Below are 144179 nucleotides of genomic sequence, written 5' to 3' on the forward strand. Positions count from 1 at the left end.
TATTTTTTTAACTTATCATAACTTTGACAATTAGCAAGATTATTTCAAAAAAAAAATAAATAAAATAAATTCAAATTATCGTATTATAAAACAGCTGTTTTTGTTTGCTAGTTTATTCATGTCAGTGTCAGAATATTGGAAATTATTGTAAACTTCTAAACGAGGACGAATGCGCTCTTTATTAGGCGAATTGGCCTCAGGAGCTGCAGTCAAATGGAAAATCTCGTATATCTTGTATTTTAAAATTGTGCTCGTATGAACTTTGATGCTTTCTCAAAAATTTGCGTGAGGTGCCTCTGAAACATATTTTCGTACAGATTTGATATCTTAGACACTACAACATTTGCCATAATAATGGGAATCGATTCTATTTAATATATACAATCATAACAAGTTTCTTATGCCGAAGAATAAAACGTGCACTTCTATTAACTTGGATACTATCCCTAGTGGCAATGCATAAAAAAAATTATTCGACTGATGAATCTGTAGATAACACGTCATCATCTTGAAATGTTGCCACAAAAATATCGGTATATGACAGGATGTAGTAGTAGCATGGCAAATTGTTAAAAGAGTAACATTTCGGTGTTATGGCCATATTTGTATATTAAAAGAAGACTGAACGTAGGAAAAAAAAAAATAACGACGAAAATAATCCCTGAATAGGAGGAACAAAGGGGACTAAGGACAAACACAAATTTCCAAACACAGCTGGTGCGCGTCGAAAAAAATTCGCCTAGTCCGGGTTCGATACCCGGACAAGGCGTATTTTTTCGGTCGCGCACCAGTCACCTATAGCTGTGTTTGGAGATTTGTGTTTGTCCTTTGTCCCCCTTGTTCCCCTTTTACAAGGATCATTTTCGCCGTTCTTGTCCAGCTCGATTGCCCCTTTGCAATTAATTGCTTGATATTTAATAAAAAGGTTTTCTACTTGGTTAGGACAAGTATGTCTCAAAATAACTGCTCGTAATTTTTTTCCCCCCAATATTTATGTTACGATACAGATTTCTTGATTTTCGGGCGAAACCGAAATGGTGTCCACACGGGATGATTATGATAGCGTTTTTAGCCAACGTGTGAGGAGCGCACACTAACTTCCGTTCTCCCCGAAGCTGACAGCGTGTTGGGAGTTACGTGCTCGCTGGACCAGTCCACAAGTCTTCATTTCATCACCTGACCCCGTTCTCTGTGTGTGGGTATGGGCATAGCCTCCTATATGCTGACAAAGCCTGACAGTTCGCCACGAGAAGCAGACGCCAAAATGGAAAAGGTCATGGAGCGGCAGACAACGGATGAGAGGAGAGCCACGTGACTGGCGCCCCGCTGCGGCGAGACCCCGAAACACACTTTTCACGAGCGAACAAGTATGTTTCGGGTCCTCGCTTCTGCAAAAGCTGTGCGCTGACGTCCAGGTTCCCCAAGAAATGTCTCTTTAATGCTCTGTGCTACCAAATCCTCGCGCTCCAAATCTGCGACCGGGCACTCTATGGCTTCGTCGTCGAACCGCCGGGCTTTGTGGTATGGGCGAGAGCGGGATCACATGGCCAGAGATAGACGTATGACTGGTCCAACGAGCACTTAGCTTGCACTGCGCCGTCAGCTGGAGGGTGAACGGAGTATAGTTGAGTACAAACGACATCATCATCGTTCAAAAGGGGTACAATTTCGGTTTCACTCGCAAATTGAAAAGTTCGTATCGTAGCATAAACACTGGATAAAATTGTTTGTTTCGAGAAACTTTTTTTGAAGCATGCCTGACCGAAACAGGTAGAAAACATTTTTTTCCCTATAGTTAAGCTTGTTTTAAATATGCGGGCTTCTATGGGAGCTCTGCCGTAACCCACTAAAAGATGGCGCAATCATACGATGGCACACATTTCTGGGAATGAAATAAAATGAAAGCCACCCCTCAAGCTCAACGTGCCTGCCGCGCACTTCGCTGCACTTGGCAGGCCCCCTTCGTAGTCGTGGAAGACGGCTTCCCGCATCTCGTCAGTTTTTGTGTCGGAAGCAGCACGGATGGGGGTCTCCGAGCCCGGGGATGCTCTTCACTCGTCGGGTATAAACCTTGGATGGATGCGGGAAGTAATGCTAGCGGGACTTGTGGAAAAACGTTCCCGGAACAAATGGTCCCAGGTGCGAGGAAGAAAAAAAAAAATGGTTCCGGTTATGTAAACGGAACAAATGGTCGCGGAACAAGTGTTGCCGGAATACATGGTCCTGGAATAGAAAAGGATCGTCAATATTACTTCTGTTTCTCTACCTAAAAGTAATTTATTTTGAATTTCGGCTATACACGTTCAGAATTCACCTTTGTGAAGTCTCCTGTCCTGGTTTTTTTTTATGTTGGTTTTCTTTTATATGTCTAACATTGTCTACAGTATGCTTTAATTCGTCGACCCAGGAACGTTCTAGTTTTTAGTTTTGGAGAGTTCCTTGGAAAGTAATTATACCTTTTGTAGGCTAACTAGATTTTTAAAATAATATCTAGAAAAACTAGATTACAGCCGTCAATTTCTTTTTAGTTATGCGTTCAACTCAGTATTCAGTAGGGACAACGATTACTTGCCTCATTTTACCTCATGTCTTTAATCGCTTACTCGCTCTTTTTTTTTTTTTTTTTGTGGGCATTGGGGAACAAAATTGGTGGCAAACAAAGTGAACTTGCTTCTCAAATTTAAAGTTGTTTAAAAAATGATTACTGCATATTCGGGTTTCTTTTGTCGACAGCCACGGGGAACCATCATAGCTACTACATTAGCGATTCATCGTAGAACGCCAGCTGCGAATTCCGCAGTCCGCCATCAAAGGGACGGCTCCCCCAAGCAGCGCACAACTCTAACATGCTCTTGCGTGTGATCTACGAAAGGTCCCTATTAACGTGACCAGTAAGCGAAGATGCAATACTGAGTCATGCGACAAGATAGGGAAACAATAATTAACTCTGTTTACCGCGCAGCTCACGAGTTATGCTCCTGGCTATCTTTCTTGATCGAATTACCTCCGAGAAACGAATACAACTTTTCAGGATACAGAAATTTTCCTTTCCGCTTAATACGATGCTGTGTCATTTGACTACACAACCATGCCTGGTGTCCTGCCCTTTTGCATTCGGTACATTACTTTACCAAGCGCGAGGCCAACACGACAAGCCCACCAGCTTCTCGCGTCGTCTATTCCTCGTGCTGCTAACAATTATGGGCGCGCCTCGACGCGCGGTTAAACTTCATGTGCGACTTACAGGGGGTGCTTCTCTAGCTATCATTATCATCCCTTGTGACGTCATGGGTAGGACAGACTGGGACAGACCGCGCAGACCCTGGATTCCTCGGCTCGTCAGTTATAGCTTCAAGCGCGAAACACAAGTACGACGAAGCCGTCCGATCCGACGTCCGATCAGGCAAACACGACGGTCGGAGGCGAGGGTTTTCGACGCTCTCCGGTGCCGCGAAAACCCTCGCCCCTGAACGTCATTCCGGCAGTTCGCACGTCCGATCGGACGGTTTCGTCGTACAAGAGTTTCGCGCTTCATGCGCTGTTTGGGTAACGCGCGCCAAAGCCTGTTTCACGCGTTATGTTTATTTGGTGAAGTGATATTTGTAGTAAAGCGCGAAACACATGTACGACGAAACCGTCCGATCCGACGTCCGATCAGGCAATACGACGGTCGGAGGCGAGGGTTTTCAATGCTCTCCGGTGCTGCGAAAACCCTCGCCCCCCAAGGTCATTCCGGCAGTCCGCACGTAGGATCGGACGCCTTCGTCGTACACGGCATTTTACCAAAGTTTGAAACCGCACGTGGCAGGCGGAGTCGTGCCAACAAACACTTTTGGTGCTGATCTGTCGAAGCGCTCGCATGTTGGTGTGCTGTTCTCTACCCAGCGGGATAGAAAATTGAATATCCAGCGTTTTATACCCCTACAACATCTACCACGGCGATTAAGGTGTAGTTCTTATTATAAATGGGACAAAATAAAGCTAAGAAATGAATGTCTCATCAAATTGAATATAGGAAAGCGAAGTTCGAGAACCTCTCGCGTGTTTAGTAAATACTTCAGTTAAAGCGCCTCTGTATATCTTGTTGGTTCCAATATATGTTCTGCGAGTGCTGGTCCCCTTAGTTCCAAGTTGATTCCTTTTTGAATTCTGTAAACCAGGAAACACACATTTCAGAAAACAAAAGTGCGGTTCTTTTCGGAATAAACTAAATCTCTACCCATTCACGGGTCGATGCGAAACGTGCGAGAGCCACTTGTGATCGAAGTCTTAGATCTAGTAAGTCGGTGACACTTCAGCGTCCCAAAAATATGAAATACACCTGCTATGAATTACTACCGTTTTTATGTTTATGTTTGCGAACTCAAGTGCGCTTCTCAGCGAGCAATTTTAAATTTGTAAACAATTTTTAGTAAAAATGCAATAAAGCAACTTTGCTTTTTTTTCATGCAGAAGTCGCGATGTGACAAACTTTATTGCCACGTATTCGATTAGGGAGTAGCTTAGCGCCCGTCGCTGACGAGCATTTGCGCGGCAGTAACTGTCGAGTCACGCTTGAATATAACAAAACTGTGCGCGAGTGATCAGCTAGGAAAACAGCAACCTAAGAACGAAGGGTGAAGGTAAGGCGGGCCGGGGAGGAGGAAGCAGACAGAACGCTGGAGAAGAGAGCGGGAAACTTCCTTCTCTCTTTAGCGTTCCGTCTGCTTCCTCCTCCCCGGCCCGTCTTACCCTCGCCCTTCGTTCTTAGGTTGCAACGGAGTATAGTCAATGGTTGATGATGATTAGGAGTTTAATGGCGCAGCATCAACGAGGGCCATAGTGCGCCAAACTTAACTCTGGTCAATGGAAAACATTTTCCTACAGGAGCCTCCACAGATCCGGAAAAACGAGAATCACAGATGCTCGTAATAGCCCACACTTACACCGCGCAAGCTGTAATGCGAGGCTCGAGGCTTTCTTTTTTTGGAACATATTAAAGTTTTCCTTATATAAAAAGCAACTTCGAGGTGCTTGTACTCATGAGAAAGATTACAAAAACATTATGCGCATTTCTTGAATAAATAAACCGTTTTTAATCGGCATATATGTGAACTAACATAGTCACTACCTGCTTTGACATAGCGCGTCGTCTGGTCGCATCCTACCAACTGCGTCACAGGAGGGAGCCCGCAAGGTGGTGCCACCCTAACATCTCGTTGCCAATAGTGCCTGGAACGAGTCTCGGAATGGTGTGTTTACCGCGTCCCAAAAAAGTGGTACCTCGCTTTCCGCCTGATGACGTGATACAAGTGTCATGCTGTTGCTTGTCGCGACCCTAGCGGTGTTCCTGCAGCTGCGCTGGATGTGGCAGACCCCTGTTCTACTTCAGGTCGCTTTACATCTTGAAAGTCCACGGAAACTAAGGCAGCCAAGAGTTGCCCCCCCCCCCCCCCCCCCCCCCCCCCCCGCGCCCCGACAACGGCGGCACTCGCGTTCCCTCGTGCTTTTTTTCTCTCCCAGAACTTCCACGCCCGACCGCCAGGATCGGAACATACGAGCGCATGACGTGGAAAGCCTAGATTGAAGAGAGGGTCAGTATCAAACCATGGGGAGTGTTTTTGGCAATCTAATGGCGGACGCCTCCTGCAAGATTGGTCGGAAGTGCGCACGCGCTGCGTTGTTAGGTGTTAGGTTAGGTTAGGTTAGGTTAGGTTAGGTTAGGTTGTTAGGCGCACGCTTCTACCTCCACCTCCAAGCTCGTGTCGCAAACGTGGCCTATAAACCACGTGACCCCGATCCAGCAGTTGGAAACTCTGTAATGTAGGCTCTATATAGCATGACATTCCGGCTTCTGTGACGTCATTTGTTGCCACTCCAGGCAGAATGCGGAGAGCAAGTCGTCTGCTTCTTGCGCAACTGAGATGCGGTGACGTCAGAATGACGCCGAGCTCTGATTGGCCTCGATTGAAAGGATAGTGGGTAGACCTCAATGTTAGATGCCTTCAGGTCTACCTACTATTTTTTTCAATCATCCAATCAGAGCTCGGCGTGAATCTGACGTCACCGCATCTTTTGCTGAAGAAGCAGACGAACTTGGGCTCGGTACAGGACGCTAAACACACTAGTCGGAGACGCATTCAAGGCACCGTAGTTTCGACAGAGGACCCTTCAGTGGCCTAGAAAAGAGCATTCAAAGAAACTGCTTTGTCGTTTCTAAAAAAAAAAAAAAAAAGAAAAGAAAAAATCTGGATTATGTTTTTTTTTTTGGTGTTTATTACAGTTTATCTCTCGCTGCTAATGAGTGGAACGGCTGTCGTTGCTGATTAAAGCCTAGCTTCCGCCCTCATCGGCCATGGGGAGCAGGCGGCAGCCTTGAATGCGAGGTGAAAGCTACGGCTGCATTCCGCCGATAGCACCGCACGAGATTATTCGATCTCGCCGGCAACGTAGCACTGGGTCCAGATCGCACTCGGAGCAAGCAACGTCGACGATCGTGGAGGGACAACGTATCAGCAAACATTGCGAGAGGGAATTCTCGCGTATTTAGTCTACCCTTTCGGGCTTCCTTTGCACGGACCGCGAACGCCGGTTGCAATCAAACGGTCTTGGTCGCTATGGGTGTCCTACGACGGATCAAGGCGACGTCGCTTCTGCCGCTCTTCGTGGCGATCTCCTGCGTGACTCAACTGAGTCGGGCGGCGCACGTAACCAGTGAGTATCAAAGTAAAGGGACGCACAGGTTTTATCCTGGAAAGCAGAAGTGGCTTGTGTCGGCGTTGCCAATCTTCGGTCAGTGCACGCAGAAAAATACTGGTTTGATAGTGATTTTGCCACTTATGCCCTCGCTCGACGAGCACGTATACGGGAACGATATTCGTGCCTGTATAACCCATGCTATACAGGCACGAACCCGTGTGGTGTACTTTGTAATTCCATTGGGAAGCCGGTTTTTCCAGCTCGTTTGCTAGGAGCGACACCTTGCACGAGGTTGGGTAGCCGTCTGCTCAGGAAGGTCGTCGTCAAATTGCCGTCTGCCGATTCTTCTATTTCTTCAAGCCACAGTCGTGCTATTTACTTTATACAACCGACATGGTGGTCGCATGCAGACATGATAACAGAAATGTCTGCAGGTAAGCACCAAGCTTGTTCGAAGCACGTCTGCTTCATGCATATGCGTGTTTCGAACAAGTCTCTCTGCAGACAGTTTTTGCATGAGCAATGCGACAGTCATACAGGCAAGAAACACGCCTCTGGCGGTATCTGCATACTGACTTTTGTACGAAGTTTTAGTAGTGTGACCGAAGATTTACAGTATGTGTCTTAGATGTTATTAGAATGTTTTAGAGAGCCGTTTTTGTTCTTCCGTTCCGGTACGATGGACTCTGCGGTACGAACTGCGCATGCGCTGCCGCACTATACTCGCGCATGCGCAGTTCGTACCGGGGCGCCCATCGTACCGTATCAAGAGCGCAAAAACGTTTCCCTTAAATTTTCTTTTTGCAAAATAGAGCGGTCTGTAGAAAAGCGGCGGAAGAGGTAAAAGTACTCAGGCAATATACCACCAGAAAGACACGAACGTCATCGCTTGCCTGTATCTGTGTATAGTGTTTTTGAAGTAGCGTTCGCGCCGGCCGAACGCATCCGCTACGCGTTGGTGATGTCTCACAACGCGGGGATTGCTGGATGGCGCCGCGCACTCAAGGGTTTAGTCATGTACCGGTGTTTAAAAGGATACTACAACGAAATTTCGGCGCTCATTTTTTGGTCTATATGTGTTCAAATTAGCAGTATCACATCGAACATACCAATATCTTGTTATAAAAAGTCACGAAAAGGAATTTTAAAACGAATTAAACGATTAGCAAAGAGCACCTGGTGGATGTCGCTAACGCCTTGTTTGTAATGCCCGTCTAGGAACCTTGACAGCTAGTGACGGAGGTTGTCTCGCCTCCGGCCACGACGAGAGAAGGGGGGAAGGAGGAACTCCCCTCTTCCCGAGAATGTCTTTTGTGCGTCGCAGAAGTCGCTATTGTCCCCCTACAATTAGATTACAGAAGATTAACCCGTCACTCAAAATTCGTACAAAAGCAGACGCTTCGGTGGCTGGAACGACTAGGCCATCCTCTCGGCGTCAGCCTCGCCGTAGCTTTGCTCGTCCCGAGACGACCTGCGTCACGATTGTGTTGGATGTCTCGTGGTCTCCGCTGGGCCTTCTTTGAGCGCTTGCCAGAGTGGGCCGTTTATAAGGAAAAATACAGCCACCAGGCTCAATATATAAACGCGCGATTGTCATTTACGGATATTGTAGATCATATTCAACCAATTTTTGAACACGACGGGACTATTTCAAATTTCGTTAAAGTATCCCTTTAAGGGAGACCAAGTTCGTTGTGACCGCTTATAGACTACGCTTGTCTTTAACCACCAATGAAAGAACATATTGAAACACTGATATCATCTATCGAGTGCCTGTGGAACAGCGTATAATACGACTGAGCATTTTGCAGTATTTGCGAGTTGGAATCTATACGCCGTCTATGGGAAATGATAGCGCGTAATGTTGCGAAACGTATTTCAGGCCGATGGGGAAAAGACGGTGCTTAAAAATATAGGAAGTACACGTGTAGTGCCCTGCATTTAGCGGACTGTGAGTGTACGGTTGGCAACAATCGCATTTGCGCACCCTTCCCCTGTCTGACAAGGAAAGGGGCAACAAGGAAGGGCAGGGCCGAGACTCATAGGAGAAAAAGAAAAATTAAACAGAATGCATACGGTTCATAAACATGCAAGGTTTCAGGAAAAGTGTGAAGCGAATAGAAATTGAGGACGAAATCTATAAAAATATCCGCTTTTATGCCATGAGTACACGTGGATAGGACGAAGCAGGGAAGGAAAGGAACGCAAAGGGGGAGGTCTAGGGGCATTGGTGAAAGGACGAGATTGATCGTCAAGGAAGATTGTAGGGAATATTTGTGGATGAAAGGTAGTATTAGGGCTGTGCCAACACTGTTGGGAATTGTACATTTGTGGACAGGAAATGACCCGAGAAAGGAAAATCCACAGCACGTAACACACATAAAGGGATATCGAGACACAAAGGAAATCGTGAAAGACCATGACATACTAATTATAGAAGATATGAATCCTCACTTGAAGGATCTTGATGCTTTCACAAATGTGACATAAAGAATGTTACAGGAGTTATGCGAGGCCTTAGATCTGGTACTGGTAAATGTACGAATCAAATGTGAGTTAAAAGGTAACAGGGAGAGGAACAACTTTCAATCAACATTAGACTACTCTATAACGTCCCACAAATCGTACAACAGAATGGTTTGCATGGAAATAGACGAAGAATTAATGAAAAACTCGGGGAGTGACCATACACGAATTAAGGTTAATTTTGGTAGGACACAGCAAGAACCAGAAGAACAGAAGGAAGGGGACAAGATAGGTTTTAGTGACACACAGCTGAAGGAAATATGAAAACGAATTGAGGACACAGGTAGCCACACAAGCAGAGAACGAGTGGTCGTACAATGAATTAGTAGGAATATTCAGCCTTTAAAATGTTGTTGTCCATATCTTCGGCGCGTAATCTCACACAACGTGTTTGCCGATGACCGTGACGTAATACTCCGGTTCCGAACCGGTGGGGTGTTTTATACTTATACATAAAGTGTTACGGTGTTGCCGTTGGAAGAAGCAGTCCAGGAGGCCAGCCTCTGGCGGTTGGCTTTTATTTCAAACTGCCCGGCTCAGCTCGAGCTGTCGAGCATCCTAGACTCTAAGAAATGCCTGCGCGTATGCTTACCCGCAAAACACTCAAAGAGCCAATCTCTGCAATCTACGAAATCAGCTCAGCGAATGATGAGGGGAAATATTCGTTTAGACCTAAACATGAAGTCTGCGCTATGGCGTTACGCAATGCAAAGCGTCACGCTTGCATTGCGTAATGCCACAGCGCAGACTTCATTTTGAGGTCTGAATGGATGTTCCAGCTCATCATTTGCTGAGCTGGGTTCGTAGATCGCAAAGATTGGCTCTTCGAGTGTTTTGCGGGTAAGTAGACGAGCAAGCATTTCTTAGAGTGATAGCCATTTTTCAGGCGCGCCCTTTCTCTTCCTCTAAGCAACATTATATATATATATATATATATATATATATATATATATATATATATATATATATATATATATATATATATATATATATATATAATTTTTTTCTATTTGACCGCGTGCTTGTTTCATGCAGGCCCGTGCAGTGCAGACCAGTTTTCTTGCAACAACAGCCTGTGCATCGACAAACGCAATGTTTGTGACGGCGACGACGACTGTGGCGACGGCAGCGACGAGAAAGCTTGCGGTGAGTGCTTGTTTTCGTACGTTTCGTTTGATCGCTGTTCCGAGCACTTTCTCAGCACCGCTGTAAGCCACGTACGTGAGTAAAAGTGACCAGAATCTGCAGGCAGCATTAATATAACTTGGTTCAGCAAGTATGGTATCTGTAGGAAATGTGATGGCTTTCTTTTATGACCCCTGGGAACTCACTAAGACCACGTTTGTCTTCCGCATCACACAAACGGTGCCAATTGGAAGGCTAGGTTCGACATTTGAGAAAATGTACATGGAAGTGACGTAATGCAAAGGAGGAGCGTATCCTAGCAACACTCACGTGGCGGCTCTGCCCACTTTGACGCCGCTACGTCATCGCAAACTTGACACCTGTCACCCGTTTGAGCGACGTCCGGAGCCAACCACCGACGAGCGGAACTAGCTACGCACTCCCTGAGGCGTCCCTACGCGCGGGATACGGGGTAGGATTTACTACGACGCGCGGAGCAGCTCCTGCGTTTAGTCAAGAAACGGCAACCAATCCTGCGCGTCGCTGGCCGTCGCATCTGTCCTAGTACAGGTGAAAGTGTTGAAAAACAATAAAAACCTGTTGGGCGTTGTTAAAACAAACCGCTTTTTTGTGTCCTTTTGCAATACATTTAAAAGTTAATTGGAGAGAAAGTTGTTTCAATATTACAAGGAATGCGGGATGCGCGCTTCGCGCCTTCTTTAAAGCAACATGTTTGAGCAAGCCAGGATTGCGGGGTTGATGGCTGCACATAAAGAGCTCCCGCTGCCAGCGTTTCGCGGTCCTGGCGCGTAATGAAGGCGCGGAAGCAAAGACGCCTGCTTGCTTTTTTGAACCCAAGAAACATTCGGTTGATATGACTTACCCTGAGACAGGGAATAAATAAGATTCTTAAGAGGAAGGGTCAACAAACAGCGTCTCCAAAAACAGCTCCGTGTTCGGAGACGCGCCTTTCTTTTCCTTCCTTGTCTCTGGTCAAGGTATGTCTACTTTTCACGAGCTCGCCTGCACGCTCACCTTTTTTGAGACCTACAGTGTAGTCATAACTTGCAACAGCAGCTACTGTCATCTTGTCTCGAATGCCTCAGCAGCAAATTTCGCCACGTCTTTTTTGTATATACTGTAAAATACTTAATTTTCGCGAATCGCCTACGATTCGCAAAAATAGGTCCCGCGAACAATGGACCTTTTCCGAGAAGCGTTCTGCGCACGCGCGGTCGCCCGATGCCAAGCGGCGGAAGTCGGAACGAAAAATCGAGGAAATTCGGAAGGAGGCTATATATCAGCGAGTAGAACACGTAACTGCAGCATATATATAATTGTGTTACACAAAAAAAGAACGTCGACGGAAAGGAAAACACGACGTTTGGGTGGACGCCACGGATGCCCCTCTTTAAAGTCGTATTGGGCAGGCGCCGCTGCTCAGAGAGCGAAGAAACTGGTAGCATAGCTCCCAATATCGATTGGTAGCGCAGGTAGGTCACTTCCTCGATTTTTAGTTCGTGCAGCCACCGCCTGGTGCCGTCGGTATGTGGAAAAGGTCCATTCCGGTAAGATCTATATTGAGATCCCACCGCGTCGCGAAAATTAGAACCCGCGAATTATTCCAAGGCTTCAGCTTTAACCTAAATCGCGAAATATTGAGCCCGCAAAAAAATGTCGCTTACAGTATATTATTGTCTAGCTGCATTTAATCTTGCCTCGAATATGGCAGGCCTTCGTGTATATTAATAGAAATGTTACGAAATACAACCTAGAGGTAGTGTGCTCGTGTTCAATTAAGAAATCAATGTTTGACATAACGTGCGATTTAAGAATCTCCAAGGGTTTACGTTATGCTATGCTAGTGTGTTCATTTTTACTTTCGAGAATAAAATATTGCAAAACCTGTTTCATATCATTTTGCGTTTCAAAGTTACGGTTTTACATTCTAAAAATAAAGCCCTTTCAAAAATAAGCTAGCTGTGCAACGTAACATAAACCCCGATACTCTACGTAAAAAAGGACACATACACCGAAAGGCCTTAAACAAAACTGAAATTTTTATTTTCCAGAAAGTGCTTAAATAGGCACCGTGACAAAAAGTAAGGGGGAGGGAGAAACCTGGATTGACTTGAGAGATTTTAATTGACAGAAATCCCAATACTAAGATCAAGAGGCACACCTGAGTGATGTGGTCATAATACAGAAGGTAATAACGGGATGTTTAAAACCACGTACAGGGGATATGAAACAATACTCAAAATGGGGGGGGGGGGGGGGGGGGGGTGATCGGTGGCCGAGTGGTAAGCGCACACCAGCTCGGAGCACGTGGAGCGAAAGCTCGCGCTGCAGAACCCAGGGATCCAGCGTTGGGGGCGTAGAAATGCTTGCGGCACAGTGCACCGGCTTCGTGGCGGTGGGATCGTTCTTGGACGGGCCGACGATGGCGATCATCGTTTCGTTCACGCAGCCGATGACGCCGAATATCCTACCGGGTGGCCTGAGGTCCGTCTCCACGTCGTACCTCTCGCTCGGCGTCTCGGGGAAGCGGAGCCAGCCGCGCCAGACCCTGACACGACGCACGATAGCGACGGACGCGACGCGGACAGAGACGCCGACTGTCTTCCCCGCGCTACGTGCTCGTCGCTCGTCTCCAAGCTTTGGAAGCACTCCTTGTCGTAGAAACGAAGTGTACAACACTTGAAGCTCCACAGTCCGGTAGCCGACTGCCGGTAGCCGACTGCGCCTGTATCGTTCTATTACGAGCGCCTACGGATGATGGACTGTACGCCAGGATGAGATAGGAACGACTGGCTCGTCGTCGTCTTTTATTCCCGCACCGCGAGGCTATGCTCGTGGTACATCCTCTTTTCTCTGCATTTAAAAAAAAAGTGCAAAATTAAGATGACACAAAGACGCTAGTCAAAAATAAAAAAAAAAAAACAGGGACAAGAGAGAGAAAAAAAGAGAAGAAAGAAAAAAAAAAACTACGGCATTTGCTGGAACGACTCATCATAACTTAGTCTCCGTGGAGGCTGTCTGCTTCTGCCCGATCGGCGTGATGAGGGCCCCTGCTGCGTCTGAGCTTGCGGTGCTTCCTGGTCCTCTGTCTCTTCATCTGTACCGTCTGGTCCAGGCGACTGCGGTCCCCCATCGTCTTCCGATTCCGAGTCGTCGTTTTCTTCTGTTGTCCTTGAATCATATTCTTCGTCAACTTTCAGGAGATGTTGCCTGTTGCGACGGAACGTCCTGCCATCTTCTGTGACGACGCTGTACGATCTAGGAGCGACGTAGGACTCGACAGTTGCTTTCGTAGCCCATTTTCCATCGTTTAGGATACGGACGGTGTCTCCTGGCTGCAGCGGCTCTAGATGTCGTCCTTTTTTGAGGTTCTGGGTGTGCTTTTGAACAGGCGGTGCTGGATCCGAAAAGAAGTCTGGAAGCAGGCTTCGAATACCACGACCCATCAAAAGCTCCGATGGAGAGCGACCGCCTTCCAGCGGAGCCGTACGGTAGCTAAGCAAGCCGAGCCAGAAGTCCTCTTTTGTTGATTGTGCTTTTCGGAGTAGCCGCTTCACCACCTGGACGCCTTTCTCCGCGAGGCCATTGGAGCGGGGATACCCAGGGCTTGACACTGTATGAATAAAATCATACCGCGTTGAGAAGTCTTTGAATTCTTTTGCAGAAAACTGTGGCCCTCCGTCTGTGCAAACTTCTAATGGTATTCCATGACGTGCAAATATTTCTGACAGTTTGGAGATCACACCATTAGCAGTTGTGTCACGAAGCTCCTCCACTTCGGGATAATTTGAGTACGCGTCATACACCACTAGGTAATGTTTACGACCAAGTTCGAACAAGTCAGCCCCAACCCGACCCCAAGGATGACCAGGCACCTCACGTGTATGCAGAGGCTCATCCTGGTGTCTGTAGGTGAAAATTTGGCATGTCTCGCATTTTCTGACTAATGCAGTAATATCCGCATTCATACCTGGCCAGTAGACTAAGTTCCTTGCTCTTGATTTACATTTGTTGAGGCCTAGGTGACCCTGGTGTATTCTTGTAAGTATTTCTTTGCGCATTGCTGCTGGTATTACAACTTTGTTTCCTTTCAACAAGACTCCATTGATGACCGAAAGCTCTGTCATAACGGACTTCAGCTCACCCCGAACTGGAGTTCCAGCTTCTAAACTGGCAATTGCCTCCTGCAGGACGGGATCGCCTGCTGTGGCTGCCTGCAGGCTGCCCAGGGTCCGGCTGCCTACCAGTGTTGAAAACACTGCATTTGCATGTATTTCGACGTCGGTCGTGTCGTCTTCTGCTTGGGAACCACCGGAGATTCGGGAGAGTGTGTCCGCGATCACCAGCTTCTTTCCAGGGACAAACTGTAAATCAAATTCGAACTTAAGCAAACGAAGAAATAGTCGTTGCAACCTTGGTGGCAGGTCGCCTAAGTTTTTCTTTGCAAGAGCGATCAAGGGTTGATGGTCAGATTCAACGAATATTTTTCTTCCGAGTATGAATTCGGTAAATCTTTCGCACCCAAATACAATTCCCAGAGCCTCCTTTTCGATCTGAGCATATCTACGCTCTGTGTCTGTGAGTACTCGTGATGAGTACGCCACCACTTTCCAATCTTTTCCATCATGCTGGAACAAGGCAGCACCGAGAGCAAATGCAGAGGCATCTGTTGAGACTTTGGTGGGTCGAGAGGGATCAAAAATTGCCAGGACCGGTGCCTCAGTGAGCAATTTTCGCAGTTGTTGCCACTCAGTTTCATGAACCTTCTGCCATTCAAAAATAGTGTCTTGTCGAATAAGTTGACGCAACGACTCTGTCTGCGTTGACAGGTTTGGCAAGTACTTTCCAAAGTAGTTAACAGCTCCTAGCAACTGCTGAACCTCTTTCTTACTCGTTGGAGTTGGTAGGGCTGCAACACATTTCACAAGTTCTGGATTTGGCTCAATGCCAGCTGCGCTTATTTTATCTCCTAAGTAGGTGATTTCTGTGACCCCGAAGATGCACTTCTCCAAGTTAAGAGTTAACCCTTCTGTTTGTAGAGCATGAAGCACAGCACGCAATCGTTGGTCATGTTCTTCCCTTGTTTCGCCCCAAATCAGGACATCATCAATATACACCCGCACACCTGGAAGTCCATCCAAAAGGTAACTCATAGTGCGCTGAAACACCTCGGGGGCTGAAGCGATTCCAAAGGGTAGTCTGAGAAACCTGTAGCGACCAAAAGGAGTGCTGAAGGTACATATTCGAGATGTACTGTCATCCAACGGTATTTGATGGAAACCGCTGTTGGCGTCGAGCCGGCTAAAGTATGCGGCATGTGCCAAGTCTGCTTCAATTTCCTCTCTCCGAGGCAGCTGAAAATGCTCTCGCTTGAGTGCTTTGTTTACGTGACGGGGATCCATGCATAATCTTAAGTTGTTGTTTTTCTTTCGTACTATAACCAAGGGGCTCACCCAGTCGGACGGTTCTGGTGCCTTCGCGATGACACCTGCTGTCTCCATTCGGTCGAGCTCTGCCTTCAGAGGCGCACGTAGCGCGTGCGCCACCCGGCGTGCTGGCTGGATCACCGGTGTGGAGTTGTCGCGAAGAACCATCTTGTAGGCTCTCTTTGTGCAACCGAGACCACGAAAGAGACCGGGGAACTCGCGCTCTACTTGTTGGCGCTGCTGGTTCTCGTGCTCTACAGTGTTGACCCGGTTGACGAGGCCAAAGTGCTCGCATGCTTTCAGGCCCATGATGGCTTGCCTGCCCTTCTTTACTATAAAGAAATCGATGAAACCTTGTTTTCTGCCGACAGATACCGACAGGCGGACTTTTCCCAGATGTTGTAAGATGCCACCTCCGTAGCTATGCAGAGTTGCAGTCGTGTGTTGAGGCCGCTGCTTTTGTTTGATCTTCATAAACAATGTTCGAGGGAGCAGATTGGCCTGTGCACCGGTGTCCACTTTAAGCTCTACCTGCTTCCCTTCTATCGTAGTATTCACGGTCCAGTCACGGTTGCCGACCGAATGCACGCTGCTGGTTGACAAAATCTCAAGCACATCAAAATCGCTGCTTGCCTCACTGGTTTCTTCAACGTCATGTACGCCAGACTGCTTAGTCTTGCAACATACTGCAAAATGATTTTTCTTCCTGCATTTTGAGCATGTCTTTCTGTAGGCTGGACATTGCCTTGGCGCGTGAGCTTGGTTGCAGAAGCGACATCTCGACTTGTCTTTCTGCTGCTGCTTGACTGTCTTAACGATTTCCACCTTGGCCGCTGCTTCACTTGACCCTTTAACTGCCGCGTCATTCCATGTTTTGTTGTGGACATTGGCTGTTTCTTCGGCCTTGCAGCATTCAACTGCTATTTCTAAAGTCAAATCCTTTTTCCGCAGGAGTTTCTCTCGAATCTTCTTGCTTGACGTTCGATACACGATCTGGTCTCGTAGCATGGAGTCCTTTAGGTCGCCAAATCCACAGGTCGCTGCTTTCAGCTGAATATCGCGGTAGAAATGTTCGAAAGCTTCTCCTTCCTCTTGTCGCCTCGTTCGGAACACATAGCGTTCGAACGTCTCATTGCATCTCGGAAGGCAGTAGGCTTCGAACCTCCGTACCAGGACATCGTAATCTTGGGCTTCTTCAGCTGACAAACCAAACGTGTTAAATACCTCAATGGCTTCTTGCCCAGCGACGTGCAGAAAGATAGCGGCTTTTTGTTGCTGGTTGCGACCTTCCTTGGGCTCTGTAGCCAGAAGGAAGAGTTCCATCCGCTGCTTGAATTTTTTCCAATTCTCTGCAGCGTGCTCTCCCAGCCGCAGCGGTTCTGGTGGCGGAAGATCAGTCATGGTGCGTGGAGACTGAAGATCACTTCTGACACCATGTATCGTTCTATTACGAGCGCCTACGGATGATGGACTGTACGCCAGGATGAGATAGGAACGACTGGCTCGTCGTCGTCTTTTATTCCCGCACCGCGAGGCTATGCTCGTGGTACAGCGCCCAGTTTAGCCGACTCCGCCCCCCTTTTTCTAGGGTAATTGCGTCACTTTTGCTTCCAACCAATCAGACGTGAAGACGTCACTTCCGTGTACTTTTAAAAGGAACATGTACAATGTCGAACCTAGCTATCCTGGTGATACAAAACTGTACTCTTACAATCTACTCCCCTTTGACCTCTACTCTGTACTCTACTAAAGCGTACCATGGAATTCTGAAACACTCAAGCATTGGCAACCTACAAAAAAATGAGATAATATATACATATATATTTCACAAGCTGTTTTTTTTTCGCAATTGTATTTTGACTGGAGCGCCCTCCTTTACCACCCTAGTCATTGGCCGAAAAAGAAACGCGAGGTTTCGCGAGTGCCGCACATTCTATCATTTCCGCAGCCAATGGGATTGCGACATGAGCCGATATGAACGCCGAAAGACCATTGAGGAAGCAGGAAACGTGAACGCAAAAATAGACCTCGCCTTCCTTAAGATGTTAAGGACTATAGACGTTTTCAGCGCTTATTACCCAGGAGAAAAATTCCTAGTCACTGGGCCGTGGACGCATGCGCGGCGTCTCAGATTTCGTGCGAATGAGTTACTGCGCACGTCCAGATCTCCTTCCACAGTTCAGTAGACAAAGATGACAGCGCCCAGAAGACGATTATTGGAAAGGCCTATGAGAAGCGCAAGTTTGTCTGCTTCTTTTTCAAGGGCTATGGCGACGTCAGAGCGCCGAGCTTTGATTGGCTCTGATGGAAAGATACTGGGTAGACCTCAAAGCAGGCTGCCTTTTAAGGCTATCGTTCCTCATCTATGGGAAATTATATACTTTATTGTTGCGAAAAGTGTTTCATGCTCATGGCGAAAAAACGAAGCTTAAAAAATAGGGAGTACACTGCAGTGCTCTGCATTTAGCAGACTGTGAATGTGCGGTCGGCAACAATCGCCTTTGTGCACCCTGTCTAACAAGAAAAGAGGGAACAAGGGCGGAACCAACGTTATTAGAACACTCAGTAGGGAAATCGCCATAAAAGCCTGCATTAAAAAAAGTGGCTTCGATCAGAACATAAGAACTGAACTAAACGCGATCGCAACGCCGCCAATTCTTCCGCAGCGGCCACACCGGGAACTGCAAGGCTGCACTTATTCGCTCTAGTCGAGTAGCGTAAGGACCGGTGGCGCGCCATCTCGCAGTAGTCAGAACATCGCATTCGATAGCGTCCTCGGTTAGTGTTCAATTTTGGCTTTGATCGACCATTTTGGCGCCAAACGTATACAGTGGATGGGGTTTCAGGGCTACCAACCACCGGCAAAGTGGACGCGCCGCGTATAATCACCGAAGGTAGGATGCACCCGGGCCGGGACTCGCTACCAGAAGTCACCGATTTGACATGGCTGTATAAAAACAATATTGATAGTGCCGCAAAACCCTGTAAACAAATATTTTATGACAAAATGACAAAATGCTGCATGAGGGAGAGGGGGGAGAGGATGTTCCAGCAAAACGAAAAATTCCGGGGGGGAGGGGGGGGGGGGTGGGCCCGGGCCCCAGGGGCCTCCCCCCTGGCTACGTGCCTGAAGTCAAGTCTCCTTGAGCTTCGGGACACGGAGAAACGCCAGTCTTCGGCGCTCATCCCGCAGTTACTCGGCCTCTTCTGCGTCGTGTCTGTTCGCTCCTCGCGCCTCGTGCAGTGTTATTGCAGTAAGGGGGGGGGGGGGGGCGGTTCGCACTCTCCAAACCATTTCCTTCACCCCCCCCTTTCCTACGCAACATGCTTCCCTTCCTTTGCAAATAACAGCTGATCTTCCAGCATCTCATATCTTTTTGTGCGGGAATGTTTGTTGATAGGCAAAACAACTATTAGATTTCGAAAGTATATACTTGAGTACAAGTAACTAAAAAGTAATTGAACTACTAATTACCAAGTGAAAATGTAATTAGAAGTTACTAAACAACTCAGAAAAGTAGTTAAACTACAGTAACTTGAGTAGAGTAGTTGAACTACGTACAAGTCTGCCTGAAACCCCTTCCACCGTATCTGTTTCAGCGCCCAAATGGCCGATTAAAGCCAAAGCAGAAGTCGCGTGCAGTTCCTCGAGTGGCCGCTGCGGGAGAAATGGCGGCGTCGCGATCGCCATTGCTTCGGTTCTCAAGTACGGATCGGTGCCGCTTTTTCAGAGCAGGCTCTATGGCAGTTTCCCAGCCGAGTGGTTTAGTAACGTTGGTATAGAGTAGACCTTTCCAGTGGCAGTCTTGAACGAAGTGATTTACAGCGCGCATCCCTGGTTTTGAGAGTGTACGTAAGTGTTGCCCGGCCGCGCTGGGCTGTGGATTTTCTGATCAAGGGGCTGTGGTAGCCTGCGTATGCACAATTCCGGACGCTGGTGGCGGCTAAATTGCCGCGTTTTATTTTTTCAATTTTTCGGTAATTCCGTGTGCGACAAAACAAATTTAACGTTGATGTTTGTTTTATTTTATGTTTATATTTTACGACACCATACACTCACCCGTGTCAATATACAAAGGTCTTAAAGGAGCTGTGCAACGATATTCAATTGGAATGTTTTTCTCTCTACACGAGCTTACTGGCACAGCTGGGACTCAAGGATACTCACACGCAACGCCATTGGCCAAGAAACTCCTTTGTTGCGGTGTAATTTCAAGGACAAAAGCGATCATTTTCATTCAATCTCTCCTTTGCAAAATTTGATGACGTAACTCGGGGATCGCAGTACACCCAAGTGACGATATTTGAATGCGGTTCATAGATTGGACCCGAGCATTGCGTGAGCACTCGACTTCGGCTCGTGACAATTGATAGCTCGAGAAGCATTCGGGTTGTGACCCGTGTCCAATCGCTGCAACGACGACAACAGCCGAGCCATAACAATGTCTGGAACTCAGCGCGTGTCCTGCGCTTTGCCAACCCCAGCGCGTGGCTATGATCAAAACTGGCGGCATATAATCGGCTCCAGATCACGTGGCCACTTGTTCTGGCTGCGAGTTGAGGGGGTGAACGCTGCTCGTTTTTCTTAAATTTTTTTCTGGGACTTCTATTGCGTGGGGTGAAAAACGAACGCGTGTTTCGTAGGTCATTAACGTTAGGGATCCGTTTTAAGCGGTATTTGCGCAAAGTACAAAAATTGTTGCATAGCTCCTTTAACTGTCAAGAATATTTAACCACGCAGGATAGCTAAAATGCATGGCCCACTTATTTGGGAATACTACTGGCTCCACTCAAGGAGCCATGCTAGGAATGGGTACAGACATGTTACCAAGATGCAGATTTATAAATGACAACTGAATTAAGTACAAATCCGACAGCAGATACAAAATTAGTAACAATTGTGTTGACGATGACATCATTTGGTAATTCGTTCCATCTTGAATTGCCCGAGGGAGAAACGAATATCTAAAACAGTCGTTTTAGAACCTGTATTGTTTTAACGCTTTTGTCTGGCTTAGACCACCCGGTCGATAACGGTTGTATATAGTTAGAGCTTTGAACATGAAGCCAAAATAGAAATTCCCTGCTCACAACGTGAAATTCAACAAATCTCATCAGTCGAACAACATGTATTTTACGTAACCCACAGTGGCACGTTATCCGAACAGGATTTGAGAAAGGTCACAAATAACGCAACATATCCAATATACAGTGTCGACAACCATCACTTCACGACGATCGGACGGAATCCGGCTTGTTTTGGGGCTCGTTCTGAAGAGTTGGTTTTATTTGCGCACCACCAAAGTAAACAAACGAAAGTGTCTCTTTCGTGCCAGTACCCCGAACTCGACGCTATTACCTATTTTCGCGAAGATCGGCAACATATCCAAAAACAATTGTCGAAAATTATAAAAAAAGAAAAGAAGGTTCCAATTCACGCTGTGAAGGGGGTTGGACAGCGAAGCGAAGTGTAGTGGTGAATCGTTGCAGGTATGACCTGCAACGATTCACCACTACACTATATGAGCCTTTTTTATGGCAAACGGCACTGTGAATGTGACGCTCCAGTTTTTGACGTCCCACAGAACTTCAGTTTTATAAAAATAATGAGCAAAGGCCACCTTAACACCGCTGCTTAAAATGTAGAAGAAACGTTTAACCACCAATTATTCAGGTGAATGCCAAAAGAACAAAGGAGTGCGAGATCCGTTAAAATGTTTTGAGTATTCTTGTAAACCGACTTGGCCTCCTAAAATGAAATATGGCACATTCTTGTCCGTCTAGCATTTATGCTTTCTAGCACTGATGACATAAGCAAGCTCAACAGACTTACAGAGACGGTGCAACCGGAAGTCACTTGGGACGCAAGCGGCAGTTCATGTTTGTAAACAGCAAAAGAGCCTGTAACAAATGATTGACGAAAGAAAAGTAAATGCACTGTACCAAAACTTTTTATATATGAAGACTGCTCACGTTGCCGCTGCTGCGGCAGATTTTGCAACCGCAATCTTTACCGAGAACCGCATGCGGGAGCGCAAGGTGCATCGCATTGTTAGCGGCACTAATGACGTCACTCCATACTTCGTACTCCGCCGTTGCCACAGCAGCTTATGAAACCGCAATCTTTACCATTAAACACATGCGGGGAGCGCTACGTGCTTATGATTTATCACGCGGTTTTGACACTTGTTTTCTGGTTTTCATATTGAAACAAGTGTCGAAACCACACAATAAGAGACCAGGCTCGAGCGAATGGTGATAAAGCGCGCGCGATTGTTTACTGTCGACTATTAGGGAGTTTTGCTAGATAGCTTTCGCCGTCCCGCAACGCTCTCCGCAACCCACTACGATATCCAGAACACTAGGGAGTTTTAGTAGACCGTGTTTCCCCCTCCGCTAGCCCTCCGCTACGAAGAAACCGCCACTGCGCCTGCGCGCCGATGGCCTTGACTGTAGCCTGTAGAGTTCCGGGTAGCGGAGGGACTTAGCGGAGCGGGAAACACGGTCTACTAAAACTCGCTACTACTGTCAAGGCCATCATTGCGCAAGTGCAGTAGTTGCTTCTTCGTTTGAGGGGGAAACGCTGTCTACAAAAACTCTTTATTCTGTCGATTACTGTTTTGTCGACGGACACGAAAAAAAACAAACAAAAAAACTCGAGCAACGAGTCATATACAGCTTCGCAGTAAAAACTCATGAAAACGTTTGCCACACTATAGCTTTATTTACAGTCCTTTAGGTGATTTCTGCCGTTTTGTCTTTTAACACAATTATACTCTCAGAGGCGACTGCGCCTTTTCACTTAACCGTTTAAGTGCAGTTAGAAATGCCACTTTACCGTTTTACGTCATGGCGTGAACAATTTAATCACCGCTTTTTCTACATTTTCCTGCATTTTGCCTATGTCTTTTGCGTTTTTTGTCTATGCAACTTGCTACATTTATTGAATCAGGTTTAGATAGATGTCTGCCTCAGACTCGGAAGCGTAACAGCAAACATGTGATAGCGAGTAAATTGATTTTTTTTCCATATGACCGAGTGCTTCTTCCGTGCAGAAAAGTGCAGTACAGACCAGTTTTCGTGCAACAATACACGATGCATCGCCAAACGCTGGGTTTGTGACAACGAGGATGACTGTGGCGACGGTAGCGACGAAGAAGTGTGCGGTGAGTGCTTGTGTTCGTACCTCTCGGTTGATCGTTATTCCGAGCAGTTCTGCATCCCTGCTGCCGGGCGCATACGTGAGCAAAAGTAACCAGAATTTGCAAGCAGCATTTTAATATAACTTGGTTCAGCAAGTGAGGTATCCGTAGGAATTGTGACAGTTCTCTTTTATGACCTCTAGGAACTCACTCAGGCCCGTTTCTGTTCCGCATCGCCCAACGTTGACAACTGGTAAAACAGTAGTGTATTCTTACAATCTGCTCCTTTTTGACCGCTACTTTGTACTCTACAAAAGCGTACCATGGAATCCTGCAGCACTCAAGCACTGGCAACCTACGACGAAAAAAATATATTTCCCAAGCAGTTTTTTTTTTCTGCCTGGCAATCAGGTTTTAATTGGAGCGCCCTCATTTACCGCTGTAGTTACGGGCGGATAAAAAAACGCGAAATGTCGCGAATCCCATGCATCCTATTATCGCCGTAACCAATGGGATTACGACATGAGCCGATACGAACGCCCAAGGGTCAATCAGGAAGCAAGAAACGTGAACGTAAAGATAGGCAACGGCCCTGCGTTTCTGAAGATGTTAATGCATATATACTTTTACAGCGCCTATTACCTAGGTTAAAAAATGCTTAGTTACCGGGCCGTGTACGCATGCGCGGCGTCCCATATTTCGTGCGAAAGAGTTACTGCGCACGCTCAGAACTCCTTCTACAGTCCACTAGACAAAGATGGCGGCGCCCAGAAGATGATTATTGGAGAGGTCTATGCGGAGAGCAAGTTCGTCTGCTTCTTTTGCAGGGGTTGTGGTGACGTCAGAACGCCAAACTATGATTGTCTTTGATTGAAGGATAGTGGGTAGACCTCGAAGCAGGCTGACTTAAGGTTATCATTTCCGATCTATCGGAAATTATAGCCTTTAATGTTGCGAAAAGTATTTCAGGCACATGGCGACGAAACGATGCTTAAATATATAAGAAATACACGTGTAGTGCCGTACATTTAGCGGACTGCGAATGTACGGTCAGCAACAATCACCTTTGCGCACTCTTCCCCTGTCTGACAAGGGAAGAGGCAACAAAGAAGGGCAGACCCAAGACTCGCGGGAGAAAAAAAAAAAAAACAACTGATTGTAGGGTTCATAAACATGCGAGGGTTAGGAATAGGCAGGTGAAGTGGATAGAAATTGAGGACCTAACCCAAAGGAAAACTTTAATAGTATACGGGGCCGCGGAGACACATTTAAGAGACATATGGCAAAACTACTTCCCATGCCTGAGTACACGTGGATAGGTTGCAACAGAAAAGGAAAGAAACGGAAAGGGAGAGGTCTAGGGGCATTAGTGAAAGGACAAGTTTGGAAGGGAGTCAAAGAAGATTGTAGGGAACATTGGGGTTGAATTGGGGGTGTGACATCATTCTTGGTATTTGTATATTTGGGGACAGGAAATGATGTGAGAAAGGAAAAGGCAGAACAAAGATGCATAAAAGGAGACATCGAGAAAATCGTGAAAGAACATGAGATACTAATCATAGGAGAAATGACTGCTCACTTGGAAGAACTTGATGCTTTCACAGATGCGACAGGAAGAATGTTAGAGAAATTGTGCGAGGCCTTAGATCTTGTACTGGTAAATGCACGAGTCAAATGTGAGGAAAAAGTAACATGGGAGAACAACTCTTAACCGACAGTATACTACTGTATAAAGTCCCACAAATTATACAATAGAATGGGTTGCATGGAAATAGACGAAAAAGGAATGAATTAGTGATGGAGTGACCATAACCGAATTAAGGTTCATTTTGGTAGGACACAGCAAGAACCAGAAGCACAAAAGCAAGGAGACAAGATAGGTTTTAGTGACACACAGCTAAAATAAAAATAAAAAAGAATTGAGGACACAGTAGTCACGCAAGTAGAGAAAGAGCGGTCGGCCATTGAACTAGTAGAAATATTAATAATTTAAAGTGCTGTCCTCCATATCTTCGACGTGTAATCTCACATACATTTAACGTGTTTGCCGATAACCCTGACGTAATATTCCGGATCATAACCGGTAAGGTAGTTTATATACTTTTTTTAAAAAGTTAAAAAAAAAACAGCTTTTTTTAAAAAATATCATATAATAACTCCTGCTCAGTATGGTTTTCAGAAGGAAAAGTCTGCAGAATCAGCGCTAATCGACATAAAAGATAAAATTGCGGAAAACATTGAAAACAAATTGGTCACACTGGGATTGTTTTTGGATTTAAAAAAGGCGTTCGACACTGTGCAACATGATATTTTACTTACAAAACTTAATGTATATGGTATACGAGGAATAGCGCTAAAATTAATTAAAAGCTATCTAAATGAACGCTACCAATATGTATGCCTAAATAATGGATCATCCAGCAAAATGAAAATAAAACATGGCGTTCCCCAAGGCTCTATACTAGGGCCTCTGCTATTCCTTGTCTACATAAACGATATAACGGAAATACCTGGCTCCCCTCAGTTAATAATGTACGCCGACGACACAAATGTATTTTTTGCTGGTGAGACGAAACAGGTCGTAGAAAAATTAGCCAATGATTATCTATTAAAACTCTCAAAATGGTTAGAAACAAATCGCTTAGCTTTAAATACCAGTAAAACAAAATATGTTATTTTTAAGCCGATAAACAAACGCGATCACAGTACTATCAACATAACATTTGAAGGTACGTTGCTCGAGCAAGCTACAGAGCAAAAATTTTTGGGGGTGTGGTTTACTGAGGACCTCTCTTGGTCAACCCATGTTAAAATGCTCAAGGCTGAACTGTCCCGAGTTACTGGAAGCATATACAAAGTGCACAGTTTACTACCGACTTGGCTTAAACAAACATTATACTACTCTCTATTTTACTCAAAAATGAGCTATGGCATCTTGGTGTGGGGAACTACGACAGAAACTAATTACAACAAACTAATTATCTTGCAGAAAAAAATCTTGCGTATGTATGAAAATTATAAAGGAGACAGAAGAAATTTAAGCACGCAACCACTTTTTAATAAATATAATATGCTAAAAGCAGATCAAGTATTTTATTTCAAATTATTACAATTCATACACAGAAATAAGCTCCACACTACGCCAACATACAATCTGAGCACGTACAATATTCGAGACCCAATAAGGAAGATGCCGGCAATAAGAACTAACTATGGCCGACAAAGGCTGAATTTCCAGATAAATAAAACTTTGAATAGAAAAGATATGTCTCTGGATTTCCACCAACCCTTTAATAGCTTTAAATGTTCTTGTAGAAGGATGCTCGTGACAAGTGAAATTGCTTTTTCATCTTTGTTAGTGCCGTAAACTTCATGAGTGTTATAAATGTCTTTAATTTTTGTGCATATTTCCATTCCTTGTTTCTTGATGTTTAAGTATGAGAGAAAAACCTTTTATTGATTTTTTATTAATACCACTGTGCTGTGGCAAATTTTAATGTGATGTATTGTATACTTGTATTTTTTTGCAGTCTACAACGGAAGCATGTCTTTGTTCCTGGTCATTTTCAATGATCAGTGTCTTTTTATTATTTTTTTTATTTTTCATGGTATAAGAAATGCTAATTTTGTTATATATTTTTATAATGTTGCACAAATGCTTCTCTCTATTTTTATATCGGTTTTGGCAAATGGCGCATTTTGTTTTGTTTTTCTGATGCATTTTCCACCGTGTTTTTTTGTATTGCACTGCTGAACTGTACGGGGGGGGGGCAGAGGCTCTGTCAGGCACCAGGCCTTTATCTCTGCCCCCCACGCGGATTTTTCCGCGAAACAAATAAAGGAAAAAAAAAAAATATATATATATATATATAATCTTAGTGGTATTCCATTGCAAAAATATACTTATAAATTGCTCATTAGGTATGTTAATTGTGCATCCTAATTAGTTAAAAAGCACCCTGTAGTTCGACTTCGTGTAGTTGCAGTCCTGAGTAGCTCAGAGGTTTGCTCACCAAACGAGCACGCTTTAAAAAAAAAACAAAAAAAAAGCGTTTTTTTAGTGTCAATGAAATGAAAAAACTTTAAAACTGTGAAATACTTCTGTAAAATAGAAGTTTTTGACGCACTGTATCTACAATTACAATCCTTAAGAAATTCTGCAGGGTGGTCTACTGACAAAAATGCACTCACGAAGCCGACTGCGCCTTTTAACTCGACCATTTCATCGGCGATAAAAATTCCTCCTGGCGGGAAAAAGGGGAAACCAAAAAGAGCTTATGGCAGATTTTGCCACACTATAGATTGATTTAAAACTTTTTAGGTTAATTCTGCCGTTTTATCTTTTAACACAACTACACTCGCGAAGTCGACTGCGCCTTTTCCCCTAACCGTTTATACTGCAGTTAGAAATGCCTCCTTACCCTTTTACGTCATAGTTTGAACAGTTTAGGTACCGTTTTTTCTGCATTTCTGTCCGTATAACTTGTCGCATTTATTTAATCAAATTAGATAGATGTATGCATGGGACTCTGAGGCCTAACAACAAACATGTTAGACAGCGAGTAAAATGATTTCTTCCTACTTGACTGAGTGCTTGTTCCGTGCAGAAAAGTGCAGAACAGATCAGTTTTCTTGCAAGAATGGAATGTGCATTGACCAACGCTATGTTTGTGACACCGACGACGACTGTGGCGACGCTAGCGACGAGGAAGCGTGCGGTGAGTGCATGTTTTCGTACGTCTCTCGTGATCGTTATTCCCAGCAGTTTTGCTGCACTGCTTCCGGTCGCATATGTGAATAAGAGTAACCAGCATTTGCAAGCAGCATTAATATAACTTCGTGCAGCTAGCGAGGTCACTTAGAGCTCTTTTTGTTCCGCATCGCCCCAAGCTGTGGCAACTGGGGAAACAAGAGTGCATTCTTACAATCTGCACCCCTTTGACCACTACTCTGTACTTATATACAAACGCGTACCATGGAACCCCGCAGCACTCAACCTATGACGAAAGAAAAATATTTCACTAGCTGATTTTTTTTTTTCTCTCTCTCCGGTACCGCCGTAGTCATTGGCGGATAAAGAAAGGCGAGGTGTGGCGAGTCCCGTGTTTCTTATTATCTCCACAGCCAATGGGATTGCGACATGAGCCGATATGAACGTCGAAGGTCCAATCAGGAGGCAAGAAACGTGAACGTAAAGATAGGCCACGCCCCTGCGTATCTTAAGCCGTTAATGCCTATAGACTTTTCAAGCACTTTTGACCCAGGCGAAAAGTGCCCAGTCACTGGGCGTGGACGCTTGGGCGGCCTCTCATATTTCGTGCGAAGGAGTTACTGCGCACGCTAAGAACTCCTTCCACAGTTCAGTAGACAAAGATGGCAGCGCCCAGAAGATGATTATTGGAAAGGTCTGTCCGGAGTGAAAAGTTCGTCTGCTTCTTTTGTAGTCGAACTGGCGCTCGCTGCGCGTAGCTTTAATGGCGCATTCATACTGGAAGTTAAAATGCGTTTGTGAAGCGGTTGTAAATGCGGTTCCGATGGGGAGACCCCGTTCAGACGCACCAAGACGCGGTTGGCGGTTTCTCGGCGATCGCGCGTGATTCGGCAGCCCTGTTTTACAATTCAAAATTCAGCTTAATCGACCACCCAAAGCCAAAATTTAGCTATTTTGGCACTGAAGATTTTTCTTCAGGCTGTTCGCTCGCATTAAGAATTTTGGGCAGCAAAAGGAGAGATATAGACCCGCAAAACTTGTCCGCGATTCTCTTAACTCTGTACACAAGCAAAGCCCAGCCAGGTCATGGCCATGCGTGAGCGCGCCTTGCTGACTCAGAAGAGGATGCCCCCGACCCTTTCTTCGAAGTGGACCCTTCCCGCACGAATAGCTGACTTAATTTTCTTGATAGCGGGCCAGTTTTCCCCCGAATATTTTGCTCTTTTCATCTTCGGAGTTGTAAGCGGCACTGGTGGACCGTGGTGCGGTGGAATGTGTTCAGTGCTATAGTCGGTTACTAGTCAAGAAGGTAGCAGAAGCTCCTCCCCACAAGCGTGATGCGCTCGCTTAAAAAGCCTCCGCAGTCGAGAAAGTAGTTTGCTGAAAGCGCCCCTTTTGCTTCATTGGATAGATATTGGCTGCAGACAGACCTTGTAGCTGGCGGCAGCTTGCGCCACCTAGTAGGCGAGGCAAATGATGTATTTTGGACTTCTACATTGCTCGCTTCGGAAGGTAGATGCACTGATCTCTATTGTAGTAGGCTGGATCGCGGATCGCGGCCTCAGCAGCTGGGGCCGAGTGTCGCCACCGGCGGCCATTGATTGACACCAGCCAATGCATGGGAGTCTGTGGGAAGGACGAGAAAAAGTGCCGATTTCCCCCGTTTCTAAGCTGTTGTCGGCACTGAAACGTTTTGGATGATTTTCGATAAGCCCGTCAAATAGCTTGCTTAAAAGCATTAAAACTGACAGCCCTCAAAATTCTTATAAATCAATATTTTGTGGTCGAGAGTGACTCCGCTGTAGTGCAGCTCAATGACGCGAGTTACCCTAGAGTTATTGCGGAGTCGGTGGCGGTTTCGTTGAGTTGGGTTTAGCAGACGACAAGCTCGGAGGCTTTGCTGCGCGGAATTCGCTCACTATCGGAAAGCCGTCGTCGAAATGGAACTTCTTTGTCATTCATCAACGTCTGGGCTTCCCCGAGGACGGTCTCATTGACGGCAAGTTCCTTTGTTTACTCCTCTACAAGAGCAAGCTTTCCAGCTCAGCCGTAGGTGCTCCGGTACGTTTGATTTTTTTTATTCGGTGACCGAACGTTTGACAAATACCGATTCGATCTCCTAACACCCGACATAAGGATCGCAGCGCACTATAAAATACTCGCCTCCGAGCACAGCGTACACGCTTCAATATTCTTACTTTTGTGCGTTTCTCCCATAGACTTGCGTGTATTGCCTGGTGTCAAGCAATGGCCGCCGGTGGCGACACTGACGGGCTCCCGATCCGCGATCCAGCCTACTAAAATAGAGATCAGTGGGTAGATGTAAAAAGAAGGCACAAGTGGCAACGAAAATTGTTCGTTACTAAAGACATAGAAAGTTCGTGTCTATTACAGACCTGAGTTGGACCAGTAGTGCAATTTTATGAAATAAGAGGCGAAAAGAAAGTGTCCTTTGTTTTACAAATACATAGAAATTGTAATTTCTGTAAGTAATGCATATATGATGGTTGGTTTTAGCTTGATAACCATCGTACACGAATTAGGTACATTCCGTACATTCGCTGCGGTTGTTAAACATTGAAAGCGGAAAAAAGCCAGAAATCCCTGCGAATCGGGTTTTGACATATCCGGAAGTCGCCTTTGTTTTCCATTATGAATCCCAATGTGGAGACAGCGGAATGGTATTCTTCCGATTCTTCTTCGTCAAGAGAGTCTGGTGCAGCCTCGCCGTCTACGCCAATGCGCCAATGCGCCAATAGAAGACGCATAAGAGCGGCAATGTCCTCAACCGAGTTGCAAAGGCAGCTGATAATGAACGCCTATGTTCAGGTGCGACACGCACCGCCCGCCAAGCCCGGCCAACCGGCCTCACTGTGGAGGAGTCCTGCATCGAAGTCAGCAAACTGCTTGGCGTTGCTGTACGGACCATCCTCAAGATCAAGAATCAGACTAAAACAGCCGAGGGACAAGTTGTGACACCCTCTCGGAAGCACCCAGCAAATGAAGGCAAGAGGCGGCGCAAACTTAGGTACGGCGACTTCACGTTGTGCGCGCTGAGATCGTGCGTACACCGTTTCTTTCGACAAAACGAGGTCCCCGCGATCAGAAAAATAACGGCCGAATTCTGCAGAGCACTGAACTTCCCTCGTTGAAGGCTTGGACTGTGCGTTGCATTCTCCACGACAACGAATACGAGCCTGACAAGAAGGAACGAAACTCGCGGCTGATTGAACGAGAGGACATCGTCGCCTGATAGCAGAGGTATCTGCATGAGATTGCACGTCACTGACAAGATCATCGGAAGATCTTCTACCTGGGCGAGGCGTCGATGACGGCAGTGCACACTGTCTCAAAGGTGTGGATAGACACGACCGTGGCCTCGTATAACGACGCCTTTATGCATGGTTTCTCGACGGGTCTCAAGCCGCCATCGGGGAAGGGCCAGCGTCTTATCGTCACCCACATCGGCAGCGAGGACGGCTTCGTCAACGGCTGCCTGGACGTGTTATGTGGCCAAAAGACCGGCGACTATCATGAGGAAATGAATGGCGCCCACCTCGAGAAGTGTTCGACGGTGTCCTCGACAGACTGCCGAAAGGAAGCGTAATTGTCGTTGATAATGCTTCATACTATTCACGGCGGTTGGAAGCAGTGCCGACGACGAGTTCCCGCAAGGACGACATCCGACAGTGGTCTAAAAAAAATTCATAAGACCCCAAGTTGTTGAAGAAGCAGCTCCTCGACATTGTGACATTGGAGAAGCCACAGCACCTCGTGTGAACACTGCTGCTGCGACGGCTGCCTCCACTGTGGTCAGGCTTCCACCGTATCACTGCGAGATCAATCCCATTGAACTGATATGGGCCCAGATCAAGACCGGCGTTGCTGCCCGAAGCAAGACGTTCAAGATCGTCGATGTGGGGACACTCCTCAACGAAGAAGATGGCAAGGTCACCTCTGACAACCGCATTAACGCTGTGAGGCACGCTATTGGCGTTCAGAAGAGGTGGTGCCACAAGTGCCCACATCCAGCCCATCGTCATCCAGCTGGATGGAGAGGACACCACATGAGGAAGTGACCTGTCTGGTGTTGAGCCCCCTGACGAAGCTTAACGCCAACATCAAGAAGAAAGCGTGCAACATTTCGGAACACCAAACGGTCCTTTTAAGGCCCACACATATGCTGTAAAGTCGGATTGTCGTCCTTGTCCACGACTGACCTTCTGTGTCTCATGTTGTCATGCTTCCCTGCTTCGTTGCCGTATAGCATTGCTCATGGCTTCTTGATATGGCAGCCACCAGACAACCTTTTCTTTTCGTTGCAAAAATGTCTAAGCTTGCCTATACATTCCACCGAGCCATGAATCATTAGTATAGAGTTAAACTTCGCCAAAACAAAGCTTTGCAGCCCATCTACGGCAGTGACATCAGATGCCATATTGCCTTCCCGCTGTCTAAAAATTTTCGCTAAGCAACAAATTGGATTTTGACTGCAAATAAGCTCTTTTTTGTCTAAGAAAAATGACAAAACAGTTCACTGCCAGCGCTCTGCTTTAAATCATAAATGGGACGTCTGAGGCTATTCACACGCCTGAGGAAACCCTGGGTATAGCCAATACCGTGTGTTAACACAGTGGAAAGCAAAATCCCAGTACCAGTGATCTGCTTCGAAGGATAAATGGGACGTCTGTGGTCATTCGCACGACCGAGCCCAATCTGAGAATAACAGTAACGTTTGTCAGCACCATGCCCGTAGCCGGGAAGGGGGGGGGGGGGGGGGGAGGGGTGTAGACGCCCGGCTTTCCCCTCTCTTCCATATTTTTTTGGGGGGTGGGGCAGGGGGGGGGGGGGGGGAGGTCGAGGACGGCTTCGCGGATGTCAAGTGAAAGGTTACCCTTTTCCTTTCTTGCTTTTCACAAACACATCGGTTTCAGATACGTACATGCGCACGATGATCCACTGGTTTCAGTCCATAGCCTCCAGATTTGACACATATGTAGTTTTTCACATGCAAATCGAGGCTGGGAGACCTGTGCAAGCCGGTAATCAGAGAGGGGCTCCAGCCACCCCGCTGGATTAAGAAATATGCTAACAGGCTCACCACGTGGAAGACTGAGCAGGACTTTTCATGCCCATGTCCTGCGGCGCTGAATAAATCGGCCAAACGGGTCGCTGCGCAAATGACCGGCTAAAATGTAGAGGACGCCGCACCCAACAGTCAGCACCGACAGACACACAAAGACGGGGCTGTTGCGGCCTGTCTTCGGACTTTGTGACCACGACGACGCTGGTAACCATTTGTGACAGCGTTGGGAGGAAGATTATAAAAGCCTTTCGTATGGTGACGAGCCCGCAAATCATAGGCTCATCGTCTCTTTTGCTCACAAAGACGACGTCGGGGCTCAGCTAATGTCCTTGTATCTCTAATTCCCCCCCCCCCCCCCCCCCCCCCCCCCCCCCCGTCTTCCGATGCTTAGAAGTATGCTACGAGGATGCATTTGAACCTAGATTACCGTGCAGCTGAACGCGACGCAGAAACTTGCCAGGGTCGCCACTTTTCACAGATGATGCTTCGAAGGCGTCATTTCATAGATACTGCTTCGAAGGCGTTACTTCAATTAACAGACGTTTTACTAAGGGCAGCATAGATACGGTCGAAATTGGGTGAAGACACTCACTGTGTTAGTGGTTCACTCATGCCCGTCCCACGCAGACCACTACACTTATAAAGAAGAGTTTGTATCAGATCTGATGTTAGCGTCCAGTTCCAGCCAGCTGTAAAGAGCAGTCTGGCAACCTAAATAAACCAGCTTTCTTACAAGAAAAACTCGATGCATGGTGGTCGGATTTGACTAATCCCGCAAAAAGGGCGGTAAACGGAGAAAAAAGCCAAACCATGGACGTGCTCAAGCCTCCCGAGGGCCTGAACTTGACAGGAAACGTAGCGGAGAACTGGCGACGGTTCAGACAATGTGTGGAACTGTACCTACGGGCGACGGAGACCACCAAGCGAACCGACGAACAAAGGGCAGCCATTTTACTTTCTGTGGCAGGACCCGATGCCATAGAAGTCTACAACACTTTTACCTTCGTACGTGAAGAAAAACAGGGCTACCAGACAGTACTAAAGAAGTTTGAAGAGTACTGCATGCCCCGGAAAAATGAAACCTACGAACGGTACATTTTTCGTTCACGAGAACAAGAAAGTGGTGACACTGGCGTCACAAGGGGGGTGCGGGGGGAGGGGGGGGGGGAGGAAGGGGATCGCGGCGGGCGACGAGCGGGGGAGAGGGAGGGGGGGGGGGGGGTGTCGGCGCGGGCCACCGCCCCGGGAGCTGTTGACCCTCGTGACGCCACTGATGGTGACCGGTTTGAACAGTGCCTGCGAGAGCTACAACTGAAAGTAAAATCGTGCAACTTCTCGACTTTGTCGGACTGCATGGTACGAGATCAAATCATATGTGGGTAACGGACAAAAAACTGCGAGAGCGCTTGTTGCGCGAAGATTTGACGTTGAAAAAGGCCATACAGCTCGGAAAGCCCTATGAGGTTCTTCAGGCACAAGATGAAGCTCTCGACGGTCCTCGACGTGTCGATGCAGTCGACAAAAAGAAGGGAGCGGACATGCATGAGCGGAAAGTCCAACCGACGGGGAAAATTTGTCCCAAGTGCGACCAGAAGCATGACCCACGGAAGTTTCCGGCGTACAATAAAAAGTGCAAGAAGTGCAACAGGATGAGTCACTTAAGTGACTCTTCCTGTCACGGCGAATTCGCCGTGTGTTGCAAAACAAAGGCTTCGGTAGATGAAGTAAAAGAACAGGACGACAGCGACTACGCCGTTCTTCAAGTCAGCGGCATGAAAAGGCACCATGACAGAACAGCACACGACAAAACAGCACACGACAAAACAGCACGCGACAAGACAGCATGGTCAAAACAGCACGCGTCAAAACAGCACAGCGTCAAAACAGCACGGCGACAAAACAGCACGGCGTCAACAGCACAGAGTCAAAACAGCACAACGTCAAAAGGGCACAGCGACTGCACCGCGACAAGACAGCACTGTCTCAAAACAGGACATTGACAATATAGCTGGGGTTTGGCATTTTCAGTTTTTATTATTTCTAAATTCGGCGTACCTTTTTCGGTTGTTATTGCAAACAGAAATTTTTGGTTTATTGCAGTGAATATTTGTAGACACATAAACTTCTCGGTTCTTTTCGGTTTATTGACGAAAACCAGTATACTGACGAAAATGCAGTATTTAAAAGCGCTTGTTTAAAATGTATAGTGAGTAAACCAGGTATTGATTTTCTTAATTGTTGCTGTCTATGGCAGCCGACGTGACCTGTTCTGCAAGGCGCACTGGGACTCTATCGTGATCTGACATTATTGGCGTGTGCTCGTATTTGTACGGACACTGGATGAACATGAGCTTCACCACCACTTCGATCGGAGAGCCAAATATCAACATCCAGAAACTTGATACCATTTTACTCAGGGCGTTTTTCCCCGTTTTCACGACAGCGAGGGGTGGTAAATTCGCGCCGACGACAGAAACAACAATAAAAGAATGGTATGTATGCCCTCCTCTACTAGACGGAAGTCAGGGGTGCTAAAAATGTGCGGCATTTATGGACGCCCCTGATTTTCATTGTTCAGTTCGCGATTAAACTCTCTTATTTGAAGAAAGAATTCGGCACACAAATTCATATCAGGTGAAAAACCAAGATTTCGTCCTTAAGACCCCTGGGACCCCAGAGCTTTTGTTGAACGTTGAACCGATCTCTAAGGCTAGCTGAAAACTGCGAAAGGAGTGGCATACGGTCAGTAATTAGTCATACCCCCCCCCCCCCCCCCCTCCGAACTCCTCGAAAATACTGACCTTTTTCAGTTAAAACCGAATTTGAAAAAAAATATTTCGGCGTACTTTTACCGGTTTTATTCGGTGTAAGCCTAAAGCGCTGAACCTCAAATATAGCGTATGTATTTAAAATAATGTATGTCTCAAAGTATGCATTGTAAAGGAATGGAGGGTCTAGGCCAATTCGTCGAAAGCCAACTCGTCGAGGGCCGATTTGTCAAATCTGATTTCTTGGGAGCAAGTTCGGAGTGGGGAGTATATACTCGACGCGCACATGAAGGCTTCCTGAGCAGTACCGAAGCCTTTGCTTGTGCTTATTCTGGCTATATGTCGAGCAGTTCTGCTAATTTTGACGCGCAAGTTTGCTTGCACGTGTACAAAAAAACAAAAAAAAAAACAATAACAACAACAACAAAGTAATTGGACGGGATAATGTTGTCGTGAATTGTTAAAAAACAAGAACAAAAACAACAGAAAGCCTGTGCGGCAACAGTGTGCTCAGCCCATGCTGCAGGGAAGCAGTATTGAGGCTGTGGCATGTTTCTGCTTCACCGGTTTCCCCTCGATCGAGGCCTTCGTCAGAAATAATTGTGAATTTAATTCAGAACGACTTCTCGCCTGCAAGCTGCAGCCGCGTGTTTCCGGGACATTTTATTCGCGGCGAATGAACCCCGCAGAATCGGTGCCCATGGTACACCTTGAATACGTTCGACATTATAGTCACCTTACCTTACCTGTTGTATCAATGCATCTGTAATTGGCGCATCTCCCGCTTTTTCTTTTTTTTTTTTGGAGGGGGGAGGGGGGAGGGGGGGCGTTTTACGCTTAGGTGGTAATTACGAAACGACGAGTACTAAGGAACCTTACCGGACTGCCGCAAACCAGACGGTTAATAACTTGAACTTATGGACTTATTTCTCCCAATAACCTTTCCGCTTTCGCTGGTCTTACAAAAAAGACCAGTCAACGCGGCCACCATCGACGCGAAGAAATCACCTCTAACTACCCAATATCTTCAAGTAGGCCCCCATCGTTTATAACCTAGCGCCAAAAAAATGAAAGGGTCGAGAGGGTTCGAAATTATTCGCGCAGAGAGAGGTGAAGAGCGCGCTCGTAGTTGCTACATGCGTGCTGTTTTATCGCTGTGCTGTTTTGACGCCGTGCTGTTTTGGCACGTGCTCTTTTGTCGCTGTGTCGTTTTGACGCGTGCTGTTTTGTCGCCGTGCTGTTTTGACGCTGTGCTGTTTTGTCGTGTGCTGTTCTGTCGCCTTCCCAAAATCAGCACATGTAATACTCAAAAAGAAAATAAGTGTCTGGTCAAGGTCCTAGTAGCCATCAAGGAAGTGGAACTAAACGTTGACACAGAATCCCAGGCAAGTCTTTTGCCAACTTCACTGTTCCAGAAGCTACACAAGACGGCGAGCCTGAAGCGAAGCATTTTAATCCTAAAAGGCTACAACGATGGTGCGACTGCACACAAAAGGAAGGCACTGCTGGAAGTGAAACTCAAAGGAAAGAGCGCAAATATTGTTTTCTTCATCGTGAAAAAAGGACGCCAGGCCATAATGGGATTAGCAGCTAGTGAACTCCTGGGGCTGGTCCAGCGAGAGCACATGGTGAAAGAAACTATGGCTCAAGAAGGCGGAACAGAAGTTTCCTAAGTTGTTTAAAGGACTAGGGTGTGTGGGACGGGAATGTAAGATCGTCCCTTAAGAAGGAGCAGAGCCAGTGGTACAGCCGACGAGAAGAGTGCCACGAGCTCTGAAAGAACCACTCAAGAAAGAACCCCAGAGAACGGAAGAGGCTGGAGTTATCACCCGAGTCAATGAACCTACTGATTGGGTAAGACCAATTGGGAAAGTCAAGAGGAAAGAAGGTGCTATTAGAATCTGCATGGATCCAAGGCAAGTGAATCAATGCATCAAACGGCAGCACTACCGAATGCCACGCCGTGAGGACATCGAAGCAGAACTGGCAAACGCCAAGCTCTTCTCAAGGCTGGATGCCAGTAGTGGGTATCACTCGATACCACTAGGTGAGAAGGCCTCTCGAGTGTGCACGTTTGGTACGCCAGTTGAACGCTACCGATTTCTGAGACTATCATTTGGCATCTTATTGTCACCGGAAGTCTTCCAACAGAGCATGACTGAAGGTTTTGATAGACTTGAAGGGGTAAGAGTGGACGTTGATGATGTACTCGTATGGGGTCGCTCCAAGGAAGAGCACGACATGAGACTACGGGAACCATTCAAAACAGCCCAAAGAGCTGGAATGACCTTCAACATGGAAAAGTGCCAATTTGCGGTCCAAGAGATCAGCTACCTGGGTGGCCGAATCACTAAAAATGGGGTGGAGCCGGATCCACCACTAGTTTCGTCAGTGCTTCAAATGTCTACTCCTCAAATCAAGAGGGAAATACAGCGGATGCTGGGAGTCATCAACTATAATGGCAAGTATTTGTCACACCTGTCACAAAGAACAAGTCTTCTCAGAAGCCTCATCAAGGATTATGTGATATTTAAGTGTACTGAGGCTCACGAAGCAGAATGGGACAGACTGAAGAAAACACCAACTAACAAACCAGTGTTAGCATCTTATGACCCTGAAAAGAAGACAAAGTTACAGCTGATGCATCACAGTATGGACTGGGAACGGCACTCCTACAACTGAATGGTACAGAGCGGCATCCAGTAGCATTTGCGTCACGACTGATGAACGACTGTGAAGTGCGATATGCACAAATTAAAAAAGAAACGCTTGTCATCACATTTGCCCTGTGAGAGGTTCCATGACTTCATTTATGGTCGCAAGTTCACACTGGAAACCGACCATCGACCATTGATCTCCATAGCAAAGAAAAGCATTGAAGACATGCCACCTTGTCTGCAGCGATTTTTTTATTCGTCTGATGAAGTACGAGTTTGACCTGTGCTATCTACCTGGAAAAAACTTGGTGCTAGCAGGCACATTGTCTCACGCACCAGTAAAAGAGGACAAAAAGGAAGAGGTAGAACTGGAAGATGTTGAATTACATCCTGTCAGCATAATGTTCACAACACTGAGTCCGATATTTCAGAAACTGCAAGAGGCCACGGAGAGTTATGACGAACTACGGGGAGTTATCGCACGGATCCACCAGGGCCATGAATAACAGGGAGACCTCAACAGGTACGCATCAAAGTTGACTCTTGTCAACAGTGTCCTCTTAAAGGGCTCAAGAGTAGTGGTTCCAAAAGCTTGTCGTGCAGACATACATGCAAGACTGCATGGAGGACATTTAGGCATGAGCAAATGCGAAGCTCGTAGTAGAGCTTTAGCATTCTGGCCAAGAATGAATGCTGACATTAAGTCATACATATCAAAGTGTGCAGCTTGTCGAACTTTTGCATACCAGCAAGCTGCTGAACGACTCATCATGAAAGAAGTACCCAGTAAAGCATGGGAGAGGATTGGAGCTGATCTGTGATAACATGCAGGATCGTCGTACCTCGTGGTATATGACGCTTACTCCAATTACCCTGAAATGGTGCAGCTAACAGAGACTAGTGCTGCTACAAAGATTGAACGTATGGCAAGTGCTTTCGCCAGGCATGGAATCTCCAAAAAACTCTGCACCGACAATGGTCTACAATTTGCAAGCAGAGAATTTGCAGCATTTGTAAGAAAGTTTGAGTTCGAACATATCATCTCGAGCCTAAGGCTTCCTAGAGTGAATAGACTCGCAGAAAAAGAGGTCCAAACGATCAGAAGGATTCTAAAGAAAACTCAGTATGCGAAAGAATATTTTTGGCTAGGGTTGTTGAACTACAGGTGCACACCACTCGAGAATGAATGGTCACCTTGCGAGTTATACATGGGCGACGATTGAGGTCTCAACTGCCAGACTTCTAAGCAGCACAAGGACGAAAGGCGGCAAAACACAAACAAAATGTCACAGCCGGTAGGCATTTGGAGCCACTGGGCACTGGACAGGCGGTGCCGGAAAGTGGAAAGTCAAAGCACAAGTCAAAGAGCAAGTGGCACCAAGATCCTATGTGGTGCAAGCTGAGAGTAGTGCTGTGTACAGACGAGACAGGCAACATTCACTTGTGAGCAAGGAAGCATTCGAAGAAAAAATCTCCGACTCGGAGGTGGATGTTCAACACAAGGTCGCAACGAGGACAATGTGCAGCACCAAGAAACTCGTGACCATGAAAATGAAATAATGGTTGGTCCTGCAGACTATCTAGCGCCGGTGTCTGTGCAACCTACCACTAGAGTGTCATCAAGACCCGAGAAGAAGAAAGTGAAGCTTACTTATGATGAAAACTTTAACCATGCATGGTCAAGTTGTAGAGTTTCAAGTTTGTATTTTGTTAGAAAAGAAGATGTCTCAGATCTGATGTTACTGTCCAGTTTCAGGTAGCTGTAAATAGCAGTCTGGCAACCTGAATAAACCAGTTTTTGTTACAAGACAAACTCGATGCAGAGTTTGGTGACCATTGCATTTTACTGTAGCTCCACGGAAATCACTGCGATAAAAAGTTGATACCGTCATAATGTAGAGAAGCAAGCTGTGGCAGACGAAGAAAGAGACGGCGTCCGACGCATGATGCTAAGCCTATGCCCACATCGACCTTTTCGATGTAAATACCATTGCTGGATTCTCACGCTGTCTCGCAGGACCTATGGCGAATGAAATTGGACGTGGTTACGACTTAGCAACGTACGCTCGAGCAAGTGCAAAACCGCGGTAAATAGCAGGATAACTGCTACAAGAAGCTCGAGTCGTAGAAATGCTGCCCGGCAGCCATGTTGAAAATATTCCTATGCAAGGACAAGATTGGTTCGCGCAGGTCGTTACGTCACGGAAATGATGGGGCGTGATTGGTGGCGAGGGAATGCAACATTTCCTTTGAGGGTCATTTGCCACTACCTTCTTGACTTGTAACCGATTACAGCCGGTCGTGGCTTCGTTGGTGGCGGACTCCCCTCTCGTCACTCCCACGTCGATCGAATCTACTGTTTGTTTGAGAGTAAGCTCAAAGAAACGCCGTATGAATTGCCTATGTTCCCTTTTTTCCTTTTGATAGTAGTAAACATTACAGGGCGAGCTAGCGCCGGTACCCTGCTGGCTCCGTAGTAGTGTGTTTGCAACGCAATTGGGCTCACGACGTCTCTATCGGCCTTCGTGGTGGTCATGCGCGGTGTTGAAAGCTTTCCGTAATTCACGCGACTGTCTTAGTGATTACAACAGTTGCTATTTCGATCGATCGTTGGCGGGTTCCGGTCTTCTGCGGGCAAAGACTAACAAGGCAGTGAGGGACGGCTTTGGCAACACGAATATTAAACAAAATCTTACTCCAATCACATCACCGGAGTGAAGCCCAGTAAATTACTGGTCAAATATTTTCGCGGCGGACTAAAGTGACGGACGTGAATATCACGTTTCTTCGTTGATTTGTCCGCTTCAACGCTAGGCCCACAGCGCCTTGGACGCCTCATCAGCGACAGATGCCATCTTGTTTTGAAAGCCACCGACGTCAGCGTCACGTTCGGATTAATCGCCTTTTCGCGGCTCACGAAAACGGTTGGGATAAATCGGTTCCGATGTGGTTGGCGAAAGCGCGCCCGAAGTCTTTGATTCCGGTTGACTTGGGGTTGAGAACGCGCGGATCCGCTTTGCGGTTGCGGATCCGCTTCGAGTGTGAACGCGCCATAACTGCTAAGGTGAAAATGGCGACTTGTTTTATGTTGTGATTCATTTTAGACAACGAGGAGCGCAAGTTCGTCTACTTCATTTGCAGATGTGGGGACAGCAAAACGCCGAGCTATGATTGGCTCTGATTGAAGGATTGTGGGTAGACCTCAAAGCAAGCTGCCTTAATGTTGCGAGAACTGTTTTAGTCCCATTGCGAAAAAACGATGCTTAAAAATATAGGAAGCACACGTGTACTGCCCTGCATTTTGCGGACTGGGAATGTAAGGTCGGCATGAATCACCTTTGCGCACCCTTCCCCTGTCTGACAAGGAAAGACGCAACAAGGGCAGAACGAAGACTCGCAGGAGTGAGAAAAAGCTCTGTAATGCGAAATTAGAGCGCAGTTCTTGAGGCATTTTGATATTGCGATATACCGTGACAGGAGGGTACGCAGGAGGAGGAGAGGAGGGTGCAGAGGAGGAACGGTGGCTATGGAGGAGGGGAGGGTACAGAGGACCCTCCCCTCGTTCTCCACTTCTCCTCCTCACCCTAGTTCCCCTTTCCCCCCCCTCCTCCTCCACCACCACCACCACCTCCCCTTCTCGTTCTCCTCTTCCTACCCTCCTCCACCTCCTCCTTTATAATCTCCCATCCTCCCACAGTTTCCACTCTAAATTTAGCTGGAAAATGGACGCCACGTGACCCGAACACCAATTCAGTTTCTCCGCTAAATTTAGCGGGGAAAATGAAGTCACAAGACTTCGTGTCACGTCACCTATGAACAAAATCAGCTTATCCTCTAGATTTAGCGGGAAAATTGACCTCACGTGACCTCAACACCAATTCATTTCCCCGCTAATTTTAGCGGGGAAACCGAATTGGTGTTTAGGTAATGTGACATTAGTTTTACCGCTAAATTTAGCAGGGAAACGGAATGCGCAGTGTTGCATCGTGATACGTCACAGACCTATCAGAGATATTCAGTTTCTTCGCTAAATTTAGCTGGGAATTGATTGGGTATATCTCTGTGACGTCCCATAACGCAACGCGCGCGGTTACGCCGACGGCGACGCCGCGAAACGCGTGAACGAGCGCCTAAGAGCCGCGCTCTAAAATACGTCAGAATGTAGGGTTCATAAACATCGCAGGTTTTGGGAATAGGGTGAAGTGAATAGAAAGTGAGGACCAAACCCAAAAGTAAAATTTTACAGTGTATGGGGCCGCAGAGACACATCTTAGAGATATGGAAGAACCACCCTTTGATGCCGGAGTAGACGTGGATAGGATGCAACAGGAAAGGAAAGGAACGAAAAAGGGGAGGTCTAGGGGCATTTCTGAAATGACAAGATTGAAACAGAGTCAAAGATTGTAGTGAATATTTGCGAATGAAAGGTAGTAGGGGGGGGGGTGACAACAGTCATGGGATTTGCATTTTTGTGGACAGGAAATGATCCGAGAAAGGAAAACGCAGAGCACATAAGATGCAGAAAAAGTGACATCAAGAAAATAGGGAAAGACCATAAAATACTTGTCATAGAAGATATGAATGCTCACTTGAAGGAACTTGATGCTTTGACCGATGCGACAGGAAGGACGTTACGGGAGTTGTGCGAGGCCTTAGATGTGGTACTGTTAAATGCACAAAGAAAAGTGAGTGAAAAGTAACATGGGAGAGGTTCAACTCTCAATTCACAATGGGCTACTTTATAATTCCCCACAAATTGTATAACAGAATGGGGTTGCAGGAAAATAGACAAAGAAATAAATAAAAAAACTTGGGGAGTGACCATAAACGAATTAAGCTTAATTTCGGAAGGACACGGCAAGAACCAGAAGCACAAAAACAAGGAGACAACGTAGGTTTTAGTGACAAACAGTGAAAGGAAATATCAAAACATATTGACGGCACAGTAGCCACACAAGCAGAGAAAGAGTTGTCATACAATGAATTAGCAGTCGTACAACGAATAGTAGAAATATTCATCCTTTAGGTGCTGTCGTCCATATCTTCGGCGCGGAATCTTACACAGCTATAATATGTGTGCCGATAACCGTGACGTAATGTTCCGGTTCTTATCCGGTGGTGGTGCCATGTATATATATATATATATATATAACGGGCATGGTGGTGGGGGGCCGAAGGCGCGGGTATAGAAGAAAAAAAAAACTCTTAGTGAAAACAGTACAAAACAGCATATATATATATATATATATATATATATATATATATATATATATATACACGCCGCCGCGTGGAACATATGTTCGTTTATATCCTCATCGGAGACCGCATTCGATGATGTGAAGTGCCCGTGTTGTATATCCAATAACCTGGCTCTTGATTCTCGCAGATGATGATGATACCGTGTCTCTAAAGCTCATAAAACAAAGAATGCTACATGTACACGGGACGAGACAAACAGTGGGAGGATTTCTGGAGCACAAACGAGCACGTACCACGTAACACCATGCGTCGTACCGCGTTCCACGCGGCGGCGTGTGTTTCCAGAACACCTCCGATTGGATACATTTCGTTTCTTGTGGATTGATAAGACAGGTAGGAAACGCCAGAAAGCCAAGGTGGAGTGGTGTAGTGGTTAGCACACCCGACCGGACATTGGGTGGCAGCAGCAGTCGCCACGAGCCATCGGAGCTCGGAGCTAACTGAAGGCCGTTTCAGTTTCCCATGACCTTCTAAAGGAAACGCCGTCACGTTCATAGAGCTGGATCGGTTCGGATGGCCCGCAACGACCGCCGCGGCCAGTCAAAAGGCGAAACGGAGCACACTCGACGAGAAGCCATTACGCTCGGTAAAGTTAAAAAAATATATTTTTACTTAAACAAAGGAAGAAAGCGCACACAGTTAGCCAACTAAACGCTCGGCCGACGCGTATTAATAATGTCCCTGCTTAAAAAAATTGTAGAGCCATTGCACTCTATGAAGGTGGTTGGCCAGCGAAGCTGTAACGGCGCCTACAACGATTTACCCAATGCGACGTGGCGCACATTCTTTATTTGCATTGTAACGACATTCACAGCTGCTTTAGGATCATAGTGATTCACGCTAAGATGTTCCGTTCTCACTAGAGAGAGCTTCTTAGCTTAAGTTAGATAAATGCATGATCCATAAATGGTTGTTGGTTGAGTTACATCGGCGAAGCACATGAGTGCAAACTCTTCCATCACGAATTGGATGAACCGCTTGTCTTGCGGTTTCAAAATGTCCACATTAAAGCCCCCGACAATGATTACCAGTGTTGCTTGATTCATTGAAATTGAGGAGAAGTGCGTTTGCCTGCAGCACTCTATGCCAGATTTAGGTGCATTCGATGAGATGTAGACCGTGAAAATTATCTTTCCATCGCTAGCTTTTATGGAACGCACATCCCCGCAGTCGACTTGGTCATATTGTAGCTCATACTGCTAGACACAAGCTAAATCCCTTGTGTAGATTCTGACGCCTGCCGCACGGTTGCAGTCTTCCTTCGCACACACTATTCCGGTGTATCCAGTCACTTGGCATAACGAGTCACAAACGAGCTTCGAATGACGTCAACCTCTTTCCACAGCAGCTGCAACCGTAATCTGTTCCGGGAAACGCATACTCATGCTTCGCATTGTTCACATGCGCCTTATCATTCATCACGCGGTTTTGATGCTTGTTTAATGTTTTTTTCTTCCTTGAAGCGAATACTGCGCTGTACGATGTATGGCTTTGGAGTGTTTTGTTGACATTGACACGAAAGAAAACATGGCGGGGTAGAGGAATTCGAGTCCGCTGTAGAAAAAAACAACAACAACAAAAACTGTGGCTTCAATCCACGCTGTGAAGGTGGTTGGACAGCGAAGCTGTAAATTACACCCACAGCGATTACCCATTGCGACGTCACTTGAAAATTCACACACGTGGGTCTAGAGAGAGTGAAACCAGAGACAACTGAAATGTACTTAACCACACCTTTTATTACTTCACAACGACCTTAACGACTACTTTATGATCAGTGTGATACACACTGAGATTTTCGATTCTCACTGTAGAGATATTTTTTGCTAAGGTTACATCAATGCATAATCCATGAATGGTGGTTGGTTGAGTTGCATTGGTGAAGCACATGTTATATATGAAACCGTGGTGGTGTCACAACGTGATTTCTATGCTGTTGGATACTTTTCCACTCGGAGTAGCCTATGCATCCGTAATTTTTACCGGGAAATACACGCAGGGAGAAGGAACGTGCTTCGCATTGTTTGCAGCCGCCATTAACATCAATTATGCGGTTTGCACTTCACGACATGAGGGCTTCAAATGACATCTACCCCTTTCGAAGCATCTGCAAACCTAATTTATACCGGAACACGTGGGAGGGTGGTCGTATTGTTCACACGCACCTTATCATCCATCATGTGGTTTTGATGCTTGTTTTTGTGGTTTTCTTTATTGAAACAGATACTGAGCTGTATATGCCTGATTTCAAAGGCGATATGCTCTTTTGCCTTCAATTTTTCGCCGGGAGTTTTTTTGCTAACAACGCCAGACACGAAAATTTCCTTGGCTGGTAGTGCTGTAAAACGCACAGCCAACAGTGTAAACGGCAGTCCTAGAACATTCAAAAAGGAGCAACAGGTTGCAAATGCCTGTCGAAGGTTATAGCAAGCTGGCTCGTCGACACTAAGCCGTCGACGAGTAATACGGAAAGGTACACGGGGAAAAGGCAAAAGTTGAACTTCTAGGATTGAATTAGCTACCGTCACCGAGTCCGTTATAGGCGGATCAAAGGGGATTATTGCATGCATAGGTGACGTTATGTCGGAATCTTGATTGAAGCCGGCCCGAATGAAATTAAATTTGTAAATAAGATAGTATTCTTTCTGTTCGCGATCACGGTTGCTTTTGAAATTAGATTGTAAAACTGTAACGGCCAGTTTGTCAAATATACGTTCGCGTAAAGCTTTATGTTTTGAAAGGGGGAGTTTGGGAAATGATTTTACATGTGCTCTGTGATTGTTAAATTTCAATCGAAGATGTGCGCTGGTCTGGCCCACGTACTGCTTACTGCGGGTACCGCATGTGAAGAGGTTATCACATTATCTGTGCTACAGTTTATGTTTCCGTGAATTATGTAAGTGAAATTGAAACTCATGCTCTCTACCGTTGTTTGAGTCACACCTCGCAATTCGTTCTACCGCAGGCGCGACTGCCAGTGCGTTTAGTGTAAGTTGTCCTAGACCTAACTACGGCGTTCCCAAGATTGCGGGAACGCCTGTAGACAATTCGGGGAACCGAAGGGATAATTCTTGCGAAGCGTTCACTTTGCAGTAAAATGTTTAAATGTTTTCTTATAATGGGTGCGACGTGCGGCGACTTATTGTTAAAGTTAGTACGAGGTTTGCCCGACGCTCTTCTGCCGAAGGGCTCCCCTCCCTTAGGAAGAGGCCGCGATCAAGGGCTTGTTCCTTATTTGCTCTTTTGTCTTTTAACACAACTGCACTCTCAGGGTTGACTGCGCGTTTTCACTTAACCGTTTAACTGCAGTTAGAAATGCCTATTGACCCTTTTACGTGATGGTGTTAACAGTTTAGGTAGCGCTTTTTTGCACTTCCCTGCGTTTAGCTTATGTTTTCTGCTTTCTTTGTCCGTGTAACTTTTTGGATTTATTTAGTCAGGTTTAGATAGATGATTGCATCGGACTCGGAGGCCTAACAGCAATCTGACAGCTAGTAAATTGATTTGTTTCTATTTGACCGAGTGCTTGTTCCGTGCAGGAAAGTGCAGAACAGACCTGTTTTCTTGCAACAATACACGGTGCATCTACAAACGCTGGGTTTGTGACAACGACGACGACTGCGGCGACGGTAGCGACGAGGAAGCGTGCGGTGAGTGCTTGTTTTCGTACGTCTGGTTTGATTGCTAATCCAAGCAGCTTTGCATCACTGCTGCCGGGTGCATACGTGAGCAAACGTAATCAGAATTTGCAAGCGCAATTGATATAACTTGATGCAGCAGTTGAGGTATCCGCAGAAAATCTGACGGTTCTCTTTTATTACCTCTGGGAACTCACTCAGACTGTTCCGCATCGCCCATACGGTGGCAACTGGTGATACTAAAGTGTATTGTTAATCTCTGCTTCCCTTGACCGCTACTCTGTAATCTATAAAAGCGTATCATAAAATCCCGCAACACTCAAGCCGTCAAAAAAAAAAAAAAATTCACGACCACATTTTTTTTTCTGCCTCGCAATCGTGTCTTAACGGAAGCGCCCTCTGTTACCGCCAGAGTCATTGACGGACAAAGAAACGTGAGGTGTGACAAGTCCAGTCTTGAGTAGTAACGCGTTACTAGTAACGCGTTACTGTAACTTTGTTACTTTTTCGGTAACTTGTAACTGTAACGAGTTACTTTTTAAGAATGTAACTGGTAACTGTAGTTCTATTACTTTTTCTCAGGTAACGATGAAAGTAACGACGTTACTTTTGTCGTTACTTTTCAATTCTTTGTGAATAATATATAATTAAATGAGCATAATCTAGCGATTCCTTGCACTTTCCAAATTGTCTGTTCCGACATTTCGAGTGTCAGTTGGCCTTGCAAAAACTTGAGAATACGTTCTTTCTCGCGAGTCACTATCCGAATATAGCCACGCGTAGATTTGATGAAAAAAAAAAAAAAAAGAATGTACAAACGCACTTGTTTGTACTTTGTGACTGAACACTTACATCTTAGTATTTTGAAACACTATCTCTGTTGCGTTTCTTTTTCTGTGCACGCTTTTTAATTGGGTGAATCAACCGTGAAATAACAATACACGCGGAGGAAACTTTGTATGTTTGGTATTTTGATTAGCGCCACTACTCCGCACTGCGCATGTTTCGTATTTTGATTTGTACTACTCCGGCGTGGCTTCAACGGTGGAGGCAAAATTTACTGCTGTTGCGCAGGGCTTGTTTCTGGTTTGCCGTGTACGAACTGAAATATATCAAAGGAGTTCATGAACCCAGCGCAACCGTCAACGAGCCGGCAATGTGCTAGTGCTACCAAGGGTAGCGATGTTGATGGGAACAGAACAAAGAGCTATATTATGGCCGGCATACAGAGAGTATTTTTTCGTGTTGAAGGTGGTCGTTAACTAGTTGACCGCAGTATGCAAACTTTGCAACAAGGAGTACTCCGACAACAAGTCTTCGTGTTCAAATCTAAGAAAACACATCCAGTTGAATTTGGGTCTTTATTTTTTTTTCATAATATTGACTAGTTTTCCAGCTAAATTATCAAGTTTGAATTTACCGGTATGGTAGAAGCCCGACTGATTCGTGTCTATATTTTTTTCTTTCAAACATTACTTTTTCCTTAATTTTTGTGTTATTGAAAAGTAACTGAAAAGTAACGTAGTTATACTTCTTGAAAGTAACTGTAACGAGTTACTTTTTTGTTAAGGTAACTGTAACGAGAACTTCGCTACTTTTTTCTGAAAGTAACTGTAACGAATTAATTTTTAAAAGTAACTTACCCATGACTGGGCGAATCCCATGCATATTATTATCGCCGCAGCCAATGGGATTGCGAAATGAGCCGATAGGGCTAATCAGGAGGAAGGAAACGTGAACGTAAAGATAGGCCGGGCCCTTGCATTTCTTAAGCTGTTAATGCCTATAAGCTTTTACGGCGCCTATTACCTAGGCAAAAAAAAAATGCTTTGTCACTCGGCCGTGGACGCTTGGGCGGCGTCTGATATTTTGTGCAAAAGGTTTACTGCGCACGCTCAGAACTCCCTCTACAGTCCAATAGACAAAGATGGCAGCGCACAGAAGATTATTGGAAAAGTCTATGCGGAGCGCAATTTCGTCTGCTTCTTTTTGCAGACGATATTGCGCTTCGCATAGCTCTAACTGATAAGACAAAAAATGGCACATTTTTTATGTTGTAATTTGTTTTAGATTATGCGAAGGCAAGTTCGTCTTTTTCTTTTGCAGGGGTCGTGGTGACGTCAGAAAGACGCCGAGCTCTTACTAGCTGATTGAAGGATAGTGGGTAGACCTCAAAGCAGGCTTCCTCAAGGTCTATCTACAATCAGAACCAGTCAGAGCTTGGCGTTATGACGTCATCACAACCCCTGCAAAAGAAGCAGACGAACTTGCTCTCCACATACAGTCCATGATGCGTCCGTGCATGGGTGGACTTATTTCAATGAGTGATTTGCCGGATAGAACAGTTTTTGAGAATAACCATAAGATAATAAAGCCGTTGATGTTTTAGAGCGCAGCTCTTAGGCGCCCGTTTTCGGCTTGAGCGGCGTCAGCGTCGCCGTCGCCGTAACCGCGCGGTGCATTATGGGTAAATTTTCCCGAAGGACCTCGGGTTCCTTTGGGAGGGCCTCGGAAGAACCTCGGGTTCCTTCGGGAGGACTTCGGAGGACCTCGTGTTCTTACGAGAGGACCTCGGCTTCCTTCGGGAAGACCTCGGAGGATCTCGGGTTCCTTCGAGAGGACCTCTGGAGAACCTTGGGTTCCTTCGGGAGGACCTCGGGAGAACCTCGGGTTCCTTCGGCAGGACCTCGGGTCCCTTCGGGAGGACCTCGGGTACCTTCGGTGACCTCGGGGGGGGGGGGGGTGTCCCGTGACCCCCCGAGGTCACGTGACCACCCGAGGTCACGCAACCCCCCCCTGAGGTTACGTGACCCCTCCCCCAGGTCATGTGACCCCCCAAGGTCACATGACTCCTCCCCGAGGTCACGTGACCCCCCCCCCCCCCCAAGAACTTGCGACCCTCAGTACCCTTCCCTCCTCCTCCTCAAGAGCTGCGCTCTAATTCGGCGTTACAGGGAGTTGTAAACGGCTTTCATTTTTTTTGCGCTTAAGGGGAAGCAGTGATGATTATACTGATAGAATTCCCTGCATCTTTACCTGTAGACAGCGTCACCTGCCCCAGTGGGTATTTCATGTGCAGCGACAGGAAGTGTATTCCTACCGCGTGGCTCTGTGACGATGAAAAAGACTGCAGCGAAGGCTTGGACGAAGCCAACTGCCCCAACAAGTGTCGCCCGGACCAATTCCAGTGTCGCAATCTGTACTGCATTTCGGGGCAGCTGGAATGTAACGGGAACATCGACTGCCCTGATCGCTCCGACGAAGACCACTGCAACATGACTGGTGAGTGATTTTGTGAATCGTTTCGTTGTTGGTCTGATGTAGTATTTGTAGCACTTCCGTTAGCTGGAGCTTGAAGTATAATCTTAACATTTGTTAGGCATTGAAGAGGATTCGAGTTTCGTTTACACGTCGTGCGGCCCTCAAGAAGTGCAGTTTATCAGGTTCGCATTTCCTTGACACCAAATCGCACAACCCTGCCTCCCCCCGTCTCCCCAACGTAGCCAGCAGATAAATATTTCTTGTGAATGGACACATATTTGCGACAGGGATGTTTCAAACTTCAGGGGCAAACTTCTGTCAAAAATATAACCAAATTAAATTACTGGTATAGTTTAAGTGGCATAAAATACTATCACATCCGAATTACGGTACTACGTCAAAGTGAAGCAGTGTACTACGCTAATACTGATATTAAAAAGTGCGACCAGCTGCTTTTCAGAAGGTGGCCAGCGGGTTAGTCAAGCACACTGCGCAACGACGTAACAATGGTGCTTTAGCTCTTCTTTCAGGCCTTTCCTTCGTTGTGTAAAAGAGTGAGTAGACCTGTTTCTCGCGTTTTCACATTTTTTTGCTTTGTTTTAGCAGCTTCGGCGAGCCTCCGGCGTATGCTCTTTTTACACTCGAAAAAAAAAAAAAAAAGGGTGGGAAAAGGTAGCAACTTCAAGTTTTACTCCCTGCTAGTGACGAGCCCACAAGCGGTCTCGGAAAGTTAGGAGCAGTGTTGTACACGTTCCTGCAAAACAAAAGCGAAAGCTCGTTATTCTTTTCTTTTTAATATTGGAACGTTTTTTTTAGACGAGTTCCAGTTGTTGGAAACGAACGCGCTCCCGTTACGTTTTTAAGATTGTACGTGTCGTTACATCAACAAGAAGAGGGCCTTAGAGTGATAAACTGGCAGCTGAAAGTTAACCCCAATTGGCCGCCGCCATATTGCACATTTTTGACCACTAGACACGTGACCTTTTAGTTTTACATCTAGATTTTAACGAAGTACCGCTTACAAATACTTGCTTATCGATCTTTAATAACAGTACCAACGAGACAAGCCATGTTTCGTTTGTTTTAAGTCCAAAACGTGCTTTTACGACAAATACTCGGGCAGCTTTGCAATGCCTCCGCTAGATGCCCTCAGACGCGGTGCTGTATCTTTTTTTATTCTTTTTTCATTGGTGTTAGACATTGATCGTTTTGGATAACAGCATGAAAAAACAAAACAAAACTGTATATAATTTTTTTTTTTTGCAGCAATCGCAATCCAAATTTCGGCTCCGTTTTGCGTAAAAGCCACAGGATTTGGTACGGTCACGTGTCTAGTGGTCAAAATTGTACAAGATGGCGTCAGCCAAGTGGGGGTTACTGTCGCCTAGTGAACGGGATACCAGTTGATCGCTCTATAAGCCCCTCTACCTTTTTGCGTTACATTAACATTACCTTTTCGTGTCTGAATAAAATATTGTGGGCCATAGTCCGTAGATAAAATAAAGCGAGCGAGTGAAAACTATTCACGTCGGCCTACGTGTCGTGCCGCCACGATTTTTTTTGAGTCCTATGTTTGACTATCCCTTGGGCATTTTCCTTACCCTTTAAGTCGGTGGTTGAAATAGTCGATCATAAGAATCTTAAAGGGGCGATGCAGCGATTCTTGTACTTTGCGCGAATACCGCTTATAACGGATTCTTGGCGTTAATGACCTGTGAAACACCCGTTCGTATTTCACCACACGCAATCCAAGTAGCAGAAAAAATTAAAGAAAAACGAGCAGCGTTCACCTTCTCAACTCGCAGCCAGAACAAGCGGCCACGTGATCTGGAGCCGATTATATGCTACCAATGTTGATCATGGCCACGCACTGGGGTTGGCAAGGCACAGGACACGCGCTGAGTTCCAGACATTGTTATGGTTCGCTATTGTCGTCTCTGCAGTAATTGGACACTGGCCACAAGCCGAATGCTTCTCGAGCTATCGATTATCACGAGCCCAAGTCGAGTGTTCACGCAGTGCTCGGGTCCAATCTATGAGCCGCATTCAAATATCATCACTCGGCGGTACTCCGACCGCCGAGCTACGTCATCAAGTTTTGTAAAGAAGAGATTGAATGAAGACGCCCGCCTTGGTTCTTGATATTACACCGCAACAAAAGTGTTTCTCGGCCAGTGGCGTTGCGTGCGAATATTCTTGAGTCCCACTAATGCCAGTAAGCTCGTGTAAAATGAAAAACATTCCAATTGAATATCGTTACACCGCCCTTTTAAATGCCTGCCCATGCAGCACAGAGTTGGCCAGTCATCGGCCAATGGCTGGCAATGGTCCTTGGCCAAGTGGCCAAACATTGGCCAGAAACTGGCCGGTGACTGGCCTTTATCTGGCCATTGGGCAATGGCCACTGGCCGTCAGCCATCGGCCAAGCATTGGCCAATGAATGGCCACTCTCTGGCCACTGGCCAAAAGACCATCGCCAGACATTGGCCATTGCTCGGCCAAAATCCGTGCTGCTTGGGTGCTATATTCAGGTAAATTAGCAAATATAAACACAAGAAAAAAAAAAACAGTTCCTTTGTCATTTCTTAAAAAAGAAAACGCAACCGTTATAAAACAAAAGCCTAAAATGAACAGCATCTTGCATGCGCGTTCGTCAACGCCTTATTTGGTTATTTAATTCAAATTTTTTTTTTTTACGGGGAAGGCGAGCGTTGTGGCGGCGTACACCTGCATTCTCAGCATTCCCCTCGACGCTTGGGTAATTTAGCAGTAGGTCTATTAGATGCCTTTTACCCGGAATATACTTTTCGTCGCTAAATTACCCAAGCATCAAAAGGAATGCTGGGAACGTATTCGCACGTGCTTCACGTGCTCTTCTTTATACAAAAGATTCGAAGTAACTAGCCGAAATAAAGCGTTTGTGGAACGCTTTATTTTAAATTCGATTGGTTCAAAGTGAATAGCCAAAATAAACCATTTGTGCAACGCTTAAACATATGGCACGAAGGGCCATTTGTTTTGGATTTTTGCTTTCGAAAAGTTACAGCTGCAGACACCAGCACCCGCATCGCGTGTACCAACGTTCCCGGCATTCTCTTTGATGCATGCGTAATTCTGCAAAATGTCTATCGGCCTTTCAACTCATGAACAATGTCCCTCGCGAGCAGAGTTTAATATTTCTATGTCCCGTTTCGATTGCTCGTTATTCTATAGCCTCCTCTATATTAACAAAGTCTGGCAGTTCGACGACGGAGCCAGAGAGTGCCCGGTCGCAGATTTGGAGCGGGAGGATCTGGTAGCAGAGGAGAGCATTTTTCGGGAAATCTGATATACAACGCACAGCTTTTGCAGCGGCGAGGACCCGAAACATGACTTTCAAACCCGACGAGAAAAAACCCGGTAGCGCGTACATTCCATCGCTCGGGAGAAGTGTGTTTCGGTGTCTCGCCGCAGCGGGACGCCAGCCAGGTGGCTCTTTTCTTATCCGTTGTCTTCCGCTCCTCCTCTTTCATTTCGGCGGCCGCTTCTCGTGGCGATCTGCCAGGCTTTGTCAGTATAAAGGAGGCTATGCCTCGGAACTATAGCAGACACCAGAGCCGGCTTGCTATACTCCGCGACAACTTTTCTTGGCAATGCAGTGGAAGGTACAGGCCCGCGTCCCCTCTCCCATTTTGAGTGTGCGCGGGCTCTCCTCCTCTCCCCGGAAATGGGGGAGGAGGAGAGCCTGCGTACACTCAAAATGGGAGAGGGGACGCGGGCCTGTACCCTCCACTGCATTGCCAAGAGGAGGAGGAGGACATTTTATTGCACAAGGATGGCTCTATGGCCTAATGCTGGGGATGTGGAAGGGTAAAGGGTAAGGAACAGGGCATCATATCCTTCCGGTTATCCCGGCTTCGCGGACAAACTCCCAGAGCGAGAGTAAAGTCTGACGGGCGTCGGTCTGTGGGGTAGTCCACGCCCCGAGGGAGTCAATGGTGGGACCTCTGTGCTTCGCCCTTATCGGTTCTAGACCGGGGCAGTTCCACAGTAAATGCTGGATCGTAGGGCGGGCTCCAATGTCGCACGTGTGGCATGTCACAATACAAGGGTTGGGGTCCGCAGAGGGCTCTTCCAGTTCGTCGTTCACCGGTGACTGGTTTTGGTGCTTCTTAGTGTAAGCGCGCCATTTGGCCAAGACGTCCTCGGTTAGGGCGGCACCCGTCCTGGCCTTGTGGATGACCACCTGCGCGCCTCGAGGGAGCCCCTGGGGTAGGGGATGCTCATTCTGTGGTATTTGTGCTCGGAGCTCTCTGTGCCGTTCCAACTTGCGTCGGAGCTTTTCGGCCTCGGGGTCTGGTCGCGGTCCGGCGAGGCGAGGCGTGGCGGTGTTCTGCGAGCGGTTGGAAGTGATCTCGCTCGCCAGGTCGTGCGCAGCCTCGTTGCCTTGGTTGCCAGAGTGGCCCGGAACCCAAAGCACCTGGGTTTTTATATTCCTTGTGTCTTGTAGTTGCTTGCAAAGCATCTTGACGTCGTAGGCCGCAGTTCCTCTTCGTGGTGCCCTGGACAACGCCTTAAGTGCTTCCAGCGAGTCCGTGTATATTGTAATCTTGCGAGTGTCATCTTTGAGTTCGGCCGCCCACGCGATGCCGTGGTAGACGGCGAGCGTCTCTAGCTCGGCCACTGAGGGGTCGGTCTCGTATCGGAGGTGCAGCGTCTGCGGTGGGTGGTGGAGGTCCGTCACCGCCAGGGCCGCTCGTCTGTTCTCGGGATTCCAGGATGCATCGGTGTAACCTGTAATTTCGTATGGATCGTCTGATGGTTTGGCATTATCTGTAACTGTCTGGCGTTGCCTATTGTGGCGGAACTTGCTGGTCTTTCGAGGTACCGGTTTGGGGGCCAGAACGAGCACGTCTTCCCACGGCGCAAGGCGAGGTGGGATATCTACTGCAGGCGAAGTCTGCCCGTCATAGTCGAGCAACCTACGGCCTTGTTGAGTGAGTTCGCGGCGTTCGGCCGCACCCTTCTTCCGGTCTCGGATGATGCTGTCAAGTGTTGGCAGTTCTGCATAACGGTATAGTTCTTCCACCCGTGTATGTCTGGGAAGCCCCGTGACAACTCTGAGCGCTTCGCGATAGAGGCTTTCCAGTTTGGCCCGTTGTGCTTTCGTCAAGTCGAAACAAGTCGCGCCGTAGTAGGCTCGCGATGTGAGCACAGACATTACGAGTGTTCGGGCAACCTGCGTGCCAGCACCGCCGAACCGGTGAGAGATCCGCTTGATGAGGTGGACGAATCGTTTCCATACCGGGCCGAGCTGTTTGAGCCAGGTACCAGCACCTCCCTTTTCGTGGAGAGGCACGCCCAAGATGTGCATCCAGCCTTCCGGCGGACGCTGCAGGCGCACCCCCGCAAGAGAGAGGTCAATCTTGTTGCGTTCAGTGTCTGCCCCTCCTAGGATAAGATACTGGGTCTTCTCCGGGGAGGCCTTCATTCCTGTGGCTTCCAGATGTTCGGCTATTAGCCCCGAGAGCGAACACAAGCGCCGCTGCGGTCGCCGCGCCCTGATTGGGTGAGGTGTACCGTGACGTCAGGGAGGGGACTCCGCTCCGCGATCTCGCATCGGCTCGCTTCCCAGCTCCGGTTTCCTGGTTTGGCGTTGTGTGCCGCAAGCTCTTCGAGGAGTTGGACTTCATTTATCCGGTGTACAAAACGTTGAGTTAGGCCGATATTGACGTGCTTCCGTACATTTTATAAGTTTGCTTGTCCCTTTTACTTTTAAGATTGGGTTACAAATCCCGAAAGCAATCGGCAGAGGAAATTCCGCCGATGAACCTCCCCGTCCGTCCACACGACACAAGGCAATCTTGCGAGGGGTCGGTGAAGCGGTGGCGCAAGTGTTTCAGACGCTGGAATTCTGTTCCTTGCATGTTCATGATTTAGGACGATATTAGATCCCGCTTTCAAGGCATTTGAAGTGGCATTGATATCATGGGCCTTTGGGTGGTCGGCAAATTAGCTCGTGACCCCGACTTTGCGCTGCCACTCTGCATGCTTTGGTTCGCAGACGTTTTAAAGGCCCCGTGTCTGATTATCTTTGCAGTGCTTGTGGAACAGGGTTGTTTTACATAAATGTAGTTTCTTTATGAATTAATTATATAGTTTATATACGTGTGCAGGCATATTTCTTAGAAGATGCCCAATTACGGGAAATTCTTTTGTATGGTAGCAGCAAAAACGGCCGAATTGCCCCCAGTTGCCTGTATGATATGTATTGAACTGCCCAAAATATGCACAGCAATAGTGCCGTAATTTGGAATGTTTATACATTTTTCCTGACATTCTTTATTCCAGTCTTGGGTATCCGGAAAATATACCGTTTAGTCTGAATCGTCATTTCCAATTAAAAGAGACACTGCTGCAGGTACCCAAAAGCCTCCTCAGCCTCCAAACTCCCTACAGCTGGACTCTGACAACAGAGGAAAACAGGTGTAAAAGCAAGCATTCGAACGTTTGTCCAGTGGTAGATGCAGCACTAGCAGCAGAAAATGTGGAACCTGTGAAGGGCGAGAGTCCGCGTGAGAAAAGCTTCTGGTATTTTAGCTTCAGGACAATTTTATTTAAGTAAAATATCAATTTTAGAGCCCAAGAGACTAATAACCAGCTAGACAACTTCGCTTACGTTTGTTATACATTACTTGAGGGTTGATATAAACAAGTCCACACATACCACCCGTGTAGTCCATTGAAATACTATCCGGATCCAGCAAAGGTCAAGTGCGAGCAATATATATACTAACTTTTCCTTGTTTTTTTTTTTTTTACTTTGTTCCTGCACTTGGGCGCTCTTACTTATGATTCTCTCCCCATGGCCCAGACTGTATTTAGCATGTTGCTCGAGCAGCATGCAGCTTTTCTGCTTCGGCAACTTGTTTAAAAACAGAGATACAAAACAAATAGTTGACATAACATGCCAATTCATTCAGACCATCAGCAGCATTTATTGTGCGAGATGTAAATCTACAGTGATGCTCCTGCAATTGTGGCCATACTTTATTTTTATATACCAGCTGTGATTCATGTGTTGCCTGCCCTGTCAACCATGCTTAAAATGTTTCTTGAAGTTTCGCCTGTAGCTACAGGCCATACCTCAATAAAGGCACATATAAAAATTTACACTTCCTACGAAAAACACGCAAAAAAAAATTAAATAGAAACGAGCGCGCCGGCAGCTAGCGTCATCACAGCCACAGGGCGAGCGGGGCGAGTCGGGGAAAAATTCTCTCCTCGCCGTGACGTCACCCCGGTTCGCCGTAAGGGGGCGCCACGCGAACTTCTCGGGGCTAATAGTGTCCAGGGCACACTGAATAGCCTCCCTCGCCCGTTCTGTGGCTGGATGGTCGGAGGGCTCTGTCCAAATTGTGATGTCGTCCGCGTACATGGTCAACCGCACTTGACCCCCGCGCTCGAGTCGTTGCGCCAGTTCTCTCATCACCAGATTGAAGAGGATGGGCGAGAGGATCGCGCCTTGCGGAACTCCTGTATTGTTTTCGAATTGCTGGGGTGTTCTATTGCCTGATCTTATTTCGAAGGTCCTGTGTTTGAGGAAAGACTTGACTATATTGAGCATCCTGTTGCCGGGGTAGGCCTCCTTCAGGGCTCCTAGCTCGGCGTCGTGGCGTACGGTGTCGAAGGCCTTCTTGAGGTGCACAGCGACAAGGATTCCAGGTTTCTTCTGCCTTCCTTTACGGGTGTTTGCAATTCTCCTGAGTAGGAATAGGCTGTCGTGTGTGCAGAGATTTGGTCTGAAGCGGGTCTGTCTAGGGTGAAAGTAGCCATCGGCGACTTCTTCCAGATAGTAGTTGAGTCGCGTCGCACACATCCGTTCGAGCAGCTTGCATACTGCGGGCGTGAGCGATATTGGACGTAGGTGGGAAATGGTGTCGGGCCGTTTACCCGGCTTCGGGATGGGTGTTACCACGGAGTGCTTCCACCATCCTGGGAGCTCGCCCTTGATCCAAATGTCGTTTATGTAATCTTGCAGCGTTTGTTTCGTGGCTTCGGGTAGGTTGCGTAACATTGCCCACGTGACACCATCCTTGCCGGGTGCGCTGCGGACATTGACGTTCTCGAGGGCGGCTACGAGTTCGGCCATCGTGAATAGGCTCTCGGAACCATCGTTGCGCTCAGGTAGTTCGGGCGTGTAGATGTCTGGTGATGGTAACTGTTCAGTTGGTGGTTGTGGAAAGAATGTTGCTGCTGCTTGGCTCTCAAACTCTTCTTGTGTGCATTGTAGGCCGAGTAGCGCATTCCCTGTAATGTTCCGTGTCTTGGCGCGGTCGGACATGGCTGTAAACGTGTGCCACAGCTTGTGGAGACCAGTCCGCTCGTCGAACGAGGCACAGTGATCGAGCCATCGTCCCCTGGAAAGTTGCTTGACATGTCGTCTGGCCTGCGCAGTTTTGTTGCGCACCTAGACTAGGTCCTTGTGGGTGCGCCTGTTGTTCAAGTACTCGGCATGAAGCTTGGAGCGGTCCTCCCATAGATGCAATAAGTGTTTGTCTGGATTTGGCGTGTTTTCAGTCAATTCGATTTCTGTTGTGGCTCCCTTGGCGGCCCCGAGAATGCGATCTACTACGGGCTCATCCTCTTCCATGGTCGTTTCAAGGGCCAGCCGAAACTGGGTCCAGTCAGTCACTTTGGTTGTGCGCGCATGTCTCGCTCTGGCCCTCACGTTGAGTGAGATCCAAATAGGGTAGTGATCACTTCCACGCGGGTCCGAATCGCACCGCCAGTCCGTCACGAAGCCAGCGGTGGCCCATGTCAAGTCCGGGATGCTGTCTTTTTGGTTCGAGTGGAGTGCGTGGCGCGTCGGGTAGTCAAGATCGTTTGCGAGCACCAGGTCTTCCGCTTCGGCCTCCTCTTCCAGGTGGCGGCCTCTTGGCGTCGCCTCCTTGTAGCCCCAGTGGGGGTGATAGGCATTGAAGTCGCCGGCTACAAGTATCCGGTCCTTCGGGTATCGCACTCGCAGCTGGCGCAGCCACGAGAAGTTCCCTCGACTCCGACGACTGGTCTCGGGGCGTAAGTAAACGGAGGCGAAAATGACCTCCCTATTCTTGTCCAGGCGGCACCGTACCGCCACAACCTCCTGGAATTCGGTGCAGTACTCTGCCGTGTCAATTTGAAAGTGGTGAACATCGCGGCGCACGAACACTGCGGCCTGGGCCTGCACAAGGTCCGGTTCGCCGCGGCGTCCTTGGCGTTTGATGGACGGTGAGAAAAAGCCGAAGTAGCCTGGGACGCCCGGTGTGGTCCCCCTGGTCTCCTGAAGCAGCAGGACTGTCGGCTGACCCTCATAACGAAACAGTTCCCCAAGCTCATTGGCGCTCATTCCGAGACTGCGACAGTTCCACTGGAGGACGTCCGGTATCAAGGGGGAGGAGTTTGTGGCGAGGTTGGCAGTGGTGGAAGGTATGGGTTGCGGGTGTCGGGTGGGGAACCACGAAGTGGGGACGCCTCCCTGGGGGGTTGGGGGGCGACTAGCGCTGTTAGATGGTGCTTGCTGAGTGGCCATTGTGTTCCGGGTGTGCTTTCTGTTGCAGTAGCTGCTGGTAAAATGCTTGCTGCTGGGCTTGGTAGTTGCTCATTGTTTGTTGGAGCGTCTGTAGGAACATTTGCTGCTGCTGTCCCATGAAGGTCCGTAGTGTACTGAGCAGCTGTGCGTGCGAGTCCTGGGCGTTTCTGGAGTCGGGCATAATCTCCTGTCTCTGTTGTGAGTTAACGGCGGGCGCACTGGGCCTGCGGCATGACGGGGATGGTGACGGGAGGCGGTGCATGTTTCGACGTGCTTCCTCAGTCTTCCTTCTCTGTTCGTCTTCAATTTGTTGCTGCTCGTTTTTTCTACGTTGTCTTTCTACTTCAGCCTCTTTTGTACGAGCTTCCTCGAGTGCAAGGAGGCGAGCTGTTAGCTCTGCGCGTGTTTTGTCCAAGTCTGCCAGAGCTTCCTTGAGTTCGGCGATAGGGTCCTTATTGGGCCGTTGGGTCGACGGATTCCGTCGACGGCTCCTACTTCTTTTCCTTGGTAAGGTTGCCTCTGCATAGCTTGCAGCAGGCGTAAAGGATACCGACTGACTTCGTTGTCCTTGCTGGCAATCTTTGTTATTGATGGGCAGTGGTGGGTAGTCCTCGCCTCTTAGCCTTTCTGGGCTAGGTGTTGACGGTCGTTTCGATGTGTCGGATCGAGCGCGTCTCGTTCGGCTGCGCGATCTGCGCCCTGTACGTGCCTTGAGCTTGTCCAGGCGTCGGGCCTTCTCAGGACAATTGGGTTCTGTGGCAAGGTGCCCGTCCTCGTCGCAAATGGCGCAGTGTAGCTTGTCGCCGGCGCAGATAGTCTCGGAGCCATGCCCCACTCCGCACCTCTCACACACAGCCGGTTTAGTACAAATGTCCTGTTTGTGCCCCGTTCCGTGGCAGCGGAAGCACACCAAGGTTCGTGGCACGTACAGTGAAACGGCAGTCAGTCGGCTCCAGTACTTTATGGTGCGCGGTGGTCTGGGTGCCGCGAAGGTGATCAATGCCATCAGGCTCTTGCCCATGGGGTGGGTAGCGAGGATGGTGGCGGATTCGCTCTCGAGCGCTTCTTTAAGGGTATCTTCTGTTTCTGCTTGAAGTGTCCGTATGACCCCACGAGACATGCCGCGGCTGGGGATCTGGTGGACGGTCACCTCGAGAGGGGGCTGTCCGGGTACCCGAAGTTCTTTGAGCTGGCGTAGTCTTGAGGCGAAAAGTTGTCGCGGAGTATAGAAACAACGTCTCAGCTGAGACTGCAGGAAAGAAAGCACTGCGAAGGCTGGGGCGCGCGAGCGTCTTGAGACGCGGTTTGAGTCCCGCTCAGCTCGTGCGCTGGCTTTGGCAGTGCTTGCTTTCGCCCAGTCTCAGCTCAGACGCTGTTTCTAGCAAACCGGCCCCGAGAGTACCGTCGGACGAGGAGAAGCTTAGAGAGACTAGATTGTAGATAGCGTCCATCTCATACCTTATAGAGCGTTTGCGATTTAATGGCGGACGCCTCCGGTAGAAATTGGTCAGTGCAATAGCGCTGCGTTTTTTGGCGTGTCAAGAAGGAAGGCAGTCAGAAAGTGGAGACGCTCGTAGATGACGAACGCGTTTGTCACCTGCTCGAGCACGCCGCTTCAACTAGAACCACACCGTCAGGGCATTTGGCTGTGCATTGCAACAGATGCGGTTGCGCCCCGTCATTTGACAGCACTAAAATATTGGTGAAGTACAAAAACAGAGTGTCACGCGAGCTTCACGAGGCATTTGAGATTAGGAGTAGGGGTGAAAAATGCATTAGCGATACATCTCTGGCTCTGTCTACGGATGAGTTTTAATATTTGAAATGTGGTCTGGGCGGGGACTAACGTGACGTGTGGTGTTTGATGGTGTGCTCCCGTTGGTATATAAGTTTGTGTTTTTTCCTAATAAATTCAGTTGAGAGTGCGCCCTGTGTCGTTGTTATTCTATTCTTTGTCCCTGCTCTTTCGGCGCTTATTTCCCACGTAGCTCGTATCGCGAATTCGGGCCATAACCACGTGACCCCGATTTGAAACTCGACAATGTGGGCTCTCTAGAGAAGCCCGTCTTGCTCTTTTTCAGTCAAGTATCTCTCGCACTTATCTCCTCTTTCCCTATTCAAAATATCATTTGTATGAGAAATATTTGTGTCCAATAAACACATATGAATCATACAATATATATAGGAATATATAAGAACCATATAAAACTATATATAACATATGCAAGAACATTTAGGAACCATATATGAAACTTGTGAGACGTTTCTTATAAGTTTCTGATATGGTTTTATGTGTTCTTATATATCTTGTTGATTCATATGTGTTGATTGAACACAAGGAATTTCTCATACAAATGTTTTTTTTCACTAGGGGTGTCGCTCCCAACCTCTTTCTTTTCGATGGTAACGTCGCCTTGTCGGTCTCCCCTCTGAGCGCCATGGAGGGCGAGCAGACCCTTTCGAGATCAGTGTTTTGAGGAAGATTTTGGCTCGCAGCTTTCGCGCTTTTTCCGCGATTCAACTTTCCAATGTATCCGTTTTTTTTTATTGTTATGTACGTTCTTCGATCCCTTCCCGTCTAGAGCGATCACACCGGTTTTGTGTAGGTTTCGGCTTTGCTTCTGCTCGGACCCCTCAGTTTGAGGTCTTCCGCTCTCTTCCGCTAAATAAACATGCACACTACACGTGTTAGAGTAAGTCATCGAGGTCACCGACATGTAGCTTTGTGTGCTTTTTAAAGCAGAACGCGCAAGAACAAGAAGGACCAAGGGAAGATATCACACACGCTCTGATTTGTAACACCTATGCGTGCGAAACGTTTTGGTCGTTTACAAAAGCTTCAAGAACTCAACAATTGAGCTGACAAGGTGAAGAATGTACGAGCACAACACGAGATCGGGGGCTTGTTCGCGACAACGAAAGTTCTTTTCGTTTCTTGTTGTAGTTCTTTCTCCACGAGTAATTCGGTACAGCTTTCTGCCCTTCCTTTGACGATTAGAACACCCTACCGCATAACAACACGACATAGTTTAGTCATCCACCATTTTCTTAAAGCACCCGAGACTGGGTGAAGAATGCGAAGTATTCAAAGTGGAAGGTACAGGAACAAATTGATAGAAGCGAACGTCTCGAACTCAGCTGACTGAGGGGCATCTCTCCATATACAACATATTCTCAAAATTACACAGATAATAATAATAAAAAAGAAAACGCTTTGAAGTTTAGGTTACAAGCCCACACAAAATACCTGCCATACACCACAGAAGTAGTCATCCTCCTAAAAAAAGAAGATGCATTCGCTTTCTCTATTATAACTACCGCAGAAAAAAACCACACAAAGACACAAAAAATATTTTAGACTCAAGATTTAGGAAAATTGTAAATCACCAGCAGGTTACCTGCACAATTACTTTCTTTTATAGTAGTCCTATGTCGCGTTTACGAACAAAACGTGCAAAATGTGACCAATTCAACCCCAAAATCTATACGGACGACGAGAGATGCAGCAGGTAAATAAATAAACTCGACCGCTTGACGGATAGGCCTCAATGGCGAACGGAAGTGATGAACCAAAACCGGTCAGCCAATCAGAGAGACGGATTTTGAGGAGGAGGATGATTCCGTAGGGGGTGAGGGTGTTCCGGAAAAAAAAGGGGGGGGGGTTCTCTTAACAATGAATGACCCTACTTACAGTACACAGGAACTTTGCATCTTCTATCCTACGGCGCCTTGTGATGTCTGCAATTGTTCTCAGGTAATCAATCCTTAATACTGACTTTAATAAAAAAAACTCGGCAATGCATGAATCCGATGTTCGGTTTATTAGGGTGTTTACAGAGTATAGATTCAGTTATGACTATAAATAGCCTATCGCAAAAATTGCTTTGGTGCCTGTTTAGGCTGCCAGTGATTATACATTCGTTTTTACACTCTGAAGGTGTTGAACTAGTTTTTGTGCTCACTAACATACAGTATATTAACAGGATCTGCATAGGTATGTCATTACAAGTAAAATATATAGGCACCTACATTTCGAAAGAACTGTCCTGGCAAAAAAAAAAAAAATAATATACCAAGGATAACACCAACATAAACAGTAGGATTCGTCGAACAAAACTTAAAAAAAAATATTCCTTGTGAAAAAAATGAATAAATCTATACCTCGTTACCACCAGGCCCAGGCTGAAATAGGCTTGTAAACTTTTAGATCCCCATCAGCAATATTTTGATAAAAAACGCACAACCAATAAAAAAAATATGCCACAGTTGCGTTTAACAACTACAAGCACGATAAAAGTTTGACCCCTTTAAAACATTAACTTAAGTGGCAATAACCTTTCGAAACTCGTCGTACTAGCGAAACTTACGCAAAATACTTATTATAAAATATTTTGGCATAAAAATAGATATCTACTGCAACCCGACTTTATTTCTCACACTCCAGATATAAATGAGGTCATTCACATCTAAAACGGACATTTTCAAATACTCGTTTCTCCCGTGCAGCATCCAATATTGGAACGAGTCATCCGGAGATCTGGTGTCTAAGGATGTGAGCTCGCAGTGTTTTTAAGCTCTCACTAGGTCCTAACATTGTAGACATTTATATTCACACGCACCTGCAGTAAGTGATTTTCGATCATGTTTGCAAGCTTTTCTAAGCTGGTTGTGTTTGCTTTGCGTTCCTCTTCAAGCAGCCGACGATTCGTATTTATTTGTTTCTGATAGTTTACGCCGTCTCCTCATTTGCCCTTCCTTTACTGTGATGCCCTCATGGGCACTGTGGGGTATTTGAACTGAATAAATAAACAAATAAAGAAACAAGTAAGGTGACGAGTTAATAAATTGATAATATTATTAAAAATTAATTAATTGAATAATTTATTAAATAATTATTAATGAAATATTTATTTCTCCCTTCTTGCCTTGGTACGATTTCCATTGGCGCTGCTTACACAGATGGTGCCGCTCCATTAACTACTGCGCTATCAGAACCGCCCTCTTGAGCCGAGCCAGTTACTACGGCTATAGTCAGACTTGCGACTCCTCTTCTCACCGAGGCGTCCTCCTGGGCCCAGACGGTTCCAGCAAGGGCAGCCGAGGGCGTCGCTACGGCGTCGGAAAAGACTCTTTACCCCTGGACAGGGACTCGCGGCCCTGCCCTCCAGGGAAGAAAAGAATCTACGCAGCACCTGCACCTGTTGCTAGACGCCAGAGTGTCCTATAACAACGGCCTTCATCAGCGTCTGCAGACACTGCACCTGCTGCTGGGAGCAAACATGTCCTTTAACGGCGGTGTAAAAAGCTCGGCTGAAGATGAATCAGCTTAGCGAACAATTCGCCCTCAGCTGGTAGCTACATGAATGAACATATTTTATTTAATTTCTTTTTGAAAACTAATCAGTTGCATTTTCCACTCTTTTAAATTCATCAATACTCTTTTAAACCCAAGGTGTTAAGGGTGGTTCACACACTTGCGATTGACTATGAACAACTGCGCTACAACCGGTTCTTAAGCCTCTCGTGACTGCTTACAACCGACCGTCGGTTGTAAGTAGACAGCTGTAAGCAGTCACAAAGAGTTTAAACAACGGTTGTAGCGCTGCTGGCCGTATTCAAACTCAAATGTGTGAAGCAAGCTTTATTATATAGGTATGTTTTCTAGTACGGTTAAACTTTTTTCTGGAATAGTAGTGGGACACTTCGCGGGTTTCGCGCCGTCGACCGCGCTCCATGTAGACGCGGGCCATTTTCGGCACTCCGCCAAAACATTTTGTATTGACGTGATCCCGCTCCACACGAGTCTGACTTCACGCCGCGCCTTACGTGACCTAAACGATAATGATTCTTGACGAATGGGAACAGGGGGGGGGGGGGGGGCAAAAGGCAAACACAGAACTTCAAACAGAGCTACGTGACTTGTGCGCGCTGAAAAGATCTGCCTGGTCCTGGTATGGATACAGGGACCTCTCCATTTCCAGTGGAGCACTATACAAACTGAGGAAACCATTTTGTATTCTTGCCTGTAATTATATACACAAAACAAAAACAACACACGGATTTTCACACAAATACCAACAGCAGTGAAGGGTTAAAAATCAGCCAGCTTGGCTGATAAATGAACACGCGAAACTATTTTAAAGGTAGGCAGCTCTCCAAGAACGGGCAACCACTCAAGGGGAGGCTGTTGACGCCTTGAACACTTCTTTAAAAAAAAACACATATGTTCAACGAAATACTTATACACGGGGCACACGTTTATATCTGCGCTGCGTACCACCATACGAGACTGCCAAATACTGTGCAGGCCCAAAAGCATTATCATGTCATAGGGCACATTGTCGTCATCTTCGACAGTAATGAAACGAATGCCCTGAGGCGTTAAAGGAATATGTTTTTTAAGGTTCCTTTAAAGTATATCCCAGAAAAAGATTGCGTCCCTGAAGTCTAGCAATACGTAATCAGTGGAATTCGGTTTCTTGAATAGGGCGCAGTTCGTTGATCATGCGATCGTTACTCCTTTTCCTACTAGCAGTGTTTTAACCGGAAGCGTTTATTTATGTATTTTGAAGAAAAAGTTTTCATACAGGCGGGAAGTATCGTTTTTTTTTTTTACCTGCTTTAATACATTTACTTTGGGGCCTGCGCTGCACGACGCATAGTACAATGAAACAGGAAACAACAAATCAAATATATCCTTTGACAACCTTTTCCGCGGAACATCGGGCAAATTCTGTATTAAAAAAAACGCCCCGCTAAAAAAACGACAAGCACCAACAACTTCCTTGAAGGAGCTGTGAACACCAAAACTAACGTCGTCACACGAGGCCACTATTAATTCGAAGAAAACATGGTGGATTCTTAAATTGAATGAGAGTACGGAGAAAAGGGTCACATTGATCGCGAAGAAAGAAACCTCTTAACCAGCTGAGCTAACCCGGAGTTAGACGTCAGTAGAGATAACGGGTTTTATCAGCTGCTACCAGTCTAACACTAACAACGGGGAACGGCCTGCACTTGAAGGTTACGATGTTAATGCAATTAACGCAAAGTTTAACGCTATACTTTGTCTCATCCTACGATAGACTAAAGGCCAAAGCCACGGGCCGCCATGTCCAATCACGTTCCACGCTATACTATGACAGGCTTAACATTGATTAGGGGTGGACGAATAATGCTTGAATCCAAAAGCGCCACATCATTTCTATAGCTTCGACGCTACAAAGAGCCTATATGTCGTGGCTTTCTTTGCGATGTAAAATTGTTGAGTCACTCAGTTCTCTTCGATTCGAACCACTGTCCACCCGTCCCCTCATCAGTGATTCGAGACGCAAGCACCGATACATGCATCGAAGCGAAATACCGCACAATTTCTGAGTGGCTCGTGATTGGATCTGGCGGTCTGTAGCTTTTGCCTTTAGTCCATCGTAGGGTGAGACGAAGTATAGTGGGCTGAAGAAAGGACCGTTTATTCTGTCCAGCTCGCTCCAGCTTCGCATTATTTGCATTAACACGTCACTTGTTACATGGCGTGAGCTGACACCATGACGGGACATTGTCATGTCAAGTGACGTTGCAGAGTGACGTCACACGACGTAATGACGTCATGTGACGCCGCGAGTCATGTGATGTCATGATGTCACTTGACAGCATGACGGCACCTAGAAACATAAACAATAAAAACAAACCGTTTTCGCGAATTATATAAGCAAAATTCTCGGGCGATAAAACCAATAGAGCTACACTTTGTCTCATCCTACGATGGACTAAAGGCCAAAGCCACGGGCCACCAGGTCCAATCACGTTCCATGCTATACTATGACACGCTTAACATTGATTAGGGGTGGACGAATAACGCTCGAATCTAAAAACGGCGCATGATTTCTGTAGCATTTACGCCGCAAAGAGCCTATATGTTGTGGCTTTCTTTGCGATGTAAAATCGTTGAGTCATTCAGTGCTCTTCGATTAGAACCACTGACGACCCGTCCCCTCATCAGTGATCCGAGACGCGGGTACCGATACGTGCATCAATGCGAAATACCGCATAATTTCTAAGTGGCTCATGATGAGATCTGGCGGTCCGTAGCTTTTGCCTTTAGTCCATCGTAGGGTGGGACGAAGTATAGGAGCGTGTTAAGCAGGTGAAACCACAGGCGTGAAATTAGGTGGAGATCCACGCATGAAACTTGAGTGTGCGATTTTGGAAGTGTTCTTCAGTGACCACAACGTGGTGTTAGCTTGTGTCTAACACCATTGGATAAGACGTTCAGCCAGCCACGCCAACGATAGGGTTCATCCATTTTCACGCACTTTCGTCATTCCCAGGATTTCAAACTTGGGCGCGCGATTTTTGAAATGTTCTTCAATTACCACGAGGCAATCATAGTTTGCGGCCAATAAGATTGATTAACATATTCACGAAACGCTTTTTAGTTAATACACACTCAAAGGTTCGAAAACGCTTTGCAATTTTCGTTCGGTGTGTTATACTGTTTGATAAGAAACGGGGCACGTGGGGAATTTTCGGTGCCCTCGCACCGATACCATTCATTCAGTCCGTCTGCTCCGAAATGGCGCCTTAGCGGCTTTGCGTGATACCTCAGCTCTTGCACTGTTTCACCTTACGGGTTGCGTAAGCGTCCTGATTTTTCGTGCTCATGCCTCATCTGGAAAGCTGAAATGCAATATGCTGTCGATTGACATCCGTGACACCTTAAGGCTCTATGCTGTCTCAGTTCGTCGCCACCTGGGGCAAAACTAGACATCCGAATGCTTTCTTTACAGCAACAGCTGTTAGGAGGGGGGAACGTGCTCGGGGCTCCCCAGGGAATTGTGTTGTCGTCTCTCCTTAAAACTTCCGGTTCCTTGAGCTTGCACGCGCAGCCAGACGGTAGTCGCGGAAAAGCAACGAGCGGTTTTTGGATGCCATGCCTTCGAAAGAGACGCCGTGCCGTTCTCACTTGATAACGGCTCTAGTCGACATCGCATTGTGCCGGCGCATGCGCACGACCATCCTAGCAGACGAACTTGCAGGCCGTATGGCTAGACCTCGGAAAGTTCAATGCGATTCTCAGTTACGACCGGGTGAGGAGGCTCGTCGTAAACGAAGTACGGATCAGGCACGGGAGCGGATGGACTTACCATCCAAGTGTGGTTTGACAGCTGTTGCCGAGAAAATGCTCTTCAGCAGCGGACGCTTAGCTCCTCCCAAGTCAAATATGTGGCAAAGAAGTTTGTCACATCGCGACTTCTGTTCGATAGAACAGAAGTCGCGATTTTCATAAATTTTTACATTGTCGGCCATGGCCCTGCAAATTCATGCAATTGAGTAATTTGTTTCACCCGATTTTTACTAAGAAACGAAGTGTGCTCTACTGACGTCTAACCCCTGGTTAGCTCAGTTGGTAGAGCGCTCCACTTGTAATGGAGAGGTCCCGGGTTCGATACCTGGACCAGGCCGATTTTCTTGGTCGCACACCAGTCACCTATTGTGTTTAGAGATTTGTGTTTGTCCTTTGTCCCTCTTGATCCCCTTCTCCAGGGATTATTTTCATCATTCTTGTCCAGCTCGCTTGCACCTTTGCATTTAATTGCATTATAATCAAAGTATTTACAAATTTAAAATCGTTCACTGAAAATCGCATCACTCAATATCCGCATTTGGTTCCGCAATTATTAAACATACGAACGGTAGTAATTGATAAAAAGTGTACTCCTCATTTTTTGGGAGGCTGAAGTGTCACCGACTTACTAGATTTGAGACTTCGATGGCAAGGAAGTCGCGCACGTTTTGTGTCGACAGGGTGAATAAGCGGGGATTTAGTTGAAACGACTCCGGAAGCCAGCCACCGCGTCTTCCTGCCAGTTAATTGGAGGAAACGTTCGTGTACTGGTTTACAATGTTAAAAAAAGGAAACAACTCGAAACTAATAAGAGACCAGCAATCACAGAACATATTGGAACCCCCAGGATACACGGAGCTGCTTTCATTGGTGTGTTTACTACACAAGTGAGAGGTACTTGAATTTCGCTTTGCTATTTTTGATTTGATGGGACATTCCTTTCTTAGTTTTATTTTGTCCGAATCATAATAAAAAATACACCCTATTCGCCGTGGTAGATGTTGGAGTGGGGTAAAGCGCTGGATATTTTATTTTCAGCATCCAGCTTTTGTATTGGCGAAGAGAAGAGCAGACCCCCATGCGAACGCTTGGCACCTCAGCGCTAGAACTGTTTGTTGGAGCGTGCACGTGCGGTTTCAAGCTTTGGTGAAATCTGCTACGAATATCACTTCACTAAATAAACATGACGCGTGAAACAGGCTTTACCGCGTATTACCCAAACAGCGCATGAGCAAGCTGACGAGCAGAAGGATCCTAGATCTGCACGTTCTGTCCCAGCCTTTCCTACCCGTGAAGTCACGAACGATGATAATGGTAGCTAGAGAAGCGCCTCCTGTAGTTTGCACACGCCGCCAATAGTGCCTGGAACGCGTCTCCGGCTGGTGTGTTTACCGCACTCTAACAATATGGTACTTCGCTTTTCGCCTGACTATAATAAACACCATAGAAGTGTCATGCTGTCGACGGTCGCGATCGTGGTGGCGTCTCAGCATTTGTGGTGGATGTGGCAGACGCCTGTTCTGCTGCAGGTCACACTCCAGCTCGAAAGTCCACGGAAACTAAGGCAGCCAGGAGTTGGGTCCCCCCGACAACAGCGACACTCGCGTTCCCTCGTTCTTTCTTCCCCTCCAAAACTTCCACGCCCGACCGCTAGGATCGGGACATACGAGCGCATGACACAGAGAGCCTAGATTGAAGAGAGGGTCAGTATCCAACCACGGGGAGCGTTTCTGGCAATCTAATGGCGAACGCCTCCTGCGAAGATTAGTCGGAAGTGCGCATGCGCTGCGTTGTTACGTGGTGAGGAGAAGAGCAGGCGGAAATGCGGAGACGCTTGCAGGGAACGCTTTTGCCTCCACCTCGAAGCTCGTGTTTCAAACGCGGCCTATAAGCCACGTGACCCCGATCCAGCAGTTGGAAACTCTCTGTAATGTAGGCTTTATATAGCATGACGTTCCGGCCTTTGTGACGTCATTTGTTGCTACTCCGGGCGGAATGCGGAGGGCAAGTTGTCTGCGCCGGAGTTTCAGTGACGTCAGAACGACGCCAAGCTTTGATTGGCTTTGATTGAAAGGGTAGTGGATAGACCTCAAGTTAGATGCCTTGAGGTCCCACTATTTTTTGAATCAGCCAATCAAAGCCCTGCGTTCTGACATCTTCGCAACCCCTGTACAAGAAGCAGAGGAACTTGCGCTCGGTACAGGACGAACACTTTAGTCGGAGCCGTGTTTAAGGCAATGTAGTTTCGACAAAGGACCCTTCAGTGGCCAAGAAGAGAGCGCACGATAGGACTGCTTTGTCGGTTCTAAATAAAAAAAAGAAATATCTGAAATATGTTTTTATGGTGTTTATTATAGTTTATCTCTCGCTGGCTAACCAGTGAAACGGCTGTCGCTGCTGATTAAAGCCTAGCTTCCGCCCTCATCGGACATGAAGGGCAGGCGGCAGCCTTGGGTGCGAGGTGGAAGCCACGGCTGCACTCTGCCGATAGCACCGCAGGAGATTATACAATCTCGCCGGCAACGCAGCACGTACTGGGTCCAGATCGCGCTCGGAGCAAACAACGCCGACGATCGTGGAGGGACAACGTATCAGCTAACATTACGGGAGGGAATTCTCGTGTTTGGTCTACCCTTTCGGGCTTTCTGTGCACAGACTGTGAGCGCCGGTTCAGTCAAACGCTCTTTGTCGCAATGGGTGTTCTCCGATGGATCAGGGTGACGTCGCTTCTGCCGCTCTTCGTGGTGATCTTCTGCATGGCTCAACTGAGTCTGGCAGCGCACTGAACCAGTGACTATTGAAATAAAAGAACGTACACGTTCTATCCTAGAAAGCAGATGTGGCGCGTGTCAGCGTTGAATATCTGTTCGTACCATCGTATGTTTTGTACTTTGTAGGTCCATTGGGAAGCCCGTATTTCCAGCTTGTTTACTAAGAGCGACGCCTTGCAGAGGGTTGGGCAGTTGTCTGCTTAAGAATGTCGTCGTCAAATTGACGTGTGCCGATACTTCTATTTCTTAAAGCCACAGTCCTGCTACTCACACTTCGTACAACCGACATCGTGGTCACAGGCAGACATGATCATAGAAATATCTGCAGATACGCATCAAGCATATTCGAACCACGTCTGCTCCATGCATATGTATACTTCAAACAAGCCTCTCTTCAGACAGTGTTTGCATGCCCGATGTGACAGTGATACAGGCAAGAAACACGCCTGTGACGGTGTCTGCATTCTGTCTTAAGTACGATGTTATAGCAGTGTGACCGCAGATTTACACTTTGAGTATATGTTTTAGATGTTATTTGCAAAATAAAAGGTGTCTCAGGTGGCTCTTTAAATCCACCGCCAAAATCTGTTTCTTAACCTATCGCGCTACGACTATGTGCAGCGTTACATTTTTTAATAAAATTTGCAAAGAGCGAATTTACCTCAGTAAAAAGAATAAAAAAGAAAAAGAAAGAAAGAAAAAGGCTCGACTCCTATGGTAACGCAACAAAGCCATTGGTTTCCAAACTATGGGGTGCCCTGTTGGAGAAATAGCGAAACCTGCCTCTGTTGCGTTGCGTGAGGACCGCGAAGCAGATGTTGGTTGCACTATTTCTCCACGGAGCGTGGTACCGCCGATGCCGAGAAGCGCTCCGATTGCAAACCGACAGTTAAAAACCCGTCGAATTCGTGCCGTTTTTCAGAGAGCCGTAAAATGCTTCGCGTGCCTTCTATCGTTCTGCAATTTGTTGATTTAGTGTTTTTCAATGATGCTGAGCAATTATGTAATTTAAACCATTCCCTTAAACACAATATTAAAAAACAATCTAATTATTCCGGACTTTAATAATTTTCCCAAATAGGCCCCTGGTCCAGGACCAAAACGAAACAAGCCTTTTTTGTTGCGAAGGGTAGTTTTTGCAATATTTAATTTTTCCACCTTTCGTGAAACACCCTGTATATATACCTATATTACGTACATATACAGGGTCTTTCAGAGAACGCAGGCCAAATCGCTCCTGCGAAAACTAAGCATCGCACAGAAAAAGGTTGATGCCGTGTTGGTGTCTGCCCAAGAGCCTATTTAGAAAAAATAATGCATAGAAAAAATAGTTTTTGTTTTGTTTTTTAGAAAGTAACTTTTTATTTGTTCACATAAGGTCCATAGTTTCAATTAGAAACTTACTGGGCGTCATCAATAACCCCTATATCAACCCTTTTTAGACAAGTATAAAGCTTGCCGAGCATTTAACAACGCTTTGAAAAACCCTTCAATTCTGACGTGTACTTCGGTTCCGAATTCTTATCCGAGCGCATCTTGGGGGCAGCAGTCCTGCCCTCCGACGGCTGAATTACGGAACCAAGGCCAGACAATTCGCGTCTCGCATGGCCGCCAGCCCGCCTCCCTTCCCTCTCTCGTAAAAAAACAAAGAAGTGTAGCGCGCGCGCGCGACCAGGCGATGAGGAACGCCTCGCTCTTCGAAAGAGCATGGCATTGGAAGATTGAGCTTTGAGTTTTGCGCTGACCTTAATTGTCTCTGCGCTTCAGGGCCCGTTTGCTCGAAGCACTAACCGCGGCTAAAGTTAGCCGCAGTACCTAGGACAGGGATTTTGAGATCACGTGACTGGCTCGGTAGGGATGCGGGGAAACATGGCGGTGCCCCAGTGAGTGAGCGCCGCTCGCTTTGGAACTAATATGTCGTTGTGGTTGCAATATCGGGCGCGTTAGTCAGCCACGAATGGTGCAGGAGGCTTTCACTTTGCCTTACCTCACTTAAGCCGCAAAGCATGGGCAATGACATCGCCGCATTTTTTAGATGGTGTTTCGATTCTGGGCACTCCTAAGCCTAAATGAACCCGATAATTGTCGGCATAGCAACGTCTTTGGAAAGCGGATTGTTGATAGCACACAAAAGCAGACGGCGTCCCAACTGACCTTTTTTTGCCTTTTTTCTAAATTATCCAAGCACCGAGGTGCATGCTACGACTGTAGTTGCACGCGACGCACGTGCTGGCGTCTGCAGTAGTAACCGTTCTAAAGCAAAAAGTATAAAACAAATTTTGCCTTGCACGCGCGTTCGTTAGAGCCTTATTATGATTTTTTACTTCAAATCTTTTATAAGAGGAAGGCCAGCGCGCGTGAACCGTAGAATTACAATTCCAGCGTTCTCCTCGCGATGCTTGGATAATTGAGAAAAAAGTCTGTCGGGACGCTGTCTGGTTTTGTGTGCTATCAACAATCCGCTTTCCAAAGACGTTGCCATGCCTACAATTATCGCGTTCATTTAGGCTTAGGAATGCGCAGAATCGAAACACTATCTAAATAATGCGGCGATGTCATTGCCCATTCTTTGCGGTTTAAGTGAGGTAAGGCAATGCGAAAGCCTCCTCCATTATTCGTTGCTGCCTAACGCGCCCGATATGGCAGCTACAACGACATATTAGTCCCAAAGCGAGCGGCGCTCACTCGCTGGGGCACCGCCATGTTTCCCCGCATCCCCACCGAGCCAGTCACGTGATCTCAAAATCCCTCTCCTAGGTACTGCGGCTAACTTTAGCCGCGGTTAGCGCTTCGAGCAAACGGGCCCTGGTGTCGGAGGTATATATATATATATATATATATATATATATATATATATATGCACGTATCTGTGAGGCTGAGTAGTTTGAGAACAATGGACCGGGAAAATGTAATAAGTCAGAGATCCGTACTTGCGGAGTTGCTGTGCTAGGAGTTTATCGTATGTATTACGAGTTTCACCGAGAGGCTCGGCTTCGTCAGGAGATGGCATACATGTCATATGTATGCCATCTCCTGACGAAGCTGAGCCTCTCGGCGAAGCTGTCGTAATACATAAAATAAACTCCTAGCATAGCAACTCCGCAAGTACAGATCTCTGACTTAGGTATATATATATATATATAGCTGAAAAACAGATTCCCTAAAGGCCCTGTCACATTGAGGAAACACGGCGGAAACATGAACAAAACATGTTTCTCAACAGTCGGGAAACATGTCGGCTGTCGGCTTTGTTGCCCGACAACCCTGTCACATTGATGAAACAGCAACACAACATGGACGACAGCAACAATGTTGTCTCGGTGTGACAGCTTTTGGCAACGGAAACCTCGACAACTTGTGTCGGACGACACGTGTTGCCCATTTCGGTGGCTGAGCAAATTTTTTTTCCAGCAACACGGCAACATCTATATTTTTCTGTACAAATAGTCGCACGAGAATACTTCAATAATAACGTCAAGCGTGAAGGGCAATTTCGAACGCGGCTTCTTGCGCGGCGGCAGCTGATCGTCAAAATCATCTGAATCGATGACACAAAGAAGCACCCTGTCACACTGCGGAAACAGTCGGAGAACTTTGTCCTTCAACAAGAGGAAAACATGTTTTCGGGGACCCTGTCACATTGCGGAAACAGCAACAGTCCGGTAACATGTTGCTGTAGTCCGAAAACCATGTTTCCCAACTTGTTCTCCGACACTCGGGGAACATCCTGTCACACCGAGAAAGCTTGTTGGGAGAACACAAATTGCCTCCTCTCCTGCGCGCTGCCTCCCTTTCTCTCTCGCCCTCGTCTGCTACAAGCGCGAGCTCCGGGCTTTCAGCGGCTGCATTTACATGGATGCGACCGTAGCGCATCGAGTCGAGATTTCACGATTTTGATAGGTAGCAGCTGGGTAGAAGAGGAAGAAGCAAGAAGACAGGCTGTGTGTGATTGGTCCCTGCTCGATTCGATGCGCTACGATCGCATTCATGTAAACGTAGCCAGCATCCCTGCCAAGCACGCGCGCTCGTGCAGTGCAAGCACTGTTCTGGGCCAGATGCTCGCGCGGCTGCGTCTGGACCGAAGCTGAAACGAAGTATAGGCGGCCAGGCTCAAATCCGCTGGCTCCGCTCGCCCCTTGAATCGTTGCCATTTTGGATCGCCGTCTCATCGCCGTCGCTCTACCGTAGTCGATTCATCAGCCGCGCGAACCATCTCGTGTTCTCTGGATTTGGCGGTTGCGTTCTGCTACAGGGCTAGACCCTTGCAGGATGGCATACGCGCCGGCCACAGCAGCAGCTTCTGCTTTGGTGCTTCTTTGTGCCATCCATTCAGATGATTCTGACGATCAGCTGCCGCCGCGCAAGAAGCCGCGTTCAAAATGGCCCTTCACGCTTGACGTCAATTATTGAAGTATTCTCGTGCGACTATCTGTACAGAAAAATATAGATGTTGCCGTGTTGCTGGAAAAAAATTCGCTCAGCCACCGAAATGGGCAACACGTGTCGTCCGACACAAGTTGTCGAGGTTTCCGTTGCCAAAGGCTGTCACACCGAGACAACATTGTCGCTGTCGTCCATGTTGTGTTGCTGTTTCCTCAATGTGACAGGGTTGTCGGGCAACAGAGCCGACAGCCGACATGTTCCCCGACTGTTGAGAAACATGTTTTGTTCATGTTTCCGCCGTGTTTCCTCAATATGAAAGGGCCTCAAAGCAGAAGCTGCTGCTGTGGCCGGCGCGTATGCCATCGTGCAAGGGTCTAGCCCTGTGGCAGCACGCAACCGCCAAATCCAGAGAACACGAGATGGTTCGCGCGGCTGATGAACCGACTACGGTAGAGCGACGTCGATGAGACGGCGATCCAAAATGGCAAAGATTCCAGGGGCGAGCGGAGCCAGCGGATCTGAGCCTAGCCGCCTATACTTCGTTTCAGCTTCGGTCCAGACGCAGCCGATGCTGCAAGCGCGAGCATCTGGCCCAGAACAGTGCTTGCACTGCACGGGCGCGCGTGCTCGGCAGGGATGCTGAAAGCCCGGAGCTCGCGCTTGTAGCTTAGCCGAGCCGGCCGGGCAGACGAGGGCGAGAGAGAGAGGGATGCAGCGCGCAGGAGAGGAGGCAATTTGTGTTCTTCCAACACGCTTTCTCGGTGTGACAGGATGTTCCCCGAGTGTCGAAGAACAAGTTGGGAAACATGGTTTTCGGACGACAGCAACATGTTTCCGGACTGTTGCTGTTTCCGCAATGTGACAGGGTCCCCGAAAACATGTTTTCCTCGTGTTGAAGGACAAAGTTCTCCGACTGTTTCCGCAGTGTGACAGGGCCTTAAGATGTATTGATATGGTTATTGAACGACGTTCCGAGTGGGGACCGCTCTTCATCAGGTCATGGCAATGTGCAGACGGTCAACAAATACCCCCCCTCCCCCCCCCCCCCTCGGATACGAAAAAATAATTAAAAAAAGGGGGAAAAGAAGGGAAGGAGAAAACGGGGAAGGTGTAACGGTTTGCTATGGTTGGCGGTCGTTCCTATGCACGGGTCTCAAACCGCCGCAATCGACAAGCCTTCGCCGCGTCCTAAAAAAAAAAAAAAAAAGAAGAGAAAAAATTTAATGTGGGAGTTAAGGAAACACAAGACCAAAGACTAATCAGTGTAGTACGGAACGGCGTTCCTGGAACGCGTTGCTTTTAGGAGGAACGTAGGAATGCCGCCGTTCCATTTTGTATCAGTGGAACTGGAACGTGAACTCGTTACATTTTCACTGGAACCAAAAAAGAAACGGCGTTCTTTGTTTTTTTGTCCAGGGGGTATTTGTTATTTTATTTCTAAGAGGGATATATTGAAAGTATAATAAAAATATTTTGACGAAGAGCAGAATCTTATTAACGTTTTGGTTAGGTACTTATCTTAAGGTATATTTTCTGTGGTCCTCGCTTGGTAACAGTAAGGGACAGGAGAACTATAGTGGACATCGATTCTTTTCTCAGTGATCTTGACTGCGGCACAAAAAGCAATCCTTTAGTTAGAGGAAAAGACACAGAAAGAGGGACGTTTCAAATTCAGCTTCTTTCTTTGCTTCCACGAATCCTCATACACCCAGAAATCTAACCCCGACTACAGCCATCACTGAACTTCCACAGAGAGACCTACATTTAAAACAAAAGCACAGGTTACCAGGCATGCGACGCGCCCTTGTATCCAGAACATTGGTCACTTAAACGACACACAAAAATTAACCTTTATTCCTTTTCCTCTTGTCCCTGACCATCCGTCTTAATAACGATTTCAACCTTCACGCAGAAGGACTTGAAGTTTTCAAGTCTGACCTTTCAAAAGCCCCACCCTTCCCTTCACTTGATCGTCTTGCGGACAGCAACATCGAGGAGCTTTGTTAGATCGAAACGTATGCGGTTGTCGTAAAACGCCCGCTCAATGTGGGGTAACGGTACATTTGGCTCATCGGAATTGCACACCGCGAACATGAATAGAAGGTAACAGCCGAGGTTTCTAAACGTGATATATCAACAAATAAAATCCTGCTTCCGCTTGCTTTCTTCTTCTGGTGCCCTTCCATCACGGCATTCATATTCGTATGTTACCATTTGATAAGATAGACAAGAAAATATTAATAAAAATCTGTCCTCGATCTAAATAAATACGGTAATCAGCAAAATGCAAATGTAACGTATATGTAACGATACGTTCCATTTTTTAACTGTAACGGGAACGAGTTCCTTTTTCACATATGGAACTTGTAACGGGAACGCGTTCCAAGGATCAGAAGGAACGAGGAACGATTTTTCGTTCCTTTTTTGAGGAACGTGTACAGCACTGAGACTAATACAGCTTGCGCAAGTGAGTTATACGGCCAGGGGGACATCATATAAGGGGTTAATCTTTGCGATACGTCGGATAATTAACTAAACTTTCCTAATGAACATTTTCGTTAGTAAAAACAATTATATGGTTTCAATTAGGAACATGCTGAGCATAATCGAAAACCACTATATGAGTTAATTTTAGAAGGATTTGAAGCAAGTCCGAAACTCGGGGGCGCACCAAAGGTACCCCTCGTGCTGCAGGCGGAAGCCTAGCAGTGGCAAAACGCGGATCATTAGATTATCATCCCGTTCCGTCACTGCTAGTTTTGCGCCTGCTTTAGAAGCGGTAACTTTAGTGCTCTCTCAAGTTTCGCACTAGCTTCAAGTCGCTCTAAAATAGACTTATATAGTGGTTTTCGATTATGCTCAGCATGTTCTTAATTGAAACCATATAATTATTTTTACTAATAAAAATTTAATTAAAAATGTTAGTTAAGTATACTACTTATCGCAAAGATTAGCCCCCTATATGATGTCTCCCTGGCCGTAATACTCACCTGTTGAAACTGTATTAGCTTATCTTTACGGATGAGCTAATATATATATATATATAATATCAGTGTATTGCCAATGCAAAATTCTAATTCTACTTCTTGATTCGACTTCACGTGCTTGCAGTCCTGAGCAGCTCCGATGTCTGTTAATCAAAGTCGCACGCCTTAAAAAAACATAAAAAACAAGTTTATTTTTATTTTTAACGAATTGAAAAACTTGTGTTCTGTGAAGTGCCTCTGTAAAATATAACGACAAAAGCATTTGCCGCACTGTAGCTGTATTTTCAATCCTATATAGAAATTATGCAGTTTTGTCTATTGACAAAAGTGCTCTCTCAAAGTAAACGGCGCCTTTTCACTTGACCATTTAACCAGCGTTAAAAATCCCTCCTAACAAAAAAAAAAAAAAAAAAAAAAAAAAACGCTGATTAAGGTTTTTGCCACACTATATCTTTATCTATAATTAGGTTCGGAGTTTTCGGTTTAAACCTATAAAAACCGATTAAAGTACGCCGAATCCATTTTCGGAATTTCGGTTTCAATCGAAAGAGGTCAGTTTGTAGGTTCGGCGTTTTCAGTTTAAACCGATAAAAGTACGTCTAATTCGTTTTCTAAAATTTGGTTTTAAGCGAAAAAGGTTAGTCTTTTAGGGCCGCGTCGAAATGGGTGGGTGATGGGGCGGGGAGGGCACAGAGGGCTTTACAAGGTTCGACATTGTGTGACGTCTTCGTGATTGCCCCCTTCCAAGGCTCAACATGCAACAAAAGAGGTCTTCAATTGGCCTTGGCGGGACATATGTGTCCTTTCTGTGATAGGGCTTAGTTTGTCAAGTTCCTGGTCCTAAAAAAAAAAGAAGTTCGGGTGTCATGCACCGTCTCTCAAACTTCCCGGTGGTTGAAAACATAAATACAATTATTTTTTCCTTTTTGCAATTCCGCTGGTTCCTGGACGGTCATCACCTTAGACGGTCACTTCATCAAAATGAGAAGGAAAAAAAAAAAAGCGCGCTAAAGATTATGCCCGCGAATTCCGCGATTTTGAGGTGTGTCCTGACGGAAGTTGTAGCGAAGACCACGTATGTATCTGTGCCGTTATTCTTTGAGTGATCACAAATATCACAGCTACAAGGATCATCTGATCCGGTGTCCGATGGTGTTTCTTTCATATTAACCGAAAAAAAGCGGTAAACTTTTTTTGGAAATAAAATAAAATAAACACCGAAAAAATACGCCGAATTTTGAAAAAGTAAAAACCGAAAACGCGGAACCCTATTTATAATCCTTTAGGTAAATTCTGCCATTTTTGTCTTTTAACACAATCGCACCCTCAGAGTCGACTGCGCCTTTTCACTTAATAACTGCAGTTAAAAATATTTCACCCTGTTTACGTCATGGTGTGAACAGTTCAGGTACCGGTTTTTCTACATTTTCGTGTGTTTCGCATATGTTTTTAGCGTTCTTTGTCTGTATCACTAGTCGCATTTATTGAATCAGGTTTAGATAGGTGTTTGCATCATACTCGGAGGCGTAACAGCAAACATGTGATAGCAATTTAATTACTTTGTTTCTATTTGCCCGGGTGCTTGTTCTGTGCAGGAAAGTGCAGTACAGGCCAGTTTTCTTGCAACAATACAAGGTGCATAAAAAAACTCTATGTTTGCGACGGCGACAACGACTGTGGCGACGGTAGCGACGAGGAAGTTTGCGGTGAGTGCTTGGTTTTCGTACGTCCCGTTTGATCATTATTCCGAGCAGTTTTGCAGCACTGCTGCTAGGCCCATACGTGAGCTAAAGTAACCGGTATTTGCAAGCAGCATTAATATAACTTGGTGCAGCAGGTGAGGTATCCGCAGAAAATGTGACGGTTCTCTTTTATGACCTCTGGGAACTCACTCAGACTGTTCCGCATCGCCCAAACGGTGGCAACTGCTGATACAAAAGTGTATTCTTACAATCTGGTCTCTTTTGAACGCTACTCTGTACTCTACAAATGCGTACCATGGAACCCCGCAGGACTCAAGCACTGGCAACCTACGACGAAAAAAATATATTTCATAAGCAGATATTTTTTTTTTTCGCAATCGTGTTTTGGTTGGAGCGCTCCCTGTTTCCAATATAGTCAATGATGAATAAACAAAGGCGAGGTGTGGCGAGTGCCGTGCATCTTATTATGCCGCAGCCAACGGGATTGGGACATGAGCCGATGTGAACGCCAAAGGACCAATCAGGAGGCAGGAAACGTGAACGTAAAGATAGGCCACGCCCCTGCGCTTCTTAAGCTGTTAACGCCTATAGACGTTTCCAGCGCTTATTACCCATGCGAAAAGTGCTTAGTCACTGGGCCGTGGACGCATGCGCGACGTCTCATATTTCGTGCAAAAGAGTTACTGCGCACGCTCAGAACGCCTTCCACAGTCCGGTATACAAACATGGCAGCGCCCAGAAGGCGATTATTGGAAAGGTCTATGCGGAGTGCAAGTTCGTCTGCTTCTTTTGCAGACGAACTTGCGCTGCGCATAGTTCTGCTAAGGCGAAAATGGCGAGTTATGTTACGTTGTAATTAATTTTAGACTACGAGGAGCACGAGCCGCAAGTTCGTCTGCTTCTTTTGCAGTGGTTGTGGTGGCGTCAGAATGCCTAGCTCTGATTGGCTCTTATTGAAGGACTGTAGGTAGATCTCGAAGCAGGCTGCCTTATGGCTATCATTTCAAATCTATGGGAAATTATAGCCTTTGGTGTTGCGGAAAGTGCTTCAGGCACATGGCGAAAAAACGATGCTTAAATATATAAGAGGTGCACGTGCAGTACCCTACATTTAGCGAGCTGTGAATGTACGGTCATCAACAATTCCGTTTGCGCACCCTTCCTCTGTCTTACAAGGGAAGAGTCAACAAGGAAGGGCAGAACCATGACTAGCAGGAGAAAAAGGAAAATACAACAGAATGTAGGGTTCATAGACTTACAAGGTTTCAGGAAAGGGGGGGGGGGGATGGATAGAAATAGACCATATGCGGAATGTAGAGCGCCATCTAGTACCGCGCCGAGAAGTACGGTTGCCATCTTGGTAACGGCGAGAAAACGAAACCAGTGACCCGACTGGCAAGGGTGCGTATATTCGGCACCGATTTGAAATCCAGGGGGCGCGGCCAATGACGTCACGGACGTCCAAATTCTATTTGGTGTTCTTTGACGAAAACACGTTTTATTTTGGATGCCGCCGACTGCATCTTGAAACGTCGGTCGGTCGGCGACTGTGTGCGCGTGGTCGGGTGCTCGGCAGTGTACTCGAGTGGCTAGTGTGTGTCGACGTACCGCCTGTGCTCGTCGCGTATCATTGCTGACATCCAGAAACAGTGTTTTCCAATTTCGTTCGCCCGGTGCCGTCGGTCACTCCTGTTGCAAAAGAAGATTCGAAGTGACTACAGTACCGTGACCGTCCGACGGTACTCCACCGACGGTACTTCGCGTACCGTCGGTGGAGTATCTAAAACTGAAAAAAAAAAAGAATGTTGTCGACGACAGTGTTAAAAGCTCGAGCTAGTTCCTTTGGATCACGCGGCACGAGCGCTCCTGCAGCGGGTGCAGTCATGCCAGTCAAAGCTACTCGTTCGCCGCTTGCACGGCCTTTGCAGCTATTCTATGCAAGGTTGATAATCCGTCGTATTACACACAGGTACAACTCCGGAAAAATGCGTACGAAATTATTGCGGCCGGGCTCTGTCGCCTCCGGTACACGTAATCCTGACGTCAGTATGAACCAACTAACCCACATCGCCACACATAATCTTCATTTGCAACAGGAGTGACGGGCGGCACCGGGCGAAGTTGGAAAATGGAGAACGCTTATTTTGATGTTCCTGAGAACGCGACGAGTACAGGCGGCAACGTCGACAACACGCACCAGCGCGGACACCGTCGAGCCGCCGAGCACCCGACCACACACACGCCGAGCGACCGACATTTCAAAACGCGCGGCATCCAAAGTAAACGTGTTGTTGACGTCAAAATAAGTAAGACGTCAAAATGCAGCTATTTTGACGTTCGCGACGTCAGTGGCCACGCCCCCTGGATTTCAAATCGGTGCCGAAAATACGCAGTCGACCGGCAAAGACCCCATGTAAAGAATCGACCGCTCTTGGCGCGAGAGATGCGATGATAACGCGTTTTTGCGTTCCTCTGCGGATGCAGTGACAAACCTTCAATTCATACGTGACGTGAACCCAAACGTGAGCAGGGTTCAAAGGTTTTTCTTATTTTTATTTGTTACTTGAGACACAGCTTTTGACAAAAACAGTTGGTAACAACGCGAAGAAACATGCGGACGTTACCGCGCGGCGTGAGGCCATTTACATCAATTGAACTGGCTGGGACAGGCTATTTGGAAGCTGTCGCCTGTCGTTGTTGTCCGTCCTTGTTTCTCTTCCTCATATTTAGGGCCCTAATCTTTTCACGAAATTATACCAAATTTGTTTCTGAACTTTTTTTTTTTTTTTTCCTTTTACACACGTTGTAGTGTCGGCCTGCATGTTTCTTGATGCGCAAGCAGCTCAATGAATGCGGATCAAGGCTGTTAAGCGAGGCAGAAAGATGACCGTTTTAACTACGTCACTAACCATAATTGAAGATGCGTACGGTTAACAGTGAACAACAAAAGCTGAAAGCACCACAGAGTCCTCGTTTTGATGTCATATAATAAAAAAAAAACTAATAACTTTGGAACGCCAGAAAACAATCTCATTGCATAGCAGCGATTTCTATACACATTGATCTGGCGTCCGTAAACAAGGTTTGTAAAACACCTCTAAAATAAACAAGCGAGTTTGTTCATATAATATTCGTGAATATGTAAAGCACGGTCATAAGAATAGAAAATACAACAAACACGGACGACGTGTCTGTTTGCTTAACGTTCACAGAGACGTTTTATCAGGACATCCGGAGTCCATCAATTCATGTAACCTAATGATCATCATAATCCCCTCTCCCTACAACCTTCCCACAACCCCCCTCCCTCCTGCCTCTGGTTCACCAGACTATAGTCAGGCGAACCTTTCTTATCTATAAAGACACGATTTCAATCAATCAATCAATCACAGAAACGGGATTTCTCTTGTTGTTGTTTTTGCCGAATGCCATGTTTGATGTAATCAAAAATGGCGTTCCACAAAAAAAAAAAAAAAAAAAAAAAGAACAGATTTTGACGAACTTAAGTCAAACGTGGCGTTCGATTTAGGTTCATCGCAATGGCTGAAACCTCGATGTAAAGACTTCGATATACAACATGTACACAGGAGAACCGCCAAGCGGTCCGGATCATCCAAAGTTCAGTGTGTCATCACGTTCCTATCGCCGTCTGCACGCTCAGATTCAAATGGCAAAACACCGTAGGCCGTCTTCTATTTTCAAATAATAACGAACCGTAGACCAGATGAAAGTATATGCTCGCTGTCTTCAGGATAACTGCGATGTGAAGTAATCATTCATAAGCTTCTAAAGATGATAAACTTAATGGGTGTTCAGGCTCAATTGACTCAGTGTAAACAGGAGATTCAAGGTGATGTTAAACATTGTAACCACTAGAAAACGCTAACTTGTTATGTCTGATTTACATAATCCGACTCTGCTTGAAATGATTAGTTTCGACGTCGAGCACCGCAGTTTCCGTCTATAATTATTTTTGGAGCACGAGAGACCTCGCAAATGATAATAGCAAGCAGGATCACCATCACGAATCTTTAGGCCATTCACAAAAGCTATGCGATGCTAGCGGAACCAGTTGGAGCTCGTGTCATAACATTGAAGGCAGATTGAGCACACGTTCGCTAGGCCACCTTTCCGGAGCTTAGGATCACGGGAAGGCACTATTAGGGGCTTTTCGTAGATCGCGCATTGCGGATTGCGGGCAGGCTTGTACGGAACGCGTTATAAGTTACTTGTCAATTACATTTTATAGACATTATATAACGGCTTGATTACATTCCTTGAGCTGTAACTATTTTGTAATTTAATCACTCTTTTAAAAAACGAGCTACTAGTAATCCATTACTTTTTTCACTTTAGCTGAGGTTTTTAAACTAAAAAAAAGTATCGTTCTACTATAGAGCCACCAAACCTTCATGCCTCTGAGGTTCAGTTTCAGAAAACGCTTATTGAGTTAGTCATCCAGGTATACAACGAGAGATTTCTTTTAGAGCACAGCTCTTAGGCGCCCGTTTCCGGCTTGAGCGGCGTCACCGTCGGCGTAACCGCGGCGACGTTTCGGCACCGTGCCGAAACGTTCTCGCGGGGTGACGTGACCTCAGGAGGTCACGTGCCCCCCTGAGGGTTTTTTTAAGGGGGGTCACGAGGGTCACGTGACCTCACGGTTACGCCGAGCGCGATGGCGACGCCAACGCCGCACGGACGCAGGAGTAGCAGGCAGGATGAGGAGGTGAGGAGGAGGGAGGAGGGGTATACCCTCCCTTCAGTACTCTTCCCTCCTCCTCCTCAAGGGCTGCGCTCTAATTCGGCGTTACAGGGAGTTGTAAACGACTTTCATTTTTAACTGAATTTTCTGGAGCACCAAGCCGCGCTTGCAAGACCTAGAGGGTCAAGTTGCCGCGAAGCAATTACTTTTATTAGAGCAATATTGCTGTTATTTAAATCAAAGAAACAAAAATTAATCACCACGAAAAGGGCACAAAATGGCACAACGGCATAATCCTTTCTCCCTACAACCCCCCCCCCCCCAACCCCCCTCCCTCCTGCCTCAGGTTCACCAGACCATAGGCAGGCGAACCTTTCTTAGCAATAAAGACAGGATTTCACTCAATCAATCACAAAAACAAAATTTCGCTTTCTTTTTTTTGTCGAACGCCACGTTTGATGTAATCAAAAGTGGCGTTCCACAAGAAAGACAGCAGAGTGAGACCGTGGCGTTAGATTTAGGTTCATCGCAACGGTTAAAACTTCGATGTCGGCGGCGGCGAAAACTTACGTTGCGGACGTCGAATGGAGCGACACGGGCGGTGCTAACTTCATTTCCCAATCTACTTTTCCTTTTTGTCGCAGCCGTGGTAAAAATTTTCTTTAGTGCAAAGAAGCTTGGAAGGTAGTTTTAAGGAAGTCACTGCAGTTATTCTGCCATGGTTGAACAAATCTTCATTAATAGCGCAACATCCGTCAACTGTGCTTGAGGTGAACGCTATCTGAAACCAATATAAGCTTTTTGGGACGCCTGGAAGGTATGGCCCGGGGCACAGTTTCCTTTAGAAGAGCACAAAGCTTTCCACCAAAAATATTTTCGCCAGTGACAACTAAACAAAAGATAAAACAGTCTACCGCTAAACAGTACGACTTCATGCGTATTCGCATCGAAAAAAGAATTAAATGTGTCCCCAGAGATGAGAAGCATGACGACCTAGTCTTTTGTTCACGTTGGTGATCGGAAGTAACAAAACAATAAAGTTTCCAAAAAAAAAAAAGAAAAACAGTTAAAGTGCAGGCGAGCTGGTGTAAGTTATACTTGATGGTTGGAAACCTGACACTTTAGCTTTATTTACAGTCCTTTAGATGAATTCTGCCGTTTTGTCTTTTAACATAATTGCACTCTGCAGAGTCGACTGCACTCTTCCCTTAACCGTCTAACTGCAATTAGAGATGCCTTTTTAAACTTTTACGTCATAATGCGAACAGTTTAGGTACCGATTTTTCTACATTTTCCTGCGTTTCGCATATATTTATGCGTTCCTTGTCTGTGTCACTAGTCGCATTTATTGAATCAGGTTTAGATAGATGTTTGCATCGGACTCGGATGCGTAATAGCAAACATGTGATAGCAATTTAATTGATTTGTTTCTATTTGACCGGGTGCTTGTTTCGTGCAGAAATATGCAGTACAGACCTGTTTTCTTGCAACAATAAACGGTGCATCAAGAAACGCTTTGTTTGTGACGGCGACAACGACTGTGGCGACGGAAGCGACGAGGAAGCGTGCGGTGAGTGCTTGTTTTCGTACGTCCCGTTTGATCGTTATTCTGAGCAGTTTCGCAGCACTGCTTCCGGGCGCATACGTGAGCAAAAGTAACCAGAATTTGCAAGCAGCATTAATATAACTTGGTGTAGCAAGTGAGGAATCCATAGGAAATGTGACGGTTCTCTTTTATGACCTCTGGGAACTCACTCAGACTGATCCGCATCGCCCAAGCGGTGGCAACTGGTGATACCAAAGTGTATTTTTAATCTCTGCCTAGTCTGTACTCTACAAAAGTGCACCATGGGATCCCGCAGCACTCAAGCACTGGCAAGCTACGACGAGAAAAAATATATTTCATAAGCAGATACTTCTTTTTCCCTCGCAATCGTGTTTTGGTTGGAGCGCTCCCTGTTACCGCTGTGGTCAATTACGAATAAACAAAGGCGAGGTGTGGCGAGTGCCGTGCATCTTATTATGCCGCAGCCAACGGGATTGCGATATGAGCCCATGTGAACGCCAAAGGACTAATCAGGAGGCAGGAAACGTGAACGTTAAGATAGGCCACGCCCCTGCGCTTCTTAAGCTGTTAATGCCTGGAGACGTTTCCAGCACTTAATCACCCAGGCGAAAAATGCCTAGTCGCTAAGCCATGGACTCATGCGCGGCGTTTCATATTTCATGCTTAGTGGATTCGACGCAGCACATAAGAAACGAATACAAAGTACAAGGGTGTCCTGTGTACAACCTTCTGCTCTGTAAAAGACCTTGTTGTTGGGCTAGTTGCTGTTGACTGAATTGAACCATGGTTAAAAGCGCTAAAAAAAGACGTACACAAGATAGATGACAAACACGGGCGCTTTGTTTCTGTCTTTGTTTCTTGTGCGCTGTGTCGAATCGAGTAAGCATGAACCAATAGACCGATCTCACTAAGCGTTCGGCGCATGCGTGACGCCGCCATAACTTTCGTCCTCAGAAGGCAGACGGCCGTACACGCGAATGCTCGTGCCTTCTCGAGCTTTACACGCGCAGTGCTCCAGCGAGATTATCGCACGTGCAAAAACACTAAATTTCCCTCGACGCATTGCGGCAGTGGTGGCGTAGTCACACTGACTTTTGAGATGGGTCAATTATAATAAGGTGGTTAGTTGGGCGAGTTGGTAATGATTGAGCATGGTTGAAATGGCGCACAAATGTTCCTTTCCATTCGTGCGAAATTTTAACCATGCTCATGAACTAGACTTGTACGTAACGCGTTACATGTAATGGATTACTCGTAATCGATTAAATTTTACTGTAATCTTTTAACGATTCAATTACTTCCTTTAAGGGGTAACGATCCTTGTAATTTAATTACTTTATTCCTGTAATCGATTACAAAATTACCCAGTACAATTTTCTTATATTGTTTTTTCTAGGGGCGAAGCTCCTTAGGGTCTAGCTTTGATCGTCCGTTCGTCCGTCCGGCGTCCGTGCTCACACACACACACAAAAAAATGTTAGCGCAGTCGACAGGATTCGAACCTGTGCGGGGAGACCCCAATGGATTTCTAGTCCATTCGGCCACGACTGCGGGACGAGTAGGGGGCTCTGAGATGTGGTAGTAACTCAAGAACTGGGGATGTCATGGATGAAACGTTGCATGTAGCCGCCCAACGTCTATACAGGAAAGGGCGCTGCGGTCAAATGCGTATATAATCGCTTTAAGCTTTGCATGCATGGCTCTGCATTTCACCGACCATAAAGCAATAATATAATGAAGTCGAAACGTAACCCGGAACTCAGCACTACCTATGAGCAATAAAATCAATATCATCAGCACCACCAGAGCTTCCCCCAATCAACATCATTCACCACTTGGAGATGCGGTCATTTTTTTCTGGGGGGGGGGGGGGGGGGGAGGGAGGGAGGGAGGGAGGGAGGGAGGTGGAAGGGTTAGATGTGCTGGAGTAAGTCAGCTCTGCGCAATGGCCAATTCTTTTGTTTTTTCGAAACCACTAAGCGGGGGACGTCGAGGATTAGTAGGCCACTTCACTGTGCTTCATTTCCTGGCTACATTTTTTTTTTGGTACACCAGAGATTACGTCGGTATGAAAAATGTGGTTTTATTCAGCCTCTAGTTAGTAACACACTTAAACAGCACTCTTTTAATTTTATTACTTTTTTCACGAGAGTAATTGTGGGTGTTGGCGTCACTCAGCTTTAAACAAAAGCAATCAAGGCTCTTTTTGTTTTTCCGGAACAATTGAGCACGAGATTTTAAGGAATATGCTATCGTAATAAAAAAAGTGAAATAAAAAGGAACGTGGGAAGTAATCGATTACTTTAGAGTAATTTTCGATTACTTTCTTGAGGCTGTAGTTGTAATTGTCATCGGTTACTTTTTTTCAGTAACGTGTACACGTCTGTCATGAACAAAATTGCCCGCATCGTTACCTTAATTCAATTTATCACATATTTCGAATGAAAGAGTTACTGCGGACGCTCAGAACTCCTTCCACAGTCCGGTAGACAAAGATGGCGGCGTCCAGAAGACGATTATGCGGAGGGCAAGCTCGTCTGCTTCTTGCGCAGGGGGTAGCGGTGACGTCAGAACGCCGAGCCCTGATTGGCTGATCTTGACGTCCTCCCTGAGCGTCGTCTGCTCCTTTGCAACGTCGTCTGCGTCTGTCTTACCTTTCCTGCGACTTTCGAAATTGCAGGTCTTTACGAGCGAGCTCGACTCCGCCTTTCAGAGAGGGCAGACGAATTAACTCGAGCGGTACGTTGGTTTTGTCTAACAACTAGCAGGCGCGCATCAAGGAGAGAAGCCAAAGGACTTACTGGCGAGGTGTCTCCAGGCGCCGAGGTCTGTTTGCTAAGAACCGAGAGTGAGGGTGGTTAGTGTCCGCAAGTTCCCTCCCAAATACTTTTTTCCTCCTTTAGTGTGCGGCGAGATTCCTCACTCCTTAACGGCGTCGGCGGGTTGGCGCGGTTGGCGCAGTTAACGTCGTCTGCTTTACGTCTGCTAGTCAAAGCGATGGCTGCTTTACCTTTCCTGCGTGTGTCGGAGATTCGCCGCTTTTTCACCGGCGAGAACGCGGCCTTCGAAAAAGATTTGTGTTTGTCCTTTGTCTTTCTTGTTCCCCTTCTCCAGGGATTATTTTCGCCATTCTTGTCCAGCTTGCTTGCACCTCTGCATTTAATTGCATTATAACAATAATTACTTCTTGGTGTCAACGAGTCTACGACATAACTTCCGCGATACTTTCGACGCCGCTCGGGTAGCTCGATCGATCTTGCTCCGATTCTCTTCCACAGATTAGCACAGGTTTTTAAACTTTTGCCACTTGTGTTTACGCCACACATACACGCCCCAATACGCTAACTGACAGCAGCCTTTTCGTCGAGCGAGAAAGTTGTGACAACAAGCAGCGATCGAGCACTTTTGGGCTATGATGTGCTCACAGTACCGATCGCACAGCTGCATTTGTTTATTTACAGTCACTGCATCGGCTGTCATCTGTTTTTAGCTGATTATCGTTGAAAAACTCATTAAACGCGAGGTACCATTCACGAAACTCGTGCAACTAAACGTTTTAACATAGTGATGAACATAGTGTTTTTGCTTCTTACCTGAGCGAGCGATCTGCCGCGGGATGCTACTCTTGGGGCGTTGCAGCCATGTCTTGGACAGTCCAGTTAGAGCCGCGTAAAGTGCGGTAGCCACCATGTTGCAGCACTTTGCGGCCCCGCGAGGGCACTCACAGTGACTTTCTAAAATGTCACATTTATCGGACAGCGTCATCTTAACCACGTAGCTACATTCTAAGGAAGGTCCCCTTTTTGAAGGCGTTTTATGGGCCAGGAAATGAACTTCACCCGATATTTCACAGTGGGACTGCTTGTTGCGCTTCAAGTCCAACAACAGACAAGAACTCGTCAGTTGTCGATCGTTTGTCGGTACTTGTCGGCGTTTGTCGCGGGTGTTGGTTGTTACAGTGGGTCAGCATCAGCGACACGGAACTCTAAGGGGACGAGGCTGTAAAGACACTCGATGTGTTTGCGTTTGTCTTGCAAGTAGAGTTAAATGAGCCAGTGATCAAGGTCAGAGTCTCGAGTGGCCTTTGGAAGCGAATTGCGGCGGATCATTGAAATGAGCGACTTTTGGAAGTGAATGGCGGCGGAGCATTCGCTCCTGTCACTTGTCTTGCGCGTTCCCACAATAATGGATGGCGGTACTTGAAAGCGTGAATTTGATCGAGGGACCTTTACTCACCCGTTGTCTGCCACTCCAGCTTTGCCATTTCGGCTGCCGCTTCCCGCGCCGATCTGCCAGGCTTAGTCACTATATAGGATGCTATAGTATCAGAGATCAGTTACCTCGGAACTATCGCAGACACCAGGGGCCCTATGTTGCATGTTTTGGACTCCGACGGCGACTAGGGAGAAGGAAGTGACGTCAACGACACAGCCAACACAGATTGAGTGTTGACAGAAGAAAACCAAATCAACATACAATCTGCGTTTGCTGCGTTGTTAACGTCACTTCCTTCTCCATAGTCGCCATGGGAGTCCAAAACGTGCAACATAGGGCCGCAGGGCCGGTTTCTAGAAACAGCGTCTCAGCTGAGACTGTACGAAAGAAAGCACTGCGAAGGCTGGGGCCCGCGAGCATCTTGGGGCGCGGTTTTAGTCACCTTCTGGCTGTGCGCTGGCTTGGCAGTGCTTGCTTTCGCCCAGTCTCAGCTGAGACGCTGTTTCTAGCCAGCCGGCAAAGAGGGCACCGTTGGACAAGGAGAAGCTTAGAGAGACTAGACTGCCGACAGGGTCCATCTCATACCTTATGGAGCGTTTCCGATTTAATGGCGGACGCCTCCGGCAGAAACTGTTCGTAAGTGCGCTTAGGGTGCGTTTTTTGGGGTATCAAGGGGGAAGGCAGGCAGAAAGGCGGAAACGCTCGCAGACGACCAACGCGTTTGTGACCTGCCCGTAGCTCGTATTACAAATTCGGGCCGTAACCGCGTGACCCCGATTGGAATCTCCACAATGTAGGATCTCTAGAGAAGCCCGTTTTAATCTCTTTCCATCAAGAATCTCTCGCACTTCCCACCTTTTTGTCGCCCTCAACCTCTGTTTTTTCCATGGTGGCGCCGCCTTGGCCGACTCCCCTCCGGGCGGCATGGCGGGCGAGCAGACCCTTCCGAGATCAGTGTTTTGAGGAAGATATTGGCTGGCAGCTTTCGCGCTTTTTCCGCGATTCAAGTTTCTAATGTATTCGACATTTTTACTGTTAGGTGCGTTCTTCGATCCCTTCCCGTCTAGAGCGATCTCACCAGTTTTGTCGAGGTTTCGGCTGTGATTCTGCTCGGACCCCTCAGTTCGAGGTCTTCCGCTCTCTTCCGCTAAATAAACATAGAAACTACACATGTTAGAGTAAGTTATCGAAGACACTGACATGTGGCTCTATGTGCCTTTTAAAGCAGGACGTACAAGAACACAAAGGACCAAGAGAAGGTACGACACACGCTCTGATTTGTAAAACCTATGCGTGCGAAACGTTTTGGCCGTTTAAAAAAGCTTCGAGAACCCAACAACTCGGCTGCCAAGGTAGCGAAAGTTCGGGCGCGAATCGATATCGCAGTTTTGAAGCGTGCTACGGCGGAAAGTAACGCTGGCTCAAGACAGTCACGTTTAAAAGCTAAGATAAAGGGCTAGTTCGTGAGCGCAAAATTTATTTTCGTTTCTTATTGCATTTCTATGTTTACGAGCGATTCGGTACAGCTTTGTGCCCTTTCTTTGGTGATTAAAATACCCTATACCGCACAACAACACGACACAACAGTAGTTTAGTCACCTACCATTTCCTTAAAGCACCTGATACTCGGTGGAGAATGCGATGTATTCGAAGTTGAAGATACAGAAACAAATTGATAGAAGGCAACGTCTCAAACTCAGCTAACTGAGGGACATCTTTCCATATACAAACATATTTTCAAGGATGCACACATATAAAAAGAAAAAAGGCGCCCAGAAGTTCAGAACAAAAGCCTACGAAAAAGACCTGGCATACACCGTAGAAGTTGTCATCCTCCTAAAAAAAAAAAAAAAACATTTGCCTTCTCTATTATAACTACCGCAAAAAGAAAAAAAAAAACAATTTTTTAAAGGCAACGTTTAGGAAAATATTAAATCGCCACCAGGTTCCGTGCGCCATTACTTTCTTTTATAGTAGTCCTATGTCGCGTTTACGAACAAACCGCTCGAAATGTGACCAATTCAACCCCAAAATCTATACGGACGACGGGAGATGCAGCAGGTAAATAAATAAACTCGACCGCTTGACGGATAGGCTCCTTGCACTGACGTCACATCGCACACTTTTGAACACCAAGTGAGAGGAGGAGAGGGAAGCTGCTTTTGTAAGAATTTTGAGCGACAGGTTAATCTTCTATAATCTTCTGGGGGGAGAATAGCGACGCCTGTACAAATCCGGGAGGTACAAAGGAGGGTCCTGATAAGAGGGGAGCTCCTTCTTCCCCTCTTCTTTGGAGGGCAACGGAAATGACGTCCTGTGCAAGGAGCCTATAGGCCTCAATGGCGGACGGAAGTGATGAACCGAAACTGGTCAGCCAATCAGGGGTATAGGAGAGGCGGATTTTTAGGAGAAGGAGGATGATTCCGTAGGGGGTGAGGGTGTTCCGGAAAAGGGGAGGGGGGTTCTCTTAACAATGAATGACCCTACTTGCATTATACGGGGACTTTTAACTTCTCCTCGTGCGATGGCGTCCTCTGGTGTCTGCAGTTGTGCTGCGGTAATGGCCGTGTTCCAAAATTTATTCGATCTGGTAAAGGTTTTGTACCCTTTGCGTTCTAAAACCTACTCGCGTCCAGCGTTTTTCAATCTGTGCTGTCACGTGATGCGATCCGCCGGAGTAACTCGGATTCATTTGGGTAAAATTTGGAATGCAGCCAATCAGGCCTTGATGCTGACTTTGACAGAGGAATCGAGCATGCGTGGATGTGATGTTTTGTTTATTAGGGTGTTTAGAGCCCGCAGGGCTGAGTTATGACCAGAAGTAGACTGTCGCACAAATTTTGTTTGGTGCTTCTTACACCTATCGGTGATTCTACATTTGCTTTAAACTCTCATGGCCTTAGCATTTTGAACATGTTTGTCTGCATACTAACATATAGTATATTAACAGGATCTGCATACAAGTAAAACATTTGGGAGCCTATTTTTCCAAGAGTCTGTCCTGGCAAAAAAAAAGCACAATGAATACATCAAGGCTAAAGCTAACTGGAACGCTAGGATTCGTTAAACAAAACTTAAACAAACGTGCTCGTGAAAAAAAAAAAAAAGAAAGAACTCTATACCTCGTTGACATCAGGCCTATCCTGGAATATGCCTGTGAACTATTGGATCCCAATCTGCAGTAGCTTGGTAAAACCGCAGGAGTAATAAACAATAGATCCGCCATGCTTGTTTTGAATCACTACAAGCACGATGAAAGTGTGACCGCTTTAAGATGTGAGCTTAAATGGGAATAAGCTTTCGAAACCTGTCGTAATAGTGCAAGTTATCCGTAATATTTATTATAACATTGCGGCACAAAAAAAAATATTTACTTCAACCCAACTTAATTTGTTAAAATTGTGATCGCTCAAGATAAATTAGGCCATACACATCTTAAATGTACCGTTTGAAATACTCGTGCAGTATCCAGAATGGGAACTAGTCATCCGGGGATCTGGTGTCTGAGGATATGCACTCGAAGGTTTTTATGCTCTCACTAGCTCCTAACATTTTAGATATATTTGTATCCGCACGCAGAGAGGGGTTTTTGACCATGCTTGCAAGCTTTTCTAAGCTGCTTGTGTTTGCTTTGTGTTTCTCTTTAAGCAGCCCAGGATTTATATTTATTTGTTTTTAATAGTTTACGCCGTCTCCACATTTGCCCTTCCTTTACTGTAATGCCCTCATGGGCACTGTGGGGTATTTGAAACAAATAAATAGATGAAAAAAATTAAATAGACAAATAAGGTGATGAATTAACAAATTAATAAATATTACTGAATTATTTAAATATTTATTTCTCCCTTTTTGCCTTGGTACGATTTCCATGGGCGCTGTCTACACAGATGGTGCCACTCCGTTAACTACTCCGCTACCAGAACCGTCCCCTTCAGCCGAGCCAGTTACTACGGCTCCAGTCAGACCTGCGACTCCTCTTCTCACCGAGGCATCCTCCTGGGCCCAGACGGTTCCAGCAAGGGCAGCCGAGGGCGTCCCTACGGCCTCGGAACAGGCTCTTTACCCCTGGACCTGGACCCGCGCCCCTGCCGTTCGAGGGAGGGAAGAACTTACGCGGAAACTGCGCCTACTGCTAGACGCCAGAGTGTCCTATAACCAACGGCATTCAACAACGTCCGCAGACACTGCACCTGCTGCTGGGAGCAAGCGTGTCCGTTACAGCGGTGTAAAAAGCTCGGCTGAAGATGAATCAGCTTAGCGAGCAATTCGCCCTCAGCTGCCAGCTACAAGCAACCCTCAGCTGCTAGCGGCATGAATAAACCCAATTGATTCCATTTCTTTTAGCACACGGATTTTTTCACTCTTTTAAATTCATCAATGCACGTTTCAAATCCAAGGTGCTAAGAGTGGTTCACACACTTGTGATTGACTACGACCAACTGCGCTACAACCGGTTTTTGAGCTTCTTGGGACTGCTTACACGCGGCTGTAGGTTTTAAGTAGCCGTTGTAAGCAGTCACAAGAGGCTTAAAACTCGGTTGTAGTGCTGCCGGTCGTATTCAAACGCAAGCGTGTGAAACAGTCTTTTGTAGATAGGTTTCCTAATACGGCCAATATTTTTCTGCGATAGTAGAGGGACACTTCGGGGGCTACGCGCCGTCGACCGCGCTCCCTGTCGACGCGGGCCATTTTCGGCACTCCACCAAAAGATTCTACATTGACGTCACACCGCTCGACACAAGTCTGACGTTACGCCGCACTTCACGTAACACAAATCATAATAATCCCTGAAGGGGGGGAACAGGGGAGGGGGAACTAGGGGCAGCTACGTCACTTGTGCGCGCTGAAAAAATCTGCCTGGTCCTGGTATCGAACGAGGGACCTTTTCATTTCCAGCAGAGCACTATAGCAAATGAGGAAACCATTTTGTTTCATGGCCTGTAATTATATAAATAAAACAAAAGCATCACCACCAATTTTCACATAAATACCAACCGGACTCAAGGGTTAAAAACCAGCCAGATCGGCTGATAAATAAACACGCTTAAAATATTTTGAGGGTAATCAGCTCTTCAAGGACGGGCAACAACCACTCAAGGGGAGGCTGTTGCGCCTTGAACACGTCTTTTAAAAATGACACTTGTTGAACGAAATACTTATACACGGGGCACACGTTTATATCTGCGCTGCGTACCACCATACGAGACTGCCAAATACTGTGCAGGACCGAAAGCATTATCAGGTCATAGGGCACATTGTCACCATCTTCGACAGTCAGGAAACGAATGTCCTGTGGCGTTAAAGGGAGATCTCTTTTAAGGTTCCTTTAAAGGATATCCTAGGAAAACACTGCGTCCCAGCAGTCGAGCAATACGTGCTCAATAAAATTCGGTTTTTTGAATAGGGCGCAGATCGTTGCATTGACCATGCGATTGTTACTCCTTTTCCTATTCAGCCATGTTTTAACTGAAAGCGTTTAATTATGTAGTTTGAAGAAAAAGTTTTTATACGGGCGGAAACTATCATTTTTTACCTGCTTTAATACATTCACTTCTGGGCCTGCACTGTACGACGCACGGTACTATGTAACCGCAAACAACAAATCAATTACATTTTTTGACAACCTTTACCGCGAAACATCTGCCAAATTCACTATCGAAAAACGCCCCCCCCCCTACCCCCGCCCCTAAAAAAACGATAAGCACCAAAAACTTCCTTGATGCAAGCGTGAACACCAAAACTAACGTCGTCACACGAAGCCATTGTGAAATTGAACAGAACATTGTGGATCATTTATAGAATGATTGTACGGAGAAAAGGGTCACTTTGTTCGCAAAGAAAAGAAACCTGTTAACCAGCTGAGTTAACCAGGAGTTACACGTCAGTAGAGTTAACGGGTTTTATCAGCTGTTACCAGTCTCACACCAACCACGGGGAACGGCCTGCATTTGAAGGTTACGATGTTAATGTGATGAATGCAAAGTTGCACGCAAGTGGACTGCAGAAATGACCGTTTATTTTGTCCAGCTCGCCAGCATCGCATTCATTGCATTAATACGTCACCTGTTATATGTCGCGAGCTGACGCCACGACGGGACATTTTCATGTCAAGTCACGTTGCACAGTGACGCCACGCGACTTAATGACGTCAGGTGACACCGTGAGTCACGTGATATCATGACGTCACTTGAGACTGTGAGGTCACGTGACAATATGTCGTCACGCGACAACATGGCGGCACGTAGAAACGCAAACATGAGACTGCTGACAATTAAAACAATAAAATAAAGCGTTTTCGCTAATTATGCAAGAAAGGTTCTGGGGCGATAAAACCAATAAAGGTAGAGATGGCTGTTAAACCTGCAAAACCAAGAGCGTAAAATTAGGTGGAGCTACGCGGTTGAAACTTGAGTGCGCGATTTGGAACTGTTCTTCAGCGACCACAAGGAGGTGTTAGTTTGTGTCCATTAACATTGGACAAGACGTTCAGGTAACCACACCAACGACAGGGAACGGTTCAGGCATTTTCACGCAATTTCGTCGGTCTCTGGATTTCAAACTTGGGCGCGGAATTTTTAAAGTGTTCTTCAATTACCACAATGCAGTCATAGTTTGTGGGCAATAAGATTGATTAACTAGTTCACGAAACACTCTTTCGTTAACACACACCTATTGGTTAGAAGACGCTTTAAAATTTGCGTCCGGTGTGTTATTCTGTTTAATACGAAACGCACATGAGGAATTTATGGTACGCGATCGCACCGATACCGGTCATTCAGTTTGTCTGCTTCGAAATGTCACCTTATCGGCGTTGACGTCCCTCCTCAGCTGTCGAAATGTTTCGACTTTGGGGTTGCGCAAGCGCCCCGACGTTTTGTTCATGCCTTGTGTGAAAAATTAAAATGCAATATGCTTTAGATGAATATCCGTGACACCTTGAGGCTCTATGCTGTCTCACCTGGTTGCCACCTGGGGGAAAACTAGACATCCGAATGGTTATTTTACAGCAAAGGCCGTTAAGAGGGGAGAGGGGGGGGGGAGGGAACGTGTTGTCGTCTCTTAAAACTTCCGGTGCCTTAAGTGTGCACGAGCAGCCAGAGCATGCGCGAAAAAGCAACGACCGCTTGCTGGACGCCTAGCGTTCGAAAGAGGCATCGTGCCGTTCTCACTTGACAGCGCCTGTAGCCGACATCCGGTTGTGCCGGCGCATGCGCACGACCATCCTAGCAGACGAACTTATACGCCGTATGGCTAGACCTAGGAAAGTTAGTCGCGGGTCCGAAGAACGTGATTCTCAGTTACGACGGGGTGTGGAGGCTCGTCGTAGACGCAGTATGCAGATGAGGCACGTGATTGGGATAGACAGCGGAAGCTAAGCTGGCATGAAAATATTTAGAATTATGCTCAGGTGAAAGCGCAGAAACAAAACCGAGGCCACAAAGATGGTGAATAGGCAATACTGAAAATAGCAACGCCCCAGGGGCTCGGGTGCACTCCGAGAACAGATGACTGTCAACAGGCAGTTTCGGTTTTGGTTTCGCCGCTTCGTGCATCTGTCGTCTGCTATTTGTCGTCTGCATTTGTCGTGGATTGCTCCACACTTACGCGCGATGCAGTAAGTACCCTCTTCTTCTCGTCGCTACATATCAGACACAGCGAATAACAAAACAATTACAATTTTGCTGGCACGGGGAGTGAGCGAAAACGCCGAAACGGCGAAGTAAAGTGAACGCAGATGGACTTAGGACGAACGTCGTGCCAGCTCACTGCGGGCATTTGTTTGCAACCTCGAGAATGACCACTGAGACTAGTACTCAATTTTTATAACACTCTCGTTTCAGTGGCGAATTTTCTTACATCGACGTAGCAAAAGGTGCATGTCTGCGTTTGAACGCATTTTTTGTGCTGCGAGGTTTGTCATGTACCGTGTCGTGAGTCTGCGGCACTGGATAGCGGTCCGTCCCCAGCATACTTGGACACGGTCTCCTTGCGCCCTTTCTTGGTTATTTTCAGCAAAACGCAGTAAATTGATAATTTCAACCAAACTACTGCAGAAATTCTTAAGTTCCCCGGGATATCTATAGAAGGCACTAATATACTCTTATTCATTACCTACTTGAACATCAGGATTGTATACTTTTTATTCCTTGGCCCGATATAATATTGTTGTATTGGGTCCTATGGGCCACTTTGACAAAATTTAGATTCATTCTCACTAAAATGAAGAATCGTAAAGTTCCCGAGGAATGTGATAGTTGCCGACTCATAACAAACACCACAGTTAGAATTTCAGTATTTTAATTAATACTCTTTATTCCTCGAGACTTTCAACTTCGGCCCGCTTTTTGTCCCTGTAAAGTTAGCACTCCGCCGTGCACCAAGTAGCTTGCGGCCAAGCTACCTTTACATAGGCTTATCAAAAAAAAGATTTGTACGATGCGTTTGTGACAGCATATTGACTAAGAATGTGGCGGTTATAATATAAATATTTAACAATTAGATGTTTACAATCAAAATTTGTGCCCTGGATTTCAAATATAAGTAATTGTTATGTAGGGTGAGGAACACTCGCATTGTATATATTTTGCTTTGAATTTGCCTGTGTACGTAAAGGTTTAGCTCGGTTACAGACACAAACGGAAAAATGTTTTTTTCAGGCGCGTATAACTAGAAATAACTAGAAATATAACTAGAACGACGCGCTGCTGGCCGTTCGATTGTGTGTCTTTTTATATCTCATTTTATTTATACATGTATACGCGTATAAATAAAGGACGCAACGACCACGACGTTGAGGAAATGACACACCGGACGACGGCGGTGCCTCAATCTGAGCCCTGGTTTCTCAGAAGCAGCAGCTTTCACTTTGACTGGGCTAGCTCCTTGGAGCCTGATGCTTCGACCCCAGTGGACCCCATTGAGAAACAGCGCCATCGTGTTCCTGGGGCTCCTTCATGCACCGATCTAACGGTGTGCCAGATCCCCATGACTCGCATGCTGACCCGCCCAACCCGCCTCCACGAAATCTGGACTTCAGCGACTCGGACTGCCATCCTCCCCAATACCAACACTCCATGTCGTCGTCATCATGCATGTATATACTCATCACATTATCATGCTCACTAGACGCGGCACCGCGCATCTCCATGGTACGGGCTGCTACCTTTCCGCGGTGCCGCGGCTCTCCAGAGCCAAATAAATAAAGACTAAAACTAAGGACTAAAGACAAAATGCTTTGCTGACCAACAGCCGGTAGCGCCTTAAAAGAACGAACAATAGTGTTTGCTCGTTTAGAGGATACAAATTCCAGAACTACATCATATACTAGTGGCGCAGATCACTGAAATAACATACGCAATACAGAAAATAACAGATTGTCTTTTAAACGCAAAACGCCAAAATACACATAATTGGGGAGATTTTTTGTTTCAAAATGCCAAATCCAGAGACCTAAGATAAACTAATGTTTGCTGAAACTCGGGGAATATCGTGTGCATCGTTTCGAAAAAGTATCAAACGAAAACACCACGCAACACATTTGACGTTGTTTCGCACCTCGAGGCACTGGCTTGCACTGGCGCACCGACCGCCGGCGTAGCATAGCGCGTAGTCGGGAAATGTCTGCGACTGATGATGATGATAGCTTATTTGCCTAAAAAAAAATACTCGGCGCAGATTTTCGTTCGTCAGGGCTGGATTCGGCGCTGTAGGCGTTCTGTCTAAGGCAAATGAGCGGAGTGGAATGCATTCCCCCTAGTAAAGTATTTGGCCAGACGCAAACAGCGAAAAGGGTGGGAGGCCGGAGAGATGCACAGGAGAGGAGGTCCAGATAGCGGTCGCGCGCTTCGAATTCTCCGTTTATCTTGCTCTAAGCTGCCTACATGTCTTTCTGTCTAAGGGTGAAGACATCCATTATTGCCCTGAATGTTCCAGCGCGTGACGCTCTCGCGCACTCGGTGCGTGACTTGGGCGGTAAAATGGCGTCTATGCATCACCCAAAGCCACGCACTCGAGCTCAGCGACACCACATTGCGCGCGCTTCAAAATACATAAAAAAAAAACGATTGGGCGGAAAAATGGCTGAGATGTCACCACTCAAGCAATTAAGTTACTCAAGAATTAAAGGGATTGTCCGGTCAAATTTTGTATTCGAGAAAACAATTGAATATCATTGTTATTGCCTCGAGAAGCATCGTACGTGCAATATCCGAATTTTATATGCCCCTCTGCGTGAGTAATTGAATTTATACTGCTCCAATCGCATTCTAGCGTAAACGCTGCTTTCGTTGGCAACATTGAAGCTCTGACGTCACAAAACACAAAGCGAGCAGGCGAGCATTTTTGTCTCGTTGTTTGCCTGCGAGTGAACGCCTCAGCGTGCTTCGTTTTTGTTGTGCTCGACTTCTTTCGTGGTTGGGTGAGATTTTCGTTGCGCGGTTGGGTGCCACAACCACTGGGCAGCACATACGAGCCAAGACATGACGTTCCACACTTTTCCGCGAGACGTGCAGTGACGAGCAAAGTGGATCGTCGTCGTGCGTAGGGACTGGGTTCCCGCCCAGATCGAGATCCTGCTTATGCAGCAATCAGCTCACAGAAGAAAGCTACGAGCTGAGCTCTCAGCGGACAGAAGGCTTGTAAGCTGAGGTGTGATGCTGTGCCAACGATATTAAACTACGTCCACCCACTCCTCGCCCAAATTGGATCAGTCAATTTAGGTCTGTTCGATTCGCCTGAACTGGCTGAACTAGTTCGGCAGTGCAGGAACTGATGCATTCGATTCAACCGGAAGTTGCACAACCGCTGCACTGGCGCGTTCGATTCATCCCAGTTTTGAACGAGTTCAGACCCAGTTCCTCAAAATCTTGCACCGGCTCCGGACTCGGTTTAGCGTCCGTGCAGAAGCAGACGACAAGAGCAGACGGCGACTGAACTCCTCGTCCGTCTCTGCTCGCGGTGCCATTTTTCGCAGCGCTTGCTCAAATGTCTGCGACGTCTAACAATAACGCCGATACGGAGGTTGCATTTCCTCTCATTTATGATAATAACGTACCCGCGGTGGACGCGGAATTGAGATCATAACCGAGGGTAGGAATTTGCTTGATTATGATAATCTAAAAGCGTTTTAGGCACCTGCTCACGTAGGTTTGGCTCCCTGTAGTGAGTGTTAAAATATTGGCTCACGTAAATTGTTTCTTTTTGATGCTATGTGGGGATCCACAGTGTTGATATTCTTACTTACAGACACGGGAAAGGCATTGCCCTCTTGATAGTCTCCGCCTTCAGTTGCTCTTGGATGCATATTGACGACTCCGATACATTGCAGAGGTCTGGGATTTAGTGCGTTGGCACTCGCACGTCCCCGTAGCTGAGCATAATACTGCATGCTTTGTCCGCTGGTATCTGTGGACGCCCACTAACGGGCCTGGGAAAAATACCGAGAATCGGCATTTTTTTGCCGATTCTCGCTTCAACTTGATGCCAAAGTTACGGTCGATAATCGTCTTGGCTAAGACGCTATCGTCAGGCCTTCGTCTTCGAGGTGACCGGTATACCGACCGCGCGCTGCCGCCAGTGACTTCCGACGCAAAATCATCCTGATGCCGCGAACCTATCGTCGAAATGCAAAGATTCCCTTTGAGGGGCAGTTGCCGCTACCTTCTTGACTCGTAACCGACTATAGTTCAGAACTTCCTGGCCGAATCGAACAGACCTTGATTATGCGGCGAAACCGAAACCAACAGCTTAGCCATCTCGAAATGATACCAGAAGTTGTATTTAGCACGCGTGCAGCCCGATATCTGTTTGACCCGCGTGTGAAAATGGAGCGTATACGATTCACCAAGCTCGTATAAGGTAAGTGACGACATGCATTGGAACGGTTCGCCGTTTGCCTTCGACCCGCGGACGTCGCCTCTGAGGGAATGACCCGCAGCCTCATCACCGATCCAGTGGATCCGCCGAAATGTGTACCCAGATGCCGCTTCGTGTACCTAAGTGCCGCTTCAGAGGCGAAATCTGCAAACTTTGCTTTGCAAGCGCCCCTAGTTTGATCGGCGTCCGTCGCGGTTGTGTTTGCGCGAAACGGCATGCGTTTGCACGAAGCTTATGGCTGTCTGCGAGTAATATCCTGCTAAAAGGTGTGACTTTTTTTGCACGTGCTTGGGAACTGCATTAAAAGAACCGTATTTCAGTAAGGTACTGCCTAAGAGACTATATAATTCGAAACAAAATACAAGATATTCATCGACCAACGCTTGTTATCCCGACCATCCGACAAATCTTTGCGTTTTGTGACGTCACGCAGCACCTACGGATGTAAGCCATTGACACTGGCGAAATTCGGGGTGCAGTTTCGTACATAGGATCATGAAAGGTTTAGTTAATAAAGGGAGATCATATATCAAAATAAAAATGACGTTTGTCTATACGAAGGCTCCCTCGACGTAACGAGCGCAAGAACTTAAGTACTTCCGGTTTCGACCGGACAATCCCTTTAAGTTACGGCCGCATTTTCCGTCTCTTGGGCGATAACCGCAGAAATGGGTGTTGGTACAGAAATTTTGAGAAACATCGTATGACACATAAAGGGGTATTCACACGAGGGAGAAATCCCGGGGATTTCTCTTCGGCACGAGCATCACGAGATAAAAACGCGAGGATTTGCACATCGCAAAGCCTGACGTTTTCGTCGTGGAATGCGCGTGCCGGGGAGATATCCCCAGGATTTCTCGCTCGTGTGAATACCCCTTAATGGGTGTTTGCATGGGGATTTTGAGAAACGTCGTATGACACCGAATAGTAATAAAAAACGATAAATAAAAACGAAAAACGAGGAACGTGCCGCGCTCCACTTCTGGGAAGAACATGGCTTTTGAAATGTAGCTCAGTGCTGCTAGTGCTGCGCTGTACCGCCATGATCTTCCCTTGGGCTGCACGTTGCACATGCCTCGTGCATCGACGCACGTTGCGCTACTTTTAAAACATGAAGCGGCTTTAGGTTGCTCAAGGTTGATACGCCACGTGTCGGGAGAATCGGGAACTAAAACAGCGTGTCCCAGAAAGTTGGCCATGGCAGGGACAGTTGTGTGATTTAGTGCGCGGTAACCCCCGAAGGGGCGCCATTCTTATGGTGTCGACTTCGGCACCATGTGCAGTTGGGATTCCCAGAGGCTGGCTAGACGTGGCGAATTCGGAGCTCCAGCATATCGTCGAACACCTGACGGGCCGCTTGTAACTTCTCGGGCGACAGCCGGCGGGGCCTTGTGGGGGGCCTGTTGTGCCGATATATTGTCGCACGTAATGTTTTACTGCCTAGTATGTTTGTGATTTTCGTGTCAGATCAGGAAACTTGTTCAGAGTGGCAGGGAAACTTGCTACTTTTGCGGTCCGATCAGTGTTGGGCTAAGCGGAGGATGATTCGGAGGCTTGCTCTGCACGGCTGCTTGTGAGTTGGGGTCCTGGAGTCGTCGGTTTTGCGCATCGATGAGGAGGCAGAAGTGGCAAAGGAAGTCTGTTTCCAGTATTGTAAACTTGACCTAGGCCACCACAAACACCCAGCGGATAGACATGTGGAGGCCAAGGTAGAGGGACAATGAGCGGTGCCCGTAAGTTGCAATTGTCGTGCTGCTGACAGCTTGCAGCAGAAATCCGCTCTTGTGTTTTCGATTGGCAGCCGACGCTAGTACCTCGCTCACCTCGGCGCCCGTGTCGACAAGGAGACGAATGCCCTTGGCGCGGTCGGTCGGAAAGAAAACCGAGGGGCGACTTTTCGGCGAAGTGGAGGCAATCGTCACCCTCAGCACTGACCCCGACCGTTTCCCGAATTTTCGCAGGGAGGCACGCAATTCCGTGCAGCGTTGCCGTGCCTCCAGTTAAACCAGCATACCTCCTGGCTCTGCTGTGGTTGCGGCTTGTCACTCTGGTTTGGGGGGTACAAATCAGATGCTTGCAGGGCCGCCACTGTGTTGGCGAGGCGCGAGATCTCCGCTCGGAGTTCATGAAGTTGGTCAGGCTGCGCTGGTTCCGCTTGCACAATCGCGACGGAGGGTGTTGCGACCGCCATGAGTGCGTCGGCCATCCTCCATCCCATGCACAGCTTGTTGTCCGGCTCCGAAAATCCTGCGACCGTGCTTGACTGGAACGACTATAGACGACGGCAGCTTTTAGTCAGATCAAGGACATACTGGCTGATGCCGCACTCCTGGCATGCCTTCAGCCGGGTGCTGTATATCCCACTATGCGTCATGGTCGACGCCTCGGACACAGCCGTGGGCGACGTCCTGCAGCAGCTCAATAACGGAGTATGGCAGCCCACTTCTTTCTTTTTCCGTAAGCTGACTCCCACTGAGCGGCGCTATTGGCAACTCCAGCGAAATCGACGCCGCGTAGCGGCAACGCCGAGAAGCTCTGAGGAGGAGGTCTTTACGACTCCGTCGTCTGCTATCGCTGCTTGGTTATCGGAGACAGCATAAAAGCAAACATCGCTTCCAGTAATTATTTTTATGCTCCCACCGTGTCATTCCTACGCACCGACTAGAAGGTTTCTACCGTCGAAAAATCGCTTTGCTTTCATATGTAACACCGATTTTACGCTGCAATGCAATAAATTTATGGTGGTTCACGTGCTGAACGAAGAAACGACCTTCTTTCGTCCGCCATTTCGCCTGATCAGCGCGTCCCTTATAGTTCACTGGAATCGCGAATAGCACAGTTCTTCGCGAGCTTTTAGCCGTCTACGCCACTATCAGGCTCTTGCAGCATTTTTTGGAGGATGTGGAATCTCTCCATCATTCCGTTGCTCATCAGATGGTAAAATCGAGACCGCGCAAGACGCCGTCGATGAAGCTCTGAAACGTCTGACCTGAGTTGAGTTTGAGATGCCCACATGGATTCTTCCTTCGCCTACGCCGCGTCACAACAACAGCGTTAGCCTGAATGAAAATAGCGCTCGGCGAAACTAAGGTGTTATAAAACTGAAGGGTTAGTCTCGGTGGCTGTTCTCTAGGTTGCAAACAGATGCACGTTAAAAAAAAAAAAAAGACGGAGCCGAAAATTACAGGGACTAAGACGGAGGGAATAATGACAAGGTGCACTCTCAGTTGAAGTTTATTGAAAAGAAAAAAAAAAGCTGGTTAATATAGTGAACAGAAAAACAAATATTCGTCATCCTTATTTCCTCAGCCCGTGTTTCAGAAATATAAACTCATTAGCAGATAATAATAAGGACGTGTCGCTTATGCATTTGTTGTCTCTGGTGCTAATTTCAAATTCCCTATGCAATTCTTGTGACACTTTATTTTTATATCTATCCAAAATATTAGTGTCATTGAAGGCCGGGGTGCGGGAGCATCTGTTACAATGAATTGCAAGATGCATTGAGGAAGTCGATCTTGTGGATGCTGCGTGTTCGCGGGTGCGATCATTTACGCACGCGCCCGTCGGCCCGGATATGTCATCCCACACGTCATCCGGATATCGTGGACAACGCCAGTAGCGCATTCAACATCCTCGTTTTGGTGTTTAGTTGTGCACAGTACTGAAGACAGCTGTGTCATGGGTTATTGATTTGGCGGCAAAGTCGTGTCAGATTATTAAACACTGAAAAAAAAAAAAAAAAAAAAACACCGGAGGATTGTAGTGCTGGGCTACTTTTTTCAAATTGAGCGTGACATTGTGCATGTATGGGATGAAAAGTGGCTTTGAAATCAGTCTATCGCGGGTTGATTTCTGGGACCCTTTAATATTTTTAATTAACCTTTTTCGCCACCTCAACGAATAATCTCAGCGGAATAGCGCTGCATCTGCCCCTTAAAGCTGTCTTGCGCGCTGTGCCAGCAGGACTTTCTGAGGGAAGCACCCAGACACAAACTGGCGACGCCTGTTTTCACAACTTGTGAATGGGCGGAATCGAAAGGAAGGATACCCTTCTTTGTTCGAAGCGCATACGTCTTGCCAATATGGTCCCCCAAAACGCGTGCTCGAGACCCATAAATTGCAGTTTGCCCAATTTCGGTAACTGGTACGTAAAAGTCAACCCAGAACAACACAATTTAAACAATCCTAAAAACTGAGAGACTTCACTGTAGAGGGCCCCGCTGAGCGGCTGAGGATAATAAAATCATCGACGTATTTAAATATCTTGACATTGTCATTGTTCGAAGGTTTCAATGCAATGTTTTTCCCGCAGCTGCCTAAAAACATGCTGCACAGAACAGGTGCTACAGAAAACCGAATGCAAATACCTCTCCTTTGCACATTTAAAGTCCCATCAAATGACGCAATTGTGTGGTTTAAGTAATAAAACCAGGGGCTCTAGAAAGCTATCAACATTGATGCCGGAAGTGTTATGATAGGCGACAACCCCATTCTGGTCTATGCATTGCCCCACCGCTGAGAAGGGGGTTCATGAGAAACCGAGTAAAACAGATCTTTGACGCCGTCGGAAAACCTGACACGTATACACTGCGCCCCTCCCCCAGAAAGTCAATGACGCATTCTGAATTCTGCAGTATAAAAGGGTCATGCAGCTCAAGCGCGCACAAATGTTTGCGCAGAAAAGGGCTCATAAGAAACTTCCAACCGCCTCTCTCTGTAACAATGGTCCTAAAGGGAATTTCAGGCTCATGTTTTTTAGCCATAAAAAAGACGACTAGATGCAGTTTTTTGCTTGACCGGACACTGCTTAGCAGCCCCAATAGTTCCAGTCTGTTGCATAAGTCCTGGGCTCGACACTTCACCTTTGTCATAGCTCGTGGATGAACTTGCTCGAAATTCTTGTGGATGGCTTGGCCTTTTTTAGGGCAGTAGAGGGCGGACGAGGCCACAACGAATCCTCCTTCCTTGTTAGCAGTTAGTAACTTGAGGTTGTGTTCCTAAAAGTAGTCGACGATGTTGCTAGTCTTGAAGTGTCTTGTTGATTGACCTGCTGTGCGCTGGCGAACGTCCCAACCGTCAGCCACGCATCGTTCCTGGTTTTCAGGTATTGTCATGCCGCCCATCAATCTCACCAAAAACAGCTTAGGGACAGGGCACAATCTCGGTTTTTGGCTAACTTTGAACCGATGATGAAGGTAAATGATGAGGATACTGAATTGCCAGAGCGGTATATGTGGAACAAAAACATTACCACAAACAAATAAAAAAAAGAAGAAAAACAATGCACGTGCATGTTGTTTTGTTTTTCTTGGCGAGTATAATAATCTTGTTTTCACTCGACCGACCGCTGACCACCGCCGCCTCTTTTCAAATCGATTCAACGGACCTGATACAACCCAGGCTGACTCCTCGCAACACAAGCACACTCTACTGACATCCCTTCGGCTCGGTGGTAACACTGAAATCTTCTAGGGCAATCCTCTTGAAGCTGTACCTCGCCTACTGTCATGGTTTATGCTACCATTGTATATATAACGCAATAATAAAACAAGAAAGTTCTTGTTGAAGGGAGGAAATAGAGTGATGGGGGAGAGTACTTGTGGGGCTTAATCGCCCCGAAGGCAGATATATAGAAGGCGACGAGCGGGAGGCCGGAGTTCGCGGTCGAACGAACAATCGAGTCGATCGGCGATACCTGGCGGGTTTACGAACGATACATTCGATCACTTAATGTAATTCTCGTAAATATTCCGAATGAGCTCGTAGGACCTAACCTCGGTCGATACACTACAAATACTTATCATAGCTATAGTAATCCCGCTACAAGAAAAACAAAAAACGAAACAAAAACAACCGGCTGCTATTCAGAGACTTGAACTATTCCACTAATCGAAATCGTGAAGGTAGGAGTTGGTTTACGGGAATTCAAGATTGACACGGTATGTGTTCCCAAAACGACTCTTTATTAATGTTTGGATCCCCCAGGTAAAGCTCCTTCGAATGTGGCACTTTATCGCACCAATATGGGAAGGGCGTTTCGCCTGTTTCAGTGCATTAAGCCGTTAAGCCAAGGAGCTACACTGCTCCTACGTCGTACAGAGGACACCGTGTTCGCTGCACACACGAAGACAGAATTATCGGCGGACGTGCCTCAAGCATAGTAAAGCGAAAGCCTTAAGACGAGTTTATACTCCAACGTAACGTCGATGGGCGCTACGTAACGAGCGTAGCGTAGCGTAGCGCAGCGTACACAGATACCGATTGGTCGCTTATGTCGAGTTCCTGCTCGCCGGCCAATGAAGCGCCTGCATTCTGCGCTACGCTGCGTTCGCTGCGGTCAAAGTCGAAGTATAACCGAGCCTTTAATTGTCCCATTACGCGAAAAGGCACCGGCGTTGTGCCCGAAAGATGGCCATAAATATACGTAATGAAGCACACGCCGCTCAAAATCAAAGCAAACAAGGCTCAAAAAAAAAAAAGACAAAAAGACAGCCACACAGATGCTTTGTGACGGAAGTCGGCGGGGGCGCTCAAAGTCAAAGCAGACACGCCTCAGAAATAAAACACAAAGAAAAGCACAGCAACGCAGATGCATCGTCACGGAAGCCACGGAGCCGGCGAGGGCACCGGGCCTGCGCAGTCGGGGAGCTTGATGTCACCGCCGGAGCGCCTTGTGAGAAAAGGAAGACCTGAGGCGCTGCTTGTAGGAATGCGCTGCGTGTACGAATGCTTTCGAATTACTACACGTAAGCAGTCTTAAGTGTCTTCGTTTAATTTTTACGTAGCATGCTTGCTTCATACAATTCTACGCTTCGAACACGTCTTGCAGGCAATTTTTGTGAAATGAATAGGGCAGGACCGTCACCCCAAAAAGAAATATGCCTCATACAGTGTTTGCAGGCTGTCGTCTGTACGATATATTACCATTCGGATCGCGGCTTTAAGTTCTCAACGGAGACATCACCACGCAAAAGTACTTGAGAGGGGTTAAAGAGCTTTCATTGTTTCGTTGGTTATGTATCTATCGTGCCGTAGTTTGGGATACTGAAGCATATCGCAATGGCACTTTCAGATATAATCTTAGTTTGATATAAGTGTACTAGATTCTGACTTATCAGTAACATTTTAAATTTATTTCGGTTGTCCTTACGGGTCGTTAGCGTGAAATTATTCCGCATAAGTCAGGAACATCTATAGATTTGCATTTACCAAGACAGACCCGTGTGGTGATTGTATTAACATGATATCGTTAAAGAAATCGTGTCGCAGAAAATCTGTGGCTTGGCAGGAAAGCCGGCGTCGGTGGTGTGCCGCGAAAGTCCTCATTGGTCGATACGGTTATGACGTCACAGCCACATGACCTCGCGCGGGAATTTCAAACAACCCACAATGCTCACTTGAGTCGTGACGTCTCGCATTGAAGCTAAGTGATTAAAAAACATGACCTGTAATGCGAATTAAAGTTCGTCGCACGTCACAAATGATTTCACCCTATCAGAGTTGTACGTAGTTCAACTACTCTATACTCAAGTTACTGTAGGTTAGCTGCTTTTCTGAGTAGTTTAGTAACTTTCAATTACATTTCGGCAGTTAGTAGCTTTTTCCGACTAACTTCTACTCAAATTACAAATTACTTTTGAATTTTAGTGTTTGTTTTGCCTATTAACAAACATTCCTGCACAAAAAGTAGATCAGAGGTTGGAAGATCAGCTGATAATTGCGATGAGGGGGAAGCATGTGGCGTAAAAAGGGGGGGGGGGGGCAGAAAGTGATTTGGAGACTCCGAAACCCCCAAAAGTTTCACGAGCCCCCAACTGTAACAACCCTGCTACGAAGTGCGAAGAGCGAAGAGACTCGACGCAAGTGAGGCCGAGTAACTTTGTGCCCCGAAGCTCAAGGAGACTTGACCCACTTGAAGAAAGGGCTGGTCACTGCATCCTCACTCAAAATGAGGTAACGAAATGCAGCACCCGCTCTGAAGCTCATTTGGTGTTCCCGTAGTTTGCGCTGTACTCGAAGAATCTCGTGCTAAAGAGGAACGCAAAGGGGACCTATTTGCGTTGCCTTTCCTCCCAAAACTCAGAATATTCAGACCTTCAAAGATTCGAGTATCGTTCGAGAAACCTTAGTAATCCCCCTTTGTTCTTATATAAATACTAATAAACGAGCGGTGGGGGGAAGTACTCTAAGTACATGGTACTTAATGTACTACAGTTTAGAAAACTCGTACTTTACTTGAAGTACATCTTTGAATATGTACATGTACTTTACTAAATTGTTTTTTCTGGTACTTTCTGAGGAAAGCAAAAATCCCGACTTCAATGTGCATTCCCCGAATTTGAAAAAAAAAAAAAAAAAAAGGCGTATCATCGTGTGAAAACGCGCTCTTTCGAGGCGTCATCTGGTCATTTCTCTGAGTGCAGTAATGGCGCCTATAAGACCGACACAAATAAGTGGCTTGTAAGTTGATTGTGCCAAACAGCTCGTCAGCGAGAGTAAAACAACTACTTTGTGGCGATTTGACTTTATACAATATTTGCTGCCACTTCCGTAGAAAAACTGATACACCTCCGATTACCCCTGGGCAATGCATACCAGTTAAAAAAGCACTGTATAGGGAATGAAAGGGTATCATGAAAGATTATGTTAAAGGTACTTGTACTTTACCTTGGTATGTATTTATAGTACGTTACTTCAAGTACATTGCACCCGGTGTACTTACTACTTTATTTGTAGTACATAACCTGTTATTTACTTTGTACTTTACTTGACATATTTTTTGAATGTACTTTGCTTAAAACTGTAAAGAAGCAGGCACTGTAAAAAAAAATCAAGATCAGGCAGTGCTAAACCTAAAAGTAGAAAGGATACATTCGCAGTACATCATTGACAAAAAACCAAAACAGAGAAGTACAAAACAGGCTTGCAGAAGAAGAAGAACAAGCTATTAAAGCATTTCTGTGAAAAATAAAACAAGCCGATGCATGTTCGGTCAGCACAATTTTGCTAACGTATCGCAACCTATGTACTCTCTTGTTACCATAAAAAACATGTAAAAGCAACTTCAAAAGTAATTAGCTACTTTTTTACGGTAATTAGTAATTTTCTGAATTATTTTCCATTTGAGTAATTTCTACTGTACTCAAATTACTTTTCAGGTCATTACTCTGTAACTAACTTAATTACTTTCTTGAGTAACTTGTACATCTCCCTGGCCCTATCGATGCTTCCAGCGCGTCAGTTACCCGAGCCGCCACCAGTCGGGTCGCTCCCCAGGTCGCCGCTAGGCCTTAGTCGCCATTGCCGGCCTGTATTTTGGCCTGAGCCTGTACTCTGGTTACCTCACTTGCGGGTGCTTGTGCGAAGAAGAGCGGGCGCCATGGCACCCGTAACCGGCGCCCCAGGGGCAAGACGTGCACTGTAGTGGGTTGCAAAAAATCGGTCGGTGCATAGATGTACTACGCTGCATACATCTTGGTACAACTACGTGTTTGGTGGAACGAGAAATGAGAGGAAAAGGGGGGGGGGGGGGGCGTTAACGCTTCGCCGAGATGACGGGAGAGGATCTAAAACTGATTATGAATAATGTGACTGCTGCCAAGGCCTTCTGGGAATGGCGGTATTCGCTTGACGGATACCTTGGCTAACTTTAACGCACTCAAATACATGGTGCTGTGAATAATTAACTAATCTCTTCCAACGGGTAGAAGCCCCAGCGGTGTAAAAGTTGCAGTTTTAAGGCTTATCTTAAAAAGGGTGTAAAAAGGACCTATCTAGCTGCAGGTCTATTTCTATAAAACTAATGTGCTTTTACAACCCCTACAAAATTTTAAAATTTTCGGCCCCCTTAGTTCTTCACTTATCCACTTGGAAAAACTGCAAGTGCGCACCACTAGAATACGTGCCCTCTACAACGTTCTAGTACATGGGCGTGCTTACTCTTCGATGAACGCCTGTCACGGAGAGCGCATGTTGACTGCCTGGAGAGGCGCCTACGAACGGTATCTGCTTGTATATACCGCCTTCGTTTTCTGACCGATAAGCGCACCAGATATAAGACATATCCGGCACGGGGGGAGTCTATGCTGCGATACAGAATAACGGTGTATGGTTCTTGCTCCTATTATAAAAAAAAAAAAAAAAGAAGAGATATCCTTCTGCGAACCATAGCAAGAAACATTGCTCACGGAACTATACTCGCTGAACTCGAAACTAACCTAGAGATGCGGTTGCTACAGGTGTTGCCAGTTGACAAATTCTATATTTATATCGTATTAGTACACAATTAGTACACATATACGTTTGAGCAGGGGCCCTGAGGAAAATAGCATGTTTCGTTCTGCCAAGGGTTTTCACAAACTACGGTGAAAGGATACGGCTTTTTATATTCCGGATTATTATGCTATGTTTCCAGGTGGACTTCTGGATTTGCAGTCTCTTAGGATTGTTAAGAGTGTGTTGAGAATGTGGTGGAATAGCTTTGATGCATAGCCCAATTTGTAACCTCCGTTTTTATTTTAGTTTTTAACGCGGAAGTAAGTTTGTACGTCGTTCTTTGCAAGTGTTTGCATATTGTGGTTTTCACGTTTAAATTTACAGGGTTTGTAACTTGTCGGGCTTTGTAACGTGTAACTTGGACTTCGTCTGTAACTTTTCAAGATTCGAGACTGTTTTTTTTTTTTTTTTTTTTTTTTTTTTACCGGAAGCATGCCGGTGCGTAGTCTTATGGATAGGTAATAATTAACATTCCTATCCATTGCAACAGTGTCCCGTCCGGAAGCACAAACGTGCTTTTTCGGGCCTGCGTAATTTTTGTACTCGTTTATTGTGTGCAATAAACATATTTATGCATGTAAGCCTCATACTGCTCATACACCGTAGAGAAGACAAGGTGTTGGCTTTAGACATTATGACTAAATTATCTCGTTTTCTCCAAAATGTATTTTCGTCAAAACACGAGGAGACTATAATTCAAAAAGGGAAAATAAATTAATCTACTATAAAGCTCAAGGCACTCTGGAACTATAATAGATATGAAGTGGTCAGAGGTGTATGAAGAGAAGTGATGGTACCAGGAATGTCTTTTGGCAATGGAAATATATATATATATCCAAACTAAGCGTACTGGATTAAGTGTAACTCGCCAGCGATGTGCCCGCCTGGATGCCCTTATTAGGAAGATTGATAGAACTCAAGAAATTTGAGGATGCTGATGCGGGCAACGCCCTTTGTGCCATAAATTGTGTGCTGTAATCGCGTTGTTACTTTCCATGCAATAAAGAAAAGAAAAAAGTAACTCGCCAGCGACTCGTCTGTGGGTTACATATGCTGGACTAAGTATAAATTGGCGATGACGTCGACTGCGAACTAAATATGTTTGGCTAAGTATAACTTGCGTCCACAAATCGCCTGCGGACCAAGTATGCCGGACTATAGCGTCGCTTGCCGCGGACAGTCGCATGCTACCGGAGACGACTATGTCCGGCTAGTCAGTCCTGCATGTGGCGCCGAGCAGAGATGGCGGACTACGGATCGCACGATCCGGGGTTCGATTCCCGCTGAGCTCCTTTTTGAATCTGTCTGGTTTCGATTGTTCGTTGCTAGATATTGTTATGTATGACTTTTTGTGATTAGTTATGCCTTCCATGCGCTTTGGGTGCTTGTGAATTGTTGCTTTAGCCGGCGTGTTACGCTTGTTCGTCACACAAGAGCGTATCATTGTTTCATGCAATCCAGCCTGTAAACACATTCACCTTTAAAAATGTCTGCAAACATGTTCAAGGCATACACAAAGCACACATGTTTCGAACAAAGTTGAGCCGTGTCGGCAGATGGATTGATCGATAAAGGAATGATAATGGCTGTACCTGTACTATTGGACACATTTCGTTTCTTGTGCATTAATAAGACAGGTAGGAAACGCCAGAAAGCCAAGGTGGAGTGGTGTAGAGGTTAGCACACCCGACCGGACATTGGGAGGCCCAGAGTTTAAATTCTGGCTCCGCCGTTTTTTGGCTTTCGGCGGGTTCCTGAAAACTTTGATTCTTTGATTCATTGGATTAAGTACGGTTCATTCATCTGCACATATTCGTTTATTTATATATATATATATACCTTTTTTGTTGTGTGTGTGATTGCACGAGCACTTTGAAACACTCCTCAAAAATATTTTCTGGCAACTCCACTAGTCGGTGAGCAACCGTCAGAGGCGTTATACTTAGTCTAGCACACTTCATCCGCGGAAGACAGTCGGCAGCGAGTCACACATAGATCAGCGTACTCAGTCCACTGGCGACCGTCGGTGGCAAGTCGTACTTAGCCTAGCATACTTAGGGCCGGTTGCACCAACGCCGCTTACCTTAACCCAAAGCGGCGCTTTCCTAAGCCGGCTTAGCGCCCTAAACCGAGCTTAGGTAAGCACGGGTTTAAATTCCGGTTGCACCAACGTTAAGCCGGCTTTACAGACGCGCCCCTAGCTAAACGCTGGATTTGCGTAGGGAATCTAGGGACAAACAGAGCAAACTAGGGAACGCTCAGAGCGACGAATACGATTGGCGGAGAGAAATCACGTGATGTAAACAACAAAAAAAAAAAAAAGAAAAAAGAAAAACTGCCGTAGTAGTCGTCGTCGGCGTCTGCTTTTCGCTGTATTTCTTCGGTGAGTAACAAATTAAAGGCCTCCGAATTCAATCATTTTTTCGTTTAACTTTCAATAACAGAAGTCAAAGCTTCAAATAAACACGAATGCTCTTTACATCTTTGATTGTGTGTTTAATATCGGTTCATAACAGGATATTTTGACAGTGGTAGTAGTTTTCGTGCTCACATTTTGAGGCGAAGGAGCCATCGGGGGCCCCAAATCTCCCCGAACGCGAGAAGGACACTCTACTCGCTACATCGCTGAAGACAAAACATCATGGATATAAGTAGGCAGGTAAGATGACTACTAAAACCAAGTCAAGCCTGAGACCGATGAAGTTCAAAACAGTGACGAACTCGCCACGGCAGCTGCGAAAATGCCCGGAAATCTTCGAATAGAAGTCGTCGAGAGGCCAGGTCAAGAGTCCTTGCATCGACGGTACTCGTTGCTATCAGCAAGGTGACAGAACTGCACTGTACCGTCGTTGAACATCCGCTGCAGCCTCAAACGGACTTCAGTTTCACACTGTCGAGTTCAGAAAAAAAAAAAAAAAAAAAAACTCCCACTAGTACATCACATCGTGCCGATAAGAACGGTCGTCTCTTCGCATCACCTGCCCCAACCTGCCCCGATACAGCAATGAACGAATCGAACATAGTAGTCGTTACGATTTGTCGTCACCACGAATGAAAGATATAAGCAAAATATTCCTAAAAAATCGCGATCACCAAAAAAGTTACGGAGGACACAACAAGCCGCAACTTTCAACTGAATTTTATTGAAAACGTGTTCCGGTATATAGTCTCAACCATCGTCACAATGACAACAAACGACAAAAGTAAAGGGAAAACACCATCACAGAGCACAACTCGGAAACAACAGTATCTCGTTCTCGGGAAACGAATGAAAAATATAAAGCAAAGTATATAAAAAAAAAAAAAAATGCGATCACCAAAAAAGTTAGTTATGGAACGATACAGCTTTCTGAAGCCAAGATTCTACTCGCGAGATAAGGAAAATTAACTGAAGATTGTCTCAAAACTCAGAAAACGAAAGAAATTGAATTTTCGCTGTTTTATTACTTAAAAGCGCCGCAATCTAATGCAAACGGCAGAGGTGTCGACAATCAGCTGATCGCCGAGATCATGTAAGTACTGCCACTATTCAACGCGCTGATCAGATTGAAGGATACGCGCTGCAAGTGTAAATAAACAAGGTGGTAAATAACAATACGTTACAGCTATGCGAAAATTAGTAAGTACATACGAATAAGCTCGTTGACAGAAGAACCAGCGGGAATACAGACGTGAGCCCCACAGCTCCGTACGTTTCTCGGTTAGGGCTAACACGCCCTGAAAGTGGAGAGCCAACTTGAAAACAGGGGTCGATAAACACTTCACACGACAATATTTTGCATCCTTGTCACAATCGAAAGTCATTTTGTCGAGACTTTCACGCTGATGTAGCCTAAAACACTTTGCACAACCAGTTTCGTCCACCGCGTCGACCGTGACAAACCACGAGACAAACCAGCCGCCATGTTTTTAATCCAGGATTAAGAAACAACCAGAAGCAAAGCGCCCAATGTTGGGCGCTTAAGTTAAGCGTAGTTTAGTGCTAGGTTTAGCGATAAGCGAGTTTGGTGCAACCGAACGAAACCGAAACTAAGCTTAAGTTCCCGGCTAAGCTCCGCTTTGCGCTAAGCGACGTTGGTGCAACCGGCCCTTAGTCTGCCGGCAACCATTGGTGGTGATTAATACTTAGTCCAGCGTGCTTAATACGAGAGTGACCTTCGGAAGCGAGTTATACTTCATCCGCCGAAGAGCGTTGGTTGCGATGCATACTTAGTCCGCAGGCGACCGTTCGCCGGCGTAGTACATACATACAGTTCAGCAAACTCAGTCCGCTGCCAACCGTCGGCGGCGAGTCACACTTAGCTCAGCATACTGAGTTCTCGACAGTTCGCGGCAAATCACACTTAGTCCATCATACTTATCCCGCCGGCGATCGTCGGCGGTGAGTCGCACTTATTCCAACACCATTATATGCTTAATCCCATCGCAGCCGATGCTACGACCCGATGGCGCCATTCGAGCGGTGCGAAAAGTGCTTACTAACGATGCTCGTTTTTTTGGACAGCTTGCTATCACCTGCTAAGCCAGTCACGTAAGAAAACAATCACGGCGACGTTATTTTGAGTGATTAGTTTTCTCGGTAATCACAAATCTATAGACCTTTGCATCGTTTATAACCCAGGCGAAAAATGCTGAGTCGCTGAGCTGTGGAGGCACGCGCAGGATCCGATATACCGTACAGCAGAGTAAAAGCGCGTGCCCAGAAGGCGTTCAACAACCCAGCAAACAAAGATGGCAGCGCCGAGAAGGCGAGTTTTGTGAAGGTCCATAAAGACGACTAGCGACTCGACGAAGCACTTTGGGCACCGTTTGATTGTCCCCATCGAATCGTAGGGTCGGCTTTGGTGGAATCAGGCACGTATCCAAAGGAAGGTGCCTCCCCTAGCCAAATAAAGAAATCCTGTCTACATGCTTGGGCTTGGACTTAAAGTGAAACGGAGAATAGTCCGCAGGTGACCGCCGACGCGCGCAGCTTGGTTCCTTACGAGGCAACATCCCGGTGTGAATCATAGCGTATAACAAGGGGTAGCTCAGCAGGTGTGTATGTTGTCGGAACTTCGTGCAGAAATAAACTGATGAAGTAAAGGGCGCGATACATCTCAGCGGAAAACATCCCATTAAAATATACTCGTGACATATACTCTATACTCCCGGAGAAATGTAAACTATTCTCGGTCATTATGGCGAACTCCGATACCACAGAGGTGTGTCCTGTGCGCAGCGCCTCCACGCAACCAGACATAGCTTATCACAAAGCACGCGCGCACGACACGTTCTGTTTTTCCCCAGTTTATTAGATTGATAGAGGCAATCTTAATGACAGCCGTCGTAGATGGAAGAAAAAAACACTCCTCAGAATTTTGTCTGCATACTGTATTTGGCATGATGTATTAGCGGTGCGAACGTGGCTTTAGGCTCTTGTTCCTTGAGACCTTCGTAGTGGACACTGCCTATAGAGCGACAATAGGGATAGGGAATTATGTGGGTCGCCCCCGTATAGTCGACCGAGAGAAAGATAATACAAATTCTGCACGGCATTTCGTATCAGATGAACGAAAGAACACTACTGTCAGTAAGGGCTTTGACAAAGTTCTTTTATTGTTCCCGCTCTGCCATACATATCCGCAGCGTCGCTACGTTACAGAGACGCGCAGAGCTGCAGCAGACGGGGTTCCACTCGTTGCCGTCGTTGGCGGCGCGACAGACGTCGGATGTATTTTATATAATGTACACCGCCCTCGAGACAACGGAAACGGTCCGAGGTGAGTCCGGTGTATTGAATCAATACCACAGTCTAGAACACAAGACCTGCGAATGACATCATCGTAAATGACTGCCCGACCCGCCCCAAGCAGCACGCAAGCTAGAGCTCGACGAGGAGAGTCACCGGGAAGCGACAGGCGCGTCCGTCTTGGCGTCGCCGCGTGCTATGGTCGCGCTCGTTGTGGGGACTGCAAGACGCGCTCGCGGCGACGCTGACGCAATCTAGGCGGCGGTGCGTTGATCCACTAGCGATAACGTTAGGGGAGGGAAAAGGGGCAAGCCTTGTCTTCTAGGTAGCATCGATTGGATCCCAGAAAAATCACCACCATCCGCCATGTCCACCGCCGCCTCCGTATCCGCCACCTCCGATACCTCCTCCTCCGAAGCCACCTCCGCCGCCGTGGGACAGAGTGGTGTAAGTGAGCACAGGCTTGAGCGCGTGCGAAACCGTGGCCACAGGTTTCGCGACGTAGTGAACCACGGGCTTGGCGACATAGTTGACGTTGACCACCGGGGTCTTGACGTACGAAACTGAGGCGACGCCCACGCTGCCGCCGTCGTCGCCTCCGAATCCTCCGCCGCCGCCGCCGCCGAAGCCACCGCCTCCACCGAAATCACCACCGCCGAAGTGGCCTCCGCCACCGCCGAAGTGGCCGGCGAACGCCACCGCCAGGAGGCTGGAGACAGTCAGGACCTGAGCAAAGAACGGCGCGTGTAAAGATTTGACTATTTTTGTTATTGACAATAACGTTTAAAGCGAGGAAGAGGAAGCTCTAACGCTGTAGAGGTCCTAAATGTTGTTCTTCTGGTGGCCCTCCCAGAGAGAGGACAACTCTGTCGTCTGCAAGCGGAGCCGCCATCTTGCTTCCAGTCATGTGTAGCCAAGGAGGTTAGAAGTACTAGGAGGGGGCACGTTGCAATATTGGTGAAGCCTAGTCATAAAAAGTTTAAACGATTTTGTGCCCAGCTTGACCGCAGATCTGTCTGGCGATTGGTGCGCGTGACATGTCAAGTGCGAGATGGATGGTTGATTGTCGGAGTATTCCTTGCAGGCTTGCACGCGCTCCGTACGGTAGGTTTGATCAGATCAAAGGCTAGACGAAGGCTAGCTGCGGTCACGTGATGTGGTGAGAGTAAAAAGGATGATGAGAAAGAGGCGAGGCGTCAAGGGAGCATGGCTTGTGGAGGCTACGCGGCTCACGCCATGCCCTCCCCTCCCCTTCTATTCTCCATGTGTGTAGCCGTTTATGAGCTGTTTATCCGGGTGTTGGCTTCTGAAATAATGCGCGATAACTTGAACAACAGCTAGCGTCACGCGCGCCGTCAAGTATGCGTTTGTTTTAGATGCGGCATCTAGTGATAATGCGATAACATTGTTTACATGACCACATTTGCGACGCTTCATTGCATTACCGCATGGAGAAAGACTCTAGTAGGAATAATGTATTCCAAGAGCAACTACTTCATACCGTATTTACTCGAGTAATAGACGCACTGCATATGAACGGAGTCTGCAGGATCACTTTCCCTCCGAGCGAGCGCGTGTGGTGTTTCCGAAAACGAGTGCGAAAACGAGTGGGCGTGTGTGGTGTTCGCGAAAGCGAAAGGAGCATGCGCACGTTTACCGTAGGTAGTTTTGGCACCGGGAGAGGGCGAGTACATTAGTGATACCGGCTAATCACCATTACGCTGGGCGTCATGCGATCGTCCTCCTCGCGCTTTATCGCCTTCGGTCGCCCGTTCCCTCGGCGCTCTAACTTTGCGCGCAGGAGTGGGGCGGCCAGGGTACGTCAGAACAGGCAGCGGTTGCTCGACGCCGTAAAGCGCGATTCAAACCAACGCGTTTTTGTGCGCGCATAGGTCGTGCGCTTCCCGGAAATTGCGTATTTCGTGACGTTTTTGGTGTTTCCGGTGCGCTTGCTGAGTCACAAGCATGCGGGTTGGTTAGGACTGTGTGCTTTCGGTCGAGCGGAGAGCATTTGCGCCAGACAGCGAAGAAACGCGGAGCCGGGATTGGTGCCCTCCACCGATTTGCCGGGAGCAGGAGCCCCGTACTACGTCACAGTGCGTTTTCGTGCGCGTTCAGAAGAAGTTGAAATGATCCAACTTCCTTATGCGCGCCCTCAAGGCGCAAGGAATCAGCGCGTCGTCACGAAATACGCAATTTCCGGAAATTGCGTATTTCGTGACGGAAGCGTTCCCGTCACCAGGGGAAGCGTCCACGCATGGCCTACGGCGCATGCGGGGACGCTTCCCCTGGTGGGAATTCGGTTTCTGTTCGTGCGCAATGCCAACACCCGATGTGGGGGAAGGCAAACACCGGCTTGTTTGTATACGGTTTTCGCTTATTGGATTCACCTGCACCTGCCTGCAATGGTGCAGAAAAGTGCTGCACGGTGTGGAAAAGTGCAGTATAGCTTACTGCCGATTGTCTTTTAAAGGGAATCTGAAGTGGTTCCGAATTTGTGTAAAAACACCTACATCCTCTCTATTTGTCCTTCAGGATCACATCGAGATTATTTTTTTATTTGGTGCACCGAGGCTGCAGAACACCATTTACGAAGTACAGCTGAAGCCCCTCCTTTTCGGAGCATAACGTCATATAGAAGGAGTTTTCGGAATGTCCGCTCTTGTGCATCTTCAGTGCCTATCCAAGCTATGCACGCGCACTCTTGCTATCTTCAAAAAAGGTTAAAAGAAAAAGAACGACGTCATGGCTGGTGTCAGAGCAGGGGAATAAATAGCTGGCAATCCTGCAATAGCACGCGCTGCCCACTGTAGTGACACACGCTTGGCGGTCGAATGATCCTTTTATGACGTAACTACTAGTCGGAGGTTTTTCGCCTTTTCTCGAGTATAGTTACATCTTCGGGGTAGAAACGAACGTGATATTCAGATCTGCGGGGTAAAAATACTCTAGAATTCACCTCTAACTCATTATTTTTCATGAACCTCTTCAGCTTCCCTTTAATATATGCTGCACTCGCGGAAATCGAATGCAAGGGCGGGCGCAGTGTGCAGCGGGTGCAGCATGTGGAGGTGCATTAAATGCAGAAAGTTTGTTGGCTTATACACACCCACGACGCTCCGAAGCACACAGCGGTAATCTACACAGAAAAAACATATACTCACAGTGGCTTGCATGACTCGCAGCTCAGGAGTCCAGCAGTGATATTTGGCCGGATTCCACCCGAGCTTTTATACCGCGGACGCTCGTGGCTGGGAGAGAGGCGTCAGCGCAAAGAAGCCAAATCGGTGAGGGAGGAAGCTCAGGGGCGGAAGTCTTGCAGTCATTAGACACTTCACGCCCGGGCAAAAGGCAGAAAACGATTCGCGGACACAAATCGCTTTCTGCTGACCGAGATGCCTCGGCAACGTCAGTCATGAAAGGGACCTCTGGCGAGAAGATGCGTTTGTCTTGACCGCCTTCTGTTCCAGGACTGGTTTCCTGTAGAGAGCCTAAAGTTAAGAGAGGGGGTGCAACTCGAACAATGGAGAGCGTTTACTATTTGATAGGGGACACCTTCTGGTCATATGAATTGCTAGTGCGCGTGCGTTACGTTGTTGCGTGGAAAGAAGGAAAGCGGGCGGAAAGGCAGAGACGCTTGCAGACGATAAACGTGTTCGTCCCTTCATCCCAGTTCGTATGAAAAATGCGAACCATAAACCACGTGACCACGACCGATCACTTGGAGACACTCTGTAAGCTAGGCACATTTGCCTGTAGTCTGTTCCCCGGGTGTGGACAGGAAATGGACGATCGGAGCAAGGAGTTGCGGTATTAGTGCACGCTCCAGCGAGCAATGCCGCTAGGGGTTACCATTGAGGGAAATTAAGTATAGGTCACCATTATTGAGTCTCTGAGAGAAGAAAAAAAATGGCGGACAACACGTTGAGATTGTGCTTCGTACTATTCGTCATTTTATTCGCCCTTGTCTCGTGATTTACAGTATCATTGAGACGCAAATACAGTTTACGGTTTTAACCGAGAAACAGAGATAAACATCCGTCGGCGTCAAAAATACAAAATCGATTGAAACAAGAAAAAACCAACAAGCATTGACGGAGTCAAAAATACAAAATGAATTAAAACTGAAAATCACCGATGAAGATCCGTCGGTGCAAAAAAATACAAAACTGCTTAAAACCGAAAAACACCGACAAAAATTCCTTGGTGTCTAAAGTATAAAATCGGTCAAAACAAAACCACACCGATAAATATCTGTCGACGTCAAAAATACGAAGTAGGTTAAAAAAATTCCCGACAAATATTTGTTCGTGTCAAAAATGCAATATCCGTTTAAACAAAAAAAAATATCTATAAATATTTCTTGGCGTCAACAACACAAAATTGGTTGAAACCGGAAAACACCACCTCTGAAAATTTCTTCTCGAACGACTAATTTTGTCAAAACAGTGCCTGCTTAAACTGCAATCAGTAGTTTTTCACAAATATTTTTAACTTTAATCACAGTTTTTAGATCTCCGCCCAAAGCACATGCATCGCTAAAATACACCGATATTTTTAAATAAGTAAGCACCGAAAAATATCCGACGACTTCTCTAATACATCAACACCTGATAATTTACGGCATAATTATATTGAAATCACATAATGCGATGAATGTAAAAATGCCATACTGCACTGTATCCTGAACGGTCGTATAATAAATTAACATATAAAATTTAGCGCGGAAAGCCGTTACCAAGACCGAAAGACCGTCCACCAAAGGAAAAAGCACAGGGCGTGGTTTACACCATTCCTTGCGCAGAGTGCCCCGCAACCTACATCGGCGAGACGAAGAACTTTCCCGAGCGTATCCGCCAACACAAGAACGACGTGCGGAAGTTTGACAGTGAGCGCAGCGCCATCGCCGAACATTGCGATACCCTAGACCATCGCATTGACTTCGCGAACGCGCACGTGGTGGACACAGAGCCCAATTTTCGAAGAAGACTTTTCTTGGAATCGCGGCACATCCAGCACACCTCAGGAAACCTAAACAGGTCGCTGGGCGCTCTGCCCTCTGTGTACGCACATGGCCTCCGTGACCTGACGGAAAAGCTGAAGAGATGACCATCTTCATAACTAACAAGTTATTTTACAATTTTTTTTTTTTCAATTTCCTAACTTCTCTTTTTTAATTTTTCCTTTTCTCTTTCTTTCTTTTCTTTCCTTTTTTGAAGACGAAGAGGTTGGGAGCTGCTGCTGTGTCCGCGCGCCTTCAGTCACCCCTGAAGAAGAAACCGTGTTGGTTTTGAAACGTCGGGTTGCCTTTCATTTTTTGGTTGGAGATATATTTTCAGACTTTAACTCTCCCACCCAGCCAGGCAGATATCTGTCGAATATGTTTACTTTCCAAAGCCGTTACCATATCAACATTATTAAAGTTGGGTAAGTCTAAGAGTAATTGCAAAAGAATTGCATTACCTCTTTAGACTAACGCGTAATTTAATTCCTCCTTTTCGTTGACTAGTTCATTGCATTGTGGGGAAGGCAGCTGTCACTGTAATGACAATAAATTTCGGAAACAGTTTATGCAAGTATCGTGCGGAGGCGTGTGTGTAAAAGTGGGGGAGTAGGTGTCGTGGGGGCATTTCCCGGTGCCACTGTCTTGCGCTCTCGCTTGTCAGTTTTATATGCGATAGCGTTCTTTAGTTGCATCACCCGGTTTTCGCGATACGAGATCTGTCCCCCAAATGCTCGTTGCGCATGCGCGGTGCGCGTATACGGAGCGGCCAGTACGCACTCCTTCACATTCGCACCGTCTTCGACGGACCTGACGTCCCTGACGTCGCCCTCGACGCCGTTTTAAAGGTCATCCTTGAGGCTGTCCTAGAGGTCATCCCAGACGCCGTCCTTTACGTCGTCCTCTAGGACATCGTCCTGGAAGTAGTTCTTGAGGTCGTCCTAGAGATCGTCATTGAGATCTCCCCAGAGGCCGTTCTAGACATTGTCGTTGAAGTCGTCCTCGACGTCGTCCTTGGCGTCATCCTTGAGGTCGTCCTAGATTTCGTTCGAGAAATCGTCCTCAAGATCGCCCTAGAGGTCGTCCTAGACGTCTTTTTTGACGTCGTCCTCCATGACGTCGTCTGTGACGCCGTCCAATCAAGCAGGTAAACCAGCACCGCGGAGATACGGAGCCGCAGTACGCACACATTCACATTTGCGCCCGAACCACGCAGCAATCACTCATGGCTGCGGCTCAAGTAGATAAACCCACGCCGCGCATACACGAAGCGGCAGTATGCACGCACATTCACATTTGCGCCCAAGCTACGAAGCAATTATCGGGTTTAATTGGGCTAGTTGGTACATGGTTAGTGCGCTGCAGTCGCGCTGACGGTAATGATTGCGCCGTAGAACATTAATCAAATAAGATGTTCACTCAAAATCAGCGTAGTCGTATTGACAGTTAGCTGCGTCGTGAGTCTCATGATGAATGTTATCGCAATTTTTGACAACCAAAATAGTGGTTTCTGCAGCCAACTCTTCTGTGGTCATTCTCATGCGTAGGAATATATTGACTTCCACTTGAATTGATGCGTAACTCGCGCCTTCTATTTTACTGGTGGCCGCTGAAGAAACTAGTCTGGTCCGGACCACACTACTACCTAGCAGAGGCGCAAGCCTTGCCTTCTAAGTAGTATTGGTCCTGCCCAGACCCATTGCGCATCTCTACGTACCAACGGGTGTGTTTCTAAACATCATTACAACAGACTGACGCTAGGCCTTACATTGTTCGATCTTATCTGTAAAAAAAGTGTCCAGGAAAATGCTGCGAAGGCTACAGTTTATGACGTGGAATCTGGTAGAGGAAAATGTGGAGACGCCACAAATGAATACCGTGTATGTGTTGAAGGCCGTGTTGTTGAAGGGATTAACATTTTACTCATTTGTCATGCAGTACCAATTACCCAAACAAACTCGGAGCAAAAATCACTGAATGCGTACAAAGGTTAGTTTCACGAGAATAAAGGAAAATCAACGCAAAATCTCAACTAAAATTCCTCGTTCGTCTTTTTTTTTATTTTCTAGCTTTTCGTTTGTTTTTCTAGCATTACCAGTAAGCTCTACTTCGTCGGGTGAATGTTATTCTCTGCACGAAAATTTCGTCCCATAATGATTGAAATAAATGAAGATCCATGCAGCCAAGTGTGCAGGGTGTTTTGTTTTCTTGAAAGTATCCTGCAATCAAAACGTGGGTTCCCAAATAAGGACATTTTTATTACGTTTTCGAAACCTGGGAATATTGACTTGTATAGCTGTATTAAATTTAAATAAACTAGGACCTTTTTGTTGAATTGATACCGGCTCTATCTCTACTTAGAACAGGGTCAGGTAGAAGCACTTTATAATTTGCAAAAAAAAAAAAAATAATACAGAAAAAAAAAACGTTTAGTCAGTCCCATGTACTGAGAATTTTGTTATTTCCCGCAGTTTCAAACGTCCATTTATATATGAAAGCTATCGATCGCTAAATAAAAATATAAAAACATCGAGAGTTTTTCTAATAAATATTTGAGCCGAAAATAAAGAGTGCTAGCTCCTATCGGGAAGCAAAGCAATTACGCTGATCGCCGTTTGATCGTTTTATGAGTGCTACGCTTTAGTGTCCTACGCAGGAAAACTGCCCGTGAATAATGATGTCGCAGGTCATGGCGAGAATATCATCTACTAATTCAATTGCCAGTGGCACCGTTATTTCTGTTCTGCGTTGTCACTCTGCTTAAAATAATTTCAATTGTTCGCTGTTCGAGATATTAAACATCGTCTTTGCAAGTAAAAAATACCGACGTTGGTTTGTTTTTGTCAAGAAAAAAATATCGTCTGGTTTAAACATTCCGTCAAATGCACGAAACTTGCGATATCACTCCAGGTTTAAAAAATATTTTCTCTTGAAAATTAAAAAAAAAGTAGCGTCACGCTTCGTGAAACCCTAATATTACGTAACACCCTCATGTAACATGAGACTGACGTCCCAAAAAAATTAAATGTGTTAGAAACCGGTTTAGAATGATAACATTACACTTTTTTTTTCTTTTCAGAGATTGTATATTTATTTAATACTAGCAAAGAAATATTTCAAAAGCACATATAAACTGCCACTAGACAAGTAAAGGGCCTTGAGAAGAGCGGAACATTTTATTTCATCAAAAGACAAATTATGAAGAAACTGTACGGTACTTTTACGTGCCTCATTATTATATTCCACTGCCTGCTGAACTCGCACAACTGCAGCAACTGAGAGTTCTAAAAAAAAAAAAAAAAGAAAAGAAGTTTAGATACTGGTGTATAAACTATAGTTTCTAAATTTGTTTTAAGGGTTGCTTAAGTTGTGATGTGTTCTCTTCTCTCCCCTTCTCTGTGTGATTTTCTCGGCTTTTGGGTTTGGTGGTATAATTAACTAAATAGTATCCCTGCTGGCTGTCAGACCCCGTACACAAGTATCTTATAGCTTTTTGCGGCCCTTTTACGAGATTCCGTATTTTTTTACAGTGCAATGACATTTATTCTTAGTATGATCTGCACCTACCTACAGCCATGCCTTGTGGTGTAGCCCAATTAAAAAAAAGGGCGGGACAGTGTACTTTCAGTTGGCATTTGAAGATAGAATGTGCTCGTACATTGAAGGATGCAACGTTCAAGGAGCGCAGACTGGTGCAGGAAGCATAGATATATAGAACTAGCCTAGTCCTATCGATCATAGAATGCAATACAATCAACGCAATACTATATTGGAGCGCGCCTGACAGCTGACTTAAGGCGGAGCAATCATGCTACAGTTCTGCGTTCTAAGCCTAGCGGTATGCCACATTTTTTTATCTGAATTTTAGGAATAATTTAATCAACCCCACCCCCCCCCCCCCCAAAAAAAAAAAAACAAAAAAAACATAAAACAACAAAGAAAAACCTTGCACCAAATTACGCTTGTATAATATAAGATCCGCATACGCAGAACTGTATAAATCAATTCAAAAGAATTCAAAACTAACCCGTGAGTGATGTATCCAATGACTATAATTTCCGCAACAGCATCTCTAAAAAAAACTAGAACTCTGTTGGAAACCCTTAAGGCCCGTTCACACTCTTGCGACCTCTTAAACCTGGGTTCCTTAAAACTTCTTAAACCAGAAAACACACTGGCGCCATCTATTGGGAAGCAGTGTAAACTCGGCAGTCCGGCATATTTTTTTTATTTCTCGAGCATTATCCTTTCTTTCTTGGCTCGAAAAACTTTTGACAATGTTACAAACGAGCCTTTCTATGGATATTACGCACATTTGACCTCGAAAATCCCGCAAAACCTTCGCTCTTGTGAAAAGCAGTTCCAGGGTCACCGCGTAGATGGTGCCACAATGTCAGTCTGTTCCCTCATTCTAAAAACATTTAAGAAGTTGTAAGAGATCTCGTCTCTCTCAGTCGTACTCGGTCGCAAGAGTGTGAACGGGCCTTTACAGCAAAGGCGAAAATGCATGCGTCTTAAATTTTTTAATAATATTTATTACGGTAGCACTGGTCTAGATATGTCAAAATATATCATGGCACCGAGTTATGTTTCTCGTAAAATAAATAACAAAATAAATGTAGGAGAATTTTTCGCGAGAACTGACGTCTTAAAAAATCGTTTTCCCCCAAAAAAGTAATGATTGCAACGCGCTACCCGAACCATTTGTAGAATTCCTACCATTCATTAACTTTCCAAAGAAATTATGTTGTTGTAGTGTGTTTGGATTGTTTTATTTGAGTGTTTATCTTGTTTAAATGTCATCGTTCATTATTTAAACAAAAGAAATAGCAAACGTAGATTGCAGCAGCGAGCTTCGATGGCGGCAACAGCGAGCGAAGGCGCGTCGACGTGACGGCTGGCTAACGCGAGAAGGAGTGAATCGGCAATACCGCATTCGGCCCCTTATCCACTGCACTCGGTTTTTCGAACATTCGACGATGAAAGTTCGGGAGTGTGCTAAGGCGAGACTGACAAGGCAAGGTCATTCTAGCCTCCTTATCGTTTAACACTCGGCGGAAAAAATAAACGCGAATCTTCTACAAGTACTGCGCTTCTTCTCGATCATGCACGCGGCAATATATGGCCAATATCAACCATATTTCACAAGGATAAAATAACCTTTTGACACATATTACGCATGTTTCTCAATGACGATCATGCAGAATCCAATTTGATGTCTAGTCATGGTTGTCTGACAACTTTTCCTGTCAGATGGCATTGTTTCCTTCCATATTTTAAAAATCATTTTTCATTTACGGATATTTTATTTAACTTATTATAGCGCACAGAAGCCGGACAATATTGCCTGTGTTTTATGCTTATAATATGTGATAAGATTTGATAGATTAATTTGAAGCCCTGAACATTTTAATGTCGACTGATAAAACTTAATTGTGCAGGTTTTTCTTCGAGCGGTTCTTTCATTTATAATCGGATGTGGCTTGTATGGGTAGTTTCATCAGTAGGGGTCAATGAATAACTAATAATAATATATCTGTTTTGAAAGATATGTAATATCCATTAGCTATTCGCGTTGGTATTTTAATTGGTGTGAATAATGCACCTTCGAGAAAGACGCACAAACTCTTCAACGGACTTTATGCAAGTGAGACGAATCCTCCATTTTTCACCTCCTGCAATTCTGTTTTGATAAAGAAAAAAAAAGAAAAGAAAACTTGGGTACATTGCACGGCCAGGTTAAAACTTAAATATTTAAATGTTATTTTGTGTTGCTTCTTTTTAATGCGCAATAATGTTGAACGAGGTTGACCTATTTTATTACTTCTGCTTTTGGAAGGCGGGAGCTTCAGCGTCTGCAGCGAAAACAAGCACGGCACACATTAACTACGTAAACAAAATGGCTCCTGACATGAAGAGGCAACATATGGAGGCTCATATGAGTCAAATAATTTGTGCACAAAAAGAATTTGCCTGCAAAAACCATATATATGTATATATACAGGGTGATACAAGCAGACGGCAGGCTCTTTAAATCGACCGGAAAATTCGGTTTCTTAACCCATCGCGCTGCGACTTTGTGTAGCGTTGCCCACAGATGGTGCATTTTTTTTTGTAAAATTTGCAAAGAGCGAACTTACCTAAAGGAAAAAGTAAAGAAAGAAAAAAGCTTAGCTCCTATGGAAACGCAGCGAAGCCACCGGTCTTCAAACAACACGGCGCCGTTTCGCACGGGAGACAAGAGATGGCGCAACGAACGCCACCAACGAACGAGCATACGGCGCCGAGAGCCGGCGTTTTTAACTGACAATCTTTTCGACTCAAAAGCGGCGCGCGTTCCGCAGGCGGCGACAGTCGCAGAAACAAGAAGAGGCGCGGTAACAACAAGGAACTGCAGTTCCTTGTCTGCTAAATACGCCGGCTCTCAGGGTCGTATGCCCGTTTGCGCGACCGTTTGCGCCATCTCTTGTCTCCCGTGCGAAACGGCGCCGTGTTGTTTGCAGACCGGTGGCTTCGCTGCGTTTCCATAAGAGCTAAGCCTTTTTCTTTCTTTACTTTCTCTTCAAATAAGTTCGCCCTTTGCAAATTAAAAAAAAAAAAAAAAAAAAAGCACCATCTGTGGGCAACGCTGCACAAAGTCGTAGCGCGATAGGTTAAGAAACCGAATTTTCCGATCGATTTAAAAGGGCCTGGCGCCTCTTTGTATCACCCTGTATATATATCTATCTCTCTCTCTCTCTATATATATATTTATATCAGGGTGTCGAACCGGAACCGAACCGAACCGAAAACCGGAACCGAACCGGTATTTTTTCCGGAACTGAACCCGAACCCGAACCGTTATATTGTTATCGCGATAAACCCGAACCGGAACTGAACCGGAAAAAAAATAACGGTTACCGGCTCATGTAAAACGGTTCGGCCACGCGTTGTTGACAATGAATGTGCTATCAATGACATTTGTTTTTTAAGTGCCGTCAACTGACTCACACCTCGCTTACATATTTTTCTTCTCCACTCAATCTTAGGAATATAAACGCTGCATCCATGAATCTTGACAAACGCTGCATCCATGAATCTTGACATAGGAACCAGTATTGCGCTGGTCGCGGCTTGCACGGAAAAAAAAATTGAAAAACTGTGCAAAAAAAAAAAATCGCGACACGGGATTTTATTTTCCTACAATCTCGTAAATCCTAAATGCTGCTGTGTGCTCATTTTATAACACGTTTCTAGAACTCGCGAGTTCTTGAAGCTTGCTTCCATCGGAATGAAAAAAGAAAAGGCTGTGGAGTTTGATAATAATGCATCCGGTTTCGTATAGGCACTTAGAAGCTAACATATTTGTGAGACAGCGAACTCTTCTATTTTAATATTTATCCTATTACGTCCTTCTGGCGTTGCGTTCGGTGAAGTGTTTTTCATATTCCGTATCTTGTTTAATGAAAACTTCTTTAAGGGTCTAATTTGAGTTACCCAAGGCTAGTTCAAATAAAGAAAGCTATATTTTCTCCCCTCTGTTCCTTCAATTGCTTACACGCCGAGCTGGCGGGATAGTTAGCGAGTTCTACTTGTAAGTGGGTTTGTAAGGAGGTCGCGGATTTTACAGCTACAGCGTCGGACCCAATTAGATGAAGTCCGAATGCGTAAACGTCGGTGAGGTAACCTTTGAGTGCACATAAAGAAACCATTCCTGGTAGAAATCCCTGAGCCTTACACTACGATGTATCCCGTTTCGTATGTGCTGATTTCAGATGTTTTATTTGTAATTTATTTTGATGTAGCAATTTGTCATTTATAATTTCCGAACCGGTTCGCGAACCGGTTCAGCGCCCCGAACCGGTTCGCGAACCGGTTCGCGGATCGAATTAATCGAACCGGAACTGAACCGGAACAAAATAAATTTACCTGAACCTGAACCGTAACCGAACCCGCATTTTTTTCGGTTCGACACACTGATATATATATATATATATATATATATATATATATATATATATATATATATATATATATATATATAAAAATATATATATATATGTATGTATGCAGGCTCGTTCCGGTGTGTGGTTGCGCTTGTTGCCTTTCTTGAAATGGCATATTACAAGAAAACAAACAAACAAACAAGATTTGAATTTTAATTTAAATTTTTTTAAATAATTAATTGGCTTAAACCTACTTGTTATACCTTGTATGGCACACGTTGGAGAATACTTTATTTTTCAATTTTGTTTTAACTCTCTCCACTTAGAATTCTGTAATAACCTAAATAAGCAAGTTAAACGTTCTGACCGACTCTCGCATACATAATTCTGTATATAACCATTGCGCGCAATGCTAACGTATTTCTTCGAGAATCAGCGTAGCGGCAATGCGAATTTTGGCCCATATTTTAAGCTGTCAGTGCAATGCTCACTTTAGCGCCATTAGCGTTGTTTCTGGTTTCCTTTTTGAGGGCTAATACAATTTTCGTTCGTGCTTCTAATATCGCGGTAGTGTGGAAAGTTACCATCTGTTATGCACCGCGTTTTATAATTCCTATATTTACACTTACGTAAACTAGAAGTAAAACAAATGAATAAAAAAAATTCACACTATCGGCGTACTACAGAATGGAAGAACAGAGAGTGTGGGGGGGGGGGGGGGGGGTAGGGTTGATGATGATGATGACCGTAACTTCTGGAATCGCATTCAGTGCGCAAATTTATTTATTTATTCAATAAGCAGGGTGGACACTGTGTTACAACAAAATACACCCATCTTCATGAAAAATTCCATGACAGTATAAGACACGCTGCAAACTATGTCCCGATCACCAAACCGTTTCACACAAGTCATTGCGATACACTTAGAGAAAAAATTTCAAAACGCCATTCAGTAGTTGAAAATATACATTTCCATTACACTAACAAAAGGAAAAACAAACAGGTATAAAAGTCATTCATCCGTGCCCTTAGTGACATGATCGCCTATCAATGGCCAAAAAGGGGAAGGAAAGAAAGTAAGAACGCGATCGTCATCAACACACAACACTTCAAAAACCTTATTTGCTTTATTGTAAGCTCGGGGAGAAAAATGTGATGCTTATCTTTTATTCTTAGTCTGCTTTATCAAGTTGTGATAGGAAGGTCGCCAGAGAATCACTGCCAAAGTATTAAGATTTTGCGAATAGCCTTCATTATGAACAGGCTTTAATCTAGCACTTTTTGTAAAGTTCTAGCAAAGTCAAATAGAAAAAAATAAAAAAAGAGGTACAATCTTTTTGTGTTTGTTTTGTGCTCCACAACTGTAACTGCAGCCAGCGAATTTTTATCATAATGTTTTTAGACAAACAATCCACAAGGTAATTTTATCAGGTTCGAACACAAAGCAAATACCACGCCATCCGCACTGTTCTACCATATGCACGATCTGCTAAGAGCCCTACCTACTAGCTCTGGTGGCTTCGTCTGCTATAGTCACTGCCAGGGTGAGAACGGCAGAGAAATACCTCAGTTGCTTCAGGACGAGCTTCCCACCTTCAATAACGCTTCGGCGTTTCCCTAGCCTTGAGCGTGCACACCAAGTCAGAGCACAGCTGAAGGCAACGAGGGTGAGCTGGAGGTCCGTTATTCGAAAGAGAGGTCCTGCCCTTCTCACTGTCAATGACTATGCTGAAGACTTTGAGCCAGATATGTGTTTTTGCAGGGCTTTCGTTTCGTACTCCTTTGTTTTTGTTTAAGAGTAGCGACTCGAGACCAATGGACATTTTTTTCTAGTAAGCTTCTGCGCATCCGTACATTTCATCTCCTGGCCTTGCTTCCCGCTTCCTCCATTTTTGCAAAGTAAAGTTCCGGTCGATCAACATATCCAGGACCTATCTTTACGCGTATTTCGTGTTTTTGTTTTTTCTGGCCATTCTTGTTTGAGTATACGCTCTACGGGGCATAGAAGGCAACCAAGATCAATGCAATATTACGGCGTGAAAGTATCCTGACGGGCGGAGGCAAGTTGGGCTGCCCTTCATTTGTAGTTTGAAGACAACTTCGCAGATGGCGCTCGTTACTGAAAAAAAAAAAAGGTCGAGTGACCCCGTAAGTGATGACGTCACAACAGGGCGCTGTGCTCTATACAAACTGTTGCTCGGACCCTTGTTATGAGCAAATGCTTGTGGGCTCGGCGTGAAGTTAGACACTGTCTAATAAAGAAATGTAAATAGTTTTTGGTAAGCATTGTGTATTCTCAACATCCGATAATGAAGGGGTTTTCTGTACTCTCAGTACCCTGAAGCGATGATAAAAACCCGTCATAAGGTTTTACAACCGGTTTATTCTTGATAGGAGACGACGCGATGGCGTCGCGGGTTTAGGTGTTCAGTCAGAGGGAGTACGCTTCAGCGTTAAATTAAGCTGGTCACGAGAGCGACGAAACTTTAAATCTTAGGGTCAACTTTTGGTGGGATTTTGGAAACGAAACGTGCCATGCACAGCTTTGATTGAAGCTCGAGGTGCGTGATAGCGCGAACGCATGGCCGTGGAACTCGCTTCGGCAATATTTTAGAGTGGAAAAATACTTTGAAGCTGAATCGCGTACGACCAACACGTAAAGTGTATCGGCGTCGAAGTGCAGGCCACCACACGTTTCATGGAGTTCTGACGACTCATACGTTGCTTCAATGAATACTTGTGCGTTTAAACGATAAGTGCGTAACACACACACACACACACACACACACACACACACACACACACACACACACACACACACACGCACACGCACACGCACACGCACACGCACACGCACACACACACACACACACACACACACACACACACACACACAGATATATATATATATATATATATATTCAGGGTGTTTCTTTCTTCTTAAAGGGCAACTCCGCTCAATTCCGAAAAATTTAGGCTTCCATGTGATTCACATTCACAAAGCACTACTAAACAACTCTACGTCTTCGGATTCGCGAAATGTGGAATATTATTTGTGTAATCCTAATTTAAACATCAGCAGATACCGAAACCGAAACTTCGGTTGCGTCAGGCAACATTGGTCTCGGGTCGTCAGATTCATGGCACGTCACGTCGAACCACGTGGTCTTGTGACGTTCGGGAAAAAGCAAGAAACCGAGCGAGGTCTTTTTTTTTTTTTTATTGGACGCGGGCAGGTCGCTCCGCATGGCGTGGACGGTGATGGCCCGGGGGCGAGGGGGGGGGGGGGGGGGGGGGGGAGAAGACGAAAGAGCAGAAAAGGAGCGGAGAAACGGACCGATAAGATAAGCGCGCAGGGCAGCGCGATCACGTGAACGCCCGGTCAGCCAACACCGGGACGAGAAACTCATGACGTTTTCGTTCAATTTCGCTCTGAGAAGTAAAAACAAACAAAACGTGAGAATGACGTATGCATGCCCCTGACGTAGTGGCTCAACGTTGGCCGCTCCATCTCCGTGGCATTGACTGCGCTGGTGATTGCGCCTCGCGCCGCACGCTAGAGTTGGCAGATTTCGGCGACTTGGCTTGCTTGAAGGTTTGCTGGCCAGTTTATATATAAATATATAAACGGAATTAGATCGTAATATTTGACATGGGGTCTTCCTATATGATATTGAAGAGGGCTACATAGTTTTCTAAATATCAAAAATGAAGCGGAGTTGCCCTTTAACAGATTTGTTTAAAAAGGCCACGAAAGCTACACTTATGCGGTTTCTGCGAATGAGTTATACTGCCATTGGAACGTTATGTTGGTGGCTAATCTTTGCGATAAGTCGGCTAATTAATTAAAACTGGTAAATTAAATTTTTAATTAGTGAAAATACACAAATGGTTCCAGTGAGAAACCTACCGAGCGTCACCCCAAAACCACTAAATCAACTCTTATTTGGACGACTTGACGCTCGTGGGAAACTCGGGGGCGCGCCAAAGTTATCACTCGTGAAGCAGGCGCAAAGCTAGCAGTGGCTAAACGCGATGATAATCTAAAGGCGCGTTCACATTCTTGCAACCGAGTACGATCGAGAGAGACGAGATCTGTTAAAACTTCTTAAAAATTTCTTAGGACGAGAGAACACACTGACATTGTGGCGCCATCTATGCGGTGACCCTGGAACTCCATTTTACAAGAGCGAAGGTTTTGCGGGATTTCCGAGGTCAAATGTGCGTAATACCTATAAGAACGGCTCGTTTATAAGGTTAACAAAAGTTTTTGAGCCAAGAAAAAAAGGATAATGCGCGAAAGAAATAGAAAATATGCCGGACCGCCAAGTTTCCGCTGCTATCCAATAGATGGCGCCAGTGTATCCTCTGGCTGTAAGAGGTTTTAAGGAACCCAATTTTAAGAGGTCGTAAGAGTGTGAACGGGCCTTAATCATCCGCGTTCCGGCACTGCTAGCTTTGCGCCTGCTGCACGAGTGGCAACTATGGTGCACCCCCAAATTTCCCACGAGCTTCAAGTCGCCTTAAAAAAAGTTAATTTAGTGGTTTTCGATGACGCTCAGCAAGTTTCTAATTTAAACCATTAGTCTATTTTGAATAATTAAAGAGTTAATTTACGAATTTTAATTATTGGCCGACTTATCGGACAATAAATACAACATTCGATGAACAAAAATTAAAGGTAAACAGCAAAAAAAAAAAAAGAAAATAAAAAAACATTTACTGTTCATACTTTACCCTTGGGAATTACAAATGCAGCGAAATTTATTGGTATCAGTTTTATGAATGATGTGAGAGGTAAGGAATTCCAGTCGGCAATAGCAAGTAAAAGGGGAAATTTTGAAATTTGTTAGTTCTGGAGAAGAGAGGTTAAATATTTGGTGGATGATCGCGGCGCTTTGAAATGTAAGATGGGTCTTGGAGATAGAGGCTACGAAATTCCGATTATGAGTAGTAGATGCCATGAAGGAAAACAGGACGGTCTAGTTTAATACTAACGGTTAGAGGTTTCAACTCCAGGCTGGTTTTAAAAATTGCGACACTCGAGATTTGGGAATAGTCATGCATGATGTAGGTGATGCCATTTTTGAACAGACTCGAGCTTGTTAAGAAGGTATGCTTGATGAGGCCACCAGATGATGTTGGCTTATTTGAGTTTCGATCGCACAAATGTTTTGTAGGCGGTTAGTTTGACTCTCCGAGATGCGCGGTAAGGGTTGCGTTTGATGTATCCGAGCGATTTATACGCACTTGAAACGGTGTTATTGAGATTTTCGTTCCAGGTGAGGTCCTCTGAAAATATTACTCCTAAGTACTTGTATCTTCGAACTTTTCCTATGTCTTCGTGGTTAATGGAATATTTCCTTGGCGTGTAAGAAGGCTGACTGGCAAATGCTATAAATCTCTTTTTATTTGTGTTTAATCTCAGTTGCCATGTGATGCACCAAAGTGAAATCATGTTGAGGTTTTGCGGTAGCAGTGCTTGGTCATCTGAGTTGGTGATGCGCCGGTATAACACAGTCATCAGCAAAAAGTCTTATGGAGGATGTTAAGCTAAGAGGCAGGTCGTTTATGTAACTGAGAAAAAAAAGGCGAACGCAAGACGTAGGGATTCCGGACTTTACTGATAATCTTACTTTCTCCTACAGATGTAGCCTATTTATGATTTTTAAGGAAAGTAGCAATCCATGGTATGGTAACAGGATGAATGTTCAGTTAAGACAGCTTGTGCAATAAAGTGGAGATTTGGGCCAGATGGTTCATTGCAAACAAAAAGGGCCGAAAATATACAGGGACACAGACGCAGAGGCACAGACTTGTCTAGAGTAGTAAACGAAACTCGAACTACTTTCAATCTATCCGAGTCAAAAGCAGTCCAACTGTACTTAAGGTAGCAGCAGCACAAGACTACCAAACCGCAACCTTTCTTTTGATTTAAAACGCGTTCCATTTCTCTGTTTGGGGAAGTGCTCGTGTAACCAGGAGGGAGGCGGGGGATGGAGGGAGGCTAGGGGGTGGAGCTGCGAGATTTTCAATAAACTTCAGTTGAGAGCGCGCCTTCTCCTGCTTCCCTTCGTCTGTGTGCAATAAGCGTTGGTGAGGTGCGGAGTCGAAGGCGTTGGCAAAATCAATAATATGGAACCAGTAGGTCTCGGAGAGTGAATGTTTTCGTACAAATTAGAGACAAATTCCAGAAGTTGCGTTTCACGTGAAAAACCTTTTCTGAATCCATGTTGGTTAGTACAGATTAGGTGATGGTCTGATAACTAGCTAATTACATGGGAATATGTCATGCTTCATATTTTGCATGGTACACTTGTTAATGAAATTGATCTATGATTAGAGACATTTTTAATATCACCAGATTTAAAAATTGGTAGCACTTTCCTAAATCTCCAATCCACCGGAAGGAATATTAGCTTTACAAATATCTTGAAAATGAGATATAGTAGATGGCAAGATGTGGTTTGTATTACCTTCAAAAGTTTGGGACATCTATCGTCTTCGCTAGGTGCAGAGCTTGCGGAGAGTCGATCAATAATTGCCAAAATGCCTTCTCGTGTAAAGGTGACAGGTTCACATGATACGGTTGGGGATATACAAATTGGATCACATGGCAAAGAAAACTGTTCCTCAATGAAAGCAGATACAAAACATTCATTAAAAAAGGTTGCTGATTCATGGTTGGAGAGCTCTTGTCGTTGCTCATAATAATTCTTAGGCAAAGTTCGCTCCTGTTTAGGACTGATGATCTTCCAAAATCTTTTGGGGGTTGGTTTTAATAAATTTAGAAGGCCACTCATGTAATATATATGTTTTGCCTTTCTAATTTTAGATTTATACTTTTTCTAGCGCTCATTATATTTTGACCAGTCTATAACTAAATGACTTGACTGTGCTCTAGAAAACAGACATTTTTTCTTGTTAAATAGTCTTTTTAACCAGTTGGTGAACCATGGTGTTCAGCATTCGTTTTTAGCACAATTTTGGAACAAAAGTCGACTTTAGTCTTTTAAACTCCATTTTCAACATATTCCAATTTGCCTCAAGGTATCTTTTGTTAAAATTCTCTAAGTACTTGGACGCAAAACTTTGAAAAGAGACAAGAACTTTCTTGTCGACTTTAGAATAATCATATATAAACTCTGGTGCCGTTGTTCAAAACTCAATCGGGATTGTCATTTCAACAAAAAGCAATGTTATGGTCACTAATTTTTCCGAGGAGATCAAGTGACCTAATATTGTGAGGAGGCGACGTAAACACAAGGTCTAGTAGAGCATTGTTTTTTGCAGGCTGAGTAACGATTTGATTAAGGTTAAAATGTTTGCTATATCCCAAAAGATTAGAGGCTTCTACTAGGTTTGAACATGCATTTTCAATACGCCCTTTGTTCCAGTTAACACTAGGGTAGTTGAAGTTCCCTCCTAACATAATACAACAATCTGGGTAGGAACATCCAATAGATTCTATGCACTCGAACAATTTCTTTAAAAAGTCAGTATCTCTTCCGGGAGGGCGATAACAGGCACATAGAATAAACATGAGTGAGCAAATTCTAGTCGAACCCGCAACACTTCTAGGCTACTATCAACAGGAATGAGAGATGCGACAATATATTTTCTAACTACAATAAGGTTCCCCCCCCCCTCCCCCCCCCCCCCCCCCCGCACCCACCGGGACTGCGTACGACCTTCTCGAAAGAGATTGAATGCCTCACTTAGAAGAAGCCCCAAATTTTCAACTTCAGGTGTTAACCACGTTTCAGTTCCTGTGCCTCTCTTAGCATTGATATCGGAGAAAGAAGACTACGGAAGTTGGCGAGAATGAGTGAGACGTCAACTTTTTTTGGCTACGTTTTACCTCGCGCTATTGCACAGTCATATTGTTGTTTTGAAGTGGCCTTAGCAAAATCACCTCGTCACTGTGAAGACAGTAGCAGAACCGTTTACCATCTGCATATAGCTAACGTAGACAAGCTTGACTTTAATGTTTCTTTCTTTGAATTGTTCACTGAATTGCCATAGTTTGCTATGATGTAGACGGGTCCGTGGTGTGAAATCCTCCGAAATGGAAACACGTAGAGAGGGAACGTTTTTTAGTTCGTGAGCGTTATGAAATCATCCTGTGTACTTTGATAGTCGAGAAGCGCTCAACGATAGGGCGAGTTGCGCCGTCATGTTTGTCACCCACGCGGCGCGCACGCTCCATCACACCAGTTTCGAAGCCCAGGTGTGTCTTCACAAACTCTTTTATGATGACAGATGACTCTTCCCATGTTTCATTCTGTCTTTCTGTAATGTCCCGGAAAAGCAGTTTTTTTTCTTCTCATTTTATTATTAAGGTAATTATTTCCTAACTCAAGTGAGTCAAAGTTTTGAACGTGCAACCAAGATCCGCCCTGAATTCGCCATCACTTGCCTGAACAACGGTAGGTCTTTCTTGAACCCCACCTAGTTCCAGAATTTTTTTTTCTAGGGCATGAAATTTTGTTTAAGCTCGCCGATTTCTGAACAGGTAGAATCCAACCTTTCCCAAGTTTTCTTTTGGTTCTCTTCATTTGTTGCCGCAAGCTTTTGAAACATAGTTTCTAATTTTTCGATTCCTTTAAGTGGCCCAAAATTTGGTTCTAAGTCTCCTGATAGGACTAGCGATCCATCCAAAAACAAGATACATGTGTCGTGAGGTAGGGAAAACAGGCTGTTAAGCACAGCAGCGAATACATTACAGAAACCACGAAAAAAGGTTAGTACGCAATGGCGGTCGATGGGGCACGACACTTCAAAGTTCGTGAGGCTATTAGAACGGTAACATTTTGCATTTTTAATGTCACCAACCTGGGTTGTGAAGCGTGTTAGGTGCAGCATAACTGTGTCGTGCCCCGATTGTTGCAGGCGATGTAGCTCCTTTTGAAGATGCTCTGTCGGCGGGAAGGGAAGCGTCGAACGACGCGCCATTGCACGGTGATGCTCAAGATGGAAGATAGGGCACCGTGACTGCGTGACCGTGCTATCTCTGACTCGCACAAACAGCATGAGTGTAGCTTTCATGGCTTTGTTTAAACAAATCTGCAAAGAAAAAAATAAGCACCCTGTATGTATATAAATATATATATTGTCACGTAGGCGAAGGAGACGTTGGCAGTGGTAGGACCCAAGAAGGGTTTAATGAGCGTACTGCAAAGCAGGATCAAAGAGAAAAAGGCGAAGGGCCGGTCCGGTCGATTGCGCGGGGCACGAGAGAGCGCCAGGCGCGAGCCCCGTGCAGAACCGAAAAAGGACCGAGGCGCGCTGTCATGCGCGAACAATCGAGGTGTTCGTTAACTGTGGCAATATATATACAACTTATCCGATGTTATTATCCAGCTCCTTCGCTATTTGGGGTCTTAATAAAAAGTGACGAATCAGTAGGATTCTTTCTCACTGTGATGATTAGAAAGAGGTTCGAAGCATGAACCCATATTATCCCTGAAAAACAAAGTTTGAGGTCTCAAACCGTTCATGTTAGAGTCAAACAGCTTGCTTCTCCATTGCAATACACGTCATCTGCTAAATCAAAAAGTGGGCCTGACGCGCTGCTTTGATACAGTGTTCTAAGCAGATGCTTCTCTGGCTATATTTTGAGATCTCCATACGTGTGATGATTTTCGTCAGAGAGTGTCTCGTATCGCACGCACACACAATTTGTTTGATATGAACCTCATGAGTTTTCTTAGATCTGTCATTTTCCCAATAAATACGAGATCAAAAACGTATCATTATGCAAACGAACCAAACTGTTGCTGACGGCATTCCTGAGTCATTCCGTATGCGTTCGTCGTCTGCAGCAGGCATCTCTTGACGTCTTGAGAACCGGAGGTTCCGTCGCAAATATTTCAGTAGCAACCTATTTACGACAAACTTGTCCTGGTAAGTGTGATAACTAGGCTTGCTATATCTATATTTTTTAAACGTTTATACTCCGCGTCCGTATCTTAAGCGATGGTTTTTCTCCCAGCAAAAACCTAGCTGTCTGATGTATTCGTCTATCTATAGCAACACCCCTAGAAACCGTTTATTTGGAGCAATGACACCCTAAAAACGGACACTTTAGCCCAGGGGTCACAAACAAGCGGCCCGGGACTCTCTGGGACGCGGCCCTCGAATATCCCGCGGCTGCGAGCCTTAGTTCCTATGCCTCGAGTGGTACATGCGGCATTAATAATAGTTTTATATCGTAGATTCACTGTTAGAAAAGGAGCTCTGCTCATATTACGTGTTCAAACATTTTGCACTACTGTTTTTTTTTTGACTGAGTATTGCTTTGTTTAGGTATTTGCTTCTGATTCCTTTCTTATATAAATCAACCGGAACGGGCTGATAGCAAGGCTAGAAGTGCAAGCTCTTTGCTTAAAGACACCCTTTCCCGGCTGCACTTTGCCCAGCAGAAGCAACTGCCAAAAATAAAGCTATGAGCTCGGGCATCTAGCTGTCGCACAATACCTTAAAATACATGTATGTTTTTATAATTCTGCTATGAAAAGCGCAGGGAAAGTAAGAAACGGCCATATGAAGAGATATCGTTTTATGCCTGTTGAGCCTTTGTTGTGCTAGAGGGAAAGGACGGTATGCTTGCAATCGTTCTGTTAAAAACTATCAGTACGTTGGTGTTTTAAATAGTATAATTTCAGGTATGGAGTTCAAAGTAGGGGCATATGCAAATGAAGCTAAAGATGGCAAAACGGTGAACTTACAAAAAGCGCAGGGTTCCGTCTCTAGCCTAATCACTAGGGTGTCGCTGGGACAATCGGCTGTTTTGCAACGGGAACTCCACTGCTCGTTGTTTTTTTTTTTTTTATCCCCGAATAGTGAAATATTGCCCCCTTCCCTCCCCTGGCCCTCGACTTTTCGGAAGTGAACTATCTGCCCCCCCCCCCCCCCCCCAACACACACACACACACACACACACACACTCGAATGACTTTGAGCCCACTGCTTTAGCCACTAATCACTTCCGTTGTCTGTCGTTTATCTTAGAGTTTTAAATATTTCTGCGATTAAAGAAGTTGCAGCTGGTAGTGTGTTTAGATATCAAAGTGTTTCCAACTGCTGGATCGGCGTTATCCGGTTTATGGGTCGCATTTGCACTGTACGGACTGTAAGGAGAGGACGAAAGGTGTTGGTCATCTGCAAGCGTGTGTGGTTTACCTACCGCTTTGCTCCTCTACGCGCGATAATACACCACTTGCGCGCTAGTGATTATTCCGACGTTCGCCATTGAATTCCAGACGCTTTCCATGCCTTGAGTTGCTCCCTCTCATAAACCTATAGGCTCTCTACCTGGTACCGAGGCTCGGAGTTTGCCCGCCACATAGAGAGATAAGGAAGTGCACCCTTTAATTGCCTGTTCGCTTTACGTTGGGACATCGAGGGAGGCCGGAAATTAAGTCCTTGATGGGACGGAACCTACGTTAAATGTGTACCACATAAACAACCGGTGCACTTTTGAAACTCTTATCAACTTGCGCGTTCCTAAAGTGCTCGCTTTCGTCGCTCTCCCTTACTTTTTTTTCACGGCCCTTTAGTGACTGAAGGCTATTTTTTAAATGAGGTTGAATACGGACTCCATGGTGGAAATTTATTTTACGGGGATGCTTTGTAAGAAGTTGATTATTTTTTCACTAAGCATCGTAACATGGACAAATACGTTGCTTTTAAAGCCATAGCTTTATATGGGAGCCCTCGGCAGACCTTTTTTAGTCGGGTTGGTCATGCCCTATACGGCGAGTAAATATTTTAAAATGCGTCTTTTGCGGATCGGAACGCAAACAGGGGCTCGCCAGTGAAAACCAAACATAGATGACGCGTACAGAACTCGCAGTGACGAATCAGTCAAGCTTGAGGTCGGGGAGAAACGCATGTGGGCTGATTTAACGAGTAAACAAGCACACGAGGTGCACAAAGAGCTGACAAACTTGCCCGCCGTTTAGTAAGCAAGCAGAGGAGGGAGTGTCAGCAACGAAACAGATCGCGTATCCACCTCGTTGCTCGCCCTCTCGCGGCGGAAGCGGGACGTGCTTTAGTGAGGGTCCC

At 46.1% G+C, this 144179-nt stretch overlaps 1 pseudogene; it reads left to right on the top strand.

The window, feature by feature from the left end:
• Positions 1–6405: 6405 nt before the first annotated feature.
• LOC8028327 lies at positions 6406–95616 on the top strand (annotated as a pseudogene).
• The last annotated feature ends 48563 nt before the right edge of the window (positions 95617–144179 follow it).

This window comes from Ixodes scapularis, unplaced genomic scaffold, assembly GCF_016920785.2.
Source record: "Ixodes scapularis isolate PalLabHiFi unplaced genomic scaffold, ASM1692078v2 PGA_scaffold12__126_contigs__length_90152505, whole genome shotgun sequence".
NCBI classification, from domain to species: Eukaryota; Metazoa; Arthropoda; class Arachnida; order Ixodida; family Ixodidae; genus Ixodes; species Ixodes scapularis.